At 41.3% G+C, this 144,179-nt stretch overlaps 1 protein-coding gene across 1 annotated transcript; it reads right to left on the minus strand.

Moving 5' to 3' along the window:
* Positions 1-7,055: 7,055 nt before the first annotated feature.
* ADGRA3 (adhesion G protein-coupled receptor A3) lies at positions 7,056-58,596 on the minus strand. Its single transcript, XM_026678821.2, has 19 exons — positions 58,208-58,596; positions 39,547-39,618; positions 36,576-36,647; positions 35,241-35,312; positions 34,425-34,496; positions 33,938-34,098; positions 33,270-33,483; positions 32,429-32,593; positions 29,040-29,241; positions 27,748-27,897; positions 24,407-24,568; positions 23,519-23,722; positions 21,699-21,912; positions 20,648-20,856; positions 16,932-17,047; positions 15,264-15,387; positions 12,624-12,769; positions 8,784-8,879; positions 7,056-8,637 (listed from the first exon to the last, which is right to left on the minus strand). The coding sequence occupies exons 1-19, from the start codon at positions 58,444-58,446 to the stop codon at positions 7,374-7,376; spliced, it is 3,954 nt and encodes a 1,317-aa protein (XP_026534606.1). The 5' UTR covers positions 58,447-58,596; the 3' UTR covers positions 7,056-7,373.
* Positions 58,597-144,179: the final 85,583 nt, after the last annotated feature.

Below are 144,179 nucleotides of genomic sequence, written 5' to 3' on the forward strand. Positions count from 1 at the left end.
TACAATGCAAACAAGCTACAAATTAAAGATTGGGTTGGACTAGAAGACCTCCAAGGTCCCTTCCAACTCTGTTATCCTATTCTACTTTCGTTGGTTCTCTAACCCATGTGCAGGTCTTTCTTTTCTTGTGATGCCTAGCATGGCTCTTTGCATCGTAGCTTTTCTATTGATTGTTTGGTTAGTGTCCATGTTTCGCCGGCATATGTTAGAGCAGGTAGCACATGCTGATTGCAAACTTTTATCTTCGGGCACAGGGGGGGAAGTTGCTCTTGACATTTGTGCTTAACTTGCCAAATGCCTGCCAACCATACTGAACACTCCCGTGGTGTTGAATCACCACAATTCCTTGTTTTGCCTCCGTGTCAATTTACACCTCTTCATCCAGCTACTTTGCAAGGAAAAGCAATCCAGGAAGAGCTACTAAATCCAACTGGAATCCAACTGCTAATCCCCCAGTTGAGTTGCTGTTTGCAAGAGAAAAAAAAGCAGGGAAAAATAACAAACAGAGATCAAAGAGCTCCAGGTTATAAGTCCTGCTGGCCACTTTGCTTCTTTCCCCAAGTTTTATTATTTTTCTTTTTTAGATTAATGAATTGGGAGGGTTGGGATAGGTTTCATTATGACCCAGTTGATGAATGTTGTTTGTTGACCTAGTGGCTTCACCCCAGGAGTCAGAAATGAATGGGAGAAGATGGATAAATTAAGAAGGGATCCTAAGGAAGAAAATGGCCTATACCAAGTTGGACCATTTCAATCATAATGACCAGATTGTTACACACATTACACACAAAAAGTACACACACACACACCCCTTTGTTTTCTGGAAATGCTAAAGATGGGATCTTTTTCATGCAAAGCCAACATTCATCAATAATCTATAGCTCTATAATCCTGCACCATTGCATGGTTCAAAAGATTATCTGATATGAGACAGAAGTTGAGTCAAGCTATCTTCTGGTGACCAGGAAGAAATGGTATTTTTTCACTGCTCTCTTTTGGGAAATCACCTCTTCCTCCTCCAATTCCTGATTTAACCTATTGCCTAACTGTGGCAGATCAAGCAAGGTCCACAATGCCACTTCCTATAACTTCATGAAATAAAAATACTCTTGATTTTACCTTGCATTACATTTCAAATGTGCATCCAGTTGCAATGCATCCAATTTGAAGCGGGTATCTCCGTTTCATTTTCCTTCAAACCAGCCAACCAACATAAATGCAGAATTTGCTATAAATTTGCTTAATGGACCAGATCCAAAGGGACTTTTTTCATTCTGCGGCGTTTCCTTCAATATTAAATTGAGGAACTTATTTCTAACAAAGAGTTTACAGTTCTACTGAACTGTGCAGAACACATTAGAGTAAAGCCATCACATCCAAAAACGGCCTCCTTAAAATGCACACATGTTCTTTTGAAAAATTAATCTTGCATTGTTACATTTGTTCAGATAGTTATCGCGGCTGCGTAACTGAGAGGGAAAAATTTGTTCTTTGGAGCAGAAACAAACATTTGGACTGATAAATTTGTTCTGAATACACAAGTCTTCACAACCCTTTTTGCATTGAAATCAGGATTATTTGAAAGAGAAACAGCAGTGCTCTGAGATAGCCGTTACATTTGGAAGAATTTACTGGTAAAAGGAAACCAGGTGGTCAGAAAATAGGATGGTTGGCTGGACTCCCTCAAAACTGCCAGAACGTAGAGCAACTCAAAGAAGTCGTGCAAGATTGGAAGACATGGAGGGACCCAACCCAGTGGGGGGGAAAAAAAATCAAAAGTCACACATGACTGAAAGATGCTTTTTTCAAGAGGCATTTGGACTTCCTTGTTTTTCTTGGAAGACGTTTCGCTTCTCATCCAAGAAGCTTCTTCAGCTCTGACTGGATGGTGGGGAATGGAAGGATTTACACTCCTTGCAGACAGCTGGTCATTTGCATCCTTTTAGAGAGTCGTTGAGGCCACTTGGAGGTTTATCTGTGTCCTCTGGAGTCATTGAGTAGTACAAGTGGGTGTGGAACCTTCTTGGCTGCGGGATGTTTTTCTGCCCTGTGTCCCTTTACTGTTGGAGACAGGTGCAAGCTGTGGGGACGAGTCTGTGTTTTCTGTACCTCAAACTGAAACGCAAACGGTTCCTGTAGTCTGCAATTTTTCTGCAAATATATTCATACCCCAGCACCATTTGAAGAGTGTTTATACCAAAGTGCATAGCTAAACATCTATAGAGAAACTTTCAAATAAAAAAAGACAGTCCAGTTGCCTCCTGCAAAAGCATCTTTGGGACAACCGTGACCTGGATGGCGGAGAATCTTCATGGACTGAATGGATATCATCAAGGTCAACAGCAGCAATCTGTAGGTTGCAATCTGACTTAGCTGACCATGAAAGTCTCCGTCAAGAAAATAACTCTCTTAGCTTTAGTGTTCTTCAGCAAAACTGCAACTTGGGGGCAATATTGGTCTTACATTCTTCCTGGCACTGCTTTTTATTATTTAATTTAAACCACTGACATCACTGACAATTTAGAATTAAGGAGGAATTTCCTAAAGGTGAGAACCATCAACCAGTGGAACATAAGTTGCCTTCAGAAGTTGTGTTCCATCACTGTGTTCTTTCAAGAAGAAACTGGGCAACCATTGAGCAGAAATAGTCTTCTAAAGTCCCTTCCAACTCCGTTGTTCTATGTTCCATGTTCTATGCTGCTTTTGTTGAAAACTATCCAGAACAATCAGGCAGCCTAGAATAAGCCAGGGTGCTCAAGCAGGTCAATCTAAGCAGCCAACTCTCTGTAGCTATTCAGAAAGGGTTGAAGAGAGTTGAAGATTATCTGAAAAAAGTCTGCGACACAAATTCATGCTTGGGGATGACAAAGATTCGGGATGGGAAAAGCATTTCCGCCTCCTGCAATAACACCTGTGCATTCTTTTGGAAATAAAAGCCAACTGCTTAGCTCGAGTCTTTGAGGTTTTCATCTAACATTCTGCATTGGCAACACAAGACTTGCAAAAGATGGCCTTGGGAGAAGAGGGAGGAAAAATAAGGTTTTTTTTGGCTTTAAAAAATACCGCCTTTGCATAAGGTCACTCCTCAGAATTCGTTCCACTTCCAAACTTTATAGATGTACGTTGACAGATTTAAGTAATTACAGTTGCTGTCAGGACTGCAAATGGACCACTCAATGTTCTGTTTTAGCTAATGGGAAACCACAGTATTGGATTCTGTTGGTTGGAGTTCTATGTTGCCTATGGCCAAAAATCAGAGAAGGGGGGGAGGGAGGGAAGGGAGGGAAGAAAGAAGAGAGGGAGGGAAGGAAAAAAGAAAGGGAAGGAGGGGAAGGAAAGCATTGCAAACTACTTCCATCTCATATAGGTATAAAAACTCTAAAATCTCTATTAAAAGGAATAAAAAATTAAGTATACAAAGTGACAATAAATATATCGCTAATTAAACCTTCTCATACTATAAAACATTATGAACTAACAAGTCAAATTCTCATTACAGCTGATCTGAGGCACACATCCTGATCTGAAGGATTTTAAGGGCTGCTGTGCAAAACTTGGCAACTGTGGTATGTTGTGGCAGGATTAGCATCTGAAAGCAGCAGGGAGGTGTAAAATTGTCCTCTCCGCTGGGGGTATTTATTCAGTATTATTGGTGAAATGAGGCTACTGTGAATGTCTCTGTTGAAACACAGAAACACTGGAGGAAAATATTGTCCCTCCATGTGGGGAATTTTCTTGGGGTGCCTGCTTCCATATTTGATGTCTTCATAGATATTGTGATGTTGCTTCTTATCCCTTCTAACAGATCTCTGCAGTTGTTGAGATTCCCCTTTGCAAATCCCACTGCTCGACAGCCACCTGGGTTGCTTCTGTCTCTTGATCTCTCTGTCTCTTTTCACATTTATCCTTAACATCCTTCTTGAAGTTCATTCCACAATTATTCCGATTCCTTATCCAGGACATGAAGGTGTGGCTGTGTGGGCATGTGTTGATCTGAGTGTGCGTATGCAGAACAGGGAGGAAAAACTGAAATTCTTTCATATTATGTAGTTAGAACACAGAAATAGAATAAGAGTTGGAAGGGACCTTGGAGGTCTTCTAGTCCAACCCCCTGCTCAATCATGAGTTCCTATACTATTCCAGACAAGTGGCTGTTCCAGCCTTTTCTTAAAAACCTCCAGTGATGGAGCAGCCACAACTTCTGAAGGCAACTTCTGTTCCACTGGTTAATTGTTCTCACTGTCAGGAAATTTCTCCTTAATTCAAGATTGCTTCTCTCCTTGGTTAATTTCCATCCATTGTTTCTCATCTTGCTTTTTGATGCTTTGGAAAATAATTTGTTACTTAATAAATTTGGTGACACCCATACATCTTAGTCTGCTTTAGGACAGTTGCTTCATTCCCTCCTTTATCTTCACATTCTTTCCAAATGGGTTCATTAACCTAATTTGGTTTCTGCCTCTAGGATGTTTTCATTTCATTTCACTTCGTTGGGAAAAAAAAAAAAATCACGCAGCAGAAGGGTTCCAGGGCGTGGTTTTGTTTAAAACATGTCAAATCATGGTTTGATTCACATCTGGAGTCTGAACAGTGCCAGTGAAAGGAAGATGCAGTCGAGAGTGATGTGATTAAAAGCAAACAGATATGCTATGAGCGGAGCCGCAAAAACATTGCATTATCCGCAGCTGTAAACATTTCTCGCACCGCACCGCATGCCAGATGCCTCTTTAGGAATATAGCAGGAAGGGGGAATAATCTTCCCTTTAAAGACTGTATAAATTATAAGGGCAAATGCTGTCAAACAAGAACACTGGAAAACACCACCATTCTTTTGAACGGCATCAATCCAGAGTTGTTTCGATATTGCTCAAAGGAAGTTCCTCAACAGAAAAGCAAGCCACTCCACAACAAAAGGAACACATATTAGGAGCCACAAATCCCAGGCTTATTAATGCACTACAAGGAGGCATGTTCAAACCACAAGCGGCTTATCTGGGCTCAGGAGCTAAGCAGGGTTAGGATTAAGCTGAGTTAATACTGGGATATGACATCACTAGGCGATCCCGGAACTGCAGGCTGAGCTGGTAAATTAAAAACAACAACAGCCACACACTCCGGGGTGCAGCAGCATCGATCACACAACTCCTAGGAAAATGACATGGTAGCATAGATCAAGTTGTGGTCCCAGCAACCTTCACAGCAGCTTGAAGTTCCTGAAACAAATTGGGAGACCACAGCTGTGCCTGCACTTTCTGTATTTCCCAGAGCATAAATATAAAATGGGCTTGATAGGAAATAAATAGATGCCACAGTTGCTTTAAAGAACAACTCAAACTTTCATGGATGCACAATCTGCATTTCCCCTCCTGGGAAAAGATAACGTTTTGCAAGAAAAAGAATTCAAGTTGGGATCAGGAACCGAATGGGCAAAGCTAAGTGCTGATTCCAAAGAAGCCATTTGGATAAATGGTGGAGGAAACCTCTGAAGCACAAAGTCTTCTGCCCTGCTGGCCGAGGCGAGAAAGGGCAGTCGGAGCTCCTCCTCCAGGCAGATGGAGGGTTCCCATTTTCTGGCTTCTGCTCTGCCCCTCTCCAGCCGCTTGTTAGGCAGCGCAGCAGATCAAGGAGAGGTAACAAGCTTTCATTTCCCGGTCATTCCCTCTTTGGGGGGGAACTGGGTGTCCCAATCCCTACATTTTGCTCCCGATCTTTTGGAGTTTTTTTTTTTTTTTGTGCGCGTGCAATTTTGTGTTTTTAAATGGGAAGTTGATGTCAGGACTGGTTGACTAGAATATTAAAATATTCTAATATATCTAACATTATTATTATTACCACCGTGTTTCCTCAAAAATAAGACCCCTATTTATTTTTTGCCACCAAAAAGGCACCAGGTCTTATTTTCAGGGGATGCCATCCACTAACCTCACTTGTGCGCATCGCCCCTGGCCTCCTTTTCGCTGTCAGAGGCCTTCAGGAACTTCTTCTTCTGCGACCAGCAAGGCTTTCCTGAAGACCTCTGAAGCAGATAAGAGAGCTCTGGATCGATCCAGAGCTTTGTGCTACAGAGGCCTTCAGGAAAGCCTGGCCAGCCTTCCTGGTTGCAGAAGAAATGTGCTGGCAAGGCAGGTGTCGGGGTGTGTGAGGCCTGGCTACAACCATCCAAAGGTAAGTAGTAGGGCAGCTCCAACCACCACCACCCAGCTTAATTTTTACCCGTCCACTCTGGAGTGGGCAGGATCTAAATTAGAGCTTATTTTGGGGATAGGGCTTATATTGAGCACACATGTAAAAATCAAGCTAGGACTTACTTTCAGGGTAGGTGGTATTTTCGGGGAAACAGGGTAGATATATTATTAATGTATCAAGAATATTACCCTGCAATCCTGCATTCTAACCACTGAGTCACCCGGGCTGTTCTGGTTGCAAACTGACTAGTTTCTTTTAGCCTAATTGTGAGTTGGGGTCCAAAGCGCTATTTTTGACTCTGCGTTACAGGGAAGACAGGAGACAAGCAAGTGGATGGTAAGTGGTCAGAGTCTGGATACAATTACAGGGCAATGTAATCCATTGGGAGACTGGTAGAACCAAGTGGGAGTGAGATCATCTTGCAGAAAAATCTATCTAAGTGCTTGTTAAAACTTGACATTGACTTGATGACACCCAATCAATCAGTCAGTCAATCAATCCTGTTCTTCACATAATGAACATCTGTGTGGATGTGTGGGGGATGCTTGTGTGTGAGCGTGTGCATAAAACTTGGTTAAATCCAGGGGCTGGCTGCTCTCTTCCCTGTCGATGAGTGTCCAACACTGAATGTAACATTTTCTTGATAAATAACCTATCAAGGCATGTCCAGGTCTTTCAAACACCTAAAAACGCCACATTACTTTAAGCTATCAGAGGGCTTGGACTTTGGCTAGACAGCACACTGCACAGTTGGAGTACAGAGGGTGTCGGATCCCGAGAATAAATCCTATGCATAGCTAGCCAGCCACAGAGTTTATGGCCCGAATGGGGAAAGACGCAAGCCCTAGAACCGCATTTGGTATGTAGCAGAAGTTTAAAACAAGTTATTTATTTTACACAATTAAATACAAAAATGAAATGTATTGGACGTATCAAAGAACGATCTTACATGGAAAGAAAAAAAGAATTTAACTGTCCAAGTTTGGTATCCCAAAACAGATGGTAACAGCAGAACAAAATGTAAAATTGTAAAAATTGTCACTGACGTACTTTCTAAAAGCAGATCCAATGGCAGACCCGCCTTCCCCTCCCCCTTAAAATATCTTCACGAGCCAACCACAAAAAATGATTTGGAGCAGGGAACAAGTTAAAACCTTTAAAAACCCTTTTAGGGATGTTCAGTAGCACTACACAGTAGTTTCATGCTTCCATAAGCCAGTCCTGATATTTCCAGTGCTGTCAGCACTCAGAAATGTCCCATCCTGGGCAATGCTTTTCAGAGGTCCATTCTGGACTGCTAAATTTAAGCCGTAGGACTTCTGCTGCCCTTCCAGCTCGACTGCGATGGGCTTCCTCAGTGGGTCTTTTTTAAAAGTGGGAGGTGCCGCTTTATCAGTGTTCCGGTGTCCTTTTTGAAGAGTGCTATAAGCGTCGCTGCTGTCCAGTTGGCACTGGTTATACTGGCGTTCCCGGTAGGCCAGGTAAGCTCTCCGGGTCCTTGAATGCCCTTCAGCCGTAGTTTGACGTGTCTTAATTAAGCCGTTCTGGACGCTTCCTTCCACGCTGGTGGGGACATCGTACGCGTACTCCCGTAAGACGGTCAGCCTGCTGGCACGATGCCCTTTGCTTCGGTTTTTGTGGTGGCGTCCGGGGTGCCCATTGGTCCGCAAAGGCATCTCCAAAGGGGCCACGTGCATCTTGATCTCGTTGTCTACTGAGTGTTCGGTAAGACTGTTGTCAAGAGGAGGGGGAGGAGGAGGAGGAGGGCCAGGGCTGGGGGCCACCAGGCTCAGGGGGCACTGGGCCGCCGCAACCTGGATATTGGTTAATTTGCAACCCTGCAAGGAGTTTTTTAAACTTGACGCACTCTTGTTCGTGCATGACGACTCTGCGCTGCTGTTGATGCACTTGGCAGGATCTCCCTTTGGGCCACTTGGGCTAGAAGGAGGCTGAACATTGACCTGTACTGAATAGGCGCTCCTTCCGGGGCAGCAGGACATCAACCAAGAATGCCGGACGTCTTCTCTATTAACACCGTGATGGGTTATTAAAAAACTGCTAAGGCACAAAGACAGGGCTCCAAAAAAGCAGCTGAAGACTAAATCCAAAGGGGGAGAGGAAGCAACCGAGAGGGCCCCCAAAGCCCACAGAGCCACATAGAGGAACAAGGTGAGGCTCACGCCGCGAAGTTGCGTGTGGAAGCTGTGCTCATTTTCCAAAGCTACGGTAGAAATCAGAGACACGGACAGAGAATCCTGATTGTTCAGGCTGCCGTGTTCGTTGACGGCCAGGCGCTGCTGCTCTTCGTTGGGTTCCTTCAGCTCAAATTTACGTTCAGGGTGCCTCTTCAGTTGTATAAATATGCTGAGGAAATACATGCAGTTTACAAAAATAATGAAGCCAGCAGGTCCGTAAAAAGCTCCCAAACTTGGTTCCCATGCCATCCAACAGCTGCAAGAAAAAAAGAACAATCTTAAGAAAGGCACTGCCTAGGCAGCCTGTAACCAAGCCTTTACAGCTGCTTCAGATCAGGCAGAAGCAGGTTCTCCACAGCCCCCCCGCCTCCTCCCCCACTAAGTCGGTAAGTCAATACTCACTAGGATGAATGAGGCTTGCTCCCGTAATTTCTTATATTTGCAGCAGCCGTTATCCCGCAAACGATGACAGGGATCCCTCCACCAATTAGGTAGAACCTTAAAAAAAAGAAGGAAGATGCCAACGATTGTTTTAAAGAGTCAGAAATATCAACCAAGGAGAAAATGTGTAGCTCAGGGTTGACATGAAGATTCTTTGGTGCTCTCTGGGGTTGCTTGTTTTCTGGCGGACGTTTCATGGCCCAAACTCGGTGACATCATCAGTGTTAGGAAGGAGTGGGGTTTCTCTCAAAAGACATATAAGCATAAACAATTATCTACAGACTATGCAAAAAGAGACAATCAACAAGCCAAAAAGGGAACGAAAAGACCCCGCCAGCAATCACCACCAGGGTGAGCAGAGTGTCAAGCCCGAAAAACTCCAAGATTAACAACAGACCAACAATCAAGTCAACAATATCTCAATTCAGGAACTGCCAAAGCAGCAAACAGCCCAATCAAATAATTTCTAAGACCACCCCACCCCCCCAACACTAACAGGACAAGCTACTAGAATATAAACGGAAAGCAAAACCCACTCCTTCCTAGCACTGATGATGTCATCTAGTTTGGGTAGTGAAACATCTGCAAGGAAACCACCAAGCTGAGAGAGCACTGAGGAGCCTACAGTCAGGAATATGATTTACCATCTGTGCCCAGGAATGAACTAGAGGAGGCTTCCAAATCACAGTGCCTTTATATTGTTTCAGTGATCGTGAACTGAACAGACCAAAATCAAATGGATTTTTCTCCCCCCACCCCCAATGCTTCCAGTGATGTTTGCCAGCTGGGTTCCTGGATGGACAGATGTATTTTAAGTGGTTGACAACTGCTACTCTCAGCCCACACAAGATGTAAGGGATGGCTTCACCTTTTTACACCTTCTGATTCTCCATAACAAATCCCAGAGAATGGCTAAATCTTTGCTCCCACTGCAACAGGAAGAGGGGGAAGCGCTTTGAGTTCTATCCTAAGACAGGCTATGTGGTACTTCTGTTTTGGGATCAGTTCTTTTGGCATCTCAGGCACAGGAAAACTTCCCATCAGTTTCACTCCTTGTACTTCGGTATTACTTTAGATGATGATCAGGAAATAAAGTTCAATTAAAACCATGGTAATATTTTACTCAATTTTGAGGAAAGCTGATCAGCTTCTGCCACCTTGTGGACAAAGATGGGAGGAAATTATTTTAACGAATAAGGCAGAGCAATATTCCAATGGGAAGCTGTGACCTGGAGCAAGATAAATGACAAATAAGGCTGGCCTCTTCGTTTCTTAGCCTTTTTCTATTTTACACACCCATCCAAAATAGTTTTGAACTTCTTCAAATGGGAGAGCTAGCACATCATATATGCACACAGTAAAAATGTATATGGAGAATAAACCGACATGAATAAATTCCTAATTATCGAGATGTTAGTCTCTGGATAGCTTCATTAGAAGCTTACGATATTTAAAAGAAATATATGCTGGCTAGCAATCTTTCTATGCATGCAGCCAATTTCATTTGCAGGTCCGTTTTTCCTGGTTAAAATTCCATGACGAGCAGTTCAACGTGTTAAAAAAGTTTTGATATCCTGTCTCTGAAGAATTGCATACAGCTTTTCCTATGCATTCTGAAAATGTTATTCACTCTGAAGGCGAATGAAGAGAGTGTCTACTTATATACTTCTCCGTTTTATAAACATTTCTTTTCTGCCATTAAGAATTTCCCTTTCTAACTAAAGAGATACCCCTTATTTGTCATTTAGCTGTTCTCTGTGGGTTATATATGCAAGTGTCACCGAGCAAAATCCATGCGCCATACTGTGGATCATCTAGTTAATAAGAATACATGACATATAGAAGATGCCAAATTATCTGCTGACAAATATTTATATATTCAAGCATTTAAATTTTGCCTTTCTGGAGAGCATTTGCAATTAAGAAATGAAAGGGAAAAAAAAGACTATATATAAAGATCATGCTGTCATAAATCTCAGTTAAGAAAAAAGCAAATGAAACATAACCTTTATGGAAAAGAGCAGGTAAGTACTACACAAAACTCTTATGAGAATAGAATTGTTGTAACTGTCATTTTACCCCCGTTAGGGGCTGAAACTGGATTTAATGCTGGTGACACATAATTAATGAGATTTAATTAGCAGGAAAACAACTAAAGGCAAGAGTTCTTTGAGGAACTGATTAAATTGATGATTAATGAACTGAAAGCCAGTAAGTAGAATCAGAAATTCCAAGAGTTGTCATTGTACCGTTAACAGGGATGTGAAAAAGGAAGAAAGCAGAAGGAAACATTATTGGATAGAAAAACAGTATCTGAAACTGGTATGTGTTACTACCAGGGGAAGGAATGAAACCAATCAGCGTGTATTTATTAAGAAGATGCTGGTTCCAAATGATGTTGAGACAGGAAAACAGATGAACAGAAAGACACCAAATGACCTGTGAATATGGTAGGAGGTGACATGCCATAGGAGAGTAGGAAAAAACAGGAGTTTGGTAGCAATTTTTCCGACCAACCAATTCTATTAAGAGAGATCCAAGTCTTGTATGCCTTTTAATAAAATCTGATGGTCAGAAAAGGTGCTATTGGGCTCCTGATTTCTTTTTTACAGAATAAAGGGTAGGCTATCAGAATCTCTTAAATTAGCCCAATTAGTTAAAACTAAGGAAAAGCTCGTTTAAGAAGCCCATTTAAAAAAAAAAGAAAGATGAAAAAAGAACTGTAAAAATATATTAACAAAATTATATGTTTTTTGAAATGGTTGGTTGTCTTTTGTCTGCTTCAAAGTTACGTTAGCACAAAGATCTTACTTACATCCACATTTCATCAAGGAATTTACTTGAATGGGATGATGACATATGGTTTGCTGAATTATATGTATTTGACTTAATTAAGGATTAAAAGAAATTTCAAAACAGAATCGCGTTTAATTACTGAGTCTACCGCCAGTAATTAACATACGTTTGTTTTTCACTTTAATATGGAAATTATAAAGCAATTATTTCACATATTAAGTTGTTTAAAACAGAGGCATTACAAGCAAATGAGTTTGATCAGCATAGAAGTAAACCAGTGAGAAACTTTCCTGCATTTCTACTTTTGCTACTGCTGATGATTGTCCTTATAATGAAGAGAAACAAAAACGAACACATTTTGTTTCCTTCTCTGAATTCTCCTTCCCAAACAAAACAAAACAAAGCTATCAAGAAATAAAGGCGAATTCTAGATTTCAGCTTTGTCAGAATATTCATGAACTGGCAGAGGCATGGCAACAAGGTCAGCCAATGAATAGGCATAGCAACTAAGTCAGCCCATGAGGGCTGTTTGGAAACTGAACCTGGAAGTAGCCTGGGTGTGGCTCTGGTCTCTGCTCTGAACTCTGAAGCTGCTGCTTTTTGCTTGTAACTTTACCATGTTGGAAGAATCTATTATTGGTATTGTAAACTTTACTTCAAATGTTATTATGTATATAAAGAAGTTAACGAATCTCGCTAAATCAGTCATCTATGTGTGCTTTCTGGATCTAAATTTCCGCTGCAAAATCTAACAAGCTTCAACATATTCACTGGGTGTTAAAACTAGTTGAGACAGGTAGCAATTTGTCTTTTTGCAAGCGGTCAAAGGAGGGAGTCAAGATCCTGTCCATGCCTGTGGACTCTTTTGACTTCCCCAACATCGTCCTTGGTCTTTTGAGAGAACTCTAATTTGGCACCAGGATTTCGATGCCGCCATCAAACTTGGTCCAGTCGAGCTACGGAAAGAGGATTGCCATCCCATGGAATCGATTGCTGGCTTCTCACCTCAACATCGGCCTTGGCGGAGGAGGCGGTTCTCCGGGATCTTGGCACCGCTTGGCTTTTCTGGTGACTTGCTTGTAGATGTTCCTAGAGGTGAGTCCCATCCACAGCAAGGTGGCAAGGGTGGAGTAGTGCAGGATTATCCCAACCTGGAAAAACAGCCACCCAAAAACTCCACGTCAAACACGAGACCATTTCCCCCCCCACCTCTTCACACTCTCACGATTCTCCAGCAGTTGCAGTTTTGCAAGCAATAAACCGGTAAAGCTTGGTAAGGAACAGAAGGGTCATTTGCAAAGCCGCTGTTGGGGTCATCAAACTAAAGAACTTGCTCTGTTTTCAAAACAGATGCATTTATTACACTTTTGATTTATCTTTCTAGCATATTTTAAACACTGCTTTGTTCTACTGTTCAGAAATCCCTTCACGAAAAAGAATATGATTATAATGGCAGCCGATATTGATGCTGATCCAGGAAACCAGCGATCTGCGTAACACTTCACAACACACAAGACACCCTGTTTCCTATTCCTTGGCATCAAACATCTTCTCCTCAAACTATCATTAAAGTACCTCGATATCCATGCTTTGCTACGAAATTATGTGGTCAGGCTTAGTTTTTGGGGAGGAAAATAAAGGGGGAATAAAATTCCTACCAGCAATCCATTGGTATTCATCTGGCTAGCATCCTATCAGTGTGTGAGAGAGTGGAGGGCTGTTTGGAAACTGAAAGAGTATTTGCTGTGTGAGCAAGGAGGAGACAGCAAGGAGGAGACAGCAAGGAGCCTGGGTGTGGCTTAGCTCAACTGTTCTGTACTAAAGCTGGTTGCTGCCGTGAAACTGTAACTGAAACTTAAACTCCTCTCCTCTGCTTATGTTTTGCATTTGGGACAGATTTCTTTTCGGGGAGTAGAACTCCTTAGCATCAGAGCAGGTTAATAATAAGAATATAGGAAATACTCTAAATGCTCTGATGGTCATTTCGAAAAATCCTTTCTTAGTGAGCCCCTAGAAGCCAAATGTCAAGTTTGTAAGCTTTACGGTTCTGGAGGTTTTGTGATGATACATGAATGGTATTTCGCTTTTATATAGAGAGATTCATCTTGTTATAGCCCCTCCCCCCCAAAAAGAACCCCAAAAACAAAACAAAAGGGGGGCATTCTTGCTCAGGCCAAACACCATGTTCCGTAAAGGGAGGAGGGACCACGATAAAAACACGAGAATTTAAGGAAATACAGTAAACCTGATTATGCCCCCCTGGTATTTAATGACACCTTCATTTTCCCCTCCCAGAGAAATGGGCTAAACTCTGGGAGTGCCCCAGGGTTTATGGCCCTGCTCCGCAGAACTAGAAGGGGAAGTTTCCCATTACAAATGTCAAAGTACAAATGATGTACGACACGCTGGCTTAAGTGGAACATATTTTGTTGTTGTTGCACATTAGTAAGAAATAGAAAGCAGAAGCTTTTGCAAACCTTGATGCTAACAACCTCTGGCCCCAATCCACAGAAGAGCCATCGAGGAAACAATTCCCATGTTTTGTTTTGTTTTGTTTTTTAAGATTACTCATTAACAAAGCAAACACCGACCGATCTCCTCCTGCAAAGGGGACCTTCCCAGATTTGTCAGGGGCCTTCGTGGCAGCTGACAGAATCCGGCAGTTGAACCTCCCCTCGTTGAAAGCAGGTTGGGGAAGGCCGCCATAAATCAAAAGCGCAGGAGTGTGGTGCATTTTCTGTTCTCAGGACCTTGTCTTGGGAGTCCCTTTGACTTTTGGCTGAAAGAATGAATGGCTGTCATTAATCAAAATAAGGGCCAAGCGAAGAGCGTCTTAACTGCCCGAGCTCTTCACTTGAGATCTCACAGCAGCTCTTCTGCAGCCGTAAAACAAGCCCGAGCCCAGCTCTGTAGAAGCAGACAAGAGACTACAGAACTCACATACCCAGGGACACAGTTACAGGCTGTCTCAGAAGATCTTAACCAATAAGAGCTGCTCATCGAGAAGATTCTTGTAATCTATTCACCCATTATCTACACAAGCCATGTTTTCTTTTCCTCCACACCCTGCCTTCCAATATTACAGGGAGCTGAGGAAGGGAACCGTAGCTCGTGAAGGCTGAGACTTTTTTTAAAAAATAGAATTATAATAAATTATTATATCACCTGAAAATATGCTCCCAGACTCCTAGTCCTGCATCTTGGAATGGAAATTGTTTGAAAAATAAAACTGATGCCCTGAATGTAAAGTTCCAGAAAATGAACAGTTAACACTGGTTTTTTTTTTGTTTTTTTTTTAAAAATACTCTAATCAGGTTGATGAGGGACTGGAGACTAAAACATACTAAAACGGTTGCAAGAACTGGCCTGGCTAGTCTAGGGAAGAGAAGGACCAGGGGAGACAGGAGAGCAGCCTTCCAGTATTGGAAGGGCTGCCACAGAAAGGAAGGGGTCAAGCTGCTTTCCAAAGCACCCGAAGGCCAGACAAGGAACAATGGATGGAAACTGAACAGGGAGAGATTCAACCTGGAAATAAGGAGAAACTTTCTGATCATGAGAACAATCAACTCTTTCACTAATGGACTTCATTCTTTGAGGGTTTTTTTCTTCTTTCCCTGAAATTTTTCCAATACGCATTTCACTTACCGCTTGGCAGATGCTGGTATGTTTGGTCTGGGTTATGCCTCCAACAAACACCACGCATGTCAGGAAAATATGAAAGCTGAGGTTTATTAACATGTGCCAGCTTTTAAGACTGATCTTGATGACACTGTGGATTGAAAACAAAAATAAAACAGTTATTTTGCAGACAATCCTAAACATTGATCAATTTAGACAAAGAAATTATTTGTAATTATGGTCCCCCAAAACTTGAAACTATCCTGGGAAACTCAAATAATCAGTGCAAAAACATATTTACAACCATGAAATCAGATGCCTTTATAACAGCAGGGAAAAAAGCCAAAACCAGGCAGCATTATCAGCTAAGGCACACTGCTTTTAACAATCAGGGAAGGTTTACTACTGTAACATGAGTAAAATTACCTTCTGCTCCTGTAAATTGCAAATTTACCCCTTTTAGAATGCTCACTTTCCATGAAACAATCCTGCTTGCTTAATTTATGTAAACATTCTAGAACAATGCCAATACTTTTCAGAGTTTAGCTGAAATTCAGCAGTGGGTTGGTTTCTTTGAAAATTCTCTGGTATTATTCATTTCTTACTGACATCTTTCTGAAGTCAGGTTAGGCTAAATTTTTAGAACCACCTCATATATTAGAGTTGCTCAATCTATAAATGTGAGGAAGGGGTAACGGTTTGCCCAATTTTAAATTGTTTTATTTGCCCCTCTGTATTTAGGATGCTGTTATCAGTCCAAAATTAAGTCATGAAAAAGCAAAATATTAAATGAATGAATTTTGCAAGCATTCTGTAGAGCTGCAAAGAAATGCTGGAACCACGTAACTCTTTTTTAAAAGATGTACCAGCAAGGTTATACAAATATTTCAAAATAATGAAAGCCCAGAAATAACCCAATCTCTGCCCAAAGCATCAGAATGGGTCCCAATGTAAGGAGAAATAAAAAAAATAAATGAAAATGTTAAGCAGACTTTAGCATTATAGATTATGAGCTTATGGTATAAGACAGAGGTCTCAAAACTTGGCAACTTTAAGATTTGTGGCCTTCAACTCCCAGAATTCTCCTGGATGGAGAATTCTGGGAGTTGAAGGCCTCAAGTCTTAAGGTTGCCAAGTTTGGGGACCCCCGGTATAAGACACATTACAAAGCCACATTATCACTCTTTGATGATTTAATACCCTGAATTTAGCAATATTACAGCCTTCTGGCTAATTCAACGTGAAGCTCTATATTTTCAGCATTAACCTTCACACATACATAGATAGAGCAGGCTGATTTGGTTAAAGCAAGGGTCTTCAAACTTGGCCAGTTTAAGACTTGTGGACTTCAACTCCCAGAATTCCCGAGCTAACAGTACTGGAGGAGGAAGGGGATCACTACAACTGTCATAAATAGGAGTCAGCTGCCAAATGCCTGAATTTTGATCATGTGATTGTAAGGATGCTGCAAATGGTCATAAGTGTGAAAAGAAAAATGGTCCCAAGTCTTTTTTTTTTGCCCAGTGCCATTGCAACTTTGAACATTCAGTAAGTGAACCATCGTAAATCGAGGACTATCTGTGCCTTAGTGCTTTGAAGCAAGATGTTTGGTTAGTGCCAGTTGCACCCCCTCCCTCACACAAATGCCGGTTGGTTTAATCCAAGGGAATGAAGATACATTCAGGATTCTGCTACCTGTGGTGATAGATGTAGCTACACTGGATCGTCAAGAGGCACATCAGCAGAACCACAGCAGACACATAGACAACGGGGTGGAGGAGACCAGCTGACTGGGTGTACCCTGTCAAATCCTGACAGGCAAAGACAACAGGACACAATGCACAACGTTAGTCCGATCTGGGTCACCATTCTCACATCAGGATGATTACAAGTTAAACATTAGACCAGGTTGAGAAGATCCTGCAACTTTTGAGGAGAGCCAACGAGGCGACATTTGATAAGGCAGGTCGTTCCTCCCACCCTTTCGGCAAGGGGAAGCGACTGAAAGTTGGATCACAATGCACAGAGCATATAGGATATGAAAAGAGAGAGACACATCCCCGATCTCTGGAACCAAAAACGTATATTGTTCACTAAGCTTTCATTAGCCTCTGCTAACATCGTCAGAGTGTGAAAGTACCGTTAAGGAGATGGGTGTCTTTCTAGAACATTAACCAATGGCCGTTGTGCACATGACTTGGAGAGCATTCTGTCTGGTTCCCTCCCTCATCCAACGGACCTTCCGTCTTAAAGGCCCCTTTGGTTTGTCCACTAGATTCATTGGTTGCTTTGCTCGTCTCTGCTCTTCTTGCAGGATCTTTCTTGGTGCCTCAATGCTTGGTAGGCCAGTAGCAGTTCAATATGTCTATTGATGTTATATATGTTATATTACCATTGGTTACTGTTATCTAAAGGCACATATCTCCTTAATGGTAGTTTCACACTCTGACAATGTTAGCAGAGGCTAACAAAAGCTTAGTGAATAATATAGGTTTTTAGTTCCAGAGAATGGGATGTCTGTCTCTTTTTTCAGTTTTACCTGCAACTTGTATTTTTAAAATAGTTTCATATATATCTATATATATAGCTCATATATATACACACACACACATACATACATATAGATATAGATAGACACACACACAAATTATGCTCTGTGCATTGTATGTATGTATGTATTTATTTTAAGGAGGCCAGCAGACAGGTCCATTCAGGGGTGGGATTCAAATTTTTTAACAACCGGTTCCTTGCGCGTGGCTTAGGTGGTGGGTGTGGCTTGGTGGTCATGTGACTGGGTGGACATGCCTTGGTGGTCATGTTATTGGCTGGGCATGGCCAACTCAATATCACTCACATCGAGGCATGCATCTCCTCGCCTGGCCTCTCATGACTGTGGGGATGCTGTAACAGTCGTAAGTGTGAAAAATGGTCATAAGTCACTTTTTTCAGTGCCATTGTAACTTTGAATGGTCACTCCACACAAGCAAAGTACCAGCAAAGGAGGAGAAAAAAACTTCAGAGACATTCCTGAGACAGGAAGTCTAGTCCTGCCAAGAATGTAATAAGGATTAACGGAGAGGCAGTTCCTATAAGCAACACCAGAATGTTTCCTTCCTGCCTTCCTTACAGGATTAGGCCAGTAATTTCTTCTAACAACTGGTTCTCCGAACTGCTTAGAATGTTAACAACTAGTTCTAGTGAATAGGTGTGAACTGGTAGAATCCCACCGCTGGGTCCATTGCAGTGGTGGGATTCAAATTGTTTTTCCACCGGTTTGGTGGGCGTGGCTTGGGCATGACTTGGTGGGTGTGGCACTTTGCCTAACGCATGGGCGCAGCTTTCCCCACACCAACTGAGGCCCGCAGTGCCAATCAGCTGAGAGGAGAAAGAAGAGAAAAGCGCAGGGGCTGCTGCGCCTTTTCTCTTCTTTTTAGAATTTTTTTTGCTCCTCTCAGCTGATCGTCGGGAGGCCTTTTTTAAAAAAAAAAACAAAAAAAAACTACCGGTTCGGCCAAACTGTTCCGAAGCGATCGCATACCACCCCTGGTGCATCGGCATCTTACTGGCAGGATTAGCAAGATCACAGCATCCATCGTGGGCAAAGTGTGATATGGAGATAAAAATGCTGGGCCCAAAACTAGCGCTGGATATCAATGACAGACAGGAATGCTTGCAATCACGTGTGTCATAGCAGGATGAAATGCACTGGCACAGCGATGGAAAAAATGGTGCAACAGAAAAAGCTCAAAACAAGAACAGGGCAGATCACAAAAACCAAACAGCATTCGTGGGGTGCTAATCTCTGAGAAGAGGAGAAGCAAGGAGGCTCTTCTCTTCAAAACCCAAGTGACTTTGGAACCATCCTCTCAGCCCATCGCATTTTTCCAAGAGGGATTTGGGGGGCGGGGGGAGATAGGAGGGAGGGAGGAGCCTCACTTCCCTGATTTGTGAGGATATAAATCTAAAAGATATTATTCAAAGCCTCACCATTGTTCATGCTTATTAAAAGCAATTCGTAAAAGGGCTATGGGAATCAAAGGGGAAGAGGAAAGGACTGTCAATTAACTTATTAAAACAGCTAAAATCCCCCATTAAAGGAGGAATTTTTCTTCATAGCACATTTAAGTGCCATATACTTTTTTTTTTTAAAGACTGAATACCAATTAAAGTTTTGAGTCAATGATCTTGCAGATCCCAAAGACCCTGGGAAATGCTTTTAAATATTTGGAATTGCTACAAAGAGCACCGGTTTTCTTTTATGATGTTTTTTTAATGGGCCGTGATCTGTCAGGTCCCTTCGTTTGTCTCCTTCGTCCTTTCCTATTTAATGGAAGAGTTTGCCATTTCAGAACTTGGTGGCCGCATCTGCCTCTTATATGTCCGCAAGCCGCTCTTTTGGGTTCCAGGTAGTCCTTGGCTCAAAACCACGACTGAGCCCAACATGGCTGTCGCTCAGTGAGACAGCCGAGTTGAGTTTCCTCCCGTGTTACAACTTCTGCTTGCTGTGGATGTTTTAAGTGGATGGATGCGGTTATTAGGTTAGCAACCCCAGCTGTGAAGGGAATCTGGCTTCTCCGTTGACTTGGAGGTAGCCAAAGGGATCACATGAACACCCTCCCCCCGGAGACACTGCAACTGTCGTAAGTACCAGCCAGTTGCCCGTCTGAATTTGGATCACATGACCACGGGGATGCTGCAATAGTCATAAGGGTGATAAAATGGAAGTGAGTCACTTTTTTAAAGGGTTGTTTAACTTCAGATGGCCACTAAATGAATGGCTGTTAAGCCGAGGACTACCTGTAGGAAGCCTGGGCTGCGGGGTTTCATTCCAGCAAAAAGGAAGGAGAGGGATTTGAGCCTAGCTAAAGGTAAAGGTTCCCCTCCTTGCACATATGTGCTAGTTGTTTTCCGGCTCTAGGGGGGGGTGATCATCTGTTACAGAGCCGAAGAAGAGCCAGCGCTGTCCGGAGATGTCTCCATGGTCATGTGGCCGGCAGAACTAAAAGCCTTCAAAGGCGCACGGAGAAACACTGTTCCCTTCCCACCAAAGGGGTCCCTATTCTCCTACTTGCATTTTTTCGGCAGAAGCTGGGACAAGGAACGGGAGCTCAGTCCGTGATGCAGCGCTGGGGATTCAAACAGCTGAACTGCCAACCTGTCTGATCAACAAGCTCAGCGTCTTAGCCACTGAGCCACCGCGTCCCCTTGAGCCTACAACTCTTAAAATCCACACCATCTCTCCCACCCTGCACAATCCTCTGTGAAGGGCCGCCATGGAGGCTCACCTACCCAGCAAAGTGAATCCTGGCAGGTTTATACACCTTGACATTAACCAACGAACCATGGCCTCCGTCTGAATAATGTTATCAGGGTGTCTCTCCCCCCCCTTAAAAGAAACTAGGGAAACTCACCATCAGGACCGCGTAATTGCTCAGGGAGGAACACTGCATGGCGGTGACGTTTTCATCCGAGAAAAGGATACGGCAGCCGTCCGACTTCCAGCCGCCTTGCCCGTTCAGCAAACCGAAGTCCCACTGAGCCGCCACTGCTTCGGGGCCGTGTGCAAGGCGCCTCAAGGTCACATTGATGGGGACACCCTGATAGGGCGGGCTTACGCCGTCTTGTTTGGTTATAAAGAAAGAAAAGGGGGGGAAGGGGGAGGGGGTAAAATTTTATGCACAGGTTAAAATTAAAGCAACGGCATTTCCAGAATGAGGATAGAGTAGGGCAGGGTTATCAACCTCCAGGTCGTGGGGTGCTTAGATCTGGCCTGCGGGGCCGCCATGGAAACAGCGAAGGACCAGCCCACGGTGCTTCTGCCGGCAAAAGCAGAGCTCCTGAATTTTGTTTTCGGTTGCCATGGTCTCCTGCAACCTTCTGCCAGTGAAAACGGAGTGCTCTGGCCACCACAGGCACCGACACGAGTGACATCAAGCTGGCCAGGCCCCTCCCGCTCCCCCCGAGGTCAAACACAACCCTGATGCGGCCCTCAATGAAATCGAGCGTCAGCGTTCCAATAAAATTCCCCATTTCATTCAACACTCAGAAACAAAGTTCATCCAAGGAAGGATTGATTGAGGAAGTCACCCTGGCACATCTGGGAAAAGCCAAATCTGAGAGTTCTGGGTTTCCCCTTCCCAACTGAGAGTCACAAAACCCCTCCCCTGCACCCACCAGTCCATCCCATGACCCAGTCAACCATCGTCCCAACTGGAGACCTCCCTCCAAACACTCCTTCCCAGGGGCAAGGTGACTTGTCCTTGACTTTATGAAAAGAATGTGGTTGAGTCCAATCTTTTCCTACTCTATGCAACTCCCCCCTCCCAAATTCCCAGGCACTAAGATGTGGCAGCTTCGAAGCATCGAAGTAAAATATGGCTTCAAAGCTGATATCGAGTTTGACACCCTGCACCCTGGAGTAGGGGATACAAGAGGGGGTTGAAAGCCTGCTCAGGAGCAAACCTGCTTTGGTGAGAATGACTGGGGTCACCACTGTCAGGCGTTTCCTGTCGGCGGTCAAAGTCGTGGAATTGCCCGTCGATGGGAAAAGTTTCCCATTTCGGAAGGCGATCAGCTGGAGCCGGTAGAGAGCGTCTTCCATGGGCTGGATTTCCCTTTTGTGCCTCTGGGAAAACAAGGCCGGGGGCAGCTGGATGGAAGCCTCCACAACTGTGTTCTAGCAAAAGAAAGCAGGAAGCAGTGTTAGCATAGGGCACAGGTAGTTCTTGAGTTACGACGTTTCATTGAGTGGAAGATACAACAGCAGTGGGGGGGGAAAACTGACCGATGACCTTTTTTTTTCCCCCAGGAGCCCCGGTGGTTAGAAGGCAGCACTGCAGGCTGACTCTGCCGACTGTCAGCAGTTCGATCTTGACCGGCTCAAGGTTGACTCAGCCTTCCATCCTTCCAAGGTCAGTATCAACGGGTGGCACGTAAGTCTAAGTGCTATTTATTTAGATTTATTTATACTGCTGCCTATTCGCACATGGCGACTCAAGGCAGCTTACAAGAATATAAAAACATCACATAAAAAACAATAAAACTAATGGACCATATATAATAAAATAAAATAACCCCCAGCCCCAGTCTCCTGGGGTCACGTGATCTCCTTTTGAGACCTTCGGACAAGCAAAAGCAACGGGGAAGCCTGATTCACTGAATGACCCAGTTACTAACTTATCAGCTGCAGTGATTCGCTTAAGGACTGTGGCAAGAAAGGTTGTAAAATGGGACAAAACTCACTTAAGAAGTTTTGCTTAGCAACAAGTTGGGCTCGATGGCGGTCGTAAGCCGCATAAAAGCAGTGCTTTGAATGGGCCACCTCTGCCTTGAATATGTCCAGCTCCTCCTCAACAGCAACAGAGGCTGGGCAAAAAAGCTTTCCATAAAACTGAGGAGCCCCAAAGGATCCCAAGAGTTCGGCATAATTTGACACAGGGTCTCTTCCTGAGAACGTGGCAGTTTCATGCTAGAAACCAACCGCTGTTTTGTTAAGGGGAGAGTTTGGGAGGCTAAACTAATGGACAACCACAGCCTAGTTTGGGCCTCCAAACACTTTCCAGCCTAGTTCATACAGTGCACCAAGCTGTAGTTGGTGTAACTATGATTTGCTGGATTGATACCACTGATTAGGTTCATCTCGTCCTCCCAACACCAAGTTTCATTGACAAGTTATGTTAATACCCAGAAGCCCATCCTCACAACAAATGCATCACAGATTGATAAACCGACACATCTGCTACTACTCAGCCTACGGTCACAAGGGATAGCATTGCTTGCAAGTCCCAGTTATTACGAGTGTAAGGCCACCCTCTGCCCAACAATTTTATCAGTCAGTATTCGGCAAACCACACCACGGTTGTTGTTATGCATCTAAACATGAACGTATTGTTACAGATTTCTTTCTGCTCAAAACAATCACAATGTTTGTGTAAAGAGATGTAATGCTTAAGGCTTGTTTGGATAATCTTATTGTCCAATTTCTTTATTTACAAACATAGACATATATGTGCATGTACAGGAGGTAGGTATATGAGTGTACATGTATATATAACTGGGCTTAAAAGTCATATATAGTTAGTTTTAAAACAACGACGAGATCTATTCGTATAGAAAAAAAATAACAGGCTGGTTTCAGGCTAACCTTCTCCCCAATCTATTCATGTACAAAGGTTGTGGTTGGAATTGGCAGCATCTCCAAATGCTCCAATGCTTGAGGGCACCAGGAACACAAATACAAGCACGTGCATCCATGCGCATACGCTCACACAGCTTTTATTCACCTTCAGTGCGAGGCTTGACAGCGTATTTGAGACGTTGCATTTAAAGCCCAGCTGCTTGTCCAGGCTGCCCTCCAGGTCTCTTCGTCCGTAGTCAGAGAAGCCTGAGCGATCTGCCGCGGCCATTTTTTGGAATACCGTGCAGGTCATGCCAGTAAAGCTGGAGCCCTTTATTACGTAAGCTTCCACTGCAATATTTGGAGAATACTGTTGAAATAAAACAACACAAAACAAAATTCTGGGCTGTGTGGCAAATTAGCTCCCCAAACACCACCAAATTGTTAGAATAGAAAACTTCCACGCTCTTATTGTACCCTATGACTATTATTAAGTGTTGCACCTGATGATTCTTGACTCTTGATGAATGTCTCTTTTCTTTTATGTACACTGAGAGCATTTGCACCAAGACAAATTCCTTGTGCGTCCAATCACACTTGGCCAATAAAGAATTCTATTTCTATTCTATTCTCTATGTGTGTCTCTATGTGTGTCTGCATACACTCTGTAAACCACTTAAGTGATCTGCAAAGCACTGCAAAGCGGTATAGAAGTGCTATTGCTATCATATGATCAAGAAGAAGAAAACACCATGAAGTCACCAACATGCTGCTGCTACCCAAGTGCCTCATCACTCCCACAGGGAAGGGGGAGGGGAGATCTTATTCCCCCTAGGCAGCCTTGCCTTGATCTGTCTCATTTCTGGATGCTTCTCTTTCCCCCAGGCCAAATGCAGCCCCCTCCCCACCACCCTTCAGCTGACTTTTCAGAAGTGTTACAAGGCCGATAAGACAGAATTCTGATTCCTTTTCAAACAATGTCAGTGAAAATAAAATGCAGCCTTGATTCGATCCTCAGGGGTCTCAAATGGAAAACAAAACTCTTCGTCCTTACCGTCGAGTAAACCTGAGCCCCGTTAGCCAGCCGGTAGGTTGCAATCTTTTGTAAGCATTGTACAACTCTAGTACAGGCCTTGGCTTCTCTCTGGGCCATCCACAGGATGTGTTCATCGGCCAGCATGATGTTACTAGCAATATCCACCATCACGTCCCCCAGCTGTCAGGGGAAGAGCAGAAGAGGGGCCAGTCTCAGCTCTGGCATCATTTTGCAGAGAGATTCCCCAAAGGTTGATTACACGTATATGCCGGCGTATAAGACGACCGGCGTATAAGAGGCGACCCCCAACATTTCCACTCAAAATATAGTTTGTTATATACTCGCCCCCTCTTCCGCACGCCTCTTCCACTTTTGCACTTTTTTTTTTTTTTTTGAGGCACTTTTGTCTACCGTGGAAGCAGAATCCCGTGAAGCTGAAAGGAGCAGCCAGCCTTCTCCCAGCTCCCAAGGAACGAGGCTCGCACCGCACGGGCTCCGCTGAGGTATCCGGCTGGGGCTGTCAGGAGTTGTTACCGCTGGCGCGGCTCCACTTGGCCCCAGTCAGCGTTGCCTCGGGAAGGGAAAGGCAAAAAGGAAGAGCCGCGGCGGCGCTTTGCAATGGCAGCAGCGGCTCCTGGTTTTGCCTTTCCCTTCCCGAGGCAACGCGGGACTGGAGCTGCGGAGCGCGCCAGTGTGTAATAACTCCTGACAGCCCCAGCCGGATACCTCAGCGGAGCTCGGGCGTGCGAGCCTCTGCTTCTTGGGAGCTGGGAGAAGGCTGGCTGCTCCTTTAGCTTCCACGGATCATTCAAATCAGCACTAAAGTGCCTCAGCCGCGGGCAGCCGCAGTGCTTCCCAATTACTTTGCGGCGTATAAGGCGACCCGGCATGCTAAAGAGCCAAACCCCCAATTGGGGGCATCTTTTTCAGGGGCAAAAAAGTCGTCTTATGCGTAAGCCAAATACGATGCAATTACACACACACACACACACACACACACACCATTCTCCATTCAAGAAACTCGGTATGTTGTGTCTTGATCCTCACTTTCCATTTATGTTATCATTCATTCAAACTCACAAGTTGGAAAGGACAAACCCGCCCTTGGGTCTGAATTTAACCCTTGGTCATGTCACATATTCCATGTATATCTTCAGTCTGTTTTTGTCCTCTCAGCGATTTTTGTTTTTAATGACAGGGCTTTAGCTGTTTATTATACCCAGGTTTTGTTTTCACGGTTTCCCTAGCCTCAAAACTCAATTGGTTCTTCAGCAGTACTTACTGTGCCTTTCCTATAGATTAGGAAATACTTACCCAACAAATGGAACATAATTCTTAATAATAGTTGGTTATAATTGCCCATTTGAATAATATACTGAACGGAAAGCTTTTGGGTGTCCTAAAAAAAGGCATAAGTAGGGGATTTTTTTCCCAAAAGCATAACATAAATATAAAGTTTGTGTTTGCAAAAATAGGAATTATGTATTGGATTGTGTTTTTTTTTTTAATTAAAAAAGGGATACAATGGGGGTGGAATTAAAAGGCAGTTCTCTTGCTTATAAGGCTATGGAGCTAAATTTTCAAATATGTATTTAGAGTTTAGTCAAATCTGAAAAAAGGTTTTTCAGGATGCTGGGAATCGAACGAAGCATTAATGTTTCATAAACTCCTGTGGTTGTTTATTCCTAGAGAAGAATGTGTGAAGCATTAATCTTTGACTGAGCAAAATGTTCATCGTGGGAATGCCCAGGTTTTATCCACCTCTCAACCAAGGGGGGGGGCATTTAATTAGAATCAGCCTAATAAAACTAGCAATGTTTATAACAATAAATTTGTTCATGATTTTATTTTGAGTTGTCTGCTTTTTCGGAAACAGGAAACCCACGGAAATTAACAGGCAATGTTAAAAGTAGCTGGACCGGTCCTGTAATTGCTTAGGTGAACAGGTGTGTCTCAGTTTTTTTTCTGAAAGAGGGCCAGGTAAGACCAGACTTCACTTCTCTCAGGAGTGCAACAGGCTTTGAACTTAGTCAGCATGAAAGATCAGGGCCCAATCTGGATGGGATCCCCCTGTGCTATAAAAGGAAGGGAGTCCGTGCAGGAAAAGGCTACCCTCTTCATCTCCCTGAAGGAGGGGAAGTTCCACGAGAAGTTATTATGGGACAGAAAACCAGAATTCCCCATTTCAGTACCAAACTAAATCTAAACTGAAGACCAATAAAGGAGAATATCTGTAGCTCAGGGTTGTTGACCTGAGAGGTCCGTGGTGCTCTCTGAGCTTGCTTGTTTTCTGGCAGACGACTCAGGACCCAACTAGAGAACGTCATCAGTTCTAGGAGGAAGTGTGGCTTGCTGTCACTCTGTATTCAAGAAACTGCCAAAGAAGCCAACAGCAAGCAGCCCAAGCAAAGAACCTCCAAGGCCACCCCTCACCAACACTGACAGGACAAGCCACCAAAATGTAAACTGAGAGTAAACCCCACTCCTTCCTAGCACTGATGATGTTACCTAGTTTGGGCCATGAAATGTCTGCAAGAAAACAATCCAGCTCAGAGAGCCCTCAAGCTGAAGACTGTCAGCAAATTTAAGCCCATCCTTGGTTGCCTGGAATTATTCAGCTGCTCCATGGGCTTAAGCTTTCCCCATGGCTGGAAAGTGTGACTTACAACTAGTTATATGGTGTACTTTTTCCTCCCTCACTCTCATTTGAATTTCATGAGGTACAATTAATTTTCTCCTGGAGACAAACAGCTCTTCCCTTCCTGCTAATTGAGTAAAGTGGAACAAACAAGTTGTTCAAGAATATTTTTTTTTTTAATCAAGAATTATGCCCGCATCCCTTGGCCTTTAAAACTGTCTGGCAAACATTCCACTGAGTACTTCCCTGGTTTGAATTGGCAATGCCAGAAGCAACGAGTGTGAGCGTTTTGGCACTGCAAAACACACACTATAGGTGGTCTCTCTGGCAAAATCTCCCACTAGTCTTCCAGGTGGTTTTGTTCCGTTTTAATATACTTCAGATTTGTACAAACGGAGGGAATCTATCCTTTGAAAGAATTAGTGAAGGGAGCCAGAATTACATAGAAATTTTAAGTTTAATTCAGAAAGCAGTTGATGTGATTACTCCTCAGTTATGTACTTAAGAAAGGAATGGGGTGCATTTAATTTCAAAGGCTCTTTTAATATGGCTGCATTTGTTAAGGGCCAGTTGTTTTCAGCCTTCAAGCATGCTGATGTGGGAAGGCTGCCTTTTACATGTTATGGGGATGAAGGTCCTTTCACAAGGAAACATGGCTTAAAGATGATCTGATCTGAATTTTTTTTTTTAAAAAAATACATCTAGTACTAAAAATAATTACCTCTTTGTATTTCTCAGCAAATCGTCCAAATTTTTCTATCATTTCAGCCACAAAAATAACATCCATTTTGTCAGAAAAGTTTGCCGCTTCCACAGTGTATGCCAAGAGCTGTCGGGCGGTGGCTACGGCATTGGTGAGGTTCAGCGGCATCTGCGTGGAGCATTAAAGGTGCAGGAAAAAGGTGCTTATAAAATACATGCAAGGAATTAAAAATGGACTTGAAACAAACAGGCTTCATTGAGTTCACCCAACCTCTGCAGCGAGAGAGCTTTGCTTTTGTAAAACTCAGGAAACTTTTCCAACCCCCGTGCCGTCAAAAAGCTGCCTAAATCCAACTTCACTGGGAATTGAATAAAACGCCTAAAGATCTTCTTCTTCTATTTTATTTGGAGGTTCTTCTCATTATCCACTTAAGAATCATTCCGAGATGGTGGCTCCTGACACCTGTGTTTATTTGGGCTTAAGCACGTTGATCTTGGGATACTTACTGAAAATAAATGTGAGCTGTTCTGATGATTTTGATTAAATAAACTAGTGACACACCAAATAAGATTTCATCATCTTCAAATGCACATCTTACTATATAGATCATAAGGCATAAAGAGCAAGTGAGCCGATTTAACTGATGGCTTTAATCTTTTATATGAAGTTTTTCTGTTATAACGAATTCTTCAGGAACGAACCAACCAGACAAAATGTTATTTCCTACTTCATAGAATAATGCTTTAGCAAAAACCTAATACCAGTCAAAAACACAGCACAAGCAAGTGTTCATGTTCATTAATTCTCTATTTAAATAGACACAAACATGACTTGGGTAGAATTCGGCAGTTCTATCCTGACCGGCTCAAGGTTGACTCAGCCTCCCATCCTTCCGAGGTTGGTAAAACGAGGACCCAAATTGTTGGGGGCAAGTGGACGACTCTGTAAAACCACTTAAGAGAGGGCAGTAAAGCACTATCGCTATTGCTATCTAAATTGTGGTGGCACAGTGGTTGGAATGCAGGATTGCAGGCTTGACTCTGTCCACTGCCAGCAGTTCAATCCTGACCTGCTCAACATTGACTCAGCCTTCCGAGGTGGGTAAAATGAGGACCCAGATTGTTGGGGGCAAGAGGGTGACTCTATAAACCACTTAGAGAGGGATGAAAAGCACTGTGAAGCAGTATAAGTCTAAATGCTACGATATTGCTATAATGTGAACGGCAATAAGGGGTCCTGGATCTTTTGAATTATAAATGCATTTCAAAGACATCAGCATTAGAAGTCTCTCACAAAAGATTAGTGCTAACCTGATTAAACATATACAGGACCCTGGTGGCATCATTTGCGTACTGGCAGCGAGAATAATCCTCTTCGGCCCAGAGGCCTCCCTGACCACATCTCCGCCATGCCCTCTTCTCGTCCTGAGCGCTGCCCATGTAGATGCCACTGCCAGCTGAGTATCGTGTGCACAGCAAGTAGGCCGTTAGGCCGGCCAAAGTTCTGGGCCACCTGAAGATCGGAAGACAAAAAGAGGGCCAACCTTGTGCGTGAGAAGAGGAACATCAGCAAAACAGGAGAGATACGAAGTGCACAATAAAGAGAAAACCCAGTTGTGCCTAGAGGAGGGGTCCTCAAACTTGGCAACTTTAAGACTTGTGGACCTCAACTCCCAGAATTTCTCAGCCAGCTTTGCAGTTGCCAAGTCTGGACACCTCTGGCCTAGAGTGTGGCATTTGAGCTTCTGAACATTATTATTGTTTAAGCTTCTTCTCAAGATAACAATCTGGCAAAGCAAGAGGTACTGGTAGTGACAGAGTTACATGCATGTTCCCAAAGGAATATAATGATTAAGGTGCTGGCTTAGAAACCAGGAGTTCTAGCCCCACCTTAAGCATGCAAACCCCGCTGGGTGAGGCTTTGGACCAGTCGTTCTCTCTCAGGCCACCTCACTTCCCAAGGTGGAAGAAAATAAGAGGAGGAAGGAGAACTAGGTGTGTTTGCCTCCTTGAGTATCTCATAAGGGAGGATTAAAATCAAATAAATACACAGGTAAACTTATTCTCCAGTAAGGTTAGGCTCAACCCAACCCAGAGTGCATGTTCCTCTCAGATTAGCCCGGATGATGTTACCTAGTTTGGCTAATCTAAAAGCTGTGTTGTGGCAACTGGATTTTTCTTTTTTTCTTCTTTTTTGGTTTGAAACGTTTCGCTGCTTATCCAAGGAGCTTCTTCGGTCTGGATTGAAGTTCAGAACGAAGAAGCTCCTTGGATAAGCAGCCAAATATTCCAAACCAAAAGAGAAAAATCCAAAAAACTCAACTTCCAGGCAACTCCACCTGAATGACTAACTGACTCAGACAAACAATTGAGAAGCTACACAACAGAACATCTGTCAGAAAAACAACCAAGCTCAGAGCGCAGAGCAAGGACCCCGTATTTCTCTCATTTGCTGCTTCTCCACAAATTGCTAACATTTTCCGACAAGCAGAAGCCAGATTTTCTATATCTAAAAATAAGGCTTTAGGCCCCTGGTTTTGGTTATTTTGACAGCTGAGTTAGAGGCATGGGAAGCTTGAGTGAAATTTCATGAATAGCTCTAAGTTTTGAAATGGGAAAAGTGGCAGCTAGCCGAAAAGTTGAGGAATAAGACGGAGGCACCGGGAAAGGCAGAGTGTGTAATAAGAGTTATATGACTGAGAGAATGGGATTCTTTGGTACAGTAAGTGTAACAACCAGCAAAAGTGTTGTTAATCTTGCACAGGTTTGGCTTGAGGGGAGGGAGAGAAGATTCAGCTTTGATTAGAGATTTAATTTTTTGGGACACAGGAAGAGATCTAATTTTTGGGACACAGGAAGGTATTGTGAGTATAAATAATGGTAACATTGTCTAGCTGAGAAGACCATTATTACATTAATAAAATATTTTCAACAAAAAATTAAGTATAATTTTAAGCATCTTAAATATAATTGAAAAGCACCTGATCATTTTTAAAATTGTAATGTTTTCTTGAAACAAGGCAATTTTTTTTGAGACTTTTAGTTCTATTCCTCTACAATGTTTCTCAACCTTGGATGGACTTCAACTCCCAGAATTCCCAAGCCAGCATAGGGAATTGGGAAATTCTATGCTGGCTTGGGAATTCTGGGAGTTGAAGTCCACCCTTCTTAAAGGTACCAAGGTTGAGAAACGCAGCTCTACAAGGTATGCTGTTAAAAGAATGTGAAGTCAGGCCAAAGAAATTATCTGGAGTGAATAAATTCATCCAATGGCAAGGTTGGATTTTTTTAAAATCATGCTTGGTGGACACATAAACGAGCTTTTAAAAAAAGAGATTCAAATACATACAACAAAGCAGAGGATTTTAAAGATTAACACTGAATTGAAGCCAGAGCTTTTCATTAAAGGTTTAGATGGATACACAGTTAGAAAAGAGTCACAGAAGATTATTTCAATACATGATTATTGGGGTGAGATTAATATATGCACAAAAATGGAAATTCACTTCTGTTGACATGGGGAATACACTCAAAAATGAAACGAAAGACATGGCTAGGATTCTTTCCTACAGATTATCTATGCCTACAGAATGCCACAGACATGAAGTTTATAAAAGCAGTTACCTTACATGGAGGGCGTTTAAGGGTTAATAGCTGGCACTTCCAGAGGTAAGGTGGGGTTATAGTGGCCAGCAGCCAAAAGGTCAGAATGAGGAGAAGTGAAGAGAGAAATACAGAAACAATATGAATGTTTGCAAGGCCCAACACCAACTCCTATTTCTTAGATACAAACACCCTCCCATATTCCCAAAACGTTTCCACTGTAATGCATCAGAAGTCCCAAATACAAAATAAATATCAACAAATAAAACCTACAAGTTTACAAGATAGATGCTCTAAGATAAAATGGGGATTTTAGCCCCCTTATCGTCAGTTGGAACTCAAGAAGCTTCTTGGCTGAGAAGTGAAACGTCTTTCAAGGGAAAAAGCAAGGAAAGTCCAGTTTGCCTTTTCAGAAATCATGTTCTGGGACAACCCTGACCTGGATGGCTGAGAATCTCCACAGACATTTCCCCCCTGTCCCCACCACATCAGGACAAACGTTGTGGACCTCGTTACCACTGTAGTCATTTGGGAAGGCTTCTTCAAATGACTGTCACCAAGAGCTTAAAGGCATGTTGGAGCGTTCCCTGTTTTATTCTCATTATCATCGTAACTTGGGAGGCCTGGCGTCAGCTTCCTGCTAAACAAAGATACTGGCTCTGCATTTTTAAAAATTATCACAACTCAGATTAAGTAAGACATGGTTTATTATGGGGGGGGGTGGAGGTTGGGTAACACTCAAGGTAAAAAAGTGTTAAGAGTTTGCAGCAGAAATTCAAGTCCAGAAAACATACAGATGACTGATTCAGCAGGATCAACAACTTTGTTATATACATAACAACATGAGTAAAGTTTAAAATACCATTTGTAGATTCTTCCAAAGTAACATAACACAAAAAGCAAGCAGCAGCTCAGAGCAAGTATCGGTTTCCAGAAAGAAAGCAAGCAAGCCTAGTTTCACTTTCAATTCTCACCAAACCACACCCAGGCTGTCAGCTCCCATTGGATGGTCTCTTGGCATGCTTACTTTGTTAGCCATGTCTCTGCCAGTTCATGAAAGCTTCCAACCTGGCTTCTTGACCCCCGTCATCACCCACCTGAAGTCGCCTTTGTTGTTGACAATCCTCTCTGGGGAGCAGTACTGGGCAGAGCTGTTCAGGACCACAATGTCCACAGTCCTTGAATTATTCCCACGCCTGGAGTGCACGTGACACCCCCAATTTCCAGTAGACCCAGCTTGAATATTTGAGATGGTCAAGGCACTTGGGTGATAACAAGCAAGAGCAGCGTTAAAAACTGTATCAAATCACTCCCGAAAAGTCAATTATTTTACTGGCAAGACACAAATGAGTTATTTCATATCGGGGTGGGCAACTATGGCACCTTTACAAGCTGTGGCACCTTTACTTCAACTCCCAGAATTCCTGAGCCATCATGGTGAAGTCCATCGGTTGTACGCTTGGCAGACTTGCCCATCCCTGTTCTATATTGGGACATCCAAAATTCACTATCATGAGATGCCTTAACAATGAGCCAGGCAAGGCGACAGGATCTTGCCATACAAAAGAACCCTATCATTCCACCCAGCACCTTCTCCAAACTGTTGTTTAAAAACCAGCACTGAGCTTCCGCGTTGGAAAACGCTGTGCAGGTGAGAGATTAAAGAAATGGTCACAATTATGCAATGCAGCAGGGCAAGTAGATCTCTATAGCGTGGAAGTGAAGAATTCCACGGGAAGAATGAGTTCTTTTTCTTTTTCTTTTAAAAAAAAAAACATCATTCAGGAAAGTATTTTAGAAGAGGTGATCATCCATTTAAAGTTTCTTTTAAGTAGCAATTACGGTGAGAAACTCCTTTGTATAAATAGACACAGCATCCACGTCTCAGTGCCCATTGAACCAAAGGACTAAGAATACACAGACAAAGCTGAGTCTCACCTGGCAATTACAGAGCAGTTATGAATCATGTTCTTCTCCACAAAGATCCCCAGGGATTCATCCGTTTCGACTATCTTCCCGTCCTGGTACCACAGAACCTGCATGTCCTGATCGATGTACGAAACCATACACTGGAAGGGCAGGCTGTCCCCTTCAAAGACCAGCTGCCGATGAGACGGCGTCATGGAGAACGACGGCAGCTCCAGAGGAGGGTCTGTTTGCCATCGTGGGAGACCAAAAAAAAGAGAGGCAATTTTAGCTATACCACGACACACAAAAAATGCAGGTAGTCTTCGATTTAAGGCAGGGGTCTCTAACCTGGGCCACTTTAAGACTTGTGGACTTCAACTCCCAGAATTCCTCCTTCTCCAGTCATGTTAGCTCAGGAATTCTGGGAGTTGAAGCCACAAGTCTTAAACTTGCCAAGTTTGAAGACCCTTGGTTTAGGCCCACAGGATTCGGGAACAGAAAATATTCACTTTTTGAAGAATACTTATTAACAAATTAGCATTTCTTTTTTAATCCGATCATGATGGCTGAGCAGCATCATGAAAAAAATCAATGCCAAATATCAAATGGTAAGAAAATTAGAAGAGAAAGATTTATGCCGCAGAGAAACCTAATGCTTTCGTTTTAAATCGAGGACCGTTGTGCTGCAGCGTTCTTACCGCACGTCAGAAGGCCTTGTTTCACACTTAAAATTGGTTGAGCCTGTAGTGATTTTGGGTAGGCACATCTGGTGTCACGAACAGTTATATTTCTTTCTTGTAACCACTGCTGTATCCATAGCATATTACAATCACAAAGCAGATAATCTGTCTGGAATTCGCTGAAATAATTAAAAAGAAGAAGCAATGTAATTAAGCATAAAATAATTGAAATTTAATAATTAAAATACCCAGAAACTTCACCATAAACTAAGTTCTAAAATCAAAATATTAACAAGCTTTTTTAAAAATAAAAAATAGGGTACCACTTGCTTTGTTGTGTTTTAGTATAAAGTTATGACAATTAAAAATAATATGAAATGATACGTTTAATACTCTTAATCTAAGAATCTTAGGATCATGAAGCAACCTAATAAACGAAGAGATTGCCAAGATCTACTGAAGAATTAGATGATGTCCAGCAAATGACTCACACATTTGTACTTACAGAGCTTTTAATGAAGTTAGATGATCGAAGGTTCCCTGGGCAAGCAAAGAAAATAAATTCCCTGACAGATTTCTAGGAAATGTGGAAACACAAAACATTTTAGAGATCTTCACAGGGATCAGAAATGCACATAAAGTACTAATTCATAGAAAAGACATGGAAAGGGAGAGCAAGAACTGTGACACAGGCAACAAGAGGTCTAGAAAGAATGGCCAGGTGCAGAGTATCAAGAATTTGGGAGTTAGTAATAATAAAAAAGGGGGAGTAAAAAATTCCTACTACAGTACAGGGAGTCCTTGACTTACAACCCCAACTGAGTCACAAAAGGGGATCATGTGAACCCCCCAGGACACTGTGCCCATCGTAAACTTGTCAAGCGCCCGGATTTTGATCACGTGACCACGGGGACGTTGCAACGGTCGTTAAGTGTGAAAAACAGTTGTAAAGTCGCTTTTTTCCATGGCATCATAACTTTGAACGGTCACTAAACAAATTGTTAAGTCGAGGACTACCTGTAGTTGTGGCAGAAAGAAAACCTATGGGGGAAAAACAGGGTCTTCTCTGCATCCCCTTCCCAAAGGGACACAACGTCTCCAGAGGTTCTCTGCAATCATGTGGGGCGGCCTCTTTTCTTTCTCCCCAGCCCCTCTGGCCTGCCTCCAACCAAAAGGAAGATAGCACAGTAGCTTCTTCATCAACACACACACACACACACACACCCCAATCTCCCCCTCTTTTTTTAATTCAACGAACATTTTGCTTTAAGCATTTCAGTTCTTTTAATGAAGTAACAGATACATCAAAAGTAACACTTACAGTCTAATGAGGTTTGTCAAGCCTTTAAAAATGCCTGCATTCAGGCATCCTATTTGGTTATTTGTTAAATCTCTGTGAAAAGGAGGAAAAGATATGAACAACTGCTGCATATGCAATATATAACTTTATCAAAAATGACCAATTAATCCAAATTATCCCAGAAAAGTAGAGCAGGGCACCCCAAACTTGGCAACTTTAAGACTTTAAGCATAGCTGGCTGGAGAATTCTGGGAGTTGAAGTCCACAAGTCTTAAAGTTGCCAAGTTTGGAGACCTCTGATGTAGAGGATTGGAAGGGACCTCGGAGGTCTTTCTAATACAACCCCAGCCCCCCCCCCAACCCCCGAACAGGAGATCAGTTAATCAGGCGAGATTCAGTAAATCTAGCTTTCTGTGACCTCATTTCCTGTTCTTCTCACCCCTTTCCCACCATCCTCTCTGCACTGGAACATTAGTTCTAGGGCAGGAGGTTGTTGGTAATTCCCAACACTGTACAACTTAAACAAGATGCCCCTCATGCAGAGTTTTAGACAACAAATTAAAGAAAGTTAGGATCACACAAGTCAATAAGGCAATTCAGCCACCAGAAGTAAAGCATCGAGTCAAGAAACATATCTGAGAGTAATTGTACTTAATGGGAAAAAAAATCTGGTGAATAGATTGACATTGAAGAAATCAGATTTTACAGGAAATCCTACATGCCAGCTGAGTTTATTCTCCATTAAGTATATACAGAGTTGAAACTTGTCTTTAAAATGTGTCAACATCAGCTTTTCTAAACTCTTTTACCCTGCAGGGGTAAAAGAGAAAAATGTTAAGATTTCAGGGGATACCCGTTTGTTTTTTTTTTTTTTTTAAAAAAACCACCTACAAAAACTACAAAAGAATTCAAAATTCATTTTTAACCTACACAATCATGCTTTACCATGTTTACAACAACAGTAAAGTATAATATAATTTTATCATATTTTATCTGTATCTTAAATTGTTGTATTTTATTCCAATTTCATTTTAAATTGTATTTTATCCAATTCCATTATAAATTGCTTTTACCAAATTTTAGTAATAATTTGTTTCTGGAACTCTGCACTTCGATATGGCCCAAAATCTATAAAGTATCCTGTAGAAGAGAAGTCTGGTCTATACATTTCAGGAATATGGATTAACGACTAGGGAGTTGAATGAAGATTATACACAATATTCTAAAACAGAAAATGGTTTCAGTTTAAGTGACGCTATGTAGACATTACAAGTTGTGCTTGTGGATTACAGCTACCCTAACCTTTCTATTGCAACATTTCATTTATATCCAAGTTATAATAAGGTCAATACTTACAATCTTTTCAGGGATGTAAGTCCTAGAAAAGCTCCTGGATCTATCACACTAATGAGATTGTTCTTGAGATCCCTGTTTCGGGGGGGGGGGAGGAAATGCAGAATAGTGTTATTAGTAGAAATATTATAACCTTGTGACTGTTTCCCCCCCTCCCAAACTCAGCTGGGACTTTATAGGTCGAGATAAAGTCTAAGTAATGGAATACCTTTTTAGCTAGGTTACTGATTGGCATCTGCTCTGCCACATTTATAATTAAGATGTCTCTAAACGACACATCCAGATTAAACCAAGAAGTACAATTCCTCTTTAGAGAAGCTTCCCACACGAAGGGAGGATTCTGGCAGTGCAGAGCAGAGGTGACCAACTCAAGGGCCCCCACAGGCATGAGTGATGTGGAGCTGGCCACGCCCAGCCTGGCCATGCCCTCGGCCCCCCCACAAGGTTGAACACAACCCTGATGTACCCCTCAATGAAATCAAGTTTGACACCCAGCATCCTTCTCGAGTTTGAAATTGTTATGGGCAACCTTTATTGTAAGGGACCTGAGCTCTGCAAAGTTAACAGCACAAATTTCTGCCAAGTAACAGCAGAGAGACAACTGCGTTGTTGGCTGAAGTGTGTCCTTGGCAGCGTTCCCAAATGCAGCTGCCTGTGTGGAGCCTGTCCCCTGAAAGAAAAGAATCTTGTCTGGACCTCCTGTATGTGGGATGCGAGTGGGGAAGAGTCATGGATCTCTGTTCAAAGTTATCTTTTTAATCACAAAGTGGTCCCATAGTGAGATTAGATGCTAATTCCTCTAGATTATCAATCAATGATCTGAATAGAATGATTAATATACAATAGTACTGCACTTAAACTTCTATAAAAACACACCTTTGTATCTCTAATTAGCGCAGCTCCTGAAATAGATTACAATCAATTCTCACATGAGCAAACTATGAAGCCAAACAGCATGCATGCAATCGACTAATTAATGGAAAGCTGTCAATGTGCAGAGTTGCTAGATTATGAGGGGATAATCAGGATAACTAACATTTCCAAGAGGCCACATTGATATTCATCAACCGCAGCTTTAAGCAGCTAACCTTAACCTATGTTAAAACCTGAGTCACAAATCAGAACTAAGCTATTTACTGGTACACGTTCTTGCAATTCTGATGAAAAAGTGTTGCATTTGAGTTCAAGCAAATTAGGAAATGATTGAATCCTTACCATAAGCAAGCTTTCAAAGACAGGGATATCACTCTTGGCAGTGAATATATCTTGTAGGCAAAAAGATCTCCCTTGGGTTTTATACTCTCTGAATGGAGGCCACAAATGAAGGCAACTGTGAAGTTGACCCAGTCATATAATGCAGTATAAAGCTATGTGACACGAAGCTACTGAACTACTGACTAAAGAAAATTTGGTACGTAGGCCCAAAAAGATATACCAGTATATACAAAGATACAAGTATAGCAATTATCTGTAACCCAGATCAAGTTTAGGGAGAAAAGTGAATGCCAAAATCACTATACTATGTAACAGCGAAGGCTGTAGAACTTTATACATTCATTTAGCCAGGAGAAAATACATTAAATTTTCAGCATACAGCAAGAAAATATTTTATTTTAAAATATACATGCAGATTCCTTTCCTTAAAGCACATACAGTCTTTAATTACATAATGATTTGCTTCCGCTCATTATTGTAATGATTACTTATGTGGTCTAATTGCTAGGAGCTTAAAATGAAAAACAAAAAACAAAAGCCAAAGTTGGCATTTCTCTTAAAAGCTGAAAGAATAGAAACATTTATAGCATTTATGATTTGTGGAGTAAGCAGGAAAAAAAACAGCATTCAAGGATCATAAATGTTACTAGAAAAAGTCATTATAACTGATGGATAATTACTTAGGCTAATATAGTGCTTTATTCAAAACATTCTACTGTATTAATATGCTGAATTTCACCACTGCTTGCCAAGGCATTATTGCAGATAAGGAGCCCACATCTGAGTTAAAGAATTTGGCCACAGGATTCCACCTAGAAATTTAATTCACAGTTCCAATCATAAAACCAGCCGTTGATTAGAAAATCCAAGGGAAACTTGGTGAAACAACCCAGAATCCACTATACCATTTCTGACATTCCAGTCCATCCAGGCCCAAAACAGCTGACAAAACAGCTCCCAAATTCTTCTTCTTGCAATAAAAGTTTTGATTTCTGCAAGCAACCTTTCTTATTAATGCCAGAAAATTCCATTTCCACTTCAACTGTCCACAGAACATTATTCTGATAACCAGGTAGCCTTTTGCAAAAACGAGATGAGTGAAAATGTGGACTCTGGAAGCCACTGGTTGCCAGGCCAGAGGCTTCCACTTATACCCTTCTTGTTTGTTGTTCTCCTGAATGGCGTCTCATGAACACTGACATCAGGTGATGTAAGAGTTGTCTTGCAACTTTTCAAATTTGCAAATTGCATAGTGCAAGCTGCACTTTCTACACGTGTACACTATATCTGTCTGACTAAACCAACCCTCCTTTTCCCAGAGAGATCGCTCTTAATTGGAGTTATTATTCTTTTCCATCAACCTGGTAGAACACATTTTTGGGTTCTGTCTCTTTAATCAAAATCTGTTTGGCTAGTAAAAAGACTCAGATCAAACTCCGATCAAATGGTAGATAAGATCGTTCTAAAGGGTTCATGATTTTTCTCTTACTGGTGTAGATATACATGTTTTATTTATAACTACACATGCATTGGATAACGTGCTTTAAGGACCATCTTTGAAAGACTCACCCAAGCTGCTTGGGGGGGCAATACCTTCTGAAGCAATTAATTGAAGGCTATAAAATATGCCTAGTAGGAAATCTAGTTATTTAAGTACTTCTGTTGGAATATTTTATTTGAACAAGTTTAATTAAATGTATTTAAAGGCAGGGGGATTTTAGCTTTAAGAATACTAAGCCATGTAATGGTAAAAACTTACAATCGTTCCAGAAGGCTTAGTCCAGCAAAGGAACCATTCTTCAAGCCAGATATCTTATTGTTGCTCAGAATTCTACAATGCAAGAAGAAAATCCATTATAAGAAAAGTCCTTTAACAATATTTAGTACCGTAGTTTGCAAAGGTTTCATTCCTTTCTCCCAATCTTAAATATCATACACTCAATAGGTAAATTGATATACAAGTAATTATGTAATTTATTAGGTGCATAATATGATTAACCACTGTCTTTTAGCCCACCAAGACTCCTACTAAATTCTTAAATAAAAAAAGACAAAAGGGAAGTTAAATCTTTTTCACTTCCTTTGTCCCCTTTTCTTTTGATTTCTTCTCACATGCAATATGAAAGGAGAAAGGGTAAAAGTGGTTTGGATAGACTTCAACTTAGGAGAAGAGTAAAACTACTTAAAGAAAGAATTTTTTTTCCCCCTCAGGCTAAGCAAACAATAGAAAAGTACATTTTTCAACAAGTATTACTAAAACTGCTTGAACAGTTATGTTGTACATAGCAGAGATTGTTTTTAGAAGAATCAACAACACAAGCTTACAGATAAAAACCACCCTAATTTTATTATTTTACACCTTCTAAGATTACATGCAAGCTAACTTTAGAACCAAAGGCTTTCTTCATAAAAGCATTTAAATACATATTAAAAAAAGAAAATCAATACATCTGAAGTAATCCAGTCATAGTTTTCCTTAGTAGAGAAACTCCATGTGAAGTTGGTGACATGAATGAGGAGCAGGAAGGAAGAAACTGTATTATATGACTACAATAAATCTCAAAAAAGCTTTTCTGAACAGCAGCCGGTATTAATAATAGCCGAGGATATATATCACACCATTGCAGAGAAGGGTTTCCTAAGAAAACACACAGCCACATGTACAAGCAGAAAACTTTCTCAAAGAAAACAGTGGCCACATGGAAAGCTTTCTAAAGCAAATATTTTTCTGGGAAGAATTCCAGCAAAAACTGTGAAAGAAATATAACTGAAAAAAACCTTCACGGGTCTCTACAGCTCTAATTTTAAATGCAATTTGCCAATGTTTACAGTATAAATTCAAAATCCAAACATGTTCACATACAACCTTATTTTTGTTTAAAACATTCCTTGTGGCTAGGTTCTGCCTATTTCTCTTGGAACTGTTACATCCTTTCATACTACACAACAGCTAAGGAAAAGGGAAGAACAGAGGGGGGGAAAGTCATACTCTTGAGGAAGAGATCCTGCCTAAAATAAACTCCATTTCCAAACTCACTTTTATTCTTTGCACTTAATCAACAGCTGCTTAATGTTAAAAACTGTACAGCAATATGTTTGTAAGTACTAGTAGTTATGCTGTATCCATGGCTCCAGTGGGAGATTATTGGAATAGAAAGGTAATGGCTATTTTTTTTGTTATCCTGCAGGTCTCACACCCACTTGGAAATAATGTCTGAAAGACTTTATTTTATTTTATTTATTTGATTTGTCAATTGTTTACAAGATAATAAGTACAAGTGTATACATAGTTGTGAATATATGAAATGGGTACATATAAGAAAAATAAAAGAATAAGAGAAACAATAGGACAGGGACGGTAGGCACGTTGGTGCGCTTTATGCACGCCCCTACAGACCTCTTAGGAAAGGGGTGAGGTCAATAGTAGACAGTCTAAGGTTAAAGTTTTTGGGGTTTGGGGAAGAGACTACAGAGTCGGGTAGAGTATTCCAGACATTGACCACTCTATTGCTGAAGTCGTATTTCCTGCAATCAAGTTTGGTGCGGTTTACTTTGAGTTTGTATCTGTTGTGTGCTCTTGTGTTGTTATGGTTAAAGCTGAAAGTATTCATTGACAGGTAGGACATTGCAATGTATGATTTTATATACCATGCTTAAGTCGGACCGAAGACGGCGTAATTCGAGGTTTTCTAGTTTTAGAATTTCGAGTCTGGTGGCATAAGGTATTCTACAACGGGTAGAAGAGTGGAGAACTCTTCTTGTGAAATACTTCTGGACTTTCTCAATTGTGTTAATATCACATACGTAATAAGGATTCCAGACTGATGAACTGTATTCGAGTATTGGTCTAGCAAATGTTTTGTATGCTCTGGTTAGTAGTGAGATATTACCAGAGAAAAGCAACGTAGGATTAGGTTAACAACTCTTAATGCCTTTTGGCTATGTAGTTGCAGTGGGCTCTAGCACTTAGATCATTGGAGGTGAGTATTCCCAGGTCCTTTACAGAGTTTGGGTCATCAACAAGATCTTGACTATTCAGCTTGTATTTTATTTTCTGATTTTTTTACCAATATGTAAGACAGAGCATTTATTTGTTGAGATTTGAAGTTGCCATATGTTAGATCATTCAGATACATAGTCTAGGTCTTTTTGTAGGGTAGTAGTATTGTCTGTGGTATTGAACAGCTTTACATCATCAGCGAAGAGAACACAATTGCTCTTGATATGATCACAAAGGTCGTTATGTAGATTATGAAGAGAGTTGGTCCTAGAACACTGCCTTGGGGAACACCACTATTGACAGGTACTGGATTTGATAGGGCGTTCCCGATTTTGACCATTTGTTGTCTGTTTGACAGGAATGCTTCTATCCAGTTATTCAGTTGTCCAGAGATACCATAAGATTTTATTTTTAGGAGTAGTTTGTCGTGTACCACTGAATCAAAGGCTTTGCAGAAGTCTATGTAGATTGCGTCTATTGCTTTGCCCTGGTCGAGTTGTGTAGTCCATATGTTTTTGCAGTGTAAGAGTTGCAGATTACAGGATAGTTTTTTTCTGAAACCAAATTGTTTATTGGAGAGTAGGTTGTTTGTCTCTAAATGGAGGATGATGGATTGGTTAATAATTGATTCCATGACTTTACAGGTGACGCAGCATAAGGAGATTGGTCTGTAATTTTCAACTAGGCTTGGGTCTCCCTTTTTGAAGATAGGGATGACTGTGGCTTGTAACCATAGGTTAGGCAAGGAGCTGGTCCTGAAAGATTTTTCAAAGATTATGCTTAGAGGTTTGGCTATGGCAGTGGATATCTTTCTTAAGAAGTAGGCACATATTCCATCTGGTCCAATAGATAGAGATGGTTTTAGGTTGCGTAGTGCTTTTCAACGTTGTCTACTGTAAAATCGATATGTATTAGATCATTGTTGTTATCTGTGGTACGGCTAGGAAACATTGGGCATGATCCATTACTGTTTACAAACACTGAGCCGAAGAATGTGTTAAAGATGTTGGCTTTAATGGTGTCGTCGCTGCAGTCTTTACCATCGGGTCCTATCAAGGGAGGGATGGACCTTGAGTCTTTTAGTTTGTTGTTTACAAAATTCCTAACCGCAGTGGCTGCTTTTCAACAAAAAGAAAACAAGGGGGAAAACAATGGCATTTTCTTTTCTTTTTTTTTTAATAAAAATTTTATTTGGGTTTTCACAAAACATAATACAAGTAAAATTTCTTTTTTTGAGAATAGCATGGTCCTGGGTTATCACTTCTTCATACAGACACAAATTCAATTTCATATTCATCTTTGTGTTCTATTCCATATCTTATTACTATTTTAACATTTTCTCAATAATTTTTCCCTTCCCTTAGTTTTCTCAACCTTGCTTTTTAATTATCTCATTCCTTTCTAAATTCAATTATATATATATATATATATATATATATATATATATATATATATATATATATATATATATATATATATATACGTACAGCAGCTTCACATGTACAAAACTCATACCACTTCTTGAAAATGATCAAAGATCTACACGTGGAGCAAGAAGATCTGCTTGTAAGTTTTGACGTGGTTTCCCTATTCACTCAAGTCCCGATAAAAGAGACCCTTGAAATCATCAAAAATAAATACCAACCAGCCAAACACCTCATGGAACTAACAGAACACTGCTTAACCAACACATATTTCATATACAAAGGACAAAGATACAAACAAATAGAAGGAGCCCCATGGGATCACCACTGTCACCTGTCATTGCTAACCTGTTCATGGAAGAATTCGAATCCAGAGCCCTGGCCAATGCCATCCTCAAACCCAAACTATGGTTAATGTTAGGTATAACATAGATACCAAATATGGTTTGGGTGAATAAATATATAAAACTTAGATATCATGGTTTAAGTGCTTATCACTTTAAGCACAATGCAGCAGGCAATTAGCCGATTAAGGGTGCGGTTAGAAGTTACAATATAAAGAAGCATTAGAAGCTGGAAAACTTACTGTCTGTCTGTAACTGTGTGCTGCTGCGACTAACTGTGATTACTGACTGTGAGTGCCTGTGACTGAACTGTTATTGTTTGCTACTGTTTGCTGAATATCCAGCGTTTGTTTCTCTGGAGAGTGAAACCGGAGGAGGAGAAGATATCTTTATCGGCTGATAAAGATATTGCAAGGACTCTTAACTTGGACTATACTAGTGAGTCTTACTGGATGGAAATACTGTGAATGACTTAATGGACTGAATGACAATGCTTAAACTCTAACTGGATTAAAAACTATTTAAACTACAAACAGTGTTTGTGTTCAGTGTGTGTATACTCTGGGGCCCTTCCGCTCTCCTTTGGCTGCCTGGCTTGACTACTGCTGCAATACTCTGCTAGGGGTTAATCCTCAAACCCTAACATTGGTTATGGGCCCAGCAGCATAGTCTAACTAACCAGGATATAGCAGAGAGAGTTGGTGTGAGTTGCACATTACTGTAAAAACAAACTGTTTTAATTAGTTTAAAATAGTCAAAATATCTGAAGAGTAATGGCACAAGTAAATTTGTCACAACTGTCCATGATATCCAGGCTGGATGGAACAAACTATGTTTCATGGTCAATGAAATGTAGTTTACTTCTACGCAGAGAAGGATTGTGGGACATTATAGCAAACCCACCAGATGTGAGTAGCTGGGATCCTGCTAATGATGATGATAATAAAAGTTACAAGACTTTAAACTGAAGAATGAGCAGGCTTTATGCATCATAGGACTGACTCTCTGTGATCAGCAGCTTGTCCATATTCGTGGAGAAGAAAATGCTGCAAACTGCTGGGAGAACCTCAGGAAGATTTATGTTCGGGACAGTGTAGGAGCACATATAAATCTTACACGGAAGCTTTTTCGACGCATCTTCAGAGGAATGGAGATATGTTAGTTCATTTAAACTGTATGAAGAGCATTTTTCAAGATTTGCAAGAAAAAGAGCTTATATTTAATGAACTGCAACAAGTCTACATAATATTATCTTCATTAGATCAAAGCTATGATGACTATGTGACTTCGTTAGAGGTATTGCCAAAAGAAAGCCTCTCATTAACCGAGATAACAGGCAGGCTACTAGAAGAAGCCAGAAGAAGGCGTGAGCGTGACGAGCTGAGAGAAGATAAGAAAGAAGAGAAATTATCTTCAAAGCTTGAAAGAAACCAGCAAAGCAAAGTAAAGCACCTGGAAGAAGAGAATTTATCTTGACGGCATACACAATTAAAAAGTGTTTTAATTGTGGAGGCAGAGACATTTGGCAAGATTCTGCAAAAAGAGAAAAGGCCAGAATGTAAAAAGCCAAAGAAAGCATTTGAACTAGCCATGTTTAGCAACTCTGATGTGAAGAATAATTTATGGGTGGTTGACAGTGGCGCATCCCACTGCATCACAAGAGATAAGACAAAATTTATAAAAATGTCTACAAGTTCTCAACATATATCTCTTGCCAACGGCTGGAACCTGAAAGCGAAAGGTCAAGGTTTTGCACGTTGTCCGTACATAAACCAGGATATAAAATGTTGTATGTACCGCAACTAAAGTTTAATTTGCTTTCAGTAAGGGTATTAGATAAATTAGGTTATGTAATTACTTTTAAAGATAATAATTGCATAATTGAAAAAGATAACAAAAGGGTAACTGCAGCTTTAAATGGAACATTATATGTCTTAGATAATAGTAAGAAAGGGGAGGCACAAACTGTATTTAATAATATAAAGCCTCATGAAGAATGTATCCATTTATTGCATAGGCGTTTGGGGCATGTAAATTTTAAAATGCTAAAACGTACAGTTGAGTTATCTGAAGGAATAAGGTTAAAACCTTGTGATAAATATTTACGTTGTAATGTTTGCTGTGAAGATAAGAGCAAAGTATTGCCTGCAAATAGGCTAAATGGTTTCAAAACAAAAGAACCTTTAGAAGTAGTATTTGCAGACATCATAGGTCCAAAGAAACCCAGTATGGGGGTGCTAGATATATACTGAGCATTATGGACCATTATTCTAGATATGGGTTTTGCTATTTAATGAAAAGCAAAACTGAAACATATCAACATTTTTTCAATTGGCTTAGGTTTGCTGAAAGAAAGTCTAAAGCGACAACTGATAACCCTGGTGACAGATAATGGTACGGAATTTATTAATAACAAATTCCAGAACAGACTTAAAGTAGCTGGAATAGAGCATAAGAAGTCTGCTCCATACAGGCCAGAACATAATGCTTTTATTGAAAGAAGAGGCCAAACACTACAGGCAATGGTTAGAACAATGTTAAATGATTCTGGGTTACCTGATTCTTTGTGGGGAGGCTACAATGTGTGCTAATAACATATTGAACAACGTTGTTAATACAACAACAGGTGAAATTCCATTTACCAGGTGGCATGGCAGGAAACCTGATCTAAGTTACCTGCACACATTTGGTGCACCAGCATGGGTGCATATTCCTGCACAACTCAGAAAAAAGGGCAACATAGAGCTAAAAGATTTTTCTTCGTTGGTTATCAGGCAAACCATAGGGCATATAGATTTTGGGAGAAAGGCACATCTAAAGTGTTATGTAGTGCTAGTGCCCAATTTCTAGAACATGAAGGATGGGAGAAATTAGAACAGGATGCCAATAAAGATGTAATTATTGAATCCTATAGAAATCCCATTAGTTATCCCTGTAACTTTAAAAATAAAGTAAAGAGACAAATACAGGATGAAATAGTGCCCATAGAGGAAGAAACAGATTCAATAGCTGAACAGGATGAGGAAGATGAACAGGTAGTAGTTCAACAAAGTCCTCCTGTAAGCCCTGTAATTCCCAGAAGAACTACACGTATATCTAGACCGCCTGATAGGTACCAGGCTAACACAGTGTGCCAGATTAATCAAGTTCCTAATTCTGTAGAAGAAATTAAAAAGTATCCTAATAAGGAAAAAGAAAAATGGTATGCAGCAATGAATAAGGAACTGAATTCATTAAGAGATATGAAGGTGTATGAAAATGCCAAATTACCTGTAGGAACGAAATCCATTGGCTGCAAATGGATTTTTAAGGTAAAAATGGATAAAGATGGTAATTTAATCCATAAGGCAAGGTTAGTAGCCCAAGGTTTTAGGCAGAATGCTAATGACTACGATGAGGTGTTTGCACCTAGTCTTAAGGCAGCAACCTTGAGGGCAGCTTTAGTGTGGGCAGCTAGTAAAAACTATATAGTTAACCATCTAGATGTGGAAACTGCTTACTTGCACGCCCCATTAAAACATATTATTTATATGAAAAAACCTGTTGGTATTAAAAGTGAAAATAAGAATAATAATGATTGTTGGTTGTTAAAGAAAAGCCTATATGGTCTTAAACAATCAGGCTATGAATGGAACCAGTATATTGTAAAGGAACTAGACAATATAGGATTTAAAGCTGGTTTAGCCGATCCATGTCTGTTTAAAAGGGAGACAAATGGGAAAGTATCATTATTATTACTATTCACAGATGATATTGCTTTGATTACTGAAACTAATGATGAAGCAAATAAAATAATAGCATCATTAGGAAAGAGAATAAAGATCAAGCAATTAGGGAGATAAAGAAGTATCTCGGTTTGAATATAAAGAAAACACGGAAAGGTTTTAAGATATCTCAGGAAGATAAGATAAGCAAATTGCTAAAAGATTACAAGATGGAGCTTTGTAAGCCAGCTAAGACTCCAATGAGTCAGGAGTTTAGCAACACTGATGAACAAAGCCCTGAGTTTGATAAGGTGATTTATCAATCTTTAATTGGTAGTTTGAGTTATATTAGTAATTGGTCTAGACCAGATATATCGTACTGCGTGAATCAGTTGGCTAGATTCAATTCTGCACCATGTGTAAGACACTGGAATGCAGCTAAGAGGATATTAAGATATCTTAAAAAGACAATGAATTATTCATTGTATTTAGAACCAAAGGGTGATTTAATTTTGAGTGCATATGCAGATGCTAGCTTTGCATCAGAAAGAGACACTAGAAAGTCGACTTCAGGAACAGCCATAATGCTGGGTAAGACATTAATAGGCTGGAAGTCAATTAGACAACAGCATATAAGTTTGTCTACTATGGAGGCAGAATTCTCCTGTTTATCATTGTTATGTACAGAATTAATAATGTATAAACAAATGTTAATTGATATAGGTATAACTGTAGATTATCCTATAATTATACATGAAGATAATCAGGCAGCAATTCAAATGGCCACAAATATTGGAGTTAAAACAAGGAGCAAGCATACAGATCTAAGATACCTAAACGTGAGACAATCTGTAAGAAGTAAGATGATTCAGCTAGAGTACTGTATGTCGGAGGACAATTTAGCTGATAATTTTACTAAAGCCCAAGGTGCCAGTAAGCACCAGGAGAGTTGTGAAAAATATGGGATTAGATTGTAAAAGTATTATATATTTATTTCACCCAAAAGGGGAGTATGTTAGGTATAACATAGATACCAAATATGGTTTGGGTGAATAAATATATAAAACTTAGATATCATGGTTTAAGTGCTTATCACTTTAAGCACAATGCAGCAGGCAATTAGCCGATTAAGGGTGCGGTTAGAAGTTACAATATAAAGAAGCATTAGAAGCTGGAAAACTTACTGTCTGTCTGTAACTGTGTGCTGCTGCGACTAACTGTGATTACTGACTGTGAGTGCCTGTGACTGAACTGTTATTGTTTGCTACTGTTTGCTGAATATCCAGCGTTTGTTTCTCTGGAGAGTGAAACCGGAGGAGGAGAAGATATCTTTATCGGCTGATAAAGATATTGCAAGGACTCTTAACTTGGACTATACTAGTGAGTCTTACTGGATGGAAATACTGTGAATGACTTAATGGACTGAATGACAATGCTTAAACTCTAACTGGATTAAAAACTATTTAAACTACAAACAGTGTTTGTGTTCAGTGTGTGTATACTCTGGGGCCCTTCCGCTCTCCTTTGGCTGCCTGGCTTGACTACTGCTGCAATACTCTGCTAGGGGTTAATCCTCAAACCCTAACAGTTAAGATACATCGATGACACATTCGTGATTTGGCCCCATGGACAAGAAAACCTAAACAATTTCCTAACACACCTAAACAGCGCACACCCCAAAATCAAGTTCACCATGGAAACAGAAACAAACAAACAACTACCATTCCTAGATGTACTAATCTACAAAAAAACAGATGGGACACTAGGACACACCATATACCAGAAGAAAACACACACCAACCGCTACCTCAACGCCCAATCCCACCACCACCCAGCACAGATAAACTCCGTGGCTAAAACACTAATTACCAGAACCAAACGCCTGGCAGACAAGACACACATTAAGGCTGAACTATGCACCCTGACTAAAGTACTGACAGCCAACGGCTTCCACAAAAGCAAAATCACCAGCTTGATCCACAAAAACACACTGAGACATAATAGAGACCCAGAAGATGAACAGACCTATGGAACAGCTGTCCTGCCCTACATAAGAGGTACTACAGACAAAATTAGTAAGGTACTACACAGACATCACATCAGGACTGCCTTCAAAACAGACAGAAAAATAGCAGCCATCCTTAGCAACCCCAAAGATAAAATTGACCTTGAAAACCAAGGCATATACGAAGTCCCCTGTGCATCATGCCCGGCCACATACATTGGACAGACCAATAGAAGAATAAGTACCCGCCTGGATGAACACAAAAATGCAGTCAAAAAGCTGGAACACACTTCCTCACTAGTCCAACACATGGAAGCTACAGGTCATAGCATCAACTTCAATGGCACCAAAACCCTGGCCACTATGGAAAACCCTAGCCACAGAGTCATCAGAGAAGCCATAGAGATTGAAAAAGACCAGAAAGCATGAACAGAAGAGATGATTCCACCAGGCTGTCAATCATTTGGAAGCCTGCACTCACAAACAAAAAAATCTCCACACCACAAGCCAGGCAAACACCTGGGCACAAACAGATCCCCCTGATACCTCCAGCTCAAACACACCCCAACCAGGCACCCAGATGAAACCCAGCTTCCTAACTAATGATAGCCGTCCATTTACCCGAAGCCAAGCTGCACTAAAGACCTCCAATAAAGTAACACAATGCTGCCAGCCAATCAAGATACAAAAGAGCCAAAAACAGACAGAAGATATCAGAGACACCCATCAAGCAGAACACAGCAAACTCCGAGACCAATAAACACAGACCAAGACTCCCAACCAATCAGGATGAAGAAAAACCATTCTGGCACAGCAATAGGCTGCCCCAAATTTAAATCTGAAACCACTGTAAAAGTCTGACCCACAGACGGACACAATACAGAAGCCTGATGATGGCAGATGAGATTCTGCTGAAACGTTGCTACAACTTTAAAAGAACTACAATGACGTGGGAGAATACCCGAACCAAGCCGAACACCATATATATACGTGTGTGTGTGTGTGTGTGTGTGTGTGTGTGTGTATATATATATATATATATATATATATATATATATATATATATATATATATATATATATATATATATATATATATATATATATTTCTAAGTTTCAATACCTTTCTAGTTATTATATTTATACTTTTGTCTGTCCTGTTTCAATTTCATATTTTCTTTTCTCATTAAACAAAATTTTCCCTGTAGTTACTAATTGGAGTATGACACCTTTTATCCATTCAACTCTTATTTAAACTTCAATTTATGCCTTTACAATTATAACATTCAATATAACACATAACTTCCAGTAGAATTCTGCTTGGTACATTCTTAAAATACGCACTAAGTTCTTAAAGGGAATATATATATATATAACAATAATAAATAAAATACTTATTCTATTCCAATTCAGCTCTATCATTAATGTTGGTTATAATCTTTGACATCTTTAACTTTTCTTTTCAATAGGGTATCATACTTCTAGGAACACTTATATTTCCATAATTTTTTCATGTTTCTTTCATATTCCTCTTCACTTAAATTTTTATAACACATTCATAATAATTAAAATGTTCCCCTCCTTTCCTAATTTCATTCTCTTTATTTCATTTATTAAACATTCCATTCCATTACAATGAGTATTTTATCTATCATTTTAATCACACTTGTTTCATATTTTCAAAGTTCATTTCTATTTCTAATATAATACTATCTTATGTACCCTTGCAGAATCACCCTTTCAATTAAGTTTTCACCCATTATCCCTGTGTCTTCTAAATAGGCTTATACCCTTAATCCTTGTACATTTTCCCTGTTTCTCTATGTTCTGTTTCTGTCCTTTATAATTTCTTTTCCTTTCCCTCTTCCCCCTCTTTTTCTCCCTTCCCTTTTTAACCCCTTCTCTAATTCTGATTCTCTCTTCTGTAATCCTCTCTTCTGTTTCTTCCTAATGTTGTAATTACTTTTCAAACTATTCTTTTTTGGGGTTGTTTTTTTCAGATCTTAAATTTTTCACTCTCTTCCCCCCCCTCCTTTCTTTTCCCCACATAGAAATACTTGGTCATTGAAGATGGCTTCTTCTTTGTCCCGCCCTTCTTGTTCTACAGGCATTTCTTGTTGTTTCTCATAGTTCAGGATCTCCACTTCTAAAAATTGAAATACGAAGCCAAAAGAACCTCTTCCTTCTTGTGCATCTTCTTTCTGTTTTTTAAGTTCCATTCTCAATTCTTCCAAGAGTGATACCATTTTAAAAAACTTTTAAACCACCTGATTAATTTTAGTCCTTTAGATCCAATAGTCAAAAATCCAAAAATCACCAAGTAATCCAAATAATCCAAAACTGTTTCTTCTTGCTTCTTTTTTCCACTTTCTCTTCCTGGGGTTCTCTTATCTTGTTGCAAAGTTTCAGTTAAAATGTATCTTTTAGGAATCTTGTTAAAGTTTCACTGTTAATTCCTTTCACTTCCAGGTGGTCTCCTCCATTTTTCCAGATCCCACCCTGTTTTTTTCCTTCTTTTAAAAGTTTTTGAGAATCCAGAAATCTTTATTATCCCTTTGACATTTTATTTTCAGCTTAAATACCTGTTAATGTCAAAGTGGATTTTTGCCAAATTCTTGCTTAAATCTCTTAGTTGTCAATATTGGGGAAGAAAAAAAAAACCAAACCAAATCCTTTCCCTTCCCTCTGTCATTCGCCGCTTCAAAATCTTCTTAGGGAACAATGTTGTTGTTTATAATTCAAATTCCAGGGTACATTGTATTGTTGCTTTTTCAGTTCGACCCGGTCAGCCAAAACTTTCTCTTCTTATCTTCCTCCTGCACATTCTTTTCCAGTTGAGTTCTTCTTTGAGGTGGTCATTTCTGACCACCGCTGCAACCGCCTTTGGGAAAGGGAGTAATGGCCAGCTGGGGAAGGGAGATGAGACTCTCCTCGACCCTGCTGGCTGTTTCCCCCCTCTTCACCACCTCTACGGAGTGGCTTAGCCCCGAAACCAGCCGGCTCGGGGCGCTCCAGCGGCGAGCACAGATCGAAACTGCACACGATCGCAGATTTTGGTCTGTCGCCGAAGAAGCTCAAACCGGAAGCCCGAACAATGGCATTTTCAAGGGATGTTTATGAGGCAGAGAGAACTCATTCTCCATTTCAAGAGTCTGGAGGTCACCCGCAACTTAAAACCAATTGCTTCGTGACCTCTCCAAGATACAAGGTCCCTGAAAAAAAAACACTCACGATGGTTTCTCTCACTTACGACCATTGCAGCACCCCACCCCCCCCATGGTCACGTGATCCAAATTCAGATGCTTGGCAACTGGTTCCTATTTATCATGGCCGCAGGGTCCTGGGGGAGAGGGTGTGTATGTCACACCATCCCCTTTCACGGCCTTCTGACAAGCAAAGCCAGATCATTAAACAACCGTGGCCCTAATTTAACCACTGCAGGGATTCACTTAGCAACGGTGGCAGGGAAGGTTGGAAAATGGGGCAAAACTCATTTAACAGTTTCGCTCAGCAACATAAAATATCGGGCTCAAATGTGGCCGGAAGGACTGCCTGTAAAAAAAAAAAAAAAAGTCGGGGGACGGACGGGGGGACACGACTCCATAGTTCAGTTCTACCCAGATAGTCCTTGACTTACAACCAATACTGAGCCCAAAATTGCAGTGGTTAAACCACATGGCCAAGTATGTCTTGTGGCCATTGTTAAGCTGGTCATTCAGTGAGTCCATTTTCTCCAATGGGAGGGTTTGGGGTTTGTTCGTTTGTTTTGCTGGATACCCGAAGTAAGTGCTGGAAACTGTCAAACGAAACTCAAACTCAAAACTTTCACAAAAGACAGTCAAGTGCCAGAAAAGTGAGTCCGTTGCCAAGAGCACAAACTATGATTGCAAGTGTGTGGCTGTTAAATTTGAAAACCGGTCGATCGTAAGTAGCTTTTCAGTGTGTGTGTGTGTGTGTGTGTGTGTGTGTGTCCCGGTCCGTCTGTCCGTCCTTTGTAATGTGGAGCAGTTGTCAAGCGATCCTTTGTATGTGTCGAAGGCTACCCATCCTGCTCTCCTGAATCTCACATTTCTGCTTTGTTTTAATTCTGGGCTGGCCTCGGATATCCACCTCCTTCCCTGATGGGACTGGTTCCTCCCAGCAATCTCTCCCCAATTTACCTGACCTCTTCTCTCACTGGCTGCCTTTGGACAAAAGTCAGTAAATGTTGCCTCGGACTCAGACCAAGGCCTAAGGAGTGGTGGCACTAAACTATGTTAACTTGGCCGTTACAAGGGCCCAAATGCAATGCAAATTAACTGGCAGCATATAATTTCAAAGGCAACCACAATGCGATCGTAGAGCCAAATGCTGCCTTCCTTTCTTTTCTTCTTCTCCACAGTATTGGATCCATCTCCCTTCTGGTGGTAAAGCAGATAAACTGCCCTCGCGCAGAATGGCTTCTAACTTTTTTCAGCCAGGTGGGAAATTAAGTAAAGGTTACATTGAAAAGTAATGTTTTAAAAGTGAAATGCAAATATGACGGTTTTTATTACGTGCTAACAATAATGGAAAAGAACTGCAGCAACTGAAATTTCTCCTTGGCCAATTTCTGGAAGTCTTACTTTTTAAACATTCTTAAATATTAAGATTAATGTTTAATCTTCATGTTTTACAAAGATTTATGCCTTTATAAGTAATTTAATTATTTCTCAATTCTGATAGTAGTTGTTTTGAATAGCTTAACATTTTAGTAAAGCAAAAGAGTTTGTCTGACTGGTACTAAAGTTTCTTTTTTAAAAAAAAACAACACAATGGGGTATTATTAGAACAAGGGAATAGAGTTATTGATAAGGATCTGTAATGGTACCGTAGAATGCAAGTGGCATACAAGGGAAACAAGACAGAAGTTTTACTTGAATATTTGGTTCTGGGCCAAACAAACTTTGCCGATATGAAGAATCTATATTACAATTCTTGTTTATTTATATTTATATTGTGCTGCAATCCCAGAGGATTCTTGATGGTTCACAATACACACAACAAAAAAGATATATGATCAAAACATAGCCAAAGCCTTCACCCCCAGCACTGCAATCTCCACAGTGCTTGTCACAAATGATGCATTTTCCATTTTTCCTGGAAAACAGTCAAACTGGGATCACACTGGGAGGCCAAATCAGAAAGTTGGTGCTGCTTTTTGGCTCCCTTCCTCTCCCTAAAATGGAAAACCGCCAGCAGCTTTTCCACCAGCCGGACCAAGTTGCTTGCCCCAATTCCAAGGGGGGGGGGAGGGAAGTGGTCCTGACAATAACACCAATAACCCTGTGGTACAAAGGGCTTTAAAGGTTAAAAACGACTATTTTAAATTGCACCAGAAAGGGCCACCAGCAAACTACTATAGTTCTGGACCTGTGGCATAGATGCAATGGCTACAATACAGCCACCTACATATGAATCTCAAAGGTAAAGCAGACTTAACCCAGGGGAGAATAACTATTTTCCCCGCTACCTCTAAAACATTGGCAACTAGAACTACATTCCTTGTGCACACACGTTTTTGCATAACTAAAAGCAGACTCACTTTAAAGCATGGGCGTCCAACCTTTTGGCTTGCCTGGGTGGCATTGTTTGAAGCAGGATTGTGTTGGGCTGCGCACAAAATACACAACATGGTCGGCTTATCGCACAGCCAGTTGTTCAGACTGGGTTTGGCGGTTTTTGTTTGCCTACTCAGTCCTTACAAACTCCCTTTTTATTACACCTTGTGGCTACGTTACGAGCTGTCCAGGGACGTAGATTGGGCACGCCTGCTCTAAAGTTTTAATTACCAAGAAGAAAACAAACAGGTTCAGGAGAATAACAGGGAAATGCATTTCTTATACCAACAGGAAAGGGCATCAGCCCTCAAGGATATGAAAGCTGTTTAGAGAGGAAGTAGCAGCATTTAGCTGATCAAGGTAAACCAATGAAGCTGACTGGGGTAGAACTTGGTTGGATGGAAACCACCAAGGAACTGAAAGACCAAACTGGAAAAATAAAAACCTCACAAGATGGCAGTGGCAGGCTTAAGTTACACACTGCTGCTGAGAAAACCACACGGCTGTGTGTTGTCCCTGAAGCTACCAGGTGTTAATTTCATCCTGAAGAACCACTGAAGTTCACGATTCTTCTGAGGTTGGTGTGACAAACTGAAGATGTCTCCACAAAACAAGACCAAAGAATCAGTGAATTGATCCAATTTCTTGGAACTTCTTGGATAAGAAGAGATTGCCCTGCTGCTGCTTGCAAAGAAAGTGTTTTTCCGTGGTTTCCCATGCTTTTATCTCCCAGGAGACAAGGGCAATCTTGCTTGCAACTGGGGAATCTTTTAAAGGACACGACATTCGCAAAGCTCAGGCGGCTGGCAATAGTTTTTACCTCCCTAATCGAAATTTTTTAATAAAAACTGTATTACAAACTTAGCAGGGAACCAGCCCTTAAAAGTTAACAGAACCATTTTGGTGGTATAAATACTAGGCACTTGTACTGTTTCACACACACCCTTAACAATTATTGTAACTAATAGAGCTGCAGAATCTGGAGAGGAACAGTGAACCTTGCTTCAGACTAATTGGGGCTGTTTTGTGAATCTGACCTTTGCCCTGGGAATTTTAAGCACTGTGTAAATTCTAGCTTACCTGTTTCCATGATTATATCAGCCCACTGAATAACCACAACTGATAACTCTATATGGCTCAGAAGTGGAGGGGAAAATAATTGTGTATTGGTTTTTTCCCCAGAAGATTATTACTCAGGTAGTTTAAAGTATCAAAATGGGCCAATTACTAAATTATTTCTTGTAATTTTTAAACACGTCAAGCCAAAATTCCATATCCCTAGAAATACAAGCCTGATTCAATATTATCTCCTGCTTTAAAAACAACAAACTTTGTGTTATACTTGCCTATGAGTACAGACTTCAAATTCAGCAGCTAGCAACCCTAACTAGAAATATGCCATTTTTTGGCGTCATCCTATTTTTTTTGCAAAAGATCAAGTTGGGCATCAAAGAAAGAAATGAATCCAAAGTACTATTACAGGAAGTCTGCTTTACAATGGTTCATTTAGTGACCGTCTGAAGTTACAACAGCACTAAAAAAGTGACATGACCGTTTTTCACAGTTAATGACCTTTGCACCGTCCCCACACTCAGGTGATCAAAATTCGGACATTTGGCAACTGACTCATATTTGTGACGGTTGCAGTGTCCCAGAGTCAAGCCTTCTGACAAAACAAGGTCCATGGGGGAGCCAGATTCACTTAACAAGCATGTCCCTAACTTAGCAAATGCAGTGATTCATTTAATAACCATGGCAAGAAAGGTATAAATGAAGCAAAACTCAACTTAGCAAAAAGTCTCACTTAGGAAAAGTTGTTTTGGGCTCAATTGTAGTCATAAGTCAAGGACCACCTAGAATATGGAGATCCATATTTGAATAGAAAACTATCAGATCCTCCTGTCTTTGGAAAAGAATAGAATATAGAAAATAGAAGAGAACAGGAACAGAATTCTTTATTGGTCAAGTGTGATAGGACATACAAGGAATTTGTCTTTGGTGCAGAAGCTTTCAGTGTACATAAAAGATGTAGGTGATAAATAATGATAAAAAAAATACATTCACTGTAAATAGTAAGAACAAACACTTAGGGATAGTCACAGGACACTAAATAAGCAATCAAAATCGTACTAGAAACTACATAAAACAATATAGATAGAACAGATACAAGCAAAGCTCTTTTGCTACTAAAGTGACTTTCCTTCATTTGTCATTAACACCTTAGAGGCCTTAATGTACTTATTGAAGCAGGGACCAAAAATGGCTGTTGTTAAGTGGATTGCGCTCCATTTTATGACTTTTCTTGTCCCTGTCGTTAGGTGGATCCCCATGGTTGTTCAATTAATGACCCTGTTATTAAGTGAATCTGGCCTCCACGCATTTTGGGGCCAGAAGCGGTCTGCAACGGCCTTCAGGTGAACCAGTTGCCAAGCGTCCCAATTTTGGTCCTGTGACTCTGGGGAGGCTGCAGTGGTCATTAAGTATGAAAAACAGTCCTAAGTCACTTTTTCAAGCTCCCTTGTACGAACGGTCACTAATCAAAGCGTTCTAAGTCGAAGGGAGCCAAGGGGAGTAAGTGTTGCAGGCCAAGGAAGGGATGCGTTGCCCTCAATGGTCATTAAGTGGACTGCCGTAGGTCGAGGACCATCAGTAAGGGAGACAAGGGGGGATGACCCAGGCCAAGGAAGAGCTGCATCCCACTGAACAGTCACTAAGCGAAACGCTGCAAGGAAGCAACCCCCCCCCCAAGTCATTTTTTTTTTTTGAGAGCTGTTGGAAAAGTCACTTAAGCAAACGGTTGTAAGTCGAGGACCGACTCTAAGAAGGGAATCAAGGGGGAGGCCAAAAAAGAGCTGCACCGCTTTGAACGGTCACTAAGTGAACCGTTGTTAAGTGGAGGGAATCAAGGGGGGGAACGAGGACGACCGAGGCCAAGGAAGGGCTGCGTCGTCCTCAACCATCACTAAGCGAACTGCCGTAACTCGAGGACCGCCTGTACAAGAAGGGAGTGGAGGGGCAAGGACCGCATCCTATTGAATGGTCACTAAGCCAAGCGTTGTAACTCGAGGACCCCCTGGAGTCAAAGGGGGGAGGGAGAGAATCCAGGCCAAGGAAAGGTTTACACCCCCCCCCCCCGAACGGTCACTGAGCGGACCGTCGCCATAAGCTGAGGACCGCCTGCAGGGAGGGAAGCCCAGGCTCCTGCATCCCATCACGAACGGTCACTAAGCCGAGCATCGTAAGTCGAGGACGGCCCGCCAGAGGCGCGGAGGGGGGGGACTCAGCGCGAGGACAAAGGTGAGAGGGGGAGCTGCCCGGCGCAAGCGCACTGCCCTCTTTCTAACCCCTCTTTGGCGGCTACTCACAGGCTGACGGTCCTCTCGGGTAAGGCGCCCGGCGGCAGGACGTGGGCCAGCGCCAGGCTGCTGCACACCACCTTCTCCCCAGCTCCGGCCGCCGGAGAGGCCTTGCCGCCCCGCGGGCGACCCCCGCCCCCGTCCTGCTTGCACCCGGCGGGCAGCCCCGGGGCGCCGCCGCTCTCCACCAGCGCCAGGAGCAGCAGCAGCAGGCCTCCCGGCGGAGGAGTCCGGCCCGGGCCCGCCATCGCCGCCGCTGCTTTCAAGCCAAGCCCGAGCGCCGCCGCCGCCGCAGCCGCCACCGGACCCCGCCGGCAACGGCCGCCATCCAGCCGCTCTCGGCCCGGCCCGCCCGCTAGCTTGTTGAGGAGACGCGCATGCGCGGCGCTCCGCCCCCTCCTCCCGGCTTAGCGCATGCGCGGGCCGCTCTCCCGAAGCTCTTCTTTGAATTCTGCCCGGGTTACATTTTTTTTTTAAAAAAAAATTGGTTCTGCGTCCTTTGCAAAAAGAAGTAGAAATAAATGCATGGAGAAAGCCTCTTCTAGGCGAAAAAAAAAAAAAAGGTTTATTCTCCAAAGAATAAAAGGCAGGGCAAGAAGCAATGGTGGTAGTGGTGGGGAAACTCATCAAAGGAGGGAAGCAACCTGGAATTAAGGCCAAAGTTCCTAATAATGAGACCAATTAACCAGTGGAACAGCTGGCCTCCAGAAATTGCACATTTTTAAGAAGGACTGGACAGCCATTTTGACTCGAATCACATAGGGTTTCCTGCCTGAGCAGGGGTTGGACTAGAAGACCTCTAGGGTCCTTTCCATCTTCTCTTCCTCTTCCTCTCCGCTCCTCCCTAAGAGATGAGGACTTGCTTGCTGGTCACTTTATGCATCGGATGGGTGCTTTTTTTGATTGAGTTGAGAAAGGGATCCTGAAGTCCTCAACTTACGATGCAGTTGAGCCCAAAATTTCTGTTGCTAAGTGAGAGACGTTTAAGTCAGGTTTGCCCCATTTTACAGCCACCGTTGTAAAGTAGAATCACTGCAGTTGTTAGGAACACACTTATTCAGTCCATTTGGCTTCCCCCATTGGAAGGTCGGAAGGTCGCAAGAGGGGATCATGTGACGCTGTGACCGTCGTAAATATGAGGTGGTTGCCAAGCGGCTGAATTTTGATCATGTGGCTCTGGGGAGGCTGCGAAGGTTGGGAGCGTGAAAAGCAGTCATAAGTCAATTTTTTAAAGTGCCGTTGCAACTTGCAACTTTGAAATTCAGTCCCTGAATGAACTGTTGTAAGCCAAGGACTACTTGTAGCTTGTTTGGAGGCTATGAGAGCTCTCCAACACGGTCCTCTCAGCAGTTCCAAGAAAGCTCCACACCCATATGCACCACTCACGGGACCCTGGGGAAAACAGACAAGCCTCCAAGCAGCCTCAACGGCTCTCAAAAAGAACGCAAATGACCAGCTGTCTGCAAGGAGTATAAATTCTTCCCATTCCCCACTGTCCAGTCAGAGCCGAAGAAGCTTCTTGCATGAGAAGTAAAAAAGTCTTCAAAAGAAAAAACAAAGAAAGTCCAGTTGCCTCTTGGAAAAAAAAAACACCTTTGGAACAACCCTGACCTGGATGGCGGAGAATCTCCATAGACAGATAGGACAGGAGTGTTGCAAAAATTCTGCTATGAAAACCAAGCCAGAGTTGGGAAAATTCACTGTATTTAAGCTGACTAGAATGGCAGGATATTCTTAGTCGTTTGTAGAATGGAATGGAATAGAATATTGGAATAAAGAATAGAATAAAATAGAATAGAAATTAGAATAGAATAGAATGGAAATTAGAATAGAATAGAATGGAATAGAATTGAATACTTTATTGGCCAAGTATCATTGGACACACAAGCAATTTGTCTTGGTGCAAATGCTCTCAGTGTACATAAAAAGAAAAGATACATTCGTCAAGAATCCTAAGATACCACACTTAATGATAGTCATAGGGTAGAAATAAGCAATCAAGTCGTACTAGGAAACAGTCAATAAAAATTGTTAGGATACAAGCAACAAGGTTAAAGTCAGTCATAAGTGGGAGGAGATGGGTGGAAGGAAGGATGAGAAGATGAATAGGAATAGAATAGAATAGAAAAGAATAGAATAGAATTAGAATTAATATAGAATGAATAGAATAGAATAGAATAGAATAGAATAGAATAGAATAGAATAGAATAGAATAGAATTATTTATTGGCCAAGTGTGATTGGACACACAAAGAATTTGTCTTGATGCAAATGCTCTCAGGGTACATAAAAGAAAAGATACCTTCATCAAGAGTCAAGAATCATCAGGTGCAACACTTAATAATAGTCACAGGGTACAATAAGTGGAAACAGTCCATATAAATTGTAAGGATACAAGATACAAAGTTACAGTCATACAGTCACAAGTTGGAGGGGATGGGTGATGAGTGATGAGAAGATTAATTAGTAATAGTAATGCAGACCTAGTAAATAGTTGGACAGTGTTGAGGGAATTAGTCGTTTAGCAGAGTGATGGCATGGGGGGGAAAAAACTCTCCTTGTGTCCAGTTGTTCTGGTGTGCAGGGCTCTATAGCGTCGTTTTGAGGGAAGGAGTTGAAACAGTGTATGTCCGGGATGTTGGGCTGTGATCAGCCTGGGCCTTTGCTTGAGAGAAGTAAGTTACTCTCTGGTGATGCTGACTGAAATATCAGTCATGCCAATGTGATGGGCATTGAGAAAGGTAGCTTTGCATCTTAAATTGCAATTTGTTTGCGTCTTTCCTGAAAAATGTTTACAGAATGGAGAAAATGAGCGCTTATCTCTGGCTCAGTTTAAAAGGAATCTTCTTGAAAATGATGGCATTTTTAAATGAACCATCATTTTAAATTTTATTGAATGGCTCCCTGCCCATATAACTGACAGGACAATCCATTCAGTCTGAAAAGCGATGCCTTTTATAGAGCCTTTAAATTTACATTGACTTAGATAACACAGGTGGCAATTGTATAAAGACACACATATTTTCTGCTGTGCGATTGCCACTTTGAACCATTTCCCTCCTGGAAAATGGAAAATGGTCTGTTTATCAGTGGGATGAGGTAATGTAGCATCTAAGTCCTTATCTCCCAGCGTGAATAAAATAATAAACATAACTGTTAAATAAAATGGGAAGAAAGCCCATTCCTTTTATTAGCCTTTGCACAAACAGTGGCCACAATAAATAGTTTTCGTAAAGTCAATTTTTATGCTCAAAAGACCAACTGCTAATATAAACGACCTTTTTTGTTGTTATTATTTCATTATCGCTAGAAGAATGTGAAAACTGATTCGGTTTTGGTTGATAAGCTGACTTTCCATTGATGGATTAAAAATAACATTTAAACGAGAACTTTCTTGGATCCTAATTGCCAAATGTCCTGAATGAAGAATATACAAATCATACCACGATGTGCGAGAAGGTTTTTCAAGGAAACCTTTTATTAAAGCCTGAACAGATCCAGAGTGTGACGTGTGATTTTCAAGTGGCACTCAAGTCTTTCCGTAGCTTCAAGAGGCTTACCGTGTGGCTTTCATGCTTGTATCTTTACCATCTATATTGTTTGATTTGGTTTCCTAGTATGATTTTGATTCTTTATTTAGTATCCTAGGACTATCCTTCATTTATTATTCTCTTCTGGAACTCAAAATCCATCCCTTCCAGATTAAAAAGAATAGCACCTGTTTCTGAATTATATGTATACCGGTTGCCAAACATCCAGGTTTTAATTGTGTGACTGTGGGAATACTGGGATGCGAGTGCTGTCATAACTGTGAGTGGTCATTAAACAGTTGCAGGTTAAGGTCTACCTGTACTGCTAACCTCCGTAGATGTGTCCATATACTCTCCAGGATCAGAGCTTAAACTCAACTGAGTTCTTAGCTTTTGTTAACTTAGCTTAGTTTTTGGTTAACATCAGGAAGGTTAAACAGGCAAGGATTTGGCTTGTACTTGGATAGGGCTTTTCACTATAGGATAGAACTTGGATCAAGACTTTTAACCAGAATGGGATGTCAGTCACTGTGGCCAAGCCAGAATGTGGTTTACTTGAAGTTGGTTTTGAATGTTGTATAAATGCACTTAACAGGGGTATTTATTCTACGATACAGTTAACCAAGCTAGTCTTTGTAAGAACGTAGTTGCTTTGTAATCCTTCTTCCTGCTGTGACAATGAATATTAAGATTTACTAGTGAATAAAGAATGAAACAGGGATTAGAAATTTCCCCAATGTACAGAGGGTTTGAAAAAAGAACTTGTTTTAGTGATTTACTGTCACAGTGAAATGTTGTGCAAATATGAGACATCGAGTGGAACATAAGGGGACTTTTGAAAACCCTCCAACTCTTAATTCAACCATGAGGTTCAGCCTTGTTGTAAAGCTAACAGAGAAAAATTCTTACACAGGTGAGAAATGAAATTAATAAAACCTACCTTTGAAATTCTATGTATTTCGTTCTGGAGGCAAGGAATTTATTCTGTGTAGCATACAAAGTATGATTTCTGTTTAAAATCAAAAGGCCTTCAAGCCATCTCCTACAATCTCATGCCTCCTAAATAAATTAGATTATAACTCCTAACTGTTGTGGCAGAGGTGGGATTCAGCTGGTTCTGACCAGTTCTGGAATACCGGTAGCAGAAATTTTGCATAGTTCAGACAACTGGAAAATCCCACCTCTGACTGGCCCTACCAACCCCATCTCTTCTCTGCCTCCCATTGAGTCCCAGCTGATCGGTTGGGTCTCCTTTGGTTGCCTTGCACAGGAGAATGGAACTGGAAAGCAGGTTAGTGGGGTGGCAAGGGAATGGGGATTTTGCAGTATCCTTCCCCTGCCATGCCCACCAAGCCACACCCGCAGAACCAGTAGTAAAAAATTTTTTGAATCCCACCACTGTGTTATGGAGTATATAATGGTAGAGTTAATTAAATGGAAAGATATGTTGAGTTATTTTTTTTAGTATCCTCAGGAATGAAAATACTCATAGTTTTACTTACTATACATGCAAAAGAAATAAGTGTTCTGTTTCCATCACCAACCATGTCTTGTAGCAAAGTTATTTTCTTGAAGTATTTCATTATTTTGCCCTGATATTTGTTTGCAAACAAAGAATCTCTGGCCTTGTAATATGGAAAGATGGTTTATTGCATTCATTTTAGAAGAATATGTTTTGAAAGCAATAACGTTTGTTCTGCTGCATGGCAAATTGGCAGCCTATTCTGAAGATAATCGTATTCTTTGTCATCTCTGTACTTTTGCACTTCGTATTTTGGGTATTTTTGTCTAGCACGCTTTTAAAATGTGCTTATGTAGCACAGAAGAAAACATAGATAGGCACAATGGATTCCACACAATATAACAGCTTCCAAAGTAATAAACAGAATAAAAATGGGGGAGGGGAAAAAAAGCAATGTTAACAAGCTTCAAAATCACATAATAAAGAGGGCAAAGCCCCCACATTCTACTGCAAAGTTTGAAAATCTTGTTTCTACCCTAGTTGTTCTCTTTATTTATTTATCTTTTTAAAGATTCAACTGTTGCAATCCATATCAACAAAACACTGCTACTATGTGGTCATCATGTTGCTCTTCTGTTGCTGCCTAATATTCTTTTTAGCTAGCCCCCTGTATCTGAAAATTGTAATATTTGAGGTTGTGTTAGGTTTTAGTGAAGATGTATCCAGTGTCCTACGAACAATCCAGATAGATAGATAGATAGATAGATAGATAGATAGATAAATAGATAAATAGATAATTTGTTTTCATAGATTTTCACAGGTACAGGTATGCAGGTCTTGGTGTGTTCGGGTCTTTTCCTGTGTAAGATTGAGAGCATCTTGGCAACGTTTCGACAAGGTCCCACTCGCCATCTTCAGGCTGGTGCTTTCGGCCTCATGCTTTGCTCGCACAAGCACGAAGCCGAAAGCACCAGCCTGAAGATGGCGAGTGGGACCTCGTTGAAACGTTGCCAAGATGCTCTCAATCTGACATGGGAAAAGACCCAAACACGCCAAGACATGCGTATGTATGTATGTATGTATGTATGTATGTATGTATGTATGGTATTCAGCTTTGTTCGGGTATTTTTCCACGTCATTATAGTTGTGCTTTTAAAGTTGTAGCGACGTTTCAGCAAAATCCCATTCTAACACAGCAGTAGGCTCGCACCAAATTTAAAACAGAAACAGCTGTGAAAGCCTGACTCACAGTCAGACGAACACAATACACAATCCTGATGATGGCAGATGAGATTTTGCTGAAAAGTCGCTACAACTGTAAAAGCACAACTATAATAATGTGGGAAAATCCCCGAACAAAGCTGAATACCATACATATAAATACCCGCGAAAACTTAAGAAAACAAGGTATATATAGCATATATATAGTGAAATTACCCCACACGCATCATCACAAAATCTTCAGAACTGTAAAGCCTACAAACTTGAAATTTGGCACGTAGGTTCCTCTTGGCTTCTAGGTGCTCACAAAGAAAGGATTTTTCTAAATGACCATCAGAGTATTAGTATTTCATATATTATTATTATTAACATGCTCTGATGCTAAGGAGTTCCACTCCCTCTCCCCACCTGGAAAGAAATCTCTTCCAAATGCAAAACACAAGCAGAGGAGAGGAGTTTCAGTTTCAGTTTCACACCACCAAGCAGCTTTAGTACAGAATAGTTGAACTAAGCCACCCCAGGCTCCTTGCTGTCTCCTTACTCACACAAGAGCAAATACTCTTTCAGTTTCCAAACAGCCCTCAACTCTCACACACTGACAGGATGCTAGCCAGATGAAAACTGATGGATGCTGGTAGGCAGAGGCACAATTTCCCCCCCTTATTTTCCTCCCCAAAAACTAAGCCCAACCACATAGTTTTGTGGCGAAGCACATGGGTATCGAGCTAGTCCTTAATATTCTGATTACTAGGCTGTGCTTGCAAACACTTTCTCTGTGGTGTCCAATTGACGTATCTGGTATATTTTAAGATTGGGTTCATTAGCAGCTTTAAGAATAGAATTTATCCTGCCTTCATAAGTGTTAATCTTGGGGAAGTGAGTCAAATGTCAGCGTAAAACTTTTCTTTGATCTGTCTCTGATGTTCTCCTGGCTTATGTACTGGGCTTGCCTTGTGCAAAATTTCACCACAGGGTTTAAGGCAGAAGATTTTGGATTATTGTTTTTTTACCCGGAAGTTCTCCTCTGCAATATGATGAAGCAGCTGTTTCTTTAATCTCTTATTTTCTGGACAACTTCTCCATTAGACATCTCTAAATGTAGTGTTTAATTTAGACTTCATAAAATGTTATTGCATGTTAATTAACTGCCATGCAAATTAAATGAATACCAACTCCACATATTTGCAGTAAGTATATTAAAAGCCACTGTGTGTGTCCACTTTCAGTAGTAGCTGTGTTAAAAAATTCTTAATGATAAGATGCTTAATAGTTCTGCTAATAATAACTATCCAAATAAAGGACACGACTTATCCTTTTAAATCAAGATAAACTGTGCTATAGGGAATACTGATTTCCTATAATAATACTATTTCCCCGGAGATCCGATCTTTCTCTCGTGTACCCTTTTACACAAAATGAGTGTTAGATTCAATAAATGTAGTTTGTGTGTTTTTCAGAATGAGTGTACAACCCATGCTGAGTATTAGAAGAGAAAAAGAAATCACATTTGTGCAACAGGGCTATTTCTAGCTATTGTCGTCTAATATTAGCAGTGTTATCTTTGGCAGTAAGCATCTTACAAAGTACGGGGAAAAGATTACTCAAGTATGATCTGTTCATTTGCATCTGTTAATGATGTTTCTAGGAAAAACTCAGAAGTGAAATATTATAATATCTTTTATATTACTATCATTGGCTTTTCAAGGAGGGAGGGAAGGAAGGAAGGAAGGAAGGAAGGAAGGAAGGAAGGAAGGAAGGAAGGAAGGAAGGAGAAATAAAGAGAGAAAGGGAGAGAGAAAGAGGAAGGACTTTTATTATTTTAACAAGTGGTATGTAAAGGGTCATTAATGGAGTTGATGGATATAGCGCTATGAAGCTGTTCTAAGAATAAATGGAATAATAGAGTCTTCAATCCAGCCCCTGCTCAAGCTTAATTCCAGGTTGCTTTCCATCCATTGCTTCTTGTTTCTTGCCTTCTGGTGCTTTGGAAAATAAGTTGACCCCCTCTTCTTTGGGGCAGCTGGAATGCTAGAAATATTGGAAATACTGAAATATTGGGAAGACTGCTATCATGTCACCCCTAGTTTTATAGCAGGACTACTAGATTCTGTAGCAGCTTCATTCTTTGGGCTATCCATCTTATACATTCGCAGGATTCTTTTCTTTTTCATCGTGTCTATGTATATATTCGAACTAGACTGTGATGCTTCTCTGTGTCATAGGTGTGTGCTTGTGGGTATATGCATAATGGTTATCTTTTGAGAGGTGAACGCAACAAAATTTCATTTGAATGTTTGCTGATTAGTGTACATTTAAAGTTCTATTCTAATTTTGAATTCTATTCTATTCTAAATCTGAATTCCATATTCTATTCTATTGTATTCTATTCTAATTTTTATTTTTATTCTGAATTCTATTCTATTGTATTCTAATTCTGAATTCTATTCTATTCTATTTTTCATATGTTTTAACTTTATCATTAGGGCAAATTATAAAATGAGACTAACTTTTCTTGTTTGTATGAATTGACATTGCCATCTTCTGGATGTTTTGTTAATAAATCACTCTGGCTAAGTACAGCTGGTGCAGTTTGGTCCTGCTTTGACCTCTTAAACACCAGCTACTATAATGCCCCACTTCTCTCTCTGTTCATTAGCTGATGACAGCTAAATCCCCAGAGGCTATTTTATTTCAGGCTTACTTTCCAGACAGCAACACTATTTTTTGTCTGCTTAGCATTTAAGAATTTCTTTGTGATCCTGGGAATTAATAGAGAAGAGAAAAGATCTTAAGGAATGCTTTCAAGGATTATTTCTAATTGATTTTTGAGACATAGGCATGTGTTTTTGTTCCATTGTTGGTTTAAAGTTCAGTTTACTTGTGGCAAAGCAATGATTTGCTTTCTTTCTGTGCAAGGTGTTTTAATAAAGTTAGCCTACTCTTACGAAAATTAACGAGAGACGTCAGCAAGCTTTGCTCATTTGGTCGATGGTTATCTGTTAATTAAGAATGAATTAAAGCAATAAAAACTCTGCTCTGGTAATTAAGAAAGAACACACATATTCTTAGCTGGCCTGAGAAAAGACCTGGAATTAATTTGCATGCTTTTTGTGGGTCCTGTTTAAAGGTGCCAATTTTGTTGACCGCTTCGGTAGGAGGGAGAGACAGGTTGGTATAATGGTTAAGGTGCTGGCCTAGAAAACCAGGAGGGTGTGAGTTCTAGTTTGTGTTGTGATTTGTAAATCTGTGGCTCTCTCTGGATTCACATACACACCGAGAGTTTTGAGTTGTGTGTTTGTGATATGGAAGTCTGCATTGAACGGAGAGCAAAATTTTTCATTTTGAAAACGCCGCAGCTGAAAAAAGAAATCTGTCCCACTTGCTTTAAGGCAAAGTGAAAAGTTTGCAAAAAAAAAAAGAGAGAGAGAGAGAGAAGTTAAGGAGCATCCGACATCCTCTGCTGGCTCCGATCCATCTTACATTTTCCCTAGGGAAGTTTTGCAGTGGGCGGGACCCAAACCCCACTACACAAATAAAATAGTCCTGGTTTTTGTTTTTGTTTTAATTTATTTGTTTGTTTGTTTATTTATTTATTTAATAAAATATTTTTCTTTATTAAACAAACACAAACATAAACAAAAAATACATTAAAAATGTTGAACATGGTACAGTCTTCCTAACATCGATCTTTGTCATTACTTTGCTAAGTCCAATAATAATAATACACAATTTCATTCCATATAGATTAAATACACATATAATCATTCCTTATTCTCTTGAATCTTCCTCTTCTCTAGCCAACCATAAAATTTGTCCCATATTTTATAAAAATCCAAATCCTCATTTTTTAATTCTTTTGTTAGTTTATCCATTTCTGAGCACATCATAATTTTCCTAAGTATTTCAAATTCATTTGGAGTATCTTTTTTTTCCCATTTCTGTGCGTACGCCAATCTTGCTGCAGTAATTATATGGATTATTAAATATATGCTTTCCTTGTCATATTTCCACATATTAATCTCTAACAGAAAGAAATCCGGTCTATGTTCTATTTTCATCCCACATATTTCTTCTAGCCACTTATGTAATTTTTGCCAATATTTGGTTTTATTTTTTGAGCTTCTGTCCCTTTCAGGATGAAACCAGTTTACGCCTTGCTCTAAGGCTTTGGTGATTTTTTTCAGCTGGCTGGGTTCACACGTAATGTTAAACAATAATTCATGGCTTGCAGGAACAGGGAACAGCAACCTGCTGATCCAGTACCATGCAGCCATGTTACAATTTAATTTAATATGGGAAGGAAGCTATTATATCTTTCACTTCATTGCACCTAACAGATTGGCATTGTGATATTTATTTTTTGCAGTTCCGTGATCCCATTGGTTTCAAGAAGGAGTCAGAGGGGTGGAATCAGGTGTCAAGAAGAGCTGTGGCAGCCCTGAAAATCTGTCCCAACATGGATCTGGGGCTGACACCATGAAGATGACCAGATAAACTGAATTTTAAGAAAACAGAATTGATGGATCTTGGTGCTTGGCTGCATTTATGCACATGTTGCATTACTCAAACTAGGTTAAACATCATCAGTGTTAGTAAGGAATGGGGTTTTCTCTCAGATCAGGCCCATCAGTCAATGACCATGTCCCAATCAAGAAACGGCCAATCGGTCATCAGATACCCGGATCATATTATCATATGTGGTGGACGTGTGTGGAAGCTAAGAGATACTGGACTAAGATTTATACGTGGCTTGAAAAAATGATAAAACAGCATATAGACTTGAAACCAGAAATATTTTTATTGGGTATCTTGCCTGAAGGATATAGTAGAGAATTGACGTATTTGATTATAAATGTGTTAACGGCGGCTAGAATTGTATTTGCTAGAAATTGGAAGAGCGAAAAATTCCAATAGAGGAAGAGGTGAATTAAGAAAATGATGGAATGTGCAGAAATGAGTAAATTGACATTAGCAATCAGAGAGCAAGAAGATAAAGAATATTATAAAATTGGGGATTTATTTTATCAATGGCTAGATAAGAAAATAGAGAAATAAACTACGTTATGAAAAGGAATAGTATAATATGTAAGATAACATGATGTAATTATGTTATATAATTGAATATAAGGAAATGAATTGTATGATCCCAGGTTTGTTAAAATAGAGATTTGCTCGATAAGAAATATATACATTTTTAGTTGGGTCTAACAACGGTACAATAATAACACAATACAACATAATATAATATGTATAGTTGACTTATGTAATATGAATGTATGTTTGGAAGGGAAGACCATTTATATTGTGACATTGCACGAAAGAAATGTACCAACCGACACACTGTATTTTGGAAGATGGTTTTATGTTGATGTTTTCTGTTTGTGTTTGTTAGTGTTTGTCTTTAAAAAAAAAAAAAACTTTATAAAAAAAGAAAAAGAAACGGCCAGTCAAGTACAGTAAACAGCCCAATCAATTGCCATTGGGGCAGGAGGACCTACAAGGCCATTCTTCTCGACAAGGCAACCCACTAAAATAAAGTTCTCCAAATGTGGCAACCGTAAGGTTTGGTGGATTTCAGCTCCCAGAATTCTGCAGCCGCTGGAGTCCACCCAGTCTTAAAAGTTGCCAAGTTTGGAGACTCGCGCACTAGAAATATAAACTGAGAGCAAACTGCTCTCCGCGGAATTACCAGAGGACTGGAAAAGGGCCAGTGTGGTTCCCATCTTCAGAAAAGGGGGGGAAATGCATCCAGGAAACTCCAGACCTATCTGCCTGACATCGATATCTGGAAAGATTCTGGGAAAGATAACCGAGCAATGGATCTGCGAACACCTTAAGACCAAGTCATAACCAGAAGCTAATATGGGTTTATCAAAAATGCCAGGCATTTTTGAAAGAATTCCTTAAATGCTTGAATGGAAAAAAAAAAATCCCCTCTTACGCAGTTGGTCATTTGTGTCCCCCTTATTCCCCAAGACTTTTTAAAGGAGAAGACCTAATTTTTCTAACTGGTTCCTAAAGGGGAGTTATAATAATCGGGGCTTTGCAATATTTGACTAGTGAATCAGAAAATTATCGAACAGCAAAGAACCAAACCGCTTAGCTGACTCTTCTGAAATGGCCCATCTGGAAGATTTTCTCTCTCTTTCCCCCACCCTCTCTCTCTCTTCATGCCAATGCTCTTCAAACCACTTCATTAGCAATTAAGGGCGTTAGGCAGGCTCCCTGTTAAGATGCATTTACTATTTAAAAGTGCCTTCAATTTCTCTCCCTCTCCCTCTCCCCTCCCTCGTTCTCTCTCTCTCTTTCCCCCTCCCCTCGCTTTCTCTCTCTCTCTCTCCTCTTTCTCTCTCTTTCTCTCTCCCTCTCCCATTCTTTCTTTCTCTCTCCCTCCCTCCCTCTCTTTCTCTTTCTCCCTCTTTCTTTCTCTCCTTCCCTCCCTCCCTCCCTCTTTCTCTCTCTCTTTCCTCCTCCCTCTCCTCTCTTTCTCTCCCCTCTCTCTTTCTCCTTCCCTCCTCCCTCCCTCTCCTCTCCTCTCTCTTTTCTCTCTTTCTCCCTCTCCCCTTCTCTCTTTTTCTCTCCCCTCTCTTTCCTCTCTCTCTCTTTCTCACTCTCTTCTCTCTCTCTTTCCTCCTCCCTCTCCTCTCTTTCTCTCCCCTCTCTCTTTCTCCTTCCCTCCCCCTCCCTCTCCTCTCCTCTCTCTTTTCTCTCTTTCTCCCTCTCCCTTCTCTCTTTTTCTCTCCCCCTCTCTTTCACTCTCTCTCTCTTACTCACTCTCTTCTCTCTCTCTTTCTAAAAGGAAAGCCCAACATGAAATGCCTAGGTTTAGTTAAAGCTAAACTTAGCCATGCTGATTAAATAGATTTTTTTTTTTTTTAAATAACTCAACCATGAATCCCTCTTATTGGTTTTTCTTCTTCTTTTCCTTTGAAAATCCTAGAACACCACAATAAGGACAGGTGACTGAATGAGTCACCCTCTGAGAGCTATTTTGGTGAGAGCAAATCTGCTGAATGGCCATTAATCTTGATGGGATCCTCCAGTGATGAGGGCAAGCCACCGTCTGACAAGTTCTTGGCCCAAGCTGTGTATCCCAGTTAGCAGGAGTGTTGTGTATAAAAAGCACAGGGAATTAAAAACCATTTGTTAATAGCATAGTGCTTCTCAAAAGCACCTAAATTGGCACTCTCGGGTGAACTCACTGACCTTTTTTTTTTTTTTTTTTAATCTAAGTGAGATTTCATCTTGAGGGTGCTCAGAAAACCAGTAACCGTAGCTTAGATGGGATGTTTTTTTTAAAAAACAAGCCAACAAACCACTCCCATGAAAATGCCATAGACAGAGCACAGGAATGAAGCTCAAAGTCAAGGAGATATTGAAAGAGAGAGAGAGAGAGAGATTTCCTGTTTTAAGTTGATATTTTTTGCTATGCTTAGAAAGCAACTAGATGTCTTCTCTATGGACCCTCTCAAGACCCTCCCTCTTTTTCAAATGGACTTTGTTTTTCCTTGGAGATGTTTCTCTTCTCATCCAAGAAGCTTCTTCAGTTCTGACTGGACTTCCTTGGTTTTTCCTCAAAGACATTTCGCTTCTCATCCAAGAAGCTTCTTCAGTTCTCACCGGATCTTCTTTGTTTTTCCTTGAAGATGTTTCTCTTCTCATCCAAGAAGCTTCTTCAGTTCTGACTGGACTTCCTTGGTTTTTTTTCCTTGGAAGACATTTCGCTTCTCATCCAAGAACTGAAGAAGCTTCTTGGATGAGAAGCAAAATGTCTTCAAAGAAAAAACAAGAAAGTCCAGTTGCCTTTTGAAAAAAAAAAAAGCACTTTTGGGATAGCCATGACCTGGATGACAGAGGATCTCCATAGATGTCCACAAGGGGAAGAACGTTGCTTAGTTGTGGAAGAGAATCAGGGTGTGCTTAGTCTCCAACTGAACGGTGAATAAGTTCCAATTAAACTCAATTTAGTGTAGGATAAAGAAAACGTTTCTGTACATTCTCATTCAAGAACTGCTGCCCCTTGCTAGCAGCAGATCTGGATGCTACTTAGATAAGAAGGCATGATCAAATCCCAATTTAAATTGGGGAAAAAAGAGAAAAAGGAAGCGGGAATTCAGTTCCGTTGAAAAGGGGCTCGATTCTCAAGAAGGGAGATATTATTACCCAGCAAACAAGCATAATGACCCTCTGTGGTGCAGTGACTAGAGTGCAGTACTGCAAGCTACTTCTGCTGCAGCCAGCTGCCTACAATTTGGCAGTTCAAATCCCACCAGGCTCCAAGTTGACTCAGCCTTCCATCCTTCCGAGGTGGGTAAAATAAGGACCCAGATTGTTGGGGGGCAATATGCTGACTCTGTAAACCGCATAGAGAGGGCTGTAAAGCACTATAAAGCGGTATATAAGTCTAAAGTGCTATTGCTATTGCTACTTTTGGATGAGTGATAATTTCGAAAGAACAGAGAGGGCATTTTTGGCTTCACTTTCAAATGTCTTGTTGCAGATTAACACTGGTAGCCAAATGGAGTCATTGCATTCCATGTTGTCTCTATTATGGTATTGTTTGCTTGCTTCTCTTTTGATTGTAGCCTAAAACACACAACGTTGCAACCATTCCCCCCCAAAAAAAATATATAGAAGGAGTGAAATATCCCATTAGTGAGGTAAAATAGAGGTAATATCAGTTTAACATTATAAAATATGAGGGGAGGAGTCTACAGAATTATAATCTTTAGTCTAAAATCCAAAAGTAGTTAAACTAGATCAGAGGTCTCCAAACTTGGCAACTTTAAGACTTGTGGACTTCAATTCCTAGAATTCTTCAGCCAATTGGCTGGAGAATTTTGGGAGTCAAAGTCCACAAGTCTTAAAGTTGCCAAGTTTGGGGACCTCTGAACTAGATAGTTGCAGAAAGCTGTATAAGAAATACTAGGATCTATAAGGCCCTAGAGCAGTTTAAAAGTATGGATTCCTCTAATGCCAATCAGTACCTCTTGCAAACCTTCAGACTGGAATGTTCTGCCACCTATATTGCTTATTTCTTAAAAAGTATCCAAAACCTAATAGTTCAAACAATATACTGATTTTTCTTATTTACCCAACATCTCTTAAAAGGTAGAAATGGATTGGAAGGACTAACTGGGCCTTCGCTATCTTTTAGAAAAATATCCAATGCCAAACTATTGTAGAAAGATAACTACGACAGATCCTAACCATCGGTGGAAAGGAAAACGCATTAATTAACTAAGCACTTTAATGTTATGACTTTTTAAATATCAATTAGCGCATTTGCCCACTGTCTTCCAGGAATTACCTCATTAATTGCTTTATATCACTTTATCAGCCATGAATTTAAACGAGCTGACAGTTTTGTACACACCTACAGGCATATAACTGATCAATACATCTCGCTGGAATCCTTCAGCATCATTGATCATGTCATGTTTTGCTGAATAATTGGCTGGTAAAATTGGGTTTTTAGAAACTAATGATTCAATAGGTCATGGGCCACTTCAGTAAGAAATTGAATGTTAAGGATTTTCTTACTTTTTTTTCACTTTTTTCCAGCTGTAGACTTTGAGAATGTTGCATTTCTGGCTGAAAAATATTTTCCCATTACTGAATGCTGGGTCATCTCTGCATGCAATCTTTAAAGTTTTAGAGAGTAGCTCCAAGTACAGAATGAACTCTTTGTTTGGGTAATTTTTTTATCTTGTATTGCACAAAGCTTACAAAGGAATGTTTTTTTTTAAGAAGGAAAGTCCTTGCCTGGGATCAGCTAAGTTGACCCAGTATCTCTCAATGAAAAAATAGAAGATAAGATTTCTAGCTGCCATTGCCTCTCCATCTGAAGGTCTAGAAAAGACCAAATAAGGCCTAAGAATTAAAGAGAGATTAGAATGAAGCAAGAAAGACTACAGTAGGAGAAGGGAAGATTTGAAAGAAAAATGTATTGGACAGAAATGGAAAATGGAAGGAAACATTGGGCTGCAGAATTTTAAATATTTGTCAGGATTTTTTTTTTTTTAAAGCAACTAGCATGATCAATAAAGTCACAGTTGATAGTCAAGAAATGAAGGTGGTAGATATTTGTTTCCCTTGTGATCAAAAACAGATTAAGATATCCAGAGTGTTGCATAAAAAGAAAACTAGCCCCAGTAAGGTTGACAACAGGGAATAAATCACAAAGAATGAGGATATTTCTAGGACAATCAAGGTTAGAAGCGCTAAGAGGACATTTCTTTTTCAACTGGCAATATATGGTACCAAAGGTGGACATTGAAGAAAAAAAATAAAGACACCTTTGAATGATGGATTTGGAGATCTTTGCTAAGAAAACTGCATTTCAATTTTGACCGCATTATTTGGTTCATTGCTGGACCAAGTGAAGGTTGAAGTAGCAAAACTGGACCAAGTGAAGGTTGAAGTAGCATGCAACTTAAACAGAGGGTGGATGCAGAGAAGAGCAACCAAGAGGATTAGGAGACTGGAGGCTAAAACGTTCGAAGAACGGAGGCAGGAATTGGATTATGTCGACTTTCATGGAAAGACTTTCATGGAAAGAAGGACTGGGGTGACATGATGGCAGCCTTCCAATAAGCAACTGGAATTTCCATGGCAAGGCGATGAACTTGTAAGGTGTCTTATCATGTGACCACATCCCATAGCATTGGAAATCCTGCCAGTACAAGTTGCCATCATTAATTGAATCCCACCTGGTCATTAGGTGAGGACTAACCTGAGCCAAGCCATTCCTGGCTTGGTCCTTTTTACCCTGGAACTTCATTAAAGTGTGGGGTGGTTTCCTCTTGAATTGTCCCAACCTTCGGTGCTCCTTTGGTGCTCTGCCCAGCAAAGTGGCAATGGTGGCAGGACTGCAGTAGAAACCCAGGGCCTTCAGTAATCCCAGCCAGCCATCACTGGTCCTTAGTCAAGGAGAGAAGCAACCTGGAATTAAGGAGAAACTTCCTAACAGTGAGGACAATTAACCAGTGGAACAGAAGTTGTGGGTGCTCCATCACTGGAGGTCTTGAAGAAGAGGTTGGACAACCATTCCATTGTATGTTGTACCTCGGTCACCATCTTGATTTTTTCCCCACACCTCTTTCTAGGATTGTGAAAAAAAATCTGTTCAGATTCTGTAAGAAATTCAGGGAAAACACCCTCACACCCCACAATTCACTTGAACAAACCCTGAGAGACTCGTCCCCATTTTTCTAAGGAAAAGCAACCCTGTCCCAAGAACATGGATTGCTTTCTTTGATTGTCATGTTAACTCCCAAAAGTAAAAGCAAAATTCAAATTTTTGTATTTGGCACAGTTAGAAATGTTAATTTTCTAGCAAACAGGATTTTTTCTTTCTAATATTGGCAATTGCAAGGACACTTTGCAGGGGAGGCTAAGGGAAGCTTTCAACCATGGTGAAATACAATTACTTAGACAACAAACATCTCCGGAGAGAACTCTGTAAATGTATATTTTTCACGCCCATGTATTCATTCCCCCCAAAATCCTGTCTGAATCACCAGCCTCTGAGAAAAATGACAGGACGGTCACAAATGCAAAACCTATTCTGGGTCTTTCCTTTGGAGAGAAAAAAAAAGTCATCCAAGAAGCAATTCAAACTCTTTGGCATTTGCAGTTGCTGAAAAGAAACCTGATAACTTCCAAGCCATGACATTAAGTGCATAGGAAGTTGCTAAGGGCCAATTTGGATTGAGGAAATATTTACCAGTCCTACGGGCATGATAAACATTGATTGCTATTCAGATTACTATTCACGATGAATATTTCATCTTTTTAACAGGGGAAACATAATCCTAGAACACTTTAGTCGAATAATAATAAATCTGATTGGTTTGGAGCAGACGGATAGATAATTCTCGTCCTCTTCTCTTCTTTTTCTGCTTCCTCTTGTTTTTCATTTTCTTTTTTCTTCTCTCTCCTCTTTTGTTTGGCCAAAGGGATTCTAGGATTCAGAAGCCTAACAGGGGGTGACTAGTTAATGTTTCAACAGGGAATCCTAAAGTAAACACTCAATTGTGACGATTTAATAAAAATATTCTTATTCTTTGGTATTAGTGGCGAAAGGAAATCAAAGAACACGGTGTGGCTGCACAAAATCAAACCTGACACTATCCACAGCATTGAACAACTGAAAGAAATACAGTTAATCCTATTTTATTGCTGTAGGATAAAATAACAAGCTTTTCCTCCCTTCTTTTAAAGAAGATATTGGACAACCATCTGTCTGAAATGGCCTAGTCTCTCCTGCTTGAGCAAGGGTTGGACTAGAAGATCTCCAAGATCCCTCCCCCCAAACCCGGTTAAAGCCTGCCAGAGTTTCCCATACAGAATCAACATTTAGTTATTTGGAGTCTCTTCCTGATGCTCCCTTCTTTCCCAGGATTAATTTTCATTTCTTTCTTCTGACTGAGATATCTTCACGCTCCTTTGCGTGAGCCGATCAAAACATTGACACCCCAAGAGTAGGACAGAACATTGTACAAGAAGTTGGGAAATGGAGTCTATTCTTCAAAATAACTTAACTGTAATTGTTAGGAATGTAAGTCACCTAACAGTTGGGTTGGAAAATATATAAACCAGGATAGACATTTTAATACTGTCTCTCTAAGGAAATGCTAAAATTGTAATTGGGTGTGGTTCCTCAAGTGGCCATAAGATGGAGCCAGAAACCTGGGTTGTTCTGTTGTGTTGTTGATAGTTGGTAGTTGCTAGCTGTTCTATTCTGTTGAGAGTGTTGCCGTACCTGCATTTCCCTATTGACTGTTCCTGATCATGTTTTTCTTGGATTTGATGTAAGTCTGTTACTGAACTGTTTTTGATACTGGACTTTGTTATTGGATTATCCCTGGACTGAAAACTGATTGCTTTAACTGTGAATGACTTGGACTGTTTGTTGAACTTTGCTTAACAGTTTTACTGGAAGTAAAAACCTACATTTTTACTATACAGTGTATCTGTGTGCTGGTTGTGTGTTATTCTTCACCACTCTCACTACGTCTCCCTGTGTGCGCTCATTCTCCTAACGGGGAATTACCTCAACAGTAATGATTTAAAAAGTCAGAAGGGCTGCTCTGAATGGATTAGCACATGGCCAGGAAAATCAGTAAGACTGACAAGAGGTGCTAGACTCTTTAGAGCAGTGTTTTCAAATTGGGCAACTTTAAGTTGGGTGGATTTCAAGTCCCAGAATTCCCCCAGCTGATATGAGTTGCGGTCCATGCATCTTAAAGTTGCCAAGGTCAAGAAACACTGCTCTAGAGATAGCACTTGTCATATCCAGTATATCCAAGAATTCCAGTGTATCGTTTCTTTTTTGGAAAAAAGAAAACAGACCACGGAATAATGGGGTTGGAAGGGGCTCTGGAAGTCTTCTACTCCACCCCCCTGTCCATAGCAGGAGATCTTATACTATTCCAGACAAGTGGCTGTCCAAGCTCTTCTTGAAAACCTCCAGTGTTGGAGCACCTACAATTTCCAAAGGCAAGCCTTTCCACTGATGAATTGTTAACAGTTTTCAATTTGTTTATCAATTAGACTAACAAGGTGAAATTATTCAATTCAGATCACAATTTTTGATTCTTAGCGTTCATTCCGAATGACTTGTTTTTACAAATCTTCTATTGTTTTTAAAAACATCTAAGCCATCTAACAGAGGCATAGAATCAAGATCAAGGGAAGTTTTGATAGCACCCTATAAAGCCTTAGTAAGACTACATTTGGAATTCTGCATCCAGTTTTGGTCACCACACTATAAAAAAAGATGCTGAGACTCTAGAAAGAGTGCAGAGAAGAGCAACCAGGATGATGAGGGGACTGGAGATTAAAACATATGATGAACGGTTGCTGGAATTGGGTATGTCTAGTTGAATGAAGGACTAGGGATGACATGATAGCAGTCTTCTAATATCTGAGGGGCTGCCTCAATGAAGAAGGAGTCAACTTATTCTCCAAACAACCAGAAGGCAGGACAAGAAGCAATGGATGGAAACTCATCAAGGAGAGAGGCAACCCAGGATTAAGGAGACATTTCCTGATAGAACAATCAACCAGTGGAACAGAAGTTGCCTTCAGAAGTTATGGGTGCTTCCATCACTGGAGGTTTTTAAGAAGGCATTGGACAACTATTTGTCTGAAGATATACGTATGAACTTCACCTCCCAGTATTCCCAACATCTTAACATTACCATGTTTGAAAACACACAATGTTAAACCACCATTTGAGCAGCTATCCTAAAAAAGAGGAGGGGGTAAACTTATTTTCCAAAGCACCAGAAGACAAGAAGCAAGGGATGGAAACTCATCAAGGAGACAAGCAACCTGGAACTAAGGAAGAATTTCCTGACAGTGAGGACAATGAACCAATAGAACAACTTGCCTCCAGAAGTTGTGAATGCTCCAACTCTGGAAGTTTTGAAGAAGAGATTAGACAACCATTGGTCTGAAATGATATAGGGTTTCCTGCCTGAGCAGGAGTTGGACTAGAAGACCTCCAAGGTCCCTTCCAACTCTTGTTATTCTACTCTGTTCTGTTCTATTTCGATACTAACATTGTTGTGGCCCTGGCAAATTGGTTAACAAATGCTGTTTGTACACTGTTCCCCTTCTACACCTCTCTAAATTCTAGCCTGAGCAACTTCTTGAGGAGACAAGATGATTAGGTTTCTGGACTGGTTGTTGGAAACCATCCTCTCTTCGCTGTGGTTCTTGCTCAGGATCTGGGAAGCTAAATTTTGCCTGCATTTTGCCCAGTTTGGATGTCACGGCCCCTCAAAGCAGTATTTCTATGGAAAAAAAAACCCATCTTGAAGCAGCCCATAGTTTTCAGCAAAGGGAATGGGGGAAGCTCTTGACATATTCTTCTTTTCCCACTATGAACTTTCTCTGCGCTGTCATTTATCATTTTTCCAAGGTGATTGGCTCTATTACATTCTTCCTGTGTTTCTAATTTTTCCGCTCCTCCCACTCTTCATACCTGCAGATCTAATTAATCTGGCTGTCCCTCCTTCTTTCAGAACTTTAATGAAGGTGCTAAATAGATTGCAAGCGATGCCATCTTCTCCGCCATGGATTAATGATTTCTGCACCCACCCCAAATCTGTTGTTTTCCTCCACCTTCATCTCCGTCAGCCAAACCTGTTTATGAACCATTTAATGCAATTTTCGGAAGACATTCTAATCAGCGTGTTCATTAAAAGTGTGCTATTTGTATGCTTGTTTCTGCTGTTTTGAGTTCTCTATTTAATATTTGCATAAGAAAATGCAACGCACTAGACTCAATTATTTTGTTTCAGTCTCCAGGGGCTCGGTTTTTATCTTCACCATAAATCAAGACAACAATGGTGGATGTAAATTGACAATAAAAACTACACTGGTTTTCTGGTCGACTTTTACAAAATTCCCTTGGTTACTGCTTCCAAAGTATTGGAAATGTTATTTCCATCTGATTAAATAGGGAAACTTTCCAAAGTATTTTTTCCCCCACTGCAAACTAAAATCTAGTTTTCAAGGCCAATAGGCTTATCTTAAACTCATATGTTGACTTAAGAGTTGGGTCATGGAGATTTCTTCTCAAATTGTGCCTCTGCTTTTGGCAGTAAGTCATAACAACTCATTGAAGGAGGAATAACATATGCATGTAATTAATAAAACCATGTAGAGCTGACTAAAAGTTGTTCCATGCAAATCTGGTTGTTTTAAAATCGCTAGTCAGACACTCTTGAAGTTTCTGGTTTTAATCGTTTGGAAGTAGCTGGCTAAACATATCTATGCATTAAGCTCTGGCCCAAGTCAAACTTAATGCCAGTTTAAATCTGCTTTCTGGGAAGACAAATTTTTAGGCTTCCATGAAAGGAAAGACAGCCGAAGTCCACAATGCATTTAAAAGTTTGCTCTCCTCTCCACACTCTCCACACTTTTATAGCATGACTGTATGTATGAATGTATGCATGTATGTATATATGTGTACATATGAGCATGAATCTATATGGGGGTTGTTTTAATACTATAATAGAAGTGGAATAATATTTTCAGTATCCAAACAATGCCATTGCTATAGTGCCATCTGGTGCGTATTTTAAAAACATCTTAGCTTGTGAAGTCCTTTGAGTTTCAGTTTGAATGAAAAAAACTTCTTAGAGAGCCTTATTGATAGTTGCATCCAAAAGTTTATCCTCTGTTTTGTTATCAAAAGGCATTTTATTGAGGTCTGGTGTAAAAAGGGTTGCATAGATATTCATCTTGAAGATCAGCTGATATTTAATTTATAAATGGTTCTGAGCCATGAAGTCCCTTTCACTTTTCAGAGAAGGAGCCCTGAACAGCATTAGTCATAGAGTCAATAATTACATTCTTTACATTTTCTTTCAGGGGCATTGCTGGAACACACCAAATTTAGGATGTAGCAAAATAACTTGCCTGGAAAAAAGCTAGGTGCATGGATTCATTTCCACAACCATTTTTATCTTACGACCAGAATTGCTAAACCTGCATCTTAAATCAATTACTGCATATATAACTAGCTGCATGTAGTTTTCTTGAGAGTAATGCCAAAGTAATTTGCCAGTATTTACGGTATTTTAGAGTACCAGTATAGTACCAGTATATAAAAGTGACAACCAGCACATTGAATTGCATTCTGAAAGACACTGGCAAACCCAAACACCTCTTGGGGGAATGATGTTATAGGTGATGAGAAGCCACTACTCATAACAAAATAAGAGTTGGAAGGGGCCTTGGAGGTCTTCTAGTCCAACCCCTGCTCAAGCAGTACACCCTATACCACTTCAGGGAAATGGTGGTCCAATCTCTTCTTTAAAACCTCCAATGATGGAGCACCCACAACTTCTGAAGAAAAGCTGTTTGGTTAATTGTTCTCACCATTAAGAATTTATGTTTCTCCTTAATAAGTTTTCATCCATTGTTTCTTGTCTTGCCTTCAGGTGCCTTGGAAAATAGCTTGACCCCTTCCTCTCTGAGGCAGCCCCTCCAATATTGGAAAACTGCTCTCCTGCCTCCCCTGGTCCTTCTCTTCACTAGACTAGCCAAGCCCATTTCCTGCAACCGTTCATTGCATGTTTTAGTTCCCTCATCATCCTGGTTGCTCTGCACTCTTTCTTGAGTCTCAACATCTTTTTTATACTGTGGTGACCAAAACTGGATGCAGGACTCAAGGTATGGCCTTACCAAGGCATTCTAAAGCAGTATTAACACTTCACCTGATCTTGATTCTATCCCTCTGTTAATGCAGCCTAGGATTGCATTGGCTGTTTTGGCTGCTGCTGCACAGGGCTGGCTCATATTTAAGTGACTGTCCACTAGGACTCCAAGATCTCTCTCCCAGTTACTGCTATTGAACCTATTCTATATCCGTGCATTCTGCGGCCACATTCTGCCCCAGATGAAGCATTCAAATGCTCTTCGGAGGTATTCCATGCAAAATGCACTGCAGTCTTCCTTATGGAAGGTCATGAGAGCATAGGTGATGGTGAGCAGGGCCTCTTGGTTCAGGAGGGCTCAACTGGTGCCCAACCAGACCTCATGGTCAAGGCTGGCCCCGCCTCTTCCTGTTCTTCACACCCCTCTTTCTCCAAACGAGCCTTGCCCCTCGTCCCTACAGTGGAGCCCAAGTGCCTGAAAGGACCCTCAGTTTTCCTCACATATCCTTCAAGCCTCTTTTAAAGTCCTTCACCAGAGGTGGTATTCAGCAGGTTCTGACCAGTTCTGGAGAACCGGTAGCAGAAATTTTGAGTAGATCAGAGAACTGGACAATCCCACCTCTGACTGGAGATTTTACAGTATCCTTTCCTTGCCATGCCCACCAAGCCACGCTCACAGAACTGGTAGTAAAAAATTTTTGAATCCCACCACTGATCTACAGACTAGAACACTGGACCATATCTAACAAAATGAAATGCAATGTAGAGAAGAATCAAGTCCTACACTTAGGCAAGAAAAACCAAAAGTACGCATATAGACTGGGTGAAACCATGCTCAATAGCAGTAACTGTGAGGGGGCTCTTGGAGTCCTAGTGGACAACCAGCTAAATAGGAGCCAGCAGTGTGCAGCAGCAGCCAAAAAAGCTAATGCAATCCTAAGTTGTATTAACAGAGGGATACAATCAAGATCAAGGGAAGTACTAATACGACTCTATAAAGCCTTAGTAAGACCACACCTAGAGCACTGCATCCAGTTTTGTTCACCACATTATAAAAAAGATGTTGAGACTCTAGAAAAAGTACAGAGAAGAGCAACCAGGATGATTAGGGGACTGGAGACTAAAACATATAATGAACGGTTGCAGGAACTGGGCTTGGCTAGTCTAGTAAAGAGAAGGACCAGGGGAGACAGGATAGCGGTCTTCCAATATTTGAGGGGTTGCCACAGGGAGGAGGGAGTCAAGCTATTTTCTAAAGCTCCTATATACAAGGAATAATGGATGGAAACTGAACAAGGAGAGATTTAACCTGGAAATAAGGAGAAACTTTCTGACAGTGAGAACAATCAATCCATGGAACAGAAGTTGCCCTCAGAAGTTGTGGGAGCACCATCAGTTGAGACTTTCAAGAAGAGATTGGACTGCCATTTGTCAGAAATGGTGTAGGGTCTCCCGCTTGGGTGGGGGGTTGGACTAGATGACCTACAAAGTCCCTTCCAACTCTGATTATCTGTTATCTGTTATCTGCATCCACTTTTGGTTACCACATGGGTGACCAAAGAGGGCTGTGATAATATCTACAGACCCCTCACATCCCGGACATAAACTGTTTCAACTCCTTCCCTCAAAATGATGCTATAGAGCATTACACACCAGAACAACTAGGCACAAGGGGAGTTTTTCCTGAAAGCCATCAATCTGCTAAACAAATAATTCCCTCAACACTGTCCAACTGTACAAAGTCTGCACTACTATTATTATTCATCTTCTCATCACTCCTTATTGCCCATCCCCTCCCACTTGTGACTGTATGACTGTAACCTTGTTGCTTGTATCCTTACGATTTATATGGACTGTTTCCTAGTATGATTTGATTGCTTATTGTACCCTATGACTATCATTAAATGTTGTACCTGATGATTCTTGACTCTTGACGAATATATCTTTTCTTTTATGTACACCGAGAGCATTTGCACCAAGATAAATCCCTTGTGTGTCCAATTACACTTGGCCAATAAAGAATTCATTCATTCATTCACATTACGGAAAAGATGTTGAGACTTTGGAAGAAGTGCAGAGAAGAGCAACTGAGATGATTAAAGGCCTGGAGACTAAAACATGTGAAGAACAGTTGCAGGAATTGGATATGTCTAGTTTAATGAAAAGAAGGACCAGAGGGGACATGATAGCAGTCTTCCAATATCTCGGGGAGTGCCCCAAAGAAGAGGGAGTCAAGCTATTCTCCAAAGCACCTGAAGACAGGACAAGAAGCAACGGATGGAAACTCATCAAGGAGAGAGATGCAACCTAGAACTAAGGAGAAACTTCCCAACAGTGAGGACAATCAACCAATGGAATAGAAGTTGCCTTCAGAAGTCATAGGTGCTTCATCACTAGAGGATTTTAACATAAGACTGGACTGAAATGGTATAGGGTCTCCTGCTTGAGCAGGGGGCTGATCTAGAAGACCTCCAAGGCCCCTTCTAGCTCTATTCTGATTGATTGATTGATCACCTCCATGCCACAGAACAACCCACAGCAGAGAAGAGCACAAGGTCCTTAAAGACCACCTCATGAGTTCAGTCTAGGACCGCTGACCTCCTAGATTGCATCTCCTCCTGTAACGTTATGCTGGCAATACACTTAAGAGAATCGGGGGCGGGGGGGAATGTGAGGTGTGCATCATTGCAGCCCATAACGACATTTTAAATAGTGACCTCTATCAAAGGCGTTGAAATCACTAGGAAATATCTTTAAACCACCAGGATGCTAAAAAAGTAAAGAAAGAAAAGAAAGAAAAATGATGCAGAGGTTGCAAAACCCTAGTGTAAAACGTAATTTGTGGAAACCTTTGCTGTTTCCTCCACCCACCCCACTCCTGAAAAGGAGTGAAAAGCAGATATTTTGCAGAGATGCTGTCACATTAATTCACAACTTCTCTCTATATGCCCGAGGCCATAGTTTAGAATGGCATTTCCTTGCCTTCAAAGAAGCTCCCAGGACCTTCGAAGGACAAGCTAAAATGGTTGTTTTCTGGAGGAATCCATCTTGTCTGAACTTGGGATGTCTTTTTTAAAAAATAAAATAAAATAAAAATAAAAATTAACCTATCTACCCGTTTGGAAATCACTTTGGCAATCTGCAAGTAAACCTGGATTGTGACAGACCCCTGACCCCCACCAATTAATTCATGGACTTAAAAAAAAGAAAACTCCAATTCCGTATCTTTGTATTAAGACTTTTCATCTTTACCAACTCTGCAATCCCATTGGGGAATAGGATCTACGAGCTACAGCGATCCTGAATGATCAATGCTCTCAGGCCTTGCAGTTTTCTTTTGTTGTGGTTTTCTTCACATTTATTGGGACATTTCCCCCCTCCTCTTCCAGATTACAGCCCCCTGACAGTGTGAATGAGGAAAATAAGAGCCACCACTATATATTCCGCTATCTGAGGACAGATCTACAGATTCAGAGAAACACGGAGCTGCCCCAATAAATATCAGCCTGGTGTCAAATCCTTCATTTTCTCCCCCTTTCTTCGCTCTCTGAAAAATATATTGCAGCTCCTCCATCTCCTCACATCCTGATGCTGGGCTGTTATTTATCCCGACATCATCTTGTCGACGGAGGGGGAGAATATAATAAGAGATGCCTCACAGAATCTAGGATGACCCATACAGACACAATTTGGATGATGACTTGACGGGAGTCAGATCTTATTTGCTACTTATTGCGTCTTATTGTGCATAATGTTCCCTGATACATAAAGTCTTGCCGTGGCTCTTTGGGCATTTAAATGTCCCCGCAGCTGTGCATCATGTCCTCCTTGGTCTTTTTTTAAAGCTCTTTTTATACAAAACTTCCCCTCAAAGGACAGGAGGCTGAGTCAACCTTCAGCCATTGAGAATCAAATTCCAGACTGGTGTGCAGTGCCCTATAGCATCGTTTTGAGGGAAGGAGTTGAAACAGTTTATGTCCAGGATGTGAGGGGTCCATAAGTATTTTCACAGCCCTCTTTTTGACTGGTCCTCAGTGGAACTTTTACACCTTCCCTGCGTGCCTTTTCCCCGTGTCAAAAGTGCAAGGATCTTTTCATTTTTAACCAGGAGGCTGGGACGCCGCCCAGGAAGGAAGGCACCAGCATTTGGGGCACGTTCTCCCATCAGGGAGGAGAGCCAGACCAGCGAGATAGCCAGTGGCGGTTACACTCTGTGGGAGGAAGGAAGGAAATGTATCAAACAGCTTGGATGGACTCATTATCGTTTTTTCTGTTTCCCAGTCACGTCTGTTACCTGATGGGACGACAGGTGTCATCAACCAGGAAGGCAATTGTTCCTTTAAAATAGAAACTTGGGCTGCCTTTAATTCAAGATTATTGCCGCAGTCTGGCACAATTAATCCAGTGTCCGAGTCTGCGGTGCCGATTTGAAACAGCAACTTTGTTGGTGGTAATTATGGAATTTATACGTTAAATATATAGATAGGTACATCTTGGCCTAATTAATATTCCAGCGTACTTCTGGTAATGTCATCTGTGGAGATGAGATTAGAATTAGGATATTTTGACTTACTGTTTGCTTTAGTTTGAATACTGCCCGTCGACAGATATCGTTCCTTTTTTGCACCAAGGATGCTACTAGCATTGTGCAGAAATTCCTAAGTCAAAAAAATAAAGACAGCAAGAGGACAAAGAAAAAAGGGGAACTGGCAATGTGTGTTCTGAGAGGGGGAGAGACAACAACAGAGGAAAGAAAAATGCCAAAGCATCAAAATGCACTGTTTGGTTGGATCCAAAGAGAATTGACAAAAGCTGTGTTTTACAAACATGATTGCTAATCCTTCATTGAGAAGGTTTTCAGTGTTGGTCTACAGAAAAGAAGGACCAGGGGTGATAGGATAGCAATCTTCCAATTGTTGAGGGGCTGCCAAAAAGAGGAGGAGGTCAACTTATTTTCCAAAGCACCTGAAGGCAGGACAAGAAGTAACGGATGGAAACTAACCAAGGAGAGAAGCAACCTGGAATTAAGGAGAAACTTCCTCACGGTGAGGACAATTAACCAGTGGGACAGAAGTTGCCTCCAGAAGTTGTGGGTGCTCCATCCCTGGCGGTTTTCAAGAAGAGACCGGACAGCCACCTGTCAAAAATAGTGCATGTCTCCTGTGAGACCTATACTATTTGGACTAAATGACCTCCCAGGCACCTTCCAGCTCTATTTCTGTTAAGCTGTGCAATACTTAATGCTGTGGTTCCAGCAAGAGTTAGCACAGGGATCGCATGTTTGAAATAACTTTGCGACCCAACCTCCCCCATTCAAAGAACATCAGAAGAGTCCAGGAGCTAGATCAAGTCCCAGATTTATCGCCAGTGGTGGGATTCAGCCGGTTCAGGCCGGTTCACATGAAAAATTGAAAATTGTGACTGGCCCCATCTGCCCCACCCCGCCCCACCTTCTGGGAGGAACTCTGGGAGTTGAAGTCCACAAGTCTTAAAGTTGTCAAGGTTGGAGACCCCCTGTTCTAGTTAGTGGACTTTTTGCCAGAAAAGAGTTGGAAGATGAGGGGTTTTGTTTGTTTTTATTGAGGACTAAAAGACCTCAATAAATGGCAGCAGTTTACAGATAGAAATCAAGATAGACTTTGCTGGTTGACAGCACTTCAATCCAGAAGCGGTGGCTCCATATATATATATTTTTCAATGCTGGAGCAATAGGACACCTTCAATAGGCACTTCTAAGATCAGAGTCAGCAAAATCCTCCTGTTTACTGATCCGGTTGTCCTCTTCTTCTTCTTTCTTTTTTTTGGAGCAGAAAAAAAGAAAAGAAAAATATTCTCCCGCTAGGTTCTCACGGTAAACATTCTGATTAATATTATGAACTTTCAATTTATTCAAAGGGCACCGGGAGCTCTTCTAGTAGGTTGCTTTTCATTACCCAGGATCTCGCTTCTCCTGAGCGGTGATCTGTTGAAACGATGGCAGCCGCCAAGTTTGGAAAGGCCACGGTCCCATCTACATTGGGTTGGGTGTGTGTGTGTGTGTCGGTTTTTCTTTCCCCCCCTTTTTTTTCCAAGAGCAGGAAGAGAATTAGAAATCTCAGCATAATGCCCCTTTTTTTTAAAAAAAGCCTCCCAGTTTGGCATCTCAAATAAAAGGCACCTTGGCTTTCCCCTTTTTTTCCCTTCCCAAATTCTTTTGTGGCAAGGGGGAGTTCAGCTATATGAGTTGTGTCATTATTTATTTTTACACCTCCCCGAAAATACTTTACATTAAAACTTTCCATCAGTGGAAAGGTAAAATCCTCCACGAAGAGATGCTGGAGGGGTTATTATCAGTGAAGGCCGTCATCTGCACTTCGCAATCGCAGTGGATAGATAGTCCCATTGTCCACTTTGGAAGCCATATTTTGCTTAGATGCTTCCATGCTGCCACATTTTAGTGCCTGGGAATTTGGGAGGAGGGATTTCATACAATGGGGAAAGTTTAGACATAACAACATTCTTCTCATAAAGTCAAGGACAAGTCACAATGCACCCTGGAGTGGTTAGAGGGATGTCTCTAATTGGGACGATTGGTGATTGGACTATGAGATGGACTGATGGGTGCAGGGGTTGATGGGATTTTGATTTTCAATTACGAAGGGAAAACCTGGAACTCTCAGATTTGGGTTTTCCCAGACATGCCAATCCGACAACTCTAATAAAATGGAACTTCGAGAAGATGCTTGTCTCAGAGTTTATTGCTTTGGAGTGGGTACATTCAGTAGTGCATTTCAAAAATTGTTACCACCGGTTCAGTGGGCATGGCTTGGTGGGTGTGCTTTGCATGCGCGTACACACACTGTGGACACACATGTGTGTCAAACGTGCACTTTGCGCAGGCGCAGAGGCATTTTGACTCACCCCCTGCAATCCTGCACCCTCCCTGTTGCTTCAGCAGTTGCCACACAGCAATTGCCGTGCCGCGCAAAGCAGCTGCACTTCAAAAGCAAGACATAAAGGTGAGTAGGGGAGCCCAGGTAGGCAGGTGGGCTCAACGGCAGAGTGGCAGAGAGAACTGGTTCAGTCTCCACTGCTCATCGTTGCTACCGGCTTGGCAGAACCAGACCGAACCGGTAGAATACCGCCACTGGGTAAGTTGGGACACTGACACCCATTTTACAGTGCCGTTGTAAGGTTGAAACAGCCACTGAGTGAACCAAGTCGAGGACTACCTGTGTTATCCTCATCAACATCAAGAACAAGCTCAAAAGAGAGGAAAGTGGGCCTCTGGCTTTCTGTGGAAGCCCACGCAACGTCTGGTGGCTTCTCGTTGCATCGGAAGCTGGATTACAAACAGGACGGCTGGCAGGCTCGAAGTAGGGCCAGCCATATGGTGCAGCTATGAGAGCAGAATTATTTCAATACCCAACACTGTCTGGATCAAGATAATGCAGAAAAAAGACATCTGGCCCTCGTGTGTGAGCGTGAGTATGTGCGCACGTGCGTTTCAATGTTTTGTGAACAGAAAGCCAGAATTTTATTTTATTTTTCTTTTAAAAAACAGTTCTGTGTTAATTGGTATTCATCACCAGGTGCTTTCACACCAGAAGATATTGCTTGGAAATCTGCTGCTAATTAAATAAAACAGACTTGGGCTGGGCGCAGTTTTGGCTTTGATTCCAACAAGGAACCAGGGATGGAGGAAAGCTTTGACTAAAGCAACTGTGGGCAACCCTTGAAAGCAGTGGTGTCTTCCTGGGGTCGCATGGCTGTCATTGCGGGATCCCCAAGTCCCTAAGGAATTAGGTAGGCACTTTAAAGGTACCGTGGACACATTTTTACATTTTGAGGACCATCTTTTGTGAATCAAAGCCAAAACAGCTCTAAATCCTATGGGGTTAAAACCCAAAGTTGTTTTTTTTTTCTTCAAGAGGCAACTGGACTTGGCAACTGAAACCAGGCTCAATAGCAGCAACTGGGAGAGGGATCTTGGAATGCGGCCAAAAAAGCCAATGCAATCCTAAGTTGCATTAACAGAGGGACACAATCGAGATCAAGGGAGGTGCTAATACCATTCTGTAAAGCCTTAGTAAGACCACATCTAGAGTACTGCATCCAGTTTTGGTCACCACACTATAAAAAAGATGTTGAGACTCTAGAAAACATACAGAGAAGAGCAACCAGGATGATGAGGGGACTAAAAGATACGATGGACGGTTACATGAACTGGGCATGGCTAGTCTAGGGAAGAGAAGGACCAGGGGAGACAGGATAGCAGTCTTCCAATATTTGAGGGGCTGCCCCAGAGAGGAAGAAGAGGTCAAGCTATCTTCCAAAAGCACCGAAAGGCCAGACAAGGTGTTGTATTGGTTGGACGGACACACCAGGCAGACACAGGAGCTGAAGAATAACGTTTCTTTATTTGAAGCAGTAACAGATTAACGTGGCTGCCCAGCTGGGCTGGCAGCCGGCTGGCTGGAGCCGGAGCCCAAAAGCCCCCTGTTGATGCCGTTTGACAGCTCCTTATATAGTCTGCTGTCAAACGGCACCAACCAATGGGAACAGTCGGTGGTCCCGCTCAAAATGCGGACCAGGTTGAAGACTTAGCTAGTCAGGGACACAACACAAGGAATAATGGATGGAAACTGAATGAGGACAGATTTAACCTGGAAATAAGGAGAAATTTTCTGATAATGAGGACAAGCCACCCATGGAACAGAAGTTTCCCTCGGAAGTTGTCGGAGTGTCATCATTTGAGACTTTCAAGAAGAGATTGGACTGCCATTTGTCAGAAATGCTATTTGGTCTCTCGCTTGGGCGGGGGGTTGGACTAGATGACCTACAAGGTCCCTTCCAATTCTGATTATCTGTTATCTGTTATCCGACTTTCTTGGGTTTTCTTTGAAGATGTTCTGCTTCTCATCCAAGAAGCTACTTCAGCTCAGAACTGAAACTCTCAGGGCATCTTTGATAGGCAAGAGGCAATTCCTATATGTTTTTGGTCACGTGTGTCAAATCCTATGAACGTCTTGTGTGTGTTTACATGTAGAAACTGCTCTTGAAGGGATCCTAGCAGTGGTGAGATTCAACATTTTTTACGACCAGTTCTGTGAGTGTGACTTGCTGGGCGTGGCTTGGTTGGCATGGCAGGGGAAGGTTACTGCAGAATCCCCATTCCATCCCCACCCCACTAACCTGCTTTTCAGCTCCATTCTCCTGTGCCAGGCAACCAAAGAAGACCCAGCCAATCAGCTGGGACTCAGGAGGCAGAGAATAGATGGGGTCAGGGCCAGTCAGAGGTGGTTCTTTTACCGGTTCTCTGAACTACTCTAAATTTCCGCTACCGGTTCTCCAGAACTGGCTGAATCCTGTCTGAATCCCATTTCTGGATCCTAGGTTCCCCATCCTATCTCTGAACTGCTTATCCACAAGCACAGCCATTTTTTGTTCCAATCCCGGGAAGGCCAGGGGTCTGTCCAGGGGTATGAGGGTGTTTGTTGTGCCTTGCGAGAATCGAAGGGTTAAAAACTGCAACGCCAGTGCGGCAGATGCTAATGGAGAGGGGGGAAAAACAACAACAAGAAAGATATTTCAGTATTCTCATTAAAGTAAGTAATTTCTCCTCCTTCATGGGTGTTTGCACAGTTTTGCTTTTCCGCTGTTCATCATAAAAGGTCAGCTTGTGGAAAATTAAGTTAATAGGGTCAGTGCAATTTGATGAAAAGTAGTTTGGAGTTGTAGCTTAAAGTAGACGGAGGGTAATGCACCTGATTTTATGGGCTTTTTTTAAAAAAAAAAAACATCTGCTCCGAATAAAAATTTCTGCTCCCTTACTCTAAGATACCTATAATCACCCCGTAATTTACATCACCGAAAATGGCTTCTCCCAGAATGACCCAAAGCTCCCATTGATGATGGTCATTGCTGGGACTATTTCAGGCCTAGCTTGATGGGAGATTTTAAAAGGTACAATTTAAAAAATGCGGGGAAGATCAATTGTGCAATCTTAACCATTTTCCTCTGTGCTTATTTGCATTTGGCAACTGACGAGTGGCTCTTCAAGTTAATGCACATCTGGATGGGCGCATGGCAATTTGGAAGAAAATGTTTTAGAAAGAGATAGAAAGAGAAGAAGCTTAGATCTCCTACAGCCTGAGGTTGGGGCAGAGGAGAACATCTCCTTCGTCCGAATTCATGAGGCTCGAAAGTCGTATTAATTGGAAGAATACAGGAGGGAAGAAAATAAAGAGTTGAAGGCTCTACTATTGATTTCACCAATACTGACTTCCTCAAAGAAACTGTCATGGCCCTGTCGGAGTCTCAATCCGAGGAGGAAGCTGGACAGGTGTCAGGGAGTGAGAGTGGGGCTCCGTTGGCTATGGAGGAAACTGGGGAAGGGCAAAGTCCGACTGGGCAGAGCAGGGGTGAGGAAGAACAAGGGAGAGGGAGTTCAGAGGAAGACCCAGGCCCACCCCCTCTTCATCCTAGGACATGCAGGGAGGTCCACATTTTGGACTTGATTCTCTGCTGCCAAAGGCTGTTCCTGGGAGAGTTTTTCTCCAGCCCAGAAGGTAACCAGGACAGTGGGGGCAAAATTGGAGCTATTAAAGGAACTCCTACTGATTGGACTAGATGACCTACAAGGTCCCTTCCAACTCTGATTATCCATTATCTGTTATCTTATTATCTGTTAAATGAATCACTGCAGTTGACCAGTGAGTAACCCGGTTGTTAAGTGAAATCTGGCTTCCTCGTTGACTTTGATTGTCAGAAAGTCACAAAAGGGGATCATGTGACCCTTTGGGACACAGCAATGGTCGTAAGTATAAACCAATTGCCAAGCATCTGAATTTTGATCATGGGGCCATGGGGATCCTGAAAAGGTCTTAGGTGGGGGGAAAAATTCCGCTACCGGTTTTCCAGAACTGGTCAGAACCTGCTGAATTCCACCTCTGACATTGTGTCAGCTTTGGAAGTCATATTTTACTTGGAAGCTTCCACATTTAATGTCTGGGAAATTGGATGGGGGGGGATTTCTTAGTGAGTAGAAGATTAGACTCAACAACATTCTTTTCTCAGAGAGTCAAGGACAAGTTGCCCTGCACCTGGAGGGGAGTGTTTGGAGGAATGGCTCCAGTTGGGATGACGGTTTGATCGGGCTGTGTGAAAGTGATGGACTGATGGATGCAGGGGATGGATCTTTGATTTCTCTTTTGGGAAGAGAAAACCCGGGATTCCCAGATTTGGGTTTTCCAAGATGTGCCAATAGGACTTGTCTAATAAATCCTTACTTGGATGAACTTTGCTTCTGAGTGCTGAATGAGAATGGAGAGTTTCACTGGAACACTGACACCCGGGTTATGCTCGCCTCCTTGAGTTGCTTATAAAATAACCATGGCGGGATATAAATAAATTAATACCAATCGCAGGCAAACAATTCCACTTATTCCTTGATTTACCATTGGAAAATAAAGTAGAGAAGTAGAAAGGAAGACAAAAAAAAACCCTCATCAGGCTTATAAAAAGTCAGCAAAAGGAAACGGATGCTAAGTTTCTTATTTCCAGCTGCAGTGATTGATTATAAGGTATAAAATCTATTATTGAAGCATAACCCTCAAATACCTGGGACAAATGCTCTTAAACAACGTTGCCATTTTATAATTTCGTCCTTAATATCCAGCAGCAGGCCTCTTAAATCTTACCTGGGAATTGCTCAGCAGCTACACCGTTCAATCTCTTCTGTTCATTTCTCGACGTAACCTTAAATGGAGCTCTTGTTGCTAAAGTAATGCTTTTAGGATCCCTGCTTTTAAATGTGTGAATGTTCGAATAAATGTCAGATTCTCATTCTTTCTTTTTTCTTCCTATGACCGTTCAGAAGTAAAAATGCTCAGCAGTTGCTTCTGTGGGAATAATACCAAAATCAAGCTGTGTAAAAGACAGATCCGTTCTTTTTTTTTTCTCTCTCCCTCCCTCCTTCCAATGATGGAGAATCAATTTATCAGTGAGAAAATGAGGCAGGTGCAAGGTTTCCGGCCACGTTTTTGCCAACTTTGCTAACAAAATCCAACTTTTTGGACATGGAATTATGCCTCGGTTAGCTCTTCAGTCCCAAACTGCTTTCTGACAACATTTCTTGGTTCTTAATGACAACTTTGTCCCATGGCAAGGCGCCATGATATTTATCAAAGAATCCAGGAAAAAAATGATTTAAAAAAGGGTGTATGTAGAGGAGCAGGCTGATAATATCTTAATTACACAGGACTTCAGAGTTAGAAGAGGCCCCTCTCCATCCCCAGACAAAATGGGGAGAGGGGAAGCAATGGCACAGAGCCCATTAAATGTGCATTTTCATGAAATGGAGCTTCAGAAATTGTAGGAAGATACAGAATGTCCCAAGCTATCAGAGAAGGCAAAACACAAATTTCTGCAGCTCATGTATAATGGAACAAATATTGTCAGAGAGAATCGATGATAGACCAAAATAACAAAGAAGATTTAGTCAAGAAATATGTTTGAGTTGAGGTAATAAAGATTATTTCACAAACTATAAACCCCCGAAACCTTATTTAATGTAACTCCTTATATTGGCAAATGTTTGCTGAATTATTATTTTACAGTGGAAAGTTTTATTTATTTATTTTATTTTATTTATTTATTTTTGTCAATTGCTTACAAGATAATAGGTATAAGTAAAAACATAGTTATGAATACATGGATACATATAAGAAAAATAAAAAAATAAAACAAACAATAGGACAGGGATGGTAGGCATGTTGGTGTGTTTATGCACACCCCCTACAGACCTCTTAGGAAAGGGGTGAGGTCAATAGTAGACAGTTTAAGGTTAAAGTTTTTGGGGTTTGGGGAAGAAACCACAGAGTCAGGTAGAGTATTCCAGACATTGACCACTCTGTTGCTGAAGTTGTATTTCCTGCAATCAAGTTTGGTGTGATTAATCTTGAGTTTATATCTATTATTTGCTGTTGTGTTGTTATGGTTGAAGCTGAAGTATTCATTGACAGGTAGGACATTGCAATGTATGGTTTTATATACTATACTTAGTGTGGGTTCAGTTGTACATTCGTTAAGGGTCCAGTTAATATGAGGTAAATTGAAGTCACCAAGAAAGATAAAAGCATGTGGGCAGGATGCTGCCCATGTTAGTAGTGTATTTAGTTTGTTTGCATGTTCAATGTCATAATCAGAGGCTCTGTAACATAGTAAGAACCAAAATGTGATATTTAAGGACAGATCACAGACGATGGTCTCAGGAATAACAAGCTCCTGGGTAACTTGGATGTTTTTTAGATGTAGGGACTTTTTATAGAAGATAGCAACACCACCTCCTCTACGGATGTCATGATCTGTTCGGTAAACATAATAGTCCATTACTGTGGTAATAGAGTCAGGGAGAGATGTGTTGAGCCATGTTTCCACAGACAAATATAATGTTGAATTTAGCTGTATTTAGTAAGAGGAGAAATTCAGGTATTTTATTTATAAGGCTTCTTGCATTGACTAGCTTGCATTTAAGGCCAGTTGTGGTTGGAATAGAGGTAGTTAGGGGTGTGCGTGCCTAGTTTTGAGTGATGTTGGATTGGATGGGGTAGGGTTGGATGCGAAGTTGTGGGTTGTGTGACTTTCTTTTGATGCAGTCAGCTCGGTAGTCAATGTATAAGTCCTTTTCTCCATTGTCTAGATGGTTTTTGAGTTTTTCGTGGAGTTCACAGGAGCAGATTCTTTGCAGTATGGATAAATCTGTCTTGAGCGAAGTTTTTTGTGATTGGGATTGGTTTTTGCAATGGTGTTTATTGTATGAATAAATATGCGTTTGCTGGACTCATTTTTGCATACAACACTACAAAATCTTGGGGCCATAGAGCTGTCACTGTATTTGTACCCAGGGCCATCTCTGGTTTTTCAATGATATCTTTAGGAGATATGTTTGTTGTATTTGAGTTGCTTATGATATCACGAACTTTGGTGATGTCGTCTGATTCATTTGTGTCTTCGAGACCAAATAAGATTGCATTTGGAAGTTTCTGTTCACGTTCCATGGTGTCTCTGATGAGTAAGGAGATATTATTTGTGGAATTATTTGAAGGGATAGTAATTGTTTGTGGCTGTGGTTTGGTGGTTATTTTTGGTTGTAGTTGTGATTGTAGTTGAGGTATATCCTATAACTTTTTGGTTATATCTGTTCTTTTGCTTGGCTCTTACTCAGCTTCAGAATTTTCTCCTCTTGTGGGTCTGTTTAAATTCCTTAGAGTGTATGTATATATTATTTACCAGCGTACAATGTTCAACTCTTGTTGGAAATGGCACAAACTTTAAACATGGAACTCAAAAACAAGTTTGGGTATAGAGACTAACCCCACTATACATCTCTGCTAAAATTTGATACTCCTGGACATCAATATGTGCTTTTGCTTGCTTTGCTATATGTTTCAGATAATTCTGTCAGCCTTTGACAGATATGATCAAATGAACAAAGGCAACCCAAAGATATTGCTTTTTTCCAAGAGGCAACTGAATTTTCTTTGTTTTTGCGTGAAAATTTTACTTCTCATCCAAGAACTGAAGAAGCTTCTTGGATGGGAGGTGAAACCTCTTCAAGGAAAAACAAAGAAAGTCCAGTCAGAACTGAAGAAGCTTCTTGGATGAGAAGCGACACCTCTTCAAGGAAAAACAAAGGAAGTCCAATCAGAACTGAAGCAGCTACTTGGATGAGAAGCGAAACGTTTTCAAGGAAAAACAAAGTCCTGTCAGAACTGAAGAAGCTTCTTGGATGAGAAGCGAAATCTCTTCAATGAAAAACAAAGGAAGTCCAGTTGCCTCTTGGGAAAAAAAGCACTTTTGGGACAACCATGACCTAGATGACGGAGAATCTCCATAGATGTTTGCTTGTCTTTATTCCCTGTGACCAGAGTATCCAAAAGAACGTGGTCATTACTGGAGATGATCCTTTATCTACTTGAATGATACTTTTTAAAAAAGCATATTGAGCTATTATCCATTTCTAAAGGAAGCGTCCACTCTCTTGTTCATGCTTTAAAGTAAAATGTTAATTAGCATCTTTTGTGGAGATGAAGAAAGGGCAAATTCACACAAATAACCAATTATTCTTGGCAAGGGAATAGCTCTTTTTCTCTCCTTTCCTCATTTGTTATTATTTCACACAATCAGCCAGGTGTTTAGACTGGATTTGGCATTTTTATCCACCTATGGAATTCTTCCCAAGGATTTGGGATGCTGTTACCTGATGGCATTAAAAGTACGGTTGTGGGTTCTAAGTTGCTTCTTTATTCTTATTATTGTTTTGAGTTCCATAGGTTTTGTCTCCCTAAAGAGGCATTTTGTCATTCCCAATCATTTCCTCATAATGCAAATGCAGTTATGCAGAAAACATATCTAGAAATCTCCAGGTTTTGGGTGCATCTGTCTTTAGACTGTCAGAAAGCAAAAATACTGACTGATAGAATAGAACCAGGGGTGGGATTCAAATTTCTTAACAACCGGTTCTGTGGGTGTGGCCGAATTTGTGGGTGTGGCTTGGTGGTCATGTGACTGGCTGGGCATGGCTTGTATGTAAATATTGTAAATATTTATGCAAAAATTGATTTTTTTTTAAAAAAAGTACAACTTTTACCCAAAATCAGGCAAAGCAGGCAGGCAGGTTGAGTTGCTCACAGAATCACAGGTTCACTCAGAGATCTACCTTTCTGCAATCTGCTACCTGAGCCTGCACTGAAAAATAGAAGCTTCAGTCCTAAGGAAGGTACAGCTCTGCTTTTAGATTAGCTAGAAAGCAAGAAATCCAACGATTGCCTGCTTTCTAGCTAATCTAAATCTCCTGGCACAGCAGAACAGCTGATGGTTGGGAGAGAAGGAAAAATAGCAACTTGGTAGGCAAGTTTGATGGTGCGCATACCAGGTAAGGAGTGACTGGATGGGGAGGGGAGGGGAGGGGCCAGCCAGTGGCATGATTTGCCGGTTGTCCAAATTGAGCAGAATCATAACAACCGGTTCTATAAAACTGGTCCAACCAGGTAGAATCCCACCCCTGAATGGAACCCAGGAGAAACCAGATAAAATACCGAGATTGCTTTTTTGGGTAGTGACAGCGTCTCTGTATGAAATGAAAACAACGTTGTAGAATTAAGTGGAGTACAGGAAGTCCTCGACTTAACGGCCTCTAGGCCACCACACCACTCCCTATAGAGCCAGGTATGACCCCTACATAACCCCTACATGACCCCATAAGAAGCTGACAACAGCCAATAGAATATATGTTCTTGCACAGGAACAGGAAGCTCAAGTGCAAAGCCCAAAAGAAGGCATGAAAACCATCCACACTGATCTCCATTTTGTCTGCTGCCCAGGACCACAAACCCATGTGGTTCTGCTTCATCCATAAACCATCTTTCCAATCAGCCTCCATGTTTCCAGTGTCTTTGTCCCAGCTTGGAACTGAACCAGATGGACATTTCTTCCGACAAAGGTAACGGGTGAGTCTGGGAATGGGGCCACCAAAGCCCAAGTTGCTTTTAGTGGCCTCTAGCAATTTTAAGATAGAGTCCTTGTTCAGGAGAATAAAATGGAGAAAAATCAAATCACCTATTAAGGTCACCCAACTCATAACCTGCAACTCCGAGCAGCCGACATCCATGAATAGCCTAAATGAATCAGAACCCAACCAATGTAAAACCAACATGGCAAAATGGCAACCAGGAACTAGCCAAGAAAGGAACGAGCAACATTTCCTTCCCCCCAACAGGATGGGCTCAATTTCTAACTCCTGGGAGAGGAACCAAGTTTTTTACTTCTGTGTGAAGAAATCAGGGGTTTATTAGCCTTAGAAATATCAAATTATGCAAGCAAAGATCAAGACAACAATTGATCATTCGGTTCTTGCTTTTAAAGTTGAAGTGGGGTACCTATTTTCCTGTATTCTTACTCATGTTTATACTTATACCTATTATCTTGTAAACGACTGACAAATCAAATAAACAAATCAAATAAAAAATAAAAGAAGGAAGGAAAGAAGGAAGGGGGAAGGAAGGAGAACAGGGAAGGGCAAGGAAGGAAGGAGAGAAAAGAATGGAGGGAGGAGAGAAAAGAAGGGAGAGAATACCCATTCCTAAGAGGTCTGTAAGGGGCGTGCATAAGTGCACCATCGTGCCTACCATCTCTGTCCTATTGTCCCCATTTATTCCTACCTATTTCCTGTATTCTTACTCGTGTTTATACTTATACCTATTATCTTATAAGTGATTGACAAATCAAATAAATAAAAACTAAAATAAGGCAGGAAAGAAGGAAGGAAGGGGGAAGGAAGGAAAACAAGGAAGGGGAAGGAAGGGAGGGAGGGAGGGAGGAGAGAAAAGAAGGGAGGCAGGAGAGAAAGGAAGGGAGTGAATATCTATTCCTAAGAGGTCTGTAAGGGCATGCTTGAGGGCGCCATCGTGCCTACCATCACTGTCCTATTGTCCCCATTTATTTGTACCTGTTTCCTGTATTCTTACTCATGTTTATTCTTATACCTATTATCTTGTAAGTGATTGACAAATCAAATAAATAAAATAAAAAATAAAAGAAGGAAGGAAGGAAGGAAGGAAAGAAGGAAAGAAGGAAAGAAGGAAGGAGAGAAAAGAATGGAGGGAGGAGAGAAAAGAAGGGAAGAAGTGGGAGGAAGGAAGGAAGGGGGAAGGAAGGAGAACAGGGAAGGGGAAAGAAGGAAGGAAGGAAGGAAGGAAGGAAGGAAGGAAGGAAGGAAGGAAGGAAGGAAGAAAGGATAAAAAAGAATGGAGGGAGGAGAGAAATCCCTCTAAGGGGCATGCATAAGGGCACCATTGTGCCTACCATCCCTGTCCTATTTGCCCCATTTATTCGTACCTATTTCCTGCATTCTTACTCATGTTTATACTTATACCTATTATCTTGTAAGTGATTGACAAATAAAATAAATAAAATAAAAAATAAAAGAAGGAAGGAGAAAAGGAAGGAAGGAAGGAAGGAAGGAAGGAAGGAAGGAAGGAAGGAACGAAAAGAATGGAGGGAGGAGAGAAAGGAAGGGAGAGAATATGCATTCCTAAGAGGTCTGTAAGGGGCGTGTATAAGGGCACCATCGTGCCTCCCGTCCCTGTCCTATTGTCCCCATTTATTCCTACCTATTTCCTGTATTCTTACTCGTGTTTATACTTATACCTATTATCTTGTAAGCGATTGACAAAACGAATAAATAAATAAAATAATTTTCCCACGGCTCTAAAAATCTCACAGTGCCTTTTAAGGTAGGTCCAGGCTCAGAGAGCACACAGACTTGTTCAGTCCATCCCCATTCAGCAAGTTGAATTGGTTGGACAGGAATTTAAACTTGGTCCAATGACCTACATGGATTTTCTCGGCGTGTCTTTAAATTCCCAACCTCATGTCGGAGTTAACTTTTTTTTAAACAAAAAATAAAAACCTGAGCATTATGTGAAGGAAAGAACCTAATCAATGTATAATCAAGGAAGTTCTTCCAGATCTCACTGGCATTTAATTAGCCTTGCAACATCTTGCAGCCTCCGAATTCATTTGGGTTTTATAGGCCTTCTTTATTTTCTCCGTAGCGGGGAGTCTTGTGTTGTAGAGATTGTAACTCTGCGTTTTTGTGTAACTGGAGGTGGCAGTGTTTTGCTGCCTCCGTTTCATATTCTCTTTCAGATGCAGAAGAAAAAAAAAACCTCCTCCAATTCTTTCATCTCTAATCTGTTGGTGTTAAATAAGCTTGGGATATGCACCTGTTGCAGGCTTGTAACAGGAAAGGAAGATTTAAGGTGATATGAAAAATGTATTTTATTTAAACAACAACAACAACAAAACCTTTTGCAGAGCTACACTTTCACTGTGCAGCCAGATGTATAGATTGGTTTTTTTGAAAAAATGTACACAGGAAGTTTTAAAAAAACATACATAAAATCCAGGAGTGGAATTCTACCAGTTCGCACCTATTTGCTAGAACCGGTTGTTAACATTCTCAGCAGTTCAGAGAACTAGTTGTTAGAAGAAATTACTGGCCTAATCCTGTAAGAAAGGCAGGAAGGAAACATTCTGGTGTTGCTTACAAAAACTGCCTCTCAGTTAACCCTTATTACATTCTTGGCAGGACTAGACTTCCTATCTCTGGAACTTCTCTGGAGGTTTTTTTCCCTCCTTTGCTGGTACTTTGCTTGTGTGGAGTGACCATTCAAAGTTACAATGGCACTGAAAAAAGTGACTTATGACCATTTTTCACACTTACGACTGTTCCAGCATCTCCACAGTCATGAGAGGCCAGGCGAGGAGATGCGTGCCTCGATGTGAGTGATATTGAGTTGGCCACACCCAGCCAATAACATGACCACCAAGCCATGTCCACCCAGTCACATGACCACCAAGCCATACCCACCACCTAAGCCACGCCCACAGAACCAGTTGTTAAAAAATTTGAATCCCACCCCAGATAAAATCCAGTATGATGCTGTGATGATGTGTATATTGAAGCCTAGGAAGATTCAAATTCAACATAACAAAGCTTTAGGGTAGAGGTTTGTTCTCCAAGCTTGTAGGTTGGTTTCCAAACATTTCATTACCAGGCTGGGTAACTTCTTCAATGGAGTTTAGGGGATGTCCATATTCTTCTGTTTGTAAGGGCTTGGTGAGCTCAGTAGGTCTTGGCTATAATAATGTAGTTGAATCTTACCCACCTTGGAAGGATGGAAGGCTGAGTCAATCTTGAGTCTGGTAAGACTCGAACTTCCTGGCAGTGGGCAGAGGTAGCATGTAATGCTACAGTTCTAGCCACTGCGCCACCATGGTTCTTTACAAATGCTGTGTAAAGAGTCAGAATTGCAAGTTATGGTTTCGACTGTGTCATTAAGCACCTTCTTGCTAGCCTCCAGGAAGGGTTTTGGTCTTTCCAGGAGGGAATGTGATCGAACGTCATACAAATGTTCTGACCCAAACCCTTTTCCAACAAGGCAAACAATAACCAAAGGGCACAGAAACCTTTTAATGAGTCTTACAAATCCCCAGTTAAAAGGCTGCTGCAAACTAATTAACTTTGATAAGTAGAAACCTTGCCAAAGCTGTGCAAGACTGCCAAAAATCACAGATAAGAAATATTTCACAACACAAGAGTCTTCAAATACCAAATTAAGATACTGTAATGTCCACGAGGCTGAGTTTCAAAACGTCTTTGCCTTCTGCAAAGAAGGATCATTTCACAGCTGGCTTTTATCTTCTTGAAGGAGGGGCCATTACCTTGCAGCCTTACTCCTGAGTCGTCTGTGCTGCTGCAGCTGCTCTTTCCTGCGAGCAACCCTGCATGCACGCGCACTTGGCACAGGCTCCTCGGGAACCTCCTCATTGCTGCTGCCAGCCCCCACAATCTGTGAAGGCAGCAGTCCACTCCCCAATGGTCCTGGCCCCTCATCTGAGTCCTCACTCTTCTCAGCCATTCACACCTGCTGCTGGCTAACCACAACCACAAACTCCGTTCACATGTTCACATAACTCCAGGACACTGGAACTGTCATAAATTAGATCCCGTTGCCAAGCATTCGAATTTTGATCCCATAACCTGGAGGGGGGGGGCTGCAATGGTCATAAGTCCCCCTTTTCCCCCCGTGCTGTTGTAACATCGAACGGATATAAACGAACTCTTATAAATCAAGGACAGCTTGTAGTTGGTGTGGGAGAAAGAGAGTGAAGACAGCTGCTCCCTGCTGGCTCCCCTATATTTTATGGGACAAGCAATCTGCTTTAATTTGGCACAGCTTCTGTCTGTAGGTGAGGGGCCATAAAGGCAGCAGCCTCTTAGAAGAACTTCAGCACGTCTTTTTCAGTTTTTGGACCCTGACAGTGAGGGGAATAGTTTATTGTCTGTGAAGTGAACTGGCACTGCTAATCTTTCAGAATTTGATTAATTGTCAGAGAAAAAAATGTTTGCAGGAGTGAAGATCGGTCCAGGTTTAGCTGAAACCGATCACACTGTTTTGACAAGAGAATATAAGATGCAAAAAACTCTCCTGGATTATTATTAAAAAAAAAAAAAAAAAAACCAACAACGATGCAACTTTGGTTATAAGTACTTTCTCCTTCAAGTCATTCTACCTGGGACGAATTCAGGATGGAATAAAGATTTGTTTATCTGTTCAATTTCTATTGCTGCCCATCCCTCAGCCAATTAATCTTCTGGCTACCCCTGACAAAACTTAGATAAGGAAAAACAGCCAAGGTAACAATACAACTTAAGATCTTCCCTTAATTTTGGCTTTTTTTTTTTTTTTTTTTTTTACTATTCCTCTCAATTTTCCCATTCAATTTTCCTAACTTTTGTTCTTCTGACTCTTCATTCTTAATTCAATTTGACAACTATATCCTAAAAACCATCCCAGGCCTCTATCCATCCTTCTTTTCCATACTGGTCCTTCCACCTTTCTTCCAGTTGATGAAGGTTAATAATTTATTTATTTTATTTTATTTTATTTTATTTTATTTTATTTTATTTTATTTTATTTTATTTTATTTTATTTTATTTTATTTTATTTTATTTTATTTTATTTTATTTTATTTTATTATTTTATTATATTTTATTTTTTTATTATTTTATTTTATTTTATTTTATTTTATTTTATTAATTTATTTTAATTTATTTGTTTATTTTTATTTTATTTATTTATTTTGTCAATTGCTTACAAGATAATAGGTATAAGTATAAACTTAGTTATGAATACATGGATACATATAAGAAAAATAAAAAAGAAACAATAGGACAGGGATGGTAGGCACGTTGGTGCGCTTATGCACGCCCCCTACAGATCTCTTAGGAAAGGGGTGAGGTCAATAGTAGACAGTCTAAGGTTAAAGTTTTTGGGGTTTGGGGAAGAAACCACAAAATCAGGTAGAGTATTCCAGACATTGACTCTGTTGTAATATTTGTTTGTGTTATATTAGTAACTCTTTGCTATGTGTTTATTTTATTTATTTTCAATTAGACATTTTAGGGGGGCAAAAGTAACAATACCGATAAAATTAATTAAAGAGCGTAACAAAACAGAGCACGACTAAGCGTGGAAGAGAAACAAATAGGAGGCTTAAGTTTCAAGTATGTCATCAATTAATTATAAACTATTGAATATAATATATTATGAAACTAAAGATGCAAAATAAATCAATAAATAAAAATCTGAGCAGGGATAAATATCAGGAACTGCAGTCAACACAGTATGACTCACTAAATATAGCCATAAACTGCAATAGTTTACATCAAAACAGAAAGCCTGATTTAAATATTAAGAGATTAAAATACTAGTTCTGTGCATTGAAGGCTTTTCAAGTTATGCACCCTTCCCAGCAAATTAATTAAATACGTTTTAACTTACTACATTGTAAGGTTCAAGTTTAGCCCGTTGTATGCATATCCAAAAAAACTGAATAAACTATGGATTGCAACAGACGAGGCAGAGTAGATTCTCATATCTTTATTCATCATCGAAAATTCTTCTAATTGTAGCTAATCCTTGATTTACGGCTACAATTGGGGCTGGAGCTTCTGTCGCTAAGGGGGATAGTCTTTAAATGAGGGATGCCCAAATCTACGACTCTTTTTTTTTAATGTCACTGCCAATGTCCTACCTGTCAATGAATACTTCAGCTTCAACCATAACAACACAAGAGCAAACAATAGATACAAACTCAAGGTTAATCGCACCAAACTTGATTGTAGGAAATACGACTTCAGCAACAGAGTGGTCAATGTCTGGAATACTCTACCTGACTCTGTGGTTTTTTTCCCCAAACCCCCAAAACTTTAACCTTAGACTGTCTACTATTGACCTCATCCCTTTCCTAAGAGATCTGTAAGGGGCGTGCATAAGCGCACCAACGTGCCTACTGTCCCTGTCCTATTGTTTTTTTAATTTTCTTTTATTTTTCTTATATATATCCATGTATTCATAACTATGTTTTTTACTTTTACCTATTATCTTGTAAGCAATTGACAAAAATAAATAAATAAATAAATAAATAAATAAATAAATAAATAAATAAATGTTGTTATGAATCAAAGCCAGCTTTTCTTGTGGATTTTGCTTTTCACCCCTCCCCCCCGCCCGAAAATGATAAGTGGTGACCACATAACCCTGGGATACCCCAAACGCCCAAATTTTGATCGTAGGACCTTCTCAATGCTGCTGCAACAGTCGCAAGTTTGAGGCCCTGTTCACAAGTCGCTATTTTCAGCAAAAAGGGATTGCAAGTCAAAAACTACCTATCCCAACGGTGCTTTTTTTCAGGAGGCAACTGGACTCTCTATGTTTTTCCTTGAAAACTTTTTGCTTCTCATCCAACAGCTTCTTCAGCTCTGACTGAATGGTGGGGAATGGAAGGATTTCTACTCCTTGCAGACAGCTGGTCATTTGCATCCTTTTTAGAGGGTCGTTGAGGCCATGTGGAGGTTTATCTCTGTGTTCTCAGGGTCAGCTGAGTAGTGCAAATGAGTTTGGAGCCTTCTTGGAACTGCTGAAAGGATCTGTGTTGTAGACTGGAGATAGATGATGTTGTATCCATCCCCCTATGTTCAGTTTTGACCCAGATGGCCTCTTTGACTCCTCTTTCAAACCAGAGGTCCTCTCTGTCCAAAATGTGGACTTTGCTTGTTGTGCTCCATCGGTGGCCTGCGGAGCTGGCAGCAGAGTCGGAAAGTGGGGAGGGATATGGGCCGATCCTGGAGTCTGGGGAGGGCTCAGACAAGGGATCTGCATCCGACACAGAGATGGGGCCAGGGACATCTGGGAATTATGTGCTGACTCCAGAGCCTCCAGAATCTGACATCAGTGAGGCAGAGGAACAAGGGGAGCCTGTTCCCAGTGTGCGCTTGCACCAAGCTGCCAGAAGGCAAAAAGAGTTAAGACAAAAGGGGCAACTTGGGAGTAAGACTTGGAGATGATTGGCCCCTCCCATAAGACATAAAGGAGGAGCAAAGGGACAGGAGCCTTAGCAGGAAGCAACTTTGTTAGTTCTGGTCAGTTTAAACTCTGAAGCTCCATGTTGACTTTGTGCTCCGTTTGGCCTTGTACAACTAATGGGCAATTTAGTCGTTGGCAGCATTTCCAGGGAGATAAAGGTGGGTGCTTATCAGCCTTCTCCTGAAGGACTGTGGCAGAACTTCTGTTGGACTATTCACAAACTGTTTGGGATTCATTATGGGCTGTGAATGCATATAATTCACAGCTGTTGAAATAATAAAAAAAAGGTTTTTGGGAACAGCGTGTGATTGTTACTGTCTCAGGAAGCCTTGGTCTGAACACTTCTATCTTCAAAGGAGTGGCTTTTCTCTTTCAAATGCAGATGGACCAGGGGTGGGATTCAGCCAGTTTGCACCACTTCGGGAGAACTGGTTGTTAACTCTGAGCAGTTTGGTGAACTGGTTGTTGGAAGAAATCAATAGGGCAGAGAACTGGTTATTAAATTATTTGAATCCCATCACTGCGATGGACTACTGAATCTAGTCCTGATGGGTTTGTTCTCCTATATTGCACCATGCATTTGTGAAGTGGCTGTTTTGTTTCCCCAATGTACAGATCTTCATATGGCTCACTGCATTGTACTGCCTATGCCAATTTGCTCAGTTTGTGTCTGGCTGAAGTGGTTTCAAGGACTACCCATACTGAATGTGTTTTCTCCTGAATTAACAGGAAGTTAGAATTATTATGCCATGGTTCTTTTATGTTTCCTACCTTAGAAACTGTTCTGTTATCCTTTTTGGCATATATAATTAATAATACATGATAGGTTTGCTGGAATAGCTAGGAGGAAAAAAATAATAAAGAAAACCATCCAAGACAAATTATTCTCCCACCTATAACTTCTGCAGAGACATACAGGTGGTTCCCGACTTAAAGCAGTTCATTTAGTGACTGTTCAAAGTTACTGTCAGGATTCCAGCAGTTACCCCCAATTAAATCACGAGTCTCGAGCCAAACGTCCAAAACTTCAAAAGGATTTATTGGGAGTTAACATGCCGGCACTGCCTGGGTGCAGCTGACTCTGACACACATAATCTATTACCTAATCTACCCTTGACCCTGGTTTTTCCCCCAACCTCTGGGTGTGTCGTAATTCATATTCTCCAATGGGACACCTCCATAACTCAGAGTCATCAATCATGCTCTCCAGTTAGAATTTTGAGCCGCAGAAACTTCAGTCACTCACTAGTTACTATCTTTGAAAACATTTATGGAATGCAGTTTCAGTTTTGTAAGCTGCTGCTTTCCCCATCCCTTTCTGCTGGCAACTCTAAAAAGACCATAGAAATATTTTATAATAATTTTATTTACTACATCCCTGAAAAATGTGATCCTTACGATCATTTTTCACACTTACGAACATTGCAGCATCTCCGTGGTCACATGATTTATATTCAGACAACAGACTCACATTTACGACGGTTGCCCTGTCCCTGAGTTCACGCGATCCCCTTTTGTGACGTTCTGACAAGCAAAGTCACCATGGAGGAAGCCAGATTCACTTAACAGCCGGGGTGATTCACTTATAACAACTGCGGCAGGAAAGTTCGTAAAATGGAGTAGAACTCCTGTAAGAAATGTTCCACTTAGCAACAGGATTTATAGGCTCAATTGTGGTTGTAACTCGAGGCCTATCTGTCGCCTGTGCATCTCCATGTGTTGGCAGTTTAACATGGGAATAAGAAGTTTAAAGACTATAATTTGTTTTTCTTACCTTTAATTTATAGATATTAGCATGAAAATAGCAGCAGTAATTATTATCTCTATAGTAACACTCTGGGTTGAAAGTTGTATCCCTCCCTTGTTTAGAAAGAGAGAAAACTGGCGTTCAGGCTCTTTTATTAAGGAGGCTAAATCGGTTGTGGGAAGTAGCGAGAACTTTTTATGGAGATTCCACCACCTCCATTCTCTGAGTGAATTTAGGGTGGGAGATGCTTTCTTTTGAGCTTTCTAAAGAGAGTGTATACAAGTATTTTTAAGCTGGGCTCTAGAGAGCCTAATACCTTGCTTTTATTTTGGTTTTCAATTACGTTGGATTTGGGAGCTCTATAGTTGTATTGTAATAGGTTTGGGAACTGCTTGCTCCTTCACTGCAGAAAACAATAGCTTATAGGTTTCTCAATAGAGGAATATATAAATTGGGTTTATGACCTACGTCATTATTAGTCTAAGGAGGATCTGTTTAAAATCATGTAAACTTCTGCCTTCCTTCTATTTCTATCTCCTTCCTGCCTACCTTCCTGCCTTCTTTTTCTTTCTGTCTCCTTCCTTCCTTCCTTCCTTCCTTCCTTCCTTCCTTCCTTCCTTCCTTCCTTCCTCCTCTTCCTCCAAACCTTATAACTTATAACTTATAACTTTTCTCACAGTTGTGCCCTAGTCCTTTTTCATTCACTAGGATGAAAAGAATGATAATCAGTCCCATATCCAATCTATGACTTGTTATTGGATAGATGAAGTCCAAATGGCACCAGATTAGAGAAGTTGGTTTTGCAACTTGAAGGTGTATGGGTCAAAATATTGTAGCCTTGAAAGAGGGGCAAGACTTGGCCAATACCTGAACTGGATGCTAGAGGAGGAGGAGGAGGAGGAGGAGGAGGAGGAGGAGGAGGAGGAGGAGGAGGAGGAGGAGGAGAGGAGGAGGAGGAGAGGAGAGGAGAAGCAGAAGAAGCGGAAGAAGCGGAAGAAGAAGAAGAAGAAGAAGAAGAAGAAGAAGAAGAAGAAGAAGAAGAAGAAGAAGAAGAAGAAGAAGAAGAAGAAGAAGAAGAAGAAGAAGAAGAAGAAGAAGAAGAAGAAGAAGAAGAAGAAGAAGAAGAAGAAGAAGAAGAAGAAGAAGAAGAAGAAGAAGAATCCACCATAATGAAAAGGAATTTTTGGATGAATGAAGTTGGCATAGAGACATCATGTATTATAATGTCCAAAACCAAAAAAAAGGTATTAATAAGTGAACTTGAGAAAATACCTCTATACAATTGAAAAGGAAAGGTATTTCAATGAAGGAACCAAAGGAGCTGTCAAAGGGATATGCAGACCCATACATTGTTGTCATAACTCTCCAAGAATGAAAAGTCCTAGCAGAGAATGAGAGTCCTAAGGTGTAAAGCTAATATAGAGATCAAGGAGAGGATGTATGGAAGAAAGAGCCACAAGAAAGAGATGTGTAAGACAAGACAAATTATGTGCTTGGCTGTACACCTGAAATGGTTATTTTGGCTGTTGTGACCACCTATGGTGGTTAATTAATTAGAACACCTTCCTGATACAGTGATTAATGGGCAGGTTGGATGTAAATAGATCTACAGCTAATTAATAATATAGCTGTCAATAGAGAACCTGGCCACAGGAGTGGGGAGCGGGAATTAACGTTCTGTGCAACAGTTCCTTGGAGACACATTAAGTAGGGTGATCACATGGGTGATAGAGAACATCATTCTCCACCCATGGCAGAAAATTTGCATGTGAGTCATCCCAATTTTCTTCTCTCCCTCTCTCTCTTTTCTCTCTCTTCTCTCTCCCTCATTCTCTCATTCTTTCTTTTCTCTCTCCCTCTCCCTCTCTCATTCTCTCTTCATTAAACCTGTTTTTCATTCCTATCAGGAGAGAATAGGACTCACAGGAAACTGTTGTTGAAGAAAACTCAAAAAAATAATAATAATAATTGAGATAATCCTAGAATGCAGGTGCCTGAATTCCAACGGGGACTAATCACTCTGAACAGGTGTTGAAGGAGCTCCATTACTTTCAGAGCTTTTTGCAAAATGCTGGTAAGTTGTCTATAAAAACCGGGGATCTTAGGTAACATCTGCGGGTCCAGGAGCCATTAATTTGCAGAGGGCTTTTGTTGGTATTTTTCGTCAATAACAGCTGAGCCAGGTGCTAAACAGAAGAAACCATTTATGGAACTTGCTTTCCTAGGAAGATCACTTGGCCCTGGTTCTGCTCACTGTTTCAATGCTAGGCCATCTTTTCAATCTACTAAATCTTTTAAACATTGGAAGCCTAGATTTTTGGATTTAAATCTTAGATGCTCTTATCTAGGCCTACACCCAGTTGAAACTAATAACAGAAGTCTCCAACCTTGGCAACTTTAAGACTTGGGGACTTCAACTCCTAGAATTCCTCAGCCAGCAGACCAGGGGTCTCCAACCTTTGCTGGCTGAGGAACTCTGGGAGTTGAAGTCCACAAGTCTTAAAGTTGCCAAGGTGGGAGACCCTGTAATAAGATATGGTCTGCTGAGGACCATGGTCAATGAAGGTTGGTGTTTACTGAGGGTGGAGCATTGCTGATTTTTAGGCAGTGTTGCTTCCATGCAGTGTTGCTTCCATGCTATCAATTATTCAGTCTGGGTTTCATCCCAATGATTAGATTCAATCTTGTGATGGGCTGGGCATTTTCCATGGTGAATAAGGAGGGCCTGGTTGTTTGGCATCCTTGACCATAGGGGAGCGAAAGCTTGTGGTCTTCTAATGTGGGGCAGTGTCGCATTGCTAAGTACCGGTAACCAGTTTTCTGATAAAGGGGCGAAAAAGTGCCTTTCTCTTAAGCAAACCAGGAGCACTGGCTAGTCCAGAACTTTTTTTTTTCCTACCTGAGACAATATGGAAAATATTAGAGTCCTTCACTCTGCTTAAAAAGGTGGATTATAGCTTAATTCAGCAATGTTACCCTCCATCAACCAGCAGCTGTACATATCAGTCTTCCAAAATAGGGGAACAAAGTAGCAAAGAGGATTGAGTATTGCTTGAGATCTTTCATCAGTCATCCAGAATAGAGTTGGAAGGGACCTTGGAGGTCTTCTAGTCCAGCTCCCTGCTCAAGCAGGAGACCCTATTCCATCCCCAGACAAGTGGCTGTCCAATCTATTCTTAAAAGCCTCCAGTGATGGAGCACCCACAATTTCTGGTGGCAAGCTGTTCCACTGGTGAATTGTCCTCCCTGTTAGGAAGTTTATTCTTAATTCCAGGTTGCTTCTCTCCTTGGTTAGTTTCCATCCAGCTGCTTGGTGTCTTGCCTTCTGGTGCTTTGGAAAATAAGAAAAGAAGGAAAAGAAGATTCTGTAGGTTTTGTCTTCTTCTCGATTGCTATTCTATCTTTTAACACAGGGAGCCTCTAATATAATTCAGAGCGCATCTAGGAAGAATTAAAATTTGAAATCTCATAGAAGATTTCTCCTTACAATTTCCCCTTATAAGAGTCTCGCAAGTCACTTGATTTGTGTGTCTGTGTGTCTGTGTGTGTATCCCAGAGCACCTCCTTCAACAAGTCCAAGTGTTCTGCGGAATCATACGACACTGTTCTGACTTTGCGCGCTCCAGACCTGGGAAGACGGGAGTCATTTTCCTTTTCCAAAGAGGAGAAATCTTTGTATTTCTAAATTAGATAATCTGCTTTCAGGCTCAAAATGTAGTTAAAGAGTCTTCTGCTTGTACACGCACACAAACACACACACACACACACACACACACACACACCGGAAAAAAAAAGGGAGTGGGAGAAAATGAGTTTGAATAACGGGATGTGCTATGACAGCAGCCTACAATTGAAACCCAGAATGTGGGGGGAAATTGTGCCTTCGGCCGGAAAATAATGAACTCCTGACGCGTTTGTCTCATCAAAGTATCGGCATGGAGTCCCATCACCGAGAAAGCAGTACATCAAAAGTTCACCCTGGAAATTACTTCACGCCTTACCTTCCTCTTCCCTTTTGGCTTCCTTGGGCACCCCCCCCACCCCCGTTTGTGATGGTTTAGAAGGAGAAGCATTGCAGGCCCCTTATCACCTTTGTCCCAGCTTCCAGAGCCATCTTTGTCGTTCCTCAGTTATCTTTCAATGCAGCAACTGTTTTGAGTTGGAGGTTTAATACACAAAAGATGGTTTCCCTCAAGATTTAGGCCCCTCATAAATCAACCTGACAAGTCACACAGCCCGGCTTCCACGCCACTGTTTTTGTCTGCGGTATACGCACCAGGACAATGCGCCGGCGTTCTCAGTGGCTTATTGTCTGATCATGTCAAGAGGGGTTGTGTGTTCTTCTCAGGCTGTATTAGACTCAACCTAGAGACACTCTCTTTGCAGGAGCACTTTGTGGGAGTGTTGTGTGTGTGAGGGGGAGAAAAGGGAGATGGATTTCTGGTGCTACAATTTATCCATGTGCTACAAAATGAAATATAAAATGTGTAACTGTGGTTGGTTGTTGCAGTGGGACCAAAGTGTCCCTTTCTTGTGGAATCAATGGCATGGCCAATATGTTTCCATTAAGATGGATAGAATAGGATAGGAAAAGAATAGAATAGAATAGAATAGAATAGAATAGAATAGAATAGAATAGAATAGAATGGAATGGAATGGAATGGAATGGAATGGAATGGAACGGAACGGAACGGAACAGAACAGAACAGAACAGAATAGAATATTGGAAAATAGAATAGACTATTGGAATAAAGAATAGAATAGAATATTGGAAAATAGAATAGAATAGCCCGTTGGAATATAGAATAGAATAGAATATTGGAATAAAAAATAGAATAGAATAGACTATTGGAATAAAGAATAGAATAGAATAGAATAGAATAGAATAGAATAGAATAGAATAGAATAGAATAGAATAGAATAGAATAGAATAGAATAGAATAGAATAGAATATCGGAATAAAGAATAGAATATCAGAATAAAGAATAGAATGGAATAGAATATCAGAACAAAGAATAGGATAGAATATTGGAATAAAGAATAGAATTGAAACTGAAACTAGCTTGCTTGCTGAAACTGATATCTGCTCTGAGCTGTTGCTGCTTGTGTTTTACTTATGTTACGTTGAAAGGATCTATGAATGGTATTGTAAACTTTACTCATGTAACTATGTTCATAAAGAAGTTAACGATCCTGCTGAATCAGTCACCTGTGTGTTTTCTGGACTTGAATTTCTGCTGCCAAATCTAACAATCTCTTGGTTCAAGATTGTGAAGGAAACAAAGGCCCCCGTCCCAATATTATCACTGGGGCCACTTCCTGGTGAGGATCATTTCAATTCTGGGTGATGTATAGCAGGATAATTGATTAACATGAACCAGGAATGATGATGATGATGATGATGATGATGATGATGTTATTATTTTAAATGTGTAAGTTATATGAAGGGGAAAAATTACAGTGGACACACACCTCTTTAAATATACATGTATGACTCAACGTCTCATAAGAGGTTTTAGCACTTGGACTAGCCTTTCATCCACGGAAAGAGAAATGTCAACTGGGATTATCTGTGGATTATCTTCGGTCATTTTATCCAGAATCCCAACTATGGTAGGATGACTGGCTCTTGTGGGTTGTGAGAATGGAGCCCTGTATGGATATTGTAACAGTGAGTCAGCAAACCCACACCAAAATTCCCTGTTCTTAATGTCTTTCTCTGGTATTGGACATAAAATTATACTTTGCTAAAACTCTTAAATTCCCTAATGTGTCACCCCCCCTTTTTTCCTGTGCAGATCTCCAGAACATATAAAGATAGTTCTCATTTTACGGCCATAACTAAGCCCAAAATTTCCCATTTGTTAAATGACTTTTGCCCCCATTTTATGGCTTTTCTTGCCACTGTTGTTAAGTGAATCACTGCAGCTGAAAATTTAGCCACACGGTTGCTATGTGACTCCAGTTTCCTCATTGGCTCTGCTTGTCAGAAGGTTGCCAAGTGTCTGGATTTTTTAAATATATAAATTATATTAATTTTCTATTGTTTACATTTCTTTGTGCTCAATAAACATCATATTGTCTAGATATTTAATTTGCTTAACAATACAGATTACATTTTTAATCTCCACCCCCTTTTTTTCCAGCCACTGGTAAGATAAATTCTATATTTGATAACATTCTGTGTCTTCTTTCTGTTTAATCTTCAAGGTAAGTCAGTGCATTTCTGCACAATCCAGTATCTTCCTAATTATCTCTTTATCTCGTGGTGTGTCTTCCATGGGTCTGAATTTTGTTCACGTGCCCATAGAGATACCACAACGGCTGTGTGAAAAATGGTCATAAGTCACTCTATTTTTGTGCCATGGTAACTTTTGAACTGTCACTAAACGAACTGTTGTAGGTCAACAATTCACTGTACATCAGCCACTTTTTCCAGAGGAAAATGTGGCTACAATTCTTTAAAAACAACAACAACCAGGGGATAGGGTGATGATAATGTTGATGAAGAAGGAAGAGGAAGAGATGATAACTAAAAAATTTCCCAGGGCAGATATAGCAAAAATATCAATAATCGGCCTGTTATCTTGCACAGACCACGAGAAGCATAAAGCTGAGTTTCTGTTAATCCATGAAAAAGTGGTAAGAAGAAGCAGTAAGATTAAAAATCAGGAATGTAACATTTGGGAAGGGCAGCCTGTTTTATCACCAAGTACAGAGGTGGTATTCAGCTGGTTTGGACCGGTTCTCGAGAACTGGTAGCGAAAATTTTGAGTAGTTCAGAGATCCGGCCAATCCCACCTCTGACTGGCCCCACCAACCCCATCTCTTCTCTGCCTCCCATAGAGTCCCAGCTGATTGGCTGAGTCTCCTTTGGTTGCCCTGCATGGGAGAATGGAGCTGGAAAGCAGGTTAGTGGGGTGAGGAGGGAATGGGATTTTGCAATAACCTTCCCCCAGAAGTAGGGAGGGAATGGGGATTTTGCAGTAATCTTCCCCTGCCATACCCACCAAGCCATGCCATGCCCACCAAGCCACGCCCACCAAGCCACGCTCACAGAACTGGTAGTAAAAATGTTTGAATCCCACCATTGACTAAGTAGTCTATTCTTTTAATTCTTTTAGAGAGTCATTGAGGCACAATCAGTCTTTTTTCCTTGTCCTTCAGTCCTTGTGTACAAGGTCCACTTACCAGTGACATCATGTTCTGCCAAGCGAGAGCCATCCAGGAAGATCCCGGCCATTGTGTCTCTGCAGACAGGAGTCTAGATTCTCTTCTACTCATTAGCTTGGTTAACTTCTCATCTTTTTATGAGTGGTGATTGTGACAGAATTGTAATGACTTTTCTCTCCTTTCATTTGCTTTCAATGTCATCTTCTTACACTGAAGAACGACAACACCAGGGGTGATGTTGAGAATAGGTGCTAGGTTTGCCTCTGTTGTGGCCTGTCAGCTGCCAGCCCCTTCAGCAGCTAAATCGGAGGAGGAGGAGGCGGCGGCATGGGAGTCAAGTCCAGCATCAAGGTAACCAGAGAGAGAGAAAGAAGCGGAGTCTGGGCCATCCACCAGCCCTCAGATGGAGAGTCAACAGCCTCCAGATCTGGAGGTGGCTGATGAGGAAGAAGAAGAACAGCCAGGTCCAGTGCCTGATGCGTGGATGCACTGAAGGCAGAGGAGAGAAGAGCAGTGGAAATCTATGGGCCGGTCCTTGGGACGGAAGAGCCACTGCTGCTAGCAAAACCCCACCCTAGCTCTGGGGATGAAAGGCAGGGGGAGGTGTGGCCAACTATTCATCTTCCAGTTGGACGGACTTGTTAGCCTGTGGTGAGAGAGAGAGACTTTTTCTGGGGTTGCCGGTGCTCCTAATAAAGGAATCTTTTGAGTTTGCATTAGAGCAGGGGCGTCCACCTTGGCACTTTAAGACTTGTGGACTTCAACTCTCAGAATTCCTCAGCCAGCAAAGCTGGCTGAGGAATTCTGGGAGTTGAAGTCCACAAGTCTTAAAGTTGCCAAGGTTGGACACCCCTGCATTAGAGGGTTTGTCATGTTTGTGGGGCTGCCTCAGAACAGCCCCTTCCCCACCAGAAGGTCAAGATGGCTTCCATGAGGGACTTCCTTTCAGTTTATCCATACACAACAATCTTGTGAGAAGATTGACCAGTGGCACGGTTGCCTAGTTTAACCCTGATTAAGTGTTTGTGGAGATTCCCCAGTCATCCAGATCATGGTTGTGAAACCATGAAAAAACACCCTTGGGACAACCACGATGAAGTGGAGACTTGAACCTGGGCCCTCTTCATAAAACAGAACAAGTGATTTTTCTCTGTTTAGGTGCAAAAAGATGTATGGGGAAGCAGTCTCTAAAACCCAACAAGGAGTTTTAATTAAAGGTCTGGTCAGTGTTTAAATGGGGAAACTGTTTTTTGTTCGGTGTAACAAAAGGGTGATATATAAATGTAATTAAAGAGAAGTGGTTGCTTTCCTTTTTCTTTGTAGCAATTTACGCTGATGGCTACTTCATACCGTCCCTTCTGGACAGCTCTGAATGGATTTCTGGCTACAGTTCTGGATTTGGATTTATTCCATGTAGATTTTGAAAATTTGTTCCTTACAAATCAGCAACTCGATATGCAAAAGTCATTGCCAACCGATGGACTGATGGAATCCCCTAGATAAAAAATGAGTCTCAGTTTTAAATGCATGGGGTGGTCTTTTTAAATAGATTTTTTGTTTTAATAAATACCTGTCCAGAGGGCAATCAAGAAAATGTGGGGTTAGAACAATAACCACACAAGGGATGTCAAACCTAAAAAAACCCTGCTTTTTAAAAATAAAAATAAAAATAAACCCCAAATGCTGGGTAACTATTATGTAGTTGCACAATGTTTATTACTGGGCAGAAATTCATTAGATAAAACATAGGTAATTAACTCACTTTGATTAAATATGTAGTACATCAATGGCTTAGTTCTTTCTTTCTTTCTTTCTTTCTTTCTTTCTTTCTTTCTTTCTTTCTTTCTTTCTTTCTTTCTTTCTTTCTTTCTTTCTTTCTTTCTTTCTTTCTAAACTCCATGCAGGTAATTCAGATTCTGTGCCAAGAACAGATGAATTCTGTGACCTGCACTAATTAGACAAATCTGCCGTTATTATTATTTTTTTCATTTTGTCCTGCAAAGCCAGTTAGAACTGAAAGGAACCCTAAATGTGTTCGCTGATAAAGAATGAAGTGGAGGAAAGAAAGAAACTAGTCCTCAGAGAGGCATCTCTGCAGCTTTGCCTGCCTAAAAGGCTTGTGAAAGGGCTGTTTTTCTGCGTTCAAAGTAGAGGCTTTTGTTCAATGGCTCATTGTGAGGCGGGAACAAGAAAAAAAACCCATGCATGTGTGCAGTCTTCACTGAATACCATTCCAGTGGCTTTTCACTCACAGCAGGCACAGAATAGCTGTGAATGGCATCCCTGTTGGGTTTTTTTTTGTGTGTGTGTGGGGGGAGCCACTATTCTAGGTGCAAAAAATAGTAAGATTAGTAAGGTTGCTGGCATACTTCCAAAGGTAGGACAGGCTTTGTCCCCGAATGGAATGGAATGAAATGGAACAGAATGGAACGGAATGGAACAGAACAGAATAATGAAGAATGGAATGGAATGGAACAGAACAGAATAATGAAGAATGGAATGGAATGGAACAGAATGGAGTGGAGTGGAGTGGAGTGGAGTACAACAGAACAGAACAGAACAGACAGAACTGTTCTGTACTGTACATTTGCATTCTTGTAAATACCCGTTCCTGATTGGCCAAGGTGCGCGGCGACCCGATTGGCTGGGCGAGCCTCGCCGATTGGCCCGCTGAGAATCTCCCGCGATTGGAGGAAACCGATCGTGGGAGATTTAAAGCGGTGTCATTGGCCGCGGCTCGGCCGGCTAGATCCATATAAGCCGCCGCGCGCCCAAGCCAAGCCAAGCCGATCTTAAATAAAATAAAGAGCTGAAGTTACTGAACCTCGCGTCTTCCTTCCGATCGGGAACATAACAAGAACAGAATAGAATAATGAAGAATGGAATGGAATATAGAATAGAACAGGACAGAATAGAACAGAACAGAATAGAATAATGAAGAATGGAACGAAATAGAATAGTATAGAATATCTCTCTCTCTCTCTCTTTCTCTCTCTCTCTCTTTTTCTATCTCTCCCCCCCCCTCCCGTCTTTCAAAGTTTTATAAGACAAAGGGCAATTCACTAATTACTCCTGAAAATTAGTATTGCTGTGTGGTTATATAGAAGGAGGGGAAAAAAACAGACCAAACCTCTGCAGTATTTCAATTAATGTTATTTTTAATTGCTTGTATTAGCATTTTAGATCAAGATTGATTAGCTTTAGACCATCAAAGGAAGAGGGCTGAACTGTGGGGGTGGAAATTCCTGATTATACTTAGAATCTATTGATACGATACATATCCAGCTAAAAGGTCAACAAAATATAGTACAATCACCGCAATGTTTAGCTTCTTCTGTTAGATGTTGAGGGCAGGAGACATCTCCTACCTTACCTGATCGTCCCATTTACCACTTCTGAAAAGGTACCTGCCCCTTGTTTATGGAAGATGCTTCCAGGCAGATCTTCTATTGTACAATTATTCCACCTCATTCATGACATTTTGGAGAGGAGGCAGCCAATGTGAAATCCTATATGTGACCTTGCCTGGTTGCAGTGCCCATTAACAGAGTGGGTGAGTTATATTATGTGTCCCGTGACGTGCGAGTGGGCCACAAATTGCCTTGAGATGTACTCTGATTGCATTTTAGAACCTCCTTGGTCTAGGTCAAACTTGGCAAGTTTAAGACTTGTGAACTTCAACTCCCAGAATTCCCAAGTTAACATGACTGGAGGAGGAATTCTGGGGGTTGAAGTCCACAAGTCTAAAAGCTGTCAACTTTGAAGAACCCTGAATTCTATCATCTATCTGTCTGTCTGTCTATCATCTCTCAATCCATCCATATCTATCTATCTATCTATCTATCTATCTATCTATCTATCTATCTATCTATCTATCTATCTATCATCCATCCATCCATCCATCCATCCATCATCTATCACAAGGGTCTTCAAACTTGGCAAATTTAAGACTTGTGGACTCCAACTCCCAGAATTCCTGAGCTAACATGACTGGAGGAGGAATTCTGGGAGTTGAAGCCCACTAGTCTTAAAGCTGTCAAGTTTGAAGACACCTGGTCTAGAACATGGAATGACAAAGTTGGAAGGGATCTTGGAGATCTTCTAGTCCAGCCCTCTGCTCAAGCAGGAGACCCTACACCATGTCAGATGTGAGTGTCCAGTCTCTTTTTGAAAGCCTCCAGTGATGGAGACACCCACAACTTCTGGAGGCAACATCTACTATTACAATTTGTTCTCACCATTAGGACATTTGTTCTCACCATTAGGAAATTTCTCCTTAGTTCTGGGTGGCTTCTCTCCTTGAGTAGTTTCTGTCCATTGTTTCTTGCCTTCTGATGCTTTGGGAAATAAGTTGACTTCCTCTTCGTTGTGGCAGCCCCTCAAACATTGGAACGCTGCTATCATGTCACCCCTGGTCACCCCTATTTTCTCTAGTCTGAGCAATTGGTTTCTCTTAAACTGTGATTAAAATGGCAAGCATGAATAAGAATGCCCCCCCAAAACCAACTCAGACAGCCAGCCTGCTTAGATGACCCACATGCTAAGGCCTTCCAGATGATAAAAGTGATAATTTAGCCAGGTAAATTGGTCTCTCTAAGTAAATCAGAGATTTTTCCAGCTACAACTTGCTTGTCCACTCTGCAATCTAATTCCACCGTGGTGCATTTTGTGGCAACGACAGAAGACTCAAAGACATCTTGGGATATCTTTGTTCTCTTTTTCTACTGCGGTAAAATTATTCAGCGGTATCTAGAAGGTGAAGAAGTGGGCAGATGGTGGCACACAGAGAAAAAGATGGAATTGGGCTCTCCAGCCGAGTTCTTAAACCAACAAGTAGAGTCTTCTGGAGATGGGAAATGTCCTTTTCGGCCCATGGAGGGAAGAAAGCCTAAGGCCATCAACATTTGGATTTTTGAAGGGCAGCCAAAACTTTACTCAGGTAAGCAAAATGGAAAAAAAAGCCACTTTACCTTTAATTATTTACTTGGGTCAAGTTTTAACTTTCTTTGGAAGACTTGGAAGGCTCTTAAGGAAGCTTTACTGCATCTATAACAGCTACGGGAACACAGGATGTCCATCTGCCTTGAGGAAGAACTAGCTGGATACCTGTGCTTCGCTACAAAACTATATGGTGGGGCTTAGTTTTGGGGGAGAAAAATAAGGGAAAAAAATTCTGCCTCTGCCTACCAGCATCCACCAGTATTCATCTGCCTAGCGTCCTGTCAGTGTGTGAGAAAGTTGAGGGCTGTTTGGAAACTGAAATGGTGTTTGCTGTTTGAGCAAGGAGACAGCAAGGAGCCTGGGTGTGGCTTAGCTCAACTGTTCTGTGCTATGAAGATGCTGCAATGGCAGTAAGTATGAAAAATGGTTAGAACAGAATAGAATAGAACAGAATAGAACAGAATAGAACAGAATAGAACAGAACAGAATAGAATAGAATAGGCTATTGGAATAAAGAATAGAATAGAATAGAATAGAATAGAATAGAATAGAATAGAATAATGAAGAATGGAATGGAATGGAATAGAGTAGAAATTAGAATAGAATAGAATAGAATAGAATAGAATAGAATAGAATAGAATAGAATAGAATAGAATAGAATAGAATATTGGAATAAAGAGTAGAATAGAATAGAATATTGAAGAATGGAATGGAATGGAATAGAACAGAACAGAACAGAATAGAATATTGGAATAAAGAATAGAATAGAATAAATAGAATAGAATAATGAAGAATGGAATGGAATGGAATAAAATGGGAATAAATTCTTTATTGGTCAAGTGTGATTGGACACACAAGGAATTTGTCTTTGGTGCATATGCTCTCAGTATCCATAAAGAAAAAATAAAATACATTCATCAAGAATCATAAGATACAACACTTACTGATAGTCAAAGTAATCAAATCAGAATAGGAAACAAATAAACAACATAAATTATAAAGATGCAAGCAACACGGTTATAGGAAGGATGAGAAGAAGAATAGTAATACAGTCTTACTATTCTTCTTCTTCTCATCCTTCCTATTACCTATCTCTTCTCACTTATGACTATAACCGTGTTGCTTGTATCTTTACAATTTATATTGTAAAAATCACATTTTTCAATGCCGTTGTAAATCAAGGACTGCCAGTACTCCCTTCTCCATAAATCTTTCTCTCTGTGTGTGTGTGTTGTAATCTTTCCCCTCTTTAGCCCTTCCTCACCTGTCAATAAGCCAATTTGCCCTTCATTGTAATTGTGCCCCAATCTCCAGTTCAAATATACCCTGGGAGAATTCCCTTACAACTCCCTAACAGCTCATCCCAAATTATCATCTAGTTTCACTGAAAAGTTTGAATATCAAATTTCATTCTGAGAGGGGGGAATCCCCCCCCCCTCAAACAAACAAAGAGAGGAGGGAACCAACCATCTGGGCCTAAAGGTTGAACCCTGCTTTGCATTTTTTAATTTCATCTTCGAGCGTTTATGTCTTGCGAGGCCGTAGTTTCCTCACCCGTAATGCGTGTTTTAATATTTGCATCCTGAACAGCCCTGTGACCAGCATCCCACCTGGCAAAGAAATTTCCTTCCCCCCAGATCAGGGTTTGAAAAAAAATGGGGATTTCCCTCAGGAAAGAAACCATCCAGTTTTTGCTTTCTAATCTGTTTGTCTGTGGAAAGTGGAGCATATGGTGTCCCCTTTTCATATATTTCTGTCATGACTTTATGGTGCTGCATTCCAAATTTGCACACTGTGCCCTGGATGGAAGCAAATAAACCTTTGTTTTATGGGGCTGGGAAATGATTTTAGAATAGAGTAGAATAACATAGTTGGAAGGGACCTTGGAGGCCTTCTAGTCCAACCCCCTTCTCGAGCGGGAAATCCTATACCAGTGGTAGCTAACCTTTTTGGGCTCCTGTGCCAAAAATTGTGCATGTGCTCACTCATGCTCGCATGCTAGCATCAGAAGGCAATGCATGTCCCCCCACACCCCCTATGCATGCTCACACAATCCACCCCACCCCCACCCCTGCCGCCCCCTTACCTGCACTGTGCGTGATTTTCAGACAGTTTGAGGCCTTTTTCGGCCTCCCAAAGGCTTGAGGAAGGCTTCTGCAGGCTTTGCAGGCCAAAATCTAGCCCCGTTTCCTCACTTCCGGTATTTTTCAAAAACCAGGAAGTGACGAAACGGGGCTAGTTTTCGGCCTGCAAAGTCTACAGAAACCTTAAAACCCACCAAAAATCAATTATGAGGTGCGCGCATGTGCAGTGAGGTAAGTTTGCCTGCTGCTCACGTGCCGGCACAAATGGCTCTGCGTGCCACCTGTGGCATGTGTCATCATGGCCCTATACCAGTGATCCCCAACCTTTTTTTATGCCGGCCCGGTACCGGCATCAGCTGAGCGCCCGCGGTACCGGCATCAACTGGGCGCCGCCATCTTTTTGATGAAAAAGTGCTTCCGGTGACCTCACTGGAAGCACTTTTTCATCAAAAGATGGCGGCAGCGCTTGCCGTGAGCTTTTCCGGTAGAAATGGCTTTCTACCCGGAAAAGCTCACGAAAAGTAATGCCGCCATCTTTTTTGATGAAAAGTGCTCCCGTGAGCTTTCTACCCGAAAAGCTCACCGGAAGCACTTTTTTATCAAAAAAGATGGCGGCACCCAGCAACCAGCGCCCGGTAAGACTTGTTCCGCGGACCGGTACCGGTCCGCGGACCGGTGGTTGGGGACCCTGCCCTATACCATTTCAGACAAACTGGTTGTCCAATCTCTTCTTTAAAAACTCCAGTGCCACAGGAAGAAATTATTAAGAAAATATTGGAATGTGCTGAAATGAGTAGATTGACATTTGAAATTAGAGAACAAGAAGATAAACAATTTTATGAAGTTTGGGACCTTTTCTATCAATGGCTAGATAATAAAATATAATAATAGAATATTTAGAATTTTAGGAAACAATGAATATATATTTCTTTTTTTTTTCTTTGATACTATCCTTATAAAATTTTATTAAGATAGACTTGGGATGATTTTATGATTTGTTATAAAATAAATTAAGTAAATTATAGTTATCTCGTTAAAGTATGAATTAATAAAATTATAGTCAAATGATTGTTTAATAATGATATCAGGCTATATAATTGTTGATTGATAATATGAGCTATTATGTAATATAACTACAATGGAGACTATGAAATGGATGCAACAAAAAAAGTGGTAAACCAACCGATACACTGTCTGTAAACTTATGAAGGAAAGATGATGTTTTTATGTTTTATGTGTTTTTGTTTGTTGTTAAAATTAATAAAATTGTTTTTAAAAAAACAACTCCAGTGTTGGAGCACGCACAATTTCTGGAGGCAAGGCATTCCGTTGACACAACCTTAGATTGAAGATTTATGGGGAATTTAGGCATTCATATAGGTAAAAAAAAATTTGTGACAGTCAATTCCAGGGGTTTATGCTAACGGTTTGGACTGGTTTGGCTGAACCGGTGGTAAAAAAAAAAAAAAAAAGCCGACGATCAGCTGAGAGGAGGAAAAACATCCTCTGACAGTCAGCTGAGAGTAAAAAGAAGGGAAAAGTGCAGGTTTGGCCTTCCCACCCACCTGTGCTTTTCTCTTCTTTATCCTCTCAGCTGATCGGCGCTGAAGGCCTCAGCTGGTGTAGGGAAAGTTGCGTGCGCGTGTTAGGCAAAGCACGCCCACCAAGACATGCCCACCAAGCCACGCAAACTGAACCAGTGGTAAAACAATTTGAATCCCACCACTGGTCTATTCCTAACCTATGGCCAAAGCTACAGTCATCCCAGGAGTAATGTGTGGCTGTTGGACCACAAGGAAGGCTGAGCACCTAAGAATTGATGCTTTTGAAGTGTGGTGTTGGAGAAGACTCCTTGGACTGCAAGGAGATCCAATCAGTCGATCCTAAAGAAAATCCACCCTGAGTGTCCTTTGGAAGGACTAGATCCTGAAGCTCAAAGACTTTAGGCTACCTAATGAGAAGCGTGTGATTAGCGAACCGGTTGTTGCACCGGGAGAATCCCACCCCTGCATATCCCCGTGGTTGGGAAATCCCAAGAAACTGAAATTTTATTAATTCCTGAAATGAACTACCACAAAGGTATATTTTCCCACTCAATCACCCTTCAATTTACTGTCAAAACAAAAAAACAGAATGGCTACAGGAAGCTTTTCCCCCCCAAAAGCTGCCTATTTATTTTAACACAACACTTTCTCATTAATGTAAGGATTGGGACTGGTTTTTACATATTGTTTTAAACCCACCGCTAAACAGGATATTTCTTCCATTTTTTTTTTTGAATTTTTAATGCAAAGTCTTGCCTTAAAAATGCCCCCTCTGCAAACAGAGAAACCAAAAAAATCTTGCTCTTTGCAATAGGCATCTTCTTCTTCCCCTCGCCCCGTCTTGTAAAATATCAAATGAAATAATGTTTTACTTACAATGTCCTTTTGTGTGTGTGTGTGTGTAAACTCCCTAAAGCACATGGCCAGTTAAAGTCAAATCTTGAAGCCTTGAATAATCAATGCTAAAGGAGACATGATTGGGAACAAAGCATTTTCTACATTCCGTATGTGCACAAACTGAAAATAAAACTGTTGTTTATTTTACCTGCTGCCTCCCAGACTTCTCTCCTAGGGGGCAATAATGTACTTTTGATGATGTACAAGCATCACCCTGTGGCAATCCATACTGGACTCTCTCCAGCAGCCTTGTGGAGAAATCAATTCAAGCAGCTCCAGGTTCATCCTGAGAAGGAAAATCTGTCTACGTAAAAGCAGGAGGGTCAGAAAACCTGTGGTATCCGCCAATTATAGATACTAACCTTCCTACTTCGGGATATATTAGTGCACACTTCTGCATGTTTAAGAACTTTTACCATGTTTAAGAACTTTTTACCATACTTCGCTACGAAACTATGTGGTCGGGCTTAGTTTTGGGGGAGGAAAATAAGGAGAAAAAAATTCTGCCTCTGCCTACCAGCATCCATCGGTATTCCTCTGGCTAGCATCCTGTCAGTGTGTGAGAGAGTTGAGGGCTGTTTGGAAACTGAAACCGTATTTGCTGTGTGAACAAGAAGGGGACAGCAAGGAGCCTGGGTGTGGCTTAGCTCAACTGTTCTGTACTAAAGATGCTTGGTGCTCTGATCTGGTCTGTGTTTATTGGTCTTGGAGTTTGCTGTGTTCTGCTTGATTGGTGTTTCTAATATCTTCTGTCTGTTTTGTGGCAATTTGTAAAAAATCTACGGTATAATCAGACCTTGGGGAGGAGCATATATTTCTGCAATAATGTTTTAGAAGGCTAGGAGAACTAGTGGGTAGCCTGACTAGCTTCTCTTCTTGAATTGTTCCACCTCCTTTAGTTTTAATTTAGTTTACTTTATTTTACATTATTGTCATTACACCTCTTACAATGAAATTAAATACCATCTTCAGTGTATATTATGACTATGAAAATAAACACAAGCACATATCCTTCACATTCTATACAATTGAATTGAAAACCCCTGATATTGCATTAATACTGCCCTATACAGTAGAATTCAATAGTTACTTGTCCTGGGATAGAAGCTGTTTTTCAGCCTGTTTGTCCTTGTTTTTATTATTGTCCTGAACCGTCTGTCAGATGGTCATAATTAAAAAAAAAAAAAAAAGGGTGTCCAGGATGAGATGGATCTTTGGGGAGCTACGAAGCTCTTCCAAAGAGAGGAGAGGGCAACCAATGATCCTCTGGGCAATGATGTTAATCCTCTGGAGTGCTTTCCTATCTGCCCCTGTGCAATTGGCAAACCAGACACAGGGGTAGTAAATTAAGATATTCTCTATGGAGCAGCGGTATTCTGAAGAGAGGCTGGGATTCGGCCCAGCTGTGATTTCCAAACATCTCCTTCATCTTGTTATTATCAGCTAACATTCAATTTGCTCAGCACGATGAAGGCCAAGCCTCTTGTTGGGCTCTGGAGCTCGTTTTTATTATTATTATTAATGAAAACATCGTGCAGGAGGGAACATTTCATTGCCAAAGCCAAGCTGCATAGCAAACAATATGGCCGAAGGAAAAAATAGCTGCTACGGAGAAGAAGAGCGTGCGTAATCATGATCTTATCATATTCGGCACCTAGAAATGCAAAGATAAAGGAGTGTTTATTACAATTTACGGCCCCCACTTTCCTTAGCTATTGTATTAGCCATAAATCCTGGTTTGGATACTAATTTGATGCATTTGAAAACCAGGCCAACCAATCCATTTCATTCCTGTCATGGAAACATGGAGGGGAGAAAAAGCGTCCATATCCTTCTTGCAGCACGTTGACAGCTTGCAAGATTGATGCTCCTTGGACCCTCCCTTATTCTTGCTAAACGTACCACGTGTGCAAAGCTCCTTGCAATTTACTCGGGACTTGTGGCTTTCACAAATAATGTTAATATGACCGTTTTGATACAGCACATAAAATTTATTTAATCGGCTCCTTCCATTTGAAATATATTCATTAGAGCCCAGCGGGATGGAGGAGGGCAACCTTTTGCTCGTGCGAAGATCCATCCATTCCCTTTGAGGGGTGGGGGTGACATTTGCAAGTTGCACGGAATTCAACCCATGGAATAGATTTTGGCCAACTCTTCTCCTAGCCATTATTCGGGTGGTAGGCTCCTCTTATTGATTGGGCACTGGTTGAAAATTTAAAGCTTATGCTACATTTCACTAACGCCGTGACAATGGAAAGCATGAGCAATGGTCTGTCAAATGTGAGAAAATTGCATTCTTCTCCAAGTAAATAAATGCACTGTTCATAACTCTATAAAAAGAGTGACGGCAACATTTATTCTGGAATTAAGCAATAATAAAAGAGAGGCCATGTTCCCGGCTCTGATAGAAGGAGTTGAAGTTTACAGCATGAAAGCAATATGCTCATGGCTTGGTATGACATGACTGGAATCCAGACAAGGCATCAGATACCAATAGCTTTGTTTTGTTTTGTTTTTAACCTTCTTCCCTTGGGGGCAAAGGGATGCAAAGGAGAGTTGCTTACTTTCCCAGGCATTTGCTTGCCATGGATAGAGGTCTAACGCAGATGCCCGCAATGCCTGGTTGAGTTGGTTGCAGAATAGAACTGGAATAGAGCTGGAAGGGACCTTGGAGGTCTTCCAGTCCAGCCCTCTGCTCAAGCTGGAGACCATAGACCATTGCAGATAGGTGGCTCTCCAGTCTCTTCTTGAAAACCACCAGTGTTGGAGCACCCATAACTTCTGAAGGCAACTTCTGTCCCACTGGTTGATTGTTCTCACTGTCAGGAAGTTTCTCCTTAATCTCAGGTTGCTTCTCTCCTTAATTTCCATCCATTGCTTCTTATCCTGCCTTCTGGTGCTTTGGAAAATAATTTGACCCCCTCCTCCTTGTGGTAGCTCCTCAAATACTGGAATACTGCTATCATGTCCCCCCTAGTCCTTCTTTTGGGCCATACCCAAATCCTGCAACCGTTCTTCATATGCTTCAGTCTCCAGTCCTTTAATCAACTTAGTTGCTCTTTTTTGCACTTTTTCCAAAATCTCTCAACATCTTTTGGTCACCATCTAATGTGGTGACCAAAACTGCATGAAGTATCTCAGATGTGGCTTTACAAAGAGGTACGGATACTTCATATGATTTTGAGTCTGTGCCTCTCTCTATACAACCCAAGATTGTGTTAACTTTTTTGGCTGTTGAGAGTCTTTGAGGGTTTCAAGAATACTTAAACTAACATAAAAAAAAAAGCTCACTGAGCAAATCATCATGACCATTAAGGAAATCCAGATTTCCCAGTTGACTTCACTTATGAGAAACTAGCTAGGAAACTGATTGCAGATTGCAATTACATGATGGCAAGATGCCAGAACTATGCCAAGACATGAGCGAGTTGCCAACCACCTGAATTTGGATCATGTGTTGTGCCTGCGAGGGTGGTACAAGCGATGGTCATTATTCCGAGGACAGGCTATAAGTCACTTCTTCTGAAACCAGCATAACTTGGAACCATCATTAAACAAATAGTGGTAAGCTGAGAGCTCCCTACAGCCTCCATTTGATCATCATCTCATTGCAAAGAAGATCAGCTTAACCCTACATGTAGATAAGTTGCTTTTGTGCCTTCATTGTATATGAATGAATCTGAAGGAAGATGTTGAGATTCTAGAAAGAGTGAAGAGAAGAGCAACCAAGATGATCAGGGAACTGGAGGCTAAAACATATGAAGAACAGTTTCAGGAACTGGGTATGCCTAGTTTAATGAAAAGAAGGACTGGGGTGACACGATAGCATCTTCCAATATTTGAGGGGCTGCCACAAAGAAGAAGGGGGGTCAACTTATTCTCCAAAGCACCTGAAGGCAAGACAAGAAACGACGGATGGAAACTAATCAAGGAGAGAAACAACCTAGAATTAAGGGGAAATATCCTGACAGGTAGAACAATTAATTAGGGGAATGACTTGCCTCCAGAATATTGCATTTGGTTTTGGTCTCCACCATATAAAAAAGATGTTGGGATTCTTGAAAGAGTAAAGAGAAGAGTAACAAAGATGATGAGGGGACTGGAGACAAAAACATATCAAGAATGTTTACTGGAATGGGGTATGTCTAGTTTAATGAAAAGAAGGACCAGTGGGGACATGATAGAGGTCTTCCAGTATTTGAGGGGCTGCCACAAAGAGGAGGGGGATCAAATTATTCTCCAAAGCACCAGAAGGCATGACAAGAAGCAACAGATGGAAAATAATCAAGGAGAGAAGCAACCTGGAATTAAGGAGGAACTTTCTGACAATGAGGACTATCAACTAGTGAAATAGAAGTTGCCTTCAGAAGTTATGGGTGCTTCATCACTGAAAGTCTTGAAGAAGAGATTGGATAACTGTTGGTATCAGGCAGGGTGCTGGACTAGAAGATCTCTAACAACTTTGTAGTCTGTTGTGGCCCTTAGTTTTATTGTCTCAAAGTACAACAAAACTAAGAAAATGCCCTGTATTGGAAACGTTGGCCCCTCAAAGGATTAAAGTGGTATTATTCTCATGCCGCTATTGTTAAACTGCAACTTTATAATATCAGAATTATGTGAACAGACTGTTCCCCTTCGTGGCATCACTCAGAGACAATTTATTCTATTTTATACTTGTTAACAAGACCAGTGATCCACGAAGACGAGTCTTCTCCTTTCCATTTTGGTTCCTTAGAGTTTAAACAAACAGTTTTGGGGCCCAGGGAGGTAGTAATAGCCACCAATTGTGTCAATTCCATTTCTCCCCCAAAACAGACCCTCTCTTCACACACACACACACACACACACACACACACACACACACATGAATATATATATATAGCCAACCTTTAATGAATAGTAAAGGAGAAATTGATGTCAGTTGATCACATCCAAACCTTTAGGGACAATTGATGTTATCTGATGCCGCCAACAACTCCCCCATAATAGGGTCTTCCTGTAGCCTAGCATAGATACTATGTCAGTGAAATAGCAATCACAGACTGATAATCTTGAGCTCAGCAGGAAAAGTGATGCAATGACCTTGACCGGAGCTTAAGAATTCCTTACTAAGAGTCATCTGAAATATAATTAAAGGCACTTCTGCCATCCAAAACTTTAGCAAAAACGCAAAGCATCGCTTTCGTATATGGAACAGAGAAGAAACTCGGCTTTTATAGCTGCAGAGCTTATGGTCACAAGTGATATGAAATATTAGAAATGTGACAGTTTTATAATAATTTTAGACTTATTGGAATCGCTGGTAGCTTTTTCCCCCCTGCAAACTCAGACTGGAACAATGGCTTTAAAGATTTCTTGCCGTTTAGCTACGTTAGAAGTTTGCTCCGTCGACATGATTTAATTTTAATGTGATAGTTACCGAGCAGTGGCACGAAATATGCTAACGACCTTAAGGATGTTGAATATTCAACCTCATGTCAAGAAGAAGAAAAAACAAGAACTCTTACGGATGTTTTTGTGGCATAGTTTTATGCTACGTTCCTAAACTATATGTTTCACATTATCTTGTCAAACATGCCAGATATTTTTGTGGGGTGGGGGAAGGCTGATATTTTTCCGTATAATATTTTGTATAATCATGAGTTCTTTGCAAATATGTCACTGCTGGCTAATAATCCAGACTGCAAACATTGGTCAGAGTTTGACTTGTTCTGCTTTCCTTCCTTAGAATGTTAATACAGGTCACTACTTCCCTGTGTTTTTTTTCCCCTAAACGAATTGAAAATTTATTTGCATTGCTTCGTGGTTGTTCTCTTTGATGCCACTTTCCCCCCACATATTTGCCTGCATCCTAATGGTCTATTTGATGTTTATTGGTTACATCAGAGATGGTATTCAACTGGTTCTGACCAGTTCTGGAGAACCGGTAGTGGAAATTTTGAGTAGTTCAGAGAACCAGCAAATCCCACCTCTGACTGGGCCTGCCCCCATCTATTCCCTGCCTCCCATTGAGTCCTAGCTGATTGGCTGGGTCTCCTTTGGTTGCCCTGCACAGGAGAATGGAGCTGGAAAGCAGGTTAGTGGGGTGGGGAGGGAATTGAGATTTTGCAGTATATCCTTTCCCTGGTGTGGGGTGGGAATTTTGCAGTATCCTTCCCCTGCCACACCCACCAAGCCACGTCCCTCAAGTCATGCCACGCCCACCAAGCCACGCCCACAGAACCAGTAGTAAAAATTGGGTGACATGCTCAAAAACAAAATTATGGACAAGAGAAGCCGAGACAACATCTACATGTGAGAGGGATCTTGGAGTCCTGGTGGACAATCATTTAAATATGAGCCAGCAGTGTGTGGCAGCTGCCAAAAAAGCCAACACAGTCCTAGGCTGCATCAACAGAGAGATGGAATCAAGATCACATGACATGTTAATACCACTTTATAAGGCCTTGGTAAGGCCACACTTGGAGTATTGCATCCAGTTTTGGCCACCAGGATATAAAAAAATGAAAGTCTAGAAAGAGTGCAGAGAAGAGCAACAAAGATGATTAGGGGACTTGAAAGCTAAAACATATGATAATATGAAAGCAGAATTTGATAGCTGTTAAGCGAGGCATGCCTTATTTGCAACCTTTTTTAAAAACCCTGGTTGTTAAGCGAATTACTCCAGTTGTTAAGTGAATTACACAGTCTGTAAGTGATGAGAAGATCTAGAAGTGGTCCCTTTCAGATGGAATAAGAGGTCTGTTGGGAAATACAGCAGGCACAACTAATAAAATCTGAGGGATCTTTTTCGCCTTGCACTTTTTCTGCTGGTTACTCACATATTTTGCACTCAGGTATTCATCTTCTAATCCTAAGAAGAGATCAATCACAAGTAAGCAAAGATTGTAGATACCTCTGAGAGATCACTTGTGTCTTTTTCCTACTTTAGGGCATTTCATAGCTTGGCGTGCAGAGACCGCAGACCATCCAGAAGTTGTACCAGGTGTGCCACCGGCATTGTGATACATTGTCTAGACCAAGGGTCTTCAAACTTGGCAAGCATAAGACTTGTGGACTTCAACTCCCAGAATCCCTGAGCTAACATGACTGGAGGAGGAGGAATTCTGGGAGTTGAAGTCCACAAGTCTTAAAGCTGTCAAATTTGAAGATCTCCCTGGTCTAGGATGTGAAGAGAAGGATGTTCACCTTGTTGCTAAAACGGGCACAAACTGTAGACTAATTTGTGGTCCAGAACTATAGATGTCAAGATTGGAAGATGAGGTCTCGCAAATAGTTTGAGATCTGCTAAACAACTAAACACCGTCTTGTGCCCCTGGATATCAAGCCACGTGCTAGGGCTGTATTGCTATTCTTCTTCTCATCATTCCTATTACCTTCTCCTGTTGGTATCTTATGACTATCACTTTGTTGGTTGTATCTTATGATTTATGTTGATTGCTTTTATTTAGTATCTTGTGACTATCATTGAGCATTGTATTTTATGATTTATGATTATTGTATTTTATGATTATGATCATGATTTATCACTAGTTGTGTGTACACTGAGAGTTTATGCACATCATCCCTGTGTGTCCAATCACACTTGACCAATAAACTTATCTTCTCTCTTCCCCTCCTCTCCCCTTCTTCATTATTCTATTCTATTCTATTCTATTCTATTCTATTCTATTCTATTCTATTCTAGTTTATTGTCTGTTCTGATTCTATTCTATTCTATTCTATTCTATTCTATTCTATTCTATTCTATTCTATTCTAGTTTATTGTCTGTTCTGATTCTATTCTATTCTATTCTATTCTATTCTATTCTGTTCTGTTCTGTTCTGTTCTCTTCTCTTCTGTTCTGTTCTGTTCTGTTCTGTTCTATTCTATTCCATTCCATTCCATTCTCTAAATTCTATTCTATTCTATTCCATCCCATCCCATCCCATTCCTAGTTTTGTAAAGCACTCGAGCACAATGCTTTTGTAGACAGAAAATTCAGAGCAATTATACCTGAAGTGAAACCTACCCTTTACAGTAAAAAAATAATAATCAGTTCTACCTGAGAGAACCTTCCCACTGTGCCCGTTTAGCCATCTTGTCTGACCATCTTTTGATCTGCATGGGGTTATTCCACCAAGGAATAGATCTCTCTTGGTTTCCTAGCATCAAGTAACTTGTAGATCATTGTGTTAACAGGCTCCTCAGAGAAAAGCGGCGATGAAGGACATGGGAAGCGATATTCTTCTTTTCCACAATGAAGAAGTCTCTGAGTGTAAGTTCGAGATTTTCAAAGGGCAATTTCAAAGTTACTGGCAGTGACTGTCGTTAGAATAGCTTTTGCAATCAGAGAATTCCTTATCAAATGGAACTTCCTTTTTACAATTTCAGCAGAGAAGTTATCTCAATCCTGTTTAAACTGCAGGGTTATTACAGAGTCATTATTAATGGATGAAAAAAAATGAAATATTCAGTTCATAGCTCTCAGTTTTCATCATAAGGATAATGTGCTTTAGATGGGCTTAGATAGAGTTATGAGTTCAGAGAATTATCATGTAGGATTCTATTCTATTCTATCCTATCTTCTATCCTATCCTATCCTATCCTATCCTATCCTATCCTATCCTATCCTATCCTATCCTATTCTATTCTATCCCCTATCCTATCCTATCCTATCCTATCCTATCTTATCTTCAATTCCATTCCATTCCATTCCATTCTCTAAATTCTATTTATTCTGTTCTGTTCTGTTCTATTCCATTCCATTCCATTCCATTCCATTCCTATTCCTATTCCTATTCCTATTCCTATTCCTATTCCTATTCCTATTCCTATCCCTGTCCCTATCCCTGTCCTATCCTGTCCTGTCCTGTCCTATCCTATCCTATCCTATCCTATCCTATCCTATTTCATTTCATTCCATTCCATTCCATTCCATTCATTCCATTCCATTCCATTCTATTCTATTCTATTCTATTCTATTCTATTCTATTCTATTCTATTCTATTCCACTTCCACTTCCACTTCCACTTCCACTTCTAAAACCAAACTTAACTAATCATAGTTTTGGAAAGTTGATCCTGCCATCTAGATTCACTGGGGTCTTTTCTAGATCACGACTCTCCCAGTAACTGGTGTAATTTTATCAACTTCTAGCTTTAGCCCTCCCGCCCCCCCCCCCATTTACAAAATATAATGTTAGAACACCCACATGGTTTTTATTGGGGGCAGGGGGAGGGGGAGGAATGAAGTGTGTCAATTAAACTGGTACGAAAAATAGTGGCTATGTCTAGAGTGGTCCTCCTCCATTTTTGACCCTTGAAAGCAAACCACTGGGACAATACCCTTTTCCTAAAATCAGCCACATCTACATTTAAATCCGCTTGCATCCTTTAAAAAGGGGGGGAGTGGTTTCAGATATCTATCTATCTATCTATCTATCTATCTATCTATCTATCTATCTATCTATCTATCTATTTGGCTGCTAAGACTTGGTAACATGATCCAGCGATTATCCACCGAAGTCTGTTTAAAAGTGGCACGAAGAATTCCGAAGCGTTTGAAGCAGCTGGAGAAATATCGCCCTTGCCTGAGTATTTCTGCTTACCTAAGCTGAACGCTATTCCCCAAGTCGATACCTGGAAAGTACCATTTCTCTTTTAAATGTTCCAGACAACGATCAATCAATGGGTTCAGCTTTCACCCTGTTTTGTCTTTGAAGCATCCATTATCTGGACCTCTGGTATGGCGTGAATTAAATCACCCTATGGCTGTCCCTACCACCCCCAAAAAATTTCTACAATACATTGCTTTGATGCCCCTGGTTAAAGCGGGAGGAGGCAAACCCCCATCCTGCGATTCCCCAATAAGTCAGGGGTCCTTTATCTTGGCAAGATAAGGGACACACTTCTGGGAAAGCAAGGCTGCATATCTACACAACGGTCTTCGAAAGAGTCATAAAAGAGCTTCGAAGAAAACTCTGGTTCTTTGGAAAGAAAGCAGAGAGACTTAGTTAAAGTTTAGCAGTTTGCCAGTCTGTTATTACAATCAGAGTAGAGCCAGTAGGTACCTTGGAGGTCTTCTAGTCCAACCCTAGTCTATGCTCAAGCAGGAGACCCTAGACCAGGGTGTCCAACCTTGGCAACTTTAAGCCTGGAGGACTTCAACTCCCAGAATTCCCCAGCCAGCTTAGCTGGCTGGGGAAATCTGGGAGTTGAATCCTCAGGCAAAGTTGCCAAGGTGGACACCCTGCCCTAGACCATTCCAAACAAATGGCTGTCCAATTTGTTCTTGAAAGCCTCCAGTGATGGAGCACCCATAACTTCTGAAGGCAACTTCTGTCCCACTGGTTGATTGTTCTCACTGTGAGGAAATTTCTCCTTAATTCCAGGTTGCTTCTCTCCTTGATTAGTTTCCATCCGTTGTCTCTTGTCCTCCCTTCTGGTGCTTTGGAAAAGAATTTGACCCTCTCCTCTTTGTGGCAGCTTCTCAAATGCTATCATGTCCCCCCACAGTCCTTCTTTTCACTAGACTACCCATACCTAAATCTTGCAACCGTTCTTTATATGTTTTAGTATCCAGGCTTTAATCACCTTAGTTGGTCTCCTCTGCACCTTTTTTTCCAAAGTCTCAATGCCTTTTTTGTAACAGTGACCAAAACTGGATGCAGCATCCCAGGTGTGACTTTACTAAGACTTTACAAAGTGGTACAGATACTTCACCTGATTTTGATTCTGTGCCTCTCTTTAAACAACCCAGGACTGTGTTAGCTTTTTTGGCTGTTGAGAGTCTTTGAGGATTGTGAGAGTACTTAAGAGTACTCGTGTAAAAAGAGCCCATATTTACAATGAAGATACCCTCCAACCTAATTTGTCTTCACTCTGGTGGGTGTCAGGCAGGTGCTAAATGGATTCCATGCTTCATGTCACTTTGGCCTATCAAATCCAGTGAATATACCGGAGTCACCACCATGAATTCCCTCCCCCTCAATTCAGTGCCCAGCCTTAATAAACGGGGCGAACCTGGGAGGGTTGGGTTCTTTTACAGGTTAAGGGAGCTTTTAGTATTTATCAGCAAGAGACCCCCACCCTCCCAGCCTTTTTGAATGCCAGCCATGCTTGAAAAGTTGAGACTAATCTTCCCCGTCGGCTTAATGATTGTCAGTGAGCATTTGACCGGTGTCAAAACATTAAAGGCAAATAGAAAAATAAATTATCCATGAACATCCAAAAGCGGTGATTCAAACCTGTCATTTGCTGCTCCAACATTTTGCAGAAGGTAAGATGGTGAGATACGAAAATTATTTGAAATGGAGGGTAGGCTCTAAGTGAGATTTGAGCCCCAAATCTTCCCTTCCCCCTTCCCCTTTAACCAATGGAATGGCTTGCCTCCATAGGTTGTCAGTCCTCCTCCCCTCCCCTCCATTCCATTCCACTCCCTCCCCTTCCCCTTTCCATTAACCAGTGAAGCAGCTTGCCTCCAGAAGTTGTTGGTCCTTCCCTCCCCTTCCCTTCACTTCCGACCCAAGAAGCTTCTTCAGCTCTGACTGAATGGTGGGGAATGGAAGGATTTATATTCCTGGCTGTTGTGTCCCGCTGTGGCTGGCGGAGCTGGCATCAGAGTCGGACAGTGAGGAGGTTGGGGAGGAACATGGACCAGTCCTGGAGGCTGAGGAAGGCTCAGACGAGAGCTCTGCATCAGAGGCAGTGATGGGGCCAGCTGGCAGTCATCAGCTGCCTTTGGGCTCACACAGCAGTGAGGCGGGGGAGCAGCTGGAGCCTGTTCCCAGTGTGTGCATGTGAAGAGCTGCTAAAAGGAAGGAGCAATTAAGATCTCATGGTTGACATGTGAGCAAGGCCACAGGTGGATGTTGAATGGCCCCTCCCATAGGGATTAAAAAAGGAGCAAAAGGGGAGGGGGGCTTTTTCAGGAATCAATTCCTTCGTTCCAGCAGTGTGAAGATCTGTCTGTGCATCTCAGAGACTCTGTGCTGAGTCCTTCCTTGTCAACAATGCGTTTGGAAATATTTACTTGGCAGCTCTCCAAGCTAGATAAGGTCTGTGCTCCTAATGACACCCTCAAAAGACAGTTTGCCAGGCCTTTGCCTGCAGGTGAATGCCAGACAATCATCCTCGTTTAATAAAAGGGGTTTTGCCTGGACAAAAAAATCTGCTTAGTGCTTCAGAACACTTGCAGACAGCTGGTCATTTGTGTTCTTTTTAGACCACAACATCTGGCTCTGGACCATGATCTCTAAGTTCTCTGCTCTATAGCTAATGTGCGATCTTCCTAAAGGAGATCAATCATGACCATCCTTTTGGATGGACAGAAGTTGAAGCTGAAGCTCAAATACTTGGGCCACCAAATGAGAAGAAGAAGAAGACTCCTTGGAGAAGACCCCGATGTTGGGAAAGGTGGGAAGCAAAAGAAGAAGGAGACGGCAGAGGATGAGGTGGTTAGATAGGAGATGGCAAGGAACTTGAATTTGGGCAGAGTCAGAGACAGTGGAGGATACGGGAGCCTGGCATGCTGTGCCTCATGGGTTATGAAGAATAGCAGAGTTGCAATTCCAGAGTTGGAAGGGACTTTGGAGGTCTTCTAGTCCAGCCCCTTGCTGAAGCAGGAAACTATGTACCTTTTTAGACAAATCGTTGTCCAGTCCCTTCTTAAAAGCCTCCAGTGTTGGAGCACCCACAACTTCTGAAGGCAAGCGGTTCCACTGGTCAATTGTTCTTAACTGCCAGGAAATTTGTCCTTAGTTCTGGAATCTAGGTTGCTAGACCTAAGATTGGTGGGTTGGACTCAGGCACGACTTAGCAACTGAACAATAACACAACTGTGTGCTTCCTGAAGAATTTGCTCTGAAGTTCCCACAGTGGTTCATTTTCATTCAACAATCTCTGTTGTTGTCAGAGCGGAAAAAAAAAATCTGTTCGTACTCTCTACATTTTACATTGGTTTTACACCAATACCTCATTCCTGTTTCTTTGTCCGGTTTTTTTTTTAGCTCTAATGTCTTACGCTCCAACAATTCAAAAAGAGAATTATTAAAATTTAATCCAAATTTATGGTAGTCTGTGACCGTAATATAGATTGATTTCATTTGGTTTAATTCAAATGGCTTTTTAAAAAAAGCACTATTGAGCTAATTATGAGAAATCAGCTGATATATTTTTTTTTTTAAAAAAAAATGCCTCCACAGCTCAATTTCTGCCCTCCACAGAGTTTTCCCCTTGACCTAAGATTAGCTGTGGAAAAACTCCATGTATTTAGCTACTCTTGAAGGGTAACGTCTAATGTCAATGAACTCACTTAGTGCTCTAGATATTTCTCCTGATGTCGAATTTTACAGCTTTTTACTCTGCAAAGGAAGACTGAGAACACTTTGCCATTTTCCCTGCCGAATTCTGGTAGCTTGGCTCAGGGTGGGGCTTGACTGTTTTGTATGTTCCACACTCGAATGCTCACCAAGTATGGAAGAGACAACCTGAGACCTTATTCTGACCCAGGCTTAGCCAGAACCAAGCCTCCTTGTCCTGAAAATAACCCTCTTTATTTAGTTACTATGAATTCATGTCATCTACATGCAGAAAAGTCCTGGCAATAATCCTCCCAAGGGTTAATTGCAAGAACAGACCTTATCAGTCCTTGGATAGTTGTGAGGCCGAGAGCTTCCAGTGGCAAGGCTGTAATTTAAATATCAGGCAAGGAGTCTCTGTGAGGCATGAACTCTGATAAGCAAATCTTCCAAAACAAATATGAACTAATAGTCTCCTGCAACCACCACTCCCTTTTTGCTTCTTTGATTCCCCAGGGAGGGGTCATTCAGTGTCCACATGTGCCTTTCCTTCCGAGCTGGCCCCTGTTCCTTAATTGTTCTCCTCTCCTGACAGCTCTGCGTGTACGCACATCTGGAACAGACTCCAGCTATTCTTCTTCCCCACTTATCTATGACTCCAAAGGCAGCTGGGAAATGTCGGACTGCCCTGGCCCCATCTCTGCCTCTGAAGCACAGCATCCATCAGAGCTTTCCCCAGACTCCAGGACTGGGCCAAGTTCCTCCCCAACCTCCTCACTATCCGAGTCTGCTGCCAGCTTTGCTGGCCGCTGGCAGGCCACAACAGATCTGAGTGACCCTCCCCAGAATGTTTTCATTGGAAATGATACAGCCAGCACTGGGTACTAACTGGAGGGTTTGTGCTAAAGGCCCTATGTAAAAGATAGAATACAGAATAACAGAGTTGGAAGGGACCTTGGAGGTCCTCTAGTCCAGGAGTCCCCAACCACGGTCAGCGGACGGTGCAGTCGATGGAACAAAGTCCCTACCGGGCCGCTGGTTTGCTGGGCGCCGCCATCTTTTTGATGAAAAAGTGCTTCCGGTGACTTTTCGGGTAGAAAGCTCACCGGGCCTTTCATCCAGATAATGGCGACATCGCTATCGATGAGCTTTTCCGGTAGAAAGCCATTTCTACCGGAAAAGCTCACGGGCACTACGCCCGCCATCTTTTTTGATGAAAAAGTGATTCCGGTGAGGTCACGGAAGCACTTTTTCATCAAAATAGCGGCATATCTGGTACCGAGCCGCGCCATAAAAGGTTGGGGATACCGGGCGCGACTTTATAAGAAAGGTTAGGGATCACTGCTCTAGTCTATCCCCTTGCTCAAGCAGGAGACCCTATAACATTCCAGACAAATGTCTGTGGAGATTCTCAGTTATCTAGGTCATGGTTGTCCCAAAGGTGCTTTTTTTCATGAGGCAACTAGACTTTTCGGTTTTTCTTTGAAGAGGTTTCACTTCTCATCCAAGAAGCTTCTTCAGCTCTGACTAGATGGAGGGGAATGGAAGGATTTCTGCTCCTTGCAGGCAGCTGGTCATTTGCATCCTTTTGGAGAGCCATTGACGCCACTTGGAGGTTTATCTGTGTCCTCAGGGTCACCCAAGTGGTGCAAAGAGGTGTGGAGCTTTCTTAGAACCACTTCACAAATGCATGGTAAACATAGAAGAACAAACCCATCAGGACTAGAGTCAGCGGTCCACCCACATTTAAAAGACACAGGCCACTCTTTTGAAGACAACGAAGTCCACATTTTGGATAGAGAGGACTATTGGTTTGGAAGAGAGGGTCAGAGGCCATCTAGGTCAAAATTGAACAGCTTTCTCTCAGAAAGAGGGGGAGGGATATGACATCATCTATCTCCAATCTACAACATGGTCCTTTTACCAGTTCCAAGAAGGCTGCATACTCATTTGCATCATTGCAGGTGACCCTGAGGACACAAAACTCCAAGTGGCCTCAATGACCCTCTGAAAAGAACGCAAATGACCAGATGACTGCAAGAAGTGTCAATCCTTCCCTTCCCCACCATCCAGTCAGAGCTGAAGAAGCTTCTTGGATGAGAAGAGAAACCTCTTCAAAGAAAAACAAAGTCCAGATGCCTTTTGAAAAAACACTTTTGAGATTATTCTGGCTCTGCGCCTTTGGTAAGTGCAAAGCCTTATTTTTCTTACCACCGAATTGCATTTTGTGGATTAGAGCCTGGATAACTAAACATTTCTCAAACCTAATGGTATCTTTTCTCTTGAACAGGATAACTGGATTAGGATTAGCAGTAAAGTCACCTGCATGCACTCTAAATTACATTACTTTGGTAGCGACAGTGAATGTGAGAGGAATACACAGATGCAAAGAGAGCCAACTTCTCAATCTTGGTATTTATTGGGTAGGGGGAAAAAAATGAAAGCTGAGGAAAATCCAATGCTGAGAGCCAATGAGGTGGGCTTTTTCCCCAAGGGAAGGACATTCTCCGTTCTGCCTTTGCCTTTATCCTCTTGGAAGTTGGGCAGAAGCCAGGTGAGAGAAAACAGCTCGGCCAGCAGAAATAGCTGGACTTAGTAAATTGGAAGAGCAAACTAGGGTCAGCGAAGTTAGACACGGTATAGATTTTGTATTATTTTTATGGATGGAGATTTGGTCTGTGTGAAATTGTTCAGGGGTGTGTGTTTGTATGTGTATGAGAGAGAGAGAGAGAGAGAGAGAGAGATGGTGGAACTGAGGGCACAACTGACAAAGATCAATGCTTTCTGAGGGCTCTTGTTTCTTTTCTTCTCCCACTCCTTTCCCTCTTTAGCTTTCTGCTAGGACTCTGCCTTTGCCTCTAGTAAAGGTCTGCAATTCCTCCCTGAGTCAGAGGTGCTCTCTTGGAGGAAAGGATCCAACCTTTAGCAGCAGTGGTGGAATTCATTTTTTTTTACTACCAGTTCTGTGGGCGTGGCTTATTGGGTGGGCGTGGCCTGGTGGTCATGTGTCTGGGTGGGTGTGGCTTGGTGGTCATGTGTCTGGGTGGGTGGGCTTGGTGGTCATGTGACTGGGTGGGCGTGGCCAACTCAATGTCACTCATATCAAGGGGCGCCTCACCTGGCCCCTCCCCTCCCAGCCGTTCCTTGTCACCCAGCCTCAACTTATCTATAGTTCTGTAAAAATGTTGGTCACCTTTTTTGACTTTATTATCTGCATACTATAGATGTACTTTCATGGACCACTGAAAGGAGGTAATGGCTCACATGCTTTACTCAAGAGTGTGATAGGCAACAGGCTTTTAAGGGGCTGCCACAAAGAAAGGGGGACAATGTATTTTCCAAAGAAGCAGAATGCAAACAAGAAGCAATGGATGGAAACTGAACAGAGAGAAGCAACCTAAAACTAAGGAGAAATTTCCTGACAGTGAGAACAATTAACCAGTGGAACTGCCTGTCTCCAGAAGTTCTGGGTGCTCAATCACTGGAAGTTTTTGAGAAAAGACTGGACAACCATTTCTCTGAAATGGTATAGGGTTCACCCCAAGGTCCCTTCTAAGTATTATTCTGACACCTTTCCCAGGATTTCTACTCAGAGTTTGGCATCCTCAGTTTTCTTGCCTGAACTGGGGGTTGGACTAGAACACCTCCAAGGTCCCTTTTCAACTCTTGTTAAACACACGTGTATTTTATGCTCTAGACTATTGACACTGAATGCATGTAAACCCTGAAAAATATGTGGTAGCCCTGGGCAAAAGAAAGGCAGAAAAATCACTCTAGGTGTAGGGACAATTGCCCCCAACAATCTGGGTTTGACCCACCTCGGAAGGATGGAAGGTTGAGTCAGGATCAAACTGCTGGCAATGAGCAGAGTCAGCGTGCAATACTGCATTCTAACTACTAGGACACCATGGTCCTTCCTTCCTTCCTTCCTTCCTTCCTTCCTTCCTTCCTTCCTTCCTTCCTTCCTTCCTTCCTTCCAACTTAGCAGTAGCCCTTATATACAGTTTCACAGTGCTTTACATCCCTCTCTAAGCAGATTACAGACTCTGCCTCTTGTCCCCCCAACCATCTGGATCCTCATTTGACCGTCCTTGAAATGACAGAAGGCTGAGTCAACCTCGAGCTGGTCAGGATCAAACTGCTGGCAATGAGCAGAGTCAATGTACAATACTGCATTCTAACTACTAGGACACCATGGCCCTTCCTCCTTCCTTCCTTCCTTCCTTCCTTCCAACTTAACAGTAGCCCTTATATACAGCTTCACAGTACATCCCTCTCTAAGCAGATTACAGACTCTGCCTCTTGTCCCCTCAACCATTTGGATCCTCATTTGACCGTCCTTGAAATGACAGAAGGCTGAATCAACCTTGAGCTGGTCAGGATTGAACTCCTGACAGTGGAAGGCAGAATTAGCCTGCAATACTGCATTTCAACCACTGCACCACCGAGGCTCCTTTTCATTTTCATTGCAAATATGGCTACATATTTTTTTTTTTAATGGAATGAAACCACCTTATGGTTATAGAATGGATAGAATTCCCATGTCGAATTAATTTGAGTAAATCGTGCTCCAAGTGTTTGCATATACAGTTTTGAATATCAAGTTAGAGTTGGTGGACAGGGGTTGTTTTGTTTGTTTGTTTTTGATGGAAGACCCTGCAGTGACAACATCAAATAAATTCATATCCAAAAAACAAAGCTTGACAAAGGAAGAATATGACAGCCTTTCTGTGTTGCCTATTCTGCAGCTGTCAACTGCCACTTGTAGGGTAATTTTGTATAATCTGTTTGTGGTGAAATGCACCATTCACACAGCAAGCTCCTGTCACATTCATTTAACTTCTCCGAGCCAGGAAATCAGAGCATTTAAAACTCAGGCCACTTCTTCTTGTTTTTAACTGACCCACCAACAGATTCATCATACAATTCCCCCCTCCCCTGAATTCAGATATCATTTATCTGAATTATAACACCCCAGGAAAGGAAGGATATTTCTTGAGTTCTGGAAGTAGAAACCATAAGCCTATGTAATTACACTCCTGATTTGAACCCAGCTCTTAGCTTTGAAATCCCCAAATAAGGCTTATTCAGGTAGAAAAGCCTCCATAATACAGCAGCCGTTGGGAGGGACCGATAGTTACTCGTAGCCATTTTGCACAATCCTAACACCAAAAGTTGATCTTAGGAATGAAACTTCCATTTTGGGAGATGTAGAACACAGACTGGAAAGTTAACTGAATTGCAAAGCCAAGGAATGCTAAACTCCTTGAATGGAAGTGAAATTTTTATTTCATTGAATTGTAACATTGACTCTGTAAGAATGTTGGGGCAAAGTCCAGCATTTGAAGAAGAAAAGGAGAAATGGTGTAACGTGTATATCGTGTATATTGTTGAAGTCTCAGAAAAAGAAAAAAGCTGCTAATCACCCCACAACTTAAATGTCAACTCATAAAGCATTCCTATACCTGTTTTAGAGTTGCCATAAATAAGGGGAGAGGGAGGAAACCTGAAGGAGCAGGGCAGCAGTTTAAAACCAGAAACACATTTCACACTTATCTTACAAAGATTGTAACTAAACTACCGGATCTTCTGCCTGCGAACATCCTTAATTGAACTTGCTTCATTGGAGAACCTGATTTATGACACACCCGGGGGGAGGGGAAAAACAGGGTCACAGGTGACTGTAAATTATGTATGCTAGAGTTGGCTTCATACAGGCTAATGCCGAGGCTCATGATTTAATTAGGGCAATTGCCGGAATCCTGACATTAAAATTACTCTGAGGGTTACATAATCATTGAATGGCTCTAGAGAACATGGCTTAAACAACTCCAGAAATTGTGGGTACTGGAGGTTTTCAAGAAGCGATTGGACCCCCATTTCTCCGGCATGATATAAGGTCTCCTACATAAGTCGGGAGTTGGACTAGAAGACCTCCAAGGTCCCTTCCAACCCTGTTATTCTCTGGTCTTCTACTATGTTCATTGTTTTAAAGACAACCAGAACAAAAAATCTTTTTGTGATCTTGCCCTGGGAGAGCAATTCAGGAGCCCCCTGAATAACCCATAATTGGGTAGACACAATAGAAAAACCCCTGATTTAGAGTCACCCACCGGAGGAATAAAAACTTAAGCATTTCTGCTCCTTTTGGCATGAAGGGTCAAAGTCATTGAAGGGAACAGGGACCTGGGAAGCCAACTCTGAGCGCCCCCAACTTCCTTGCAAACTTTGCTTCCCCCAGAGAAGACTCCTCAAAAGTTCTGAATTCAGGTCTCCCGCATGGAATGGATTTGAACTTAAATGGGTTTACCTCATAGCAGGCAAAGGAGAATATTGGGCCCTCAAGAAACTGAACTTTAATCAACCAGTACATTGCTTACCCATTGGGAGAAGGGAATATTTTGTGTAGGAAAGTGGGAAATACTTCATGTTGTATACAAATAGTCAGTCTGAAACCTTATTACCCAGCCAGTGTGTGAACATTTTACTGGGGCCCTTCATTTGTTAGGAGAATCAAGACCATTAATTGGGTTGCAGTATAGAAGGTTTATTCGATATTTGTAGCTCAAGGTTGAAATGAGAGTCCTTGGTGCTTTCTCAGCTTAGTTGTCCTCTTGTAGATGTTTTCTTACTCAAACTAGGTAACATCGTCAGTGCTAGCATTAGCGTCTAGCACTGGCAGTGTTAGCAGTGATGATGTGATGACCCAGGGTGGGATACAAAATAAACACAGTCACAGAAAACAGGTGAATCCCCTTTTATTCCTTCACTTTACTTCCAAGCTCCAAATATTCTTGACGGAACACAAAAAAATCCCACACAAACAGTTACAAGAAGAAGGAAAAAAGCAACACAAACCAGGCAAGATAAGGGCTGGAGGACGTTCACAAATAACATACATTGGGAAGGACGCCAAACTAAGAGAGGAACCACTAACTAGAGATATTT

The sequence above is a fragment of the Notechis scutatus genome, chromosome 4 (genome assembly GCF_049901735.1).
Source record: "Notechis scutatus isolate UNSWTSFEM ecotype Mainland chromosome 4, rNotScu1.2, whole genome shotgun sequence".
Lineage (NCBI taxonomy): Eukaryota > Metazoa > Chordata > Lepidosauria > Squamata > Elapidae > Notechis > Notechis scutatus.

Bases quoted from the DNA above. Each gene is read 5' to 3' on its own strand.
- ADGRA3 (XM_026678821.2), bottom strand. From the start codon at position 58,446: ATGGCGGGCCCGGGCCGGACTCCTCCGCCGGGAGGCCTGCTGCTGCTG. The intron at 33,484-33,937 runs GTAAGAACGCTG...GATGGCAAACAG, and splicing joins ACAAGGCCTTCTGACGTGCG to ACCCTCCTCTGGAGCTGCCG. The intron at 21,913-23,518 runs GTGAATAAAAGC...TTCTTTTGCTAG, and splicing joins TGTCAAGCCTCGCACTGAAG to AACACAGTTGTGGAGGCTTC.